General features: G+C 40.6%; 1 protein-coding gene across 1 annotated transcript; it reads right to left on the bottom strand.

Annotated features, from left to right (window-relative positions):
• Positions 1 to 11,564: 11,564 nt before the first annotated feature.
• TMC1 (transmembrane channel like 1) lies at positions 11,565 to 116,401 on the bottom strand. Its single transcript, XM_089479921.1, has 22 exons — positions 116,340 to 116,401; positions 115,218 to 115,303; positions 114,262 to 114,267; positions 93,699 to 93,749; positions 91,268 to 91,514; positions 83,777 to 83,914; positions 78,247 to 78,337; positions 76,517 to 76,598; positions 74,970 to 75,076; positions 70,662 to 70,760; positions 58,352 to 58,494; positions 53,301 to 53,445; positions 51,346 to 51,540; positions 46,111 to 46,290; positions 42,749 to 42,901; positions 40,044 to 40,172; positions 35,883 to 35,950; positions 30,476 to 30,715; positions 18,574 to 18,699; positions 17,586 to 17,664; positions 17,259 to 17,370; positions 11,565 to 11,633 (listed from the first exon to the last, which is right to left on the bottom strand). Exons 1-22 carry the CDS (start codon positions 116,399 to 116,401, stop codon positions 11,629 to 11,631), a joined length of 2,544 nt encoding a protein of 847 aa, XP_089336047.1. The 3' UTR covers positions 11,565 to 11,628.
• Between the last annotated feature and the right edge of the window lie 11,328 nt (positions 116,402 to 127,729).

The following is a 127,729-nucleotide window of genomic DNA, read 5'->3' as shown; positions in this document are numbered from 1 at the left end:
GCCAGCTTTCACAGCATTGATTCTCATCAACAACCAAACTACTATAGAAATAAGGAATACTATTATTCTGAAAAAGGGGATAAAGAGTTAACAGAGTTCTGTGAAGCATGTCATGCTACAGCTGACAAGCTCAGTAGAAACCAAAAGTATCACTACTGCCTGGAAAATATTCCTCCCATCTAAAAGCCAAGGGGTAACAAGGCATGTTCATTAGGATTTGTCTGGGAGCTAGTCAAGAAAATAGAATTATAGAATGGTAAAGTTGGAGGGTACCACAAGGGCCATCCAGTCCAACTCATTTCTGCCATGCAGGAAGATACAGTCAAATCTTTCCCAAAAGATGGCCATTCAGTCTTACTAAAAATCTCCAAAAAGAAGACTCCACCCCACTCCAAGGCAGCATATTCCACTGTCCAACAAATCTTACTGTGAGGACATTCATCCTAATGTTTTGGTGGAATCTTCTTTTCTTGGCAATTCCTACTCACACCAGAGACTGCAGGTGGAAGAAGGGTGAAAACATCAGTTTGCTGCACCCTGATCAGCAGGGGAACAGGCCTCCATTGCTCACAGTGGCTGCTGCCCAGGATTGGCAGGACTGGATGACTTCTACAATCCCTACATATCCTTGAGTATACAGTGATTGTGAATACAAATCATTTACAAATGAGTAATTCTAGATTTCATATATGTTACTGTGATCATGTTTCCAGCCAACATTTCCAAGCTCTGCAAACAAAAACAAAACAACAACAACAAAAAAGGGGGGGGTCAAATTTAGCTAGTAGTTAGCAGTCTTGTATAATGAGATGACAAGCAGGTCTGCCTACAAAGAGGGAGAAATAAAATATTCCTGGTGTTTAAAGCGCCAATTAACACTGAAGATTAATGCCTACAAACAAATATAAATTCCTCTATGAAAAGGTAACCAAGGACACAGTGGAGCCAAGCCCATCTTAATCTGATGGGATGGATTTGTCCACAAGTCCTGCCAAAGCAAAGAGATACACCTTTTGTCAATTTAAAATTCAGGCCAGCCTAAGACTGAACATGTTTAGGTTTGCGTGAAAACATCTGACATAGACTTGAAGGAAGAAAACCAGCAACTCAGCAAGTACAGGATTATCAGCCTGAAAACATTGACCAAAATCCTACACCCGTCTGGTGGAAGGTAAAGCTCTGCCAAGTGCAGTTCCACTCCCTTCCTCTCACCAGGTGCACACAACTTATTCCAGGGAGGTCCAAGAGGGTGAGGCCTTCTTCAAGCACCAGCTGCAGAAACACAACCAGATAATGACTGATCACCCTCACCTGGCTGCTAAAGGGCTGTGAAAGGGCAACAAGCAGCAGAAAGTTAGGTTGCCTTGGTGGGGAGGTCATTGTGGACAGTCACAAATACCTTTTGCAACAACCATAAAAGGACACACACAGCTGTAATGTGACATTATACCCACATACATCATTAACAGGATCTCAACCACAGTGAGAGAGATCAACTGTGAATTCTGACAAGGATCATACAGTCTACTGCAAATCACTATCCCCAAGCCATGGTTTGATAGAGGACTGAACAGTCTTATGAACACCCATGCAGTTTGTCAGTCCTCAAGGCTTTCAGAATCCCACAGTGCTGCAAGGGAAAACAGAAGGTAGGCATTCAACAGGGCAGTCCCCACAGCCACCTCCTTAAAGAGGATTTTAAAAATGTGGGCTGCTATATTGATTCTTGGCCTATCATGGTATAGTGGTTTGAGCACTGGGCTACAACTCTGTAGACGAGAGTCTGAAATCCCACTCAGCCATGGAAACCTACTGAGTGACCCTGAGCAAGTCACATTCTCTCAACCTCAGAGAAGGGTAAAGGCAAATCGCTTCCAAACAAATCTGACCAAGAAAACCCTGTGACAGAGTTGCCATAAGTCAGAAATGATTTGAAGACTACAACAATACATTGTTTCCTAAAACAAACCAGGTCATTTATAATACTAATGGGTCTTCATTTCTCATTCAAACCCAAACCATTTAGAAACACTTAGCATGTAGCCAAGATAGTTCACAAAATAAATTTGTTGTTGTTGGGAAAATTCACCCCACCACCAACCCAGTGCAAAATAAACACTATAGTAGGCTCCGAAGAAAGTGGTAAGCCTGGGATGTTCTCATTGTTCCTGCCACTATTTTCCAGTGTTCTGATCCTGCAAGCCCTGGCTCTGCTATTGGGATCCTGGCCACTGAGGTAGGAGGAGGACTACAAAGTTGCAGTGATGAAAAAAAAAAGACTTCAAAAGTTCAAAGACAGACCAGGAATTCTATGTGGGTCAAGAAAGCCAATTTGGTAGTGGTTTGGGCATGAAACAATGACTCTTAGGATCAGGGATCAGTGCCCTGCTCAGCCATGAAAATCCTCCTGATAACCCTGGGCAAATCACACACTCTCAACCCTAGAAAACCCCATGATAATAATAATAATAATAACAATAACAACAACAATAATAAGTTTTATTTATGTTTTCCTGCCTCTCCCGATGGATCGAAGCGGGATTACAGTCAAAGCAGGCTCACCTTAGGATCTCCATAAGTTGGAAGTCACTTCACAGCACTCAACAGCAATATGAGATGAGCTATTTAAGTCATTTTTTAGCTTCTACAATTTGAACATGTCGACAAGATACCTGAAGTGGACTCTTCCCCATCAGAACTTTGAGAAGAAGTTAAAAGACTGGGCTGCAGTTAGTTCCAAAACACCATTAAGGGAACGTGGTCTTATTTCAACACTCCTTCCAGATGCTGTTGTGAGACCTTTCCTAAACACTGGGAGATAAGCCTGAAGATTTTAATAGAAATCACCCCATTTCAGATTGGCATTTGAGGGACAAGGATATGGATATATGATAATGATCACCAGAGTGTGCTAAATAAAATTATTGTTTAGTTGCTTTTTGATCTAATCTCCTGCCTGGTCCTAGGGCTGCCAGGTGAAATAAGGTCTCCTTTTAATGGTTGTGCAGAATAAGGGACTTCATCAAGTGTTGCCTGCATGACAAGCAGCATCTGCTAAAATTCCCTCTTCTATATAACAATTAAAGAAATAGAAGCCCAGCCTCTGTGTTCACCTTGCAAACTTACCTGATCCTGAAAATAACAGTACAATACTCCTTCTAATGAGTGAATCTCATTGAAAAATGGAGAGGGTAGTATTGAATCTCTTCAGTATGGAATTCTGGGATTGGTAGTTTTGTGAAACATTTAGCCTTCTCTGAAAGTCAGCTCTGGTGTCCCTACAAACTCCCTACAAACTCCATTACCCAGAATTCTGTAGCACTGCGCTATGGCACTTAAAAGGAGGGATTATTTCTGCAGTGTGGATGCAGTCTTCATACCATCCACAACTACTTCTATCCCACTTAACTGGGGTGGGCCTATGTAAAATCTATAATGTATTCAATCCTTTCAAGGTGTACAACAGTTATTGTTGGATTGGCAGCTGTGGTTGTGCAGATATTTTGAACTGCAACTCCAAGAGTGTCTCATCATTCTCAGTGCTGGTTAGTGCTAATAGGAGTTGCACTCCAGCCACGTGGTGTAGTGTGGTGTTGTGCGGTTTGAGGTGTCAGCTTTCTTATTCTGATTTAAAGGGTTCCGTGAGGATGCATTTTCTCTCTTGCACTGTCTAACATTTGCATGAAACCATTGAGACACATTTCAATATCCACTGGGCTGGGAAGTCATCAACATACAGACTATGGCGGGCTACAGACCGCCCGTTTGGGGCGGGCTGCACCCGCCCCTTTCCCCAGGGTATTGAGGCCTCAGCGTCCAAAGCGGCAGCCACTGAGGCCCCGATCCGCCGCTTTTCAGGCTGCAGGGAAGCGGCAAAAGGCCCCTTCCCCGCAGACTGGAAAGGGGTGTCCTTGGGGCTTCAAGCCCCAAGGACACCCCGCAGTGGCGGGGAGGAGGAGAAAGGGGCCGCTTGGCCCCTTTGGTCCTCTGGGCGCAGCCATGTGAAGGCTGCGCCCAGCGGACCAAACCAGGAAGGAGCTCCGAAACGGAACTCTTTCCTGCTCCGCGCTAACGGCGCACTAAGTGCCCTGGCGCGGGGCGAGGACATCACGTCTGCGCCGCCCCATATAGAGGCAGTGCGGTCGTGACGTCGTCATGGCGGAGGCTGTGTGGAACAGCCGCTGCAATTTTGTGCGCGCAGAGCACGCACTATGGTTAGGGGGTGCGGAAGCACCGCCCCTTTCTAACCCTAGTACGTGCTCTGCGCGTACTTTCTGACCCGTTTCTAACAGGCCTATATCTCTGTTTTACATGCTTTGACCTGCCTTCTGATCTGGGGGGGGGGGGGAGGGAGGGAGTCTTCAATGTGTCTAGTACCACTGTGAAACCAGATGAAGTTGAAGAAATGGACCCTTAAGGCTTTATGCAAACAATTAGAAGGAGGTAATATCAATTGTGGGCTTTGGTGACTTAGATTCTATTACGAATGTCATGATTCATCATGAAGATGTGGAGAAAAGAGCTGCTCTAACCAGGTACAAAAAGCTTTGCTTGAATCCAGAGACCAGCTAGTGGTTTCTGATAGGTAAGGCAGAGTCAGAGCTCTTTTGGCCCTCCAGATGTTTTGGGCACCTTGCCATTTAGCCATGCTGGGTAGATATGATGTAAGTCAGATTTGTAAATCAAAACATTAGGAGCACCAAAGATGAGTCGCCTCTGGAGAAGGTTAAAGAACAGGCTCTAGGCAGACCTGAGTAGAGTTTTCATAATACAGAGCAGGGGATATTCATTAGTCTGTAGCAAGGATATAGGGATATGCCTTAAACCAAGTTAGATCATTGATCAGTATAGTTGATTACTGTCTATGTTGCTTGGCAGAAATTCTCAAGAGTTTCAAACATGAGCCTTTCCTTGAGATGCTGGGGACTCATCTTGAAATCTTTCACAGACATATTACAGTGTATGATCTTCTACAGAGCTGTGGCCTCATTTCCAAGAAATCGTGCAGCACTCTGTATACCCAGGTGTTATCACATCCAGGAATTGCTCAGCAAGGCTGGCCCAAGACTTTATTCTGCCTGAGGCAAAGGAGGCAATGGCTCCCTCCATTCCATGTACAGAAGCTATTTGAATTGACAACTCAGTGGCTCAGTGCAGACTGCCCAAAAAGGGCGGTCTGCCGGCGCCTAGTTTTGCTCCACAGGAAATCTGCAGCCTCCAAACCGCAGGACTTCCCCGCGGAGCAAAAAGAACCCACAAAAAACGGGTTCTTCTTGCGGCACAATTATGACGCCGCAGTGCGCCAATGATGCACTCGCAACGTCATAATGGCACCGTGACGTGTGGAAGCTAGGCATCCTGCACGTAACAATGGTGGCGCCCAGCTGCCATTGTTACTCCCACGTCACGTGCTAGGGTTGAAGCATGTGTGGGCGGAGTGCCCTTGGCCAACTCCTAGCACGTGACAAGGGTGCCCAATAGTCCCATCTGTACCGGGCCATAGTTACTTATTCACTTACTGACACTACTGATATATTCTTCTACATACAGACCAGTTTATGGGTCATTGTTTTAGTGGCCCTATTCAGTGGGATTTAGATCTTAGGAAACAGACATGTTGACTGGCAGACTGTGGAAGTAAACAGTCCAAAAAGTGAATTCCAAGTTTTGGTTTACTCCCAAGTAACCAGAGATGGAACAGCTTTCCATAACTGGTATGCTCCAGATCTTTTTGCCTCCTCTCCAACCAGCATAGAAAACAGCTGAGGTAGATAATAACCTTAGTTATCCTTGACTGATCACTAGACAGATAAGCCATACTCAAAACAGTCAGCCCATGTATGAAAGAAAAGCCCTCTGAAGACACTTTAAAAAGGCTATGAGCCACCCACTGTGAGCAACCCACTTCAACTGGACAGTATCCACATGAATAGGTTACTGGAAGATGCATCATGTTGAACCTGTGCTTCATACCAGACTGTTTCTCTGGGGATGGACCACAACCAACTAAAGGCAGCCTAAGTGTTTTTAAAACTCAGTCACATCATCCTTCCACAGATGTTCTTAATGTTCAGTGACAGGTGATTTGCTTCAAAAACAGCAATCAATTACACATCAGAAATGGGCATTTTAAACACCTCTTCAAAGCTGGGTCCCAACAGCACCTACATGCTGCTGATCTGTAGGTGCTTGTTTGTCTCTGCCCAAGATGAACAAAGAGTGTTGCCACTGGCAAGCCAGATGAGTAGGAAAAAGAGCATCTTGTTGATTTATGCCTGACCCTTCTTTCATAAACCAATCAATAATTTTATGTATATCCCACTTTTTCCCCACAGGTGTGACTCAAGACAGATTACAAAATAATAAAACATATTAATAGCATTACATATGGGTGATTATCCTGTTGGCCAGTTATGAATGTGTAAACTAGAGTTATACACTCATGATTGTTTCATATTCATGACCCCTAGTGCTGATAAGATGGGGTGAACCATCAGTCCCATGTGATCTTCAGGCACGTGGCTGTTTCAATATCGCTGGCTCAAGACATTTCACTGCCCGAGTCATACCAGCTGTGGAACTCTGGGAGTTAGTACACTCAAGCCACAATTTTTCTGAGCCCCAAGTCATGGTGCATGCTATGCTGTTTGCAAGACTAATCGAGTTCTTTTGACACCTAAAGTAGAACATCTTGCAACTGCTACTCCCTTTCCATGACAGGTAAAATCACACAGTAATAGATGAAATAATTAAGCATAATGCCTCAGATGAATTGCCTGAGGTCAAGATCCTGTGAGCCCACTAAGAAAGCATAAATATCTTCAGGCATATTTATATCAGTGCTCAATGGGAGGGTAACGAAAACTGCTTCATCCTTCCTAGAAGCAGAAGGGCAGCTGGGTTGACAATCTACAGCCTTAGTCCAGGTGAACCTCTATAGTGAATCACTTCCCAGCACCCAGTAGCCTCTGGCTGCTCTTGCATGCTTGAAGCAAAAGCACTGCAGAAAGAGGCTGCCTGCATAATTCACAAATAATATTATGAGTTCAGCCAGCTGTCTTGCTTACTCATCAGCTTGTTTAAATTTTCTGACCTATGGCAACCCAAGGGCAAACCTATCACGGGGGTTTCTTGGTAAGATTTGTTCAGAGGAGATTTGCCATTGCCTTCCTTGAGGCTGTGAGCATGTGACTTGCCCAAAGTCACCCAATGAGTTTCATGGCTGAGCTGGGAATCAAACCCTGGTCTCCAGAACCACAGTCCTGCACTCAAACCAAAAGTAATAGCAATACTATGTACATTTCTTTACTGCTAATCAGTGAACTGTGCACTCTCTAAGCAATTTACAGTCCATAAACCAATTGCCCCCAACAAGCTGGGTATTCATTTTACTGGCCTACAAAAGGATAGAAGGCTGAGTGGACCTTGGAGCCCTGCCTGGGATCAAACTCATAACCCTGTGGCTGCAGTACTGGCATTTAACCGCTGTGCAACCAGGGTTCCAAATCCACTAGACCACGCTGGTGCCGAGCAAAAGGAAAAAAGCACACAGGAATGCCTCTGGACAAGTAGTTATGTCTTTTTTTGTGTTTGCCTGTTTTCCTCCATTAAGTTCTATGCAACCACACAAGTCTTTTTTATACTTGTAGGCATGGAGATGTGGAGGAACAACTATGTATATTTGCCAGCTGGAAATTAGCTGATGGTTTAGCTCTTCTTGACATACTTAAATAGAACTTAGCAACCTTGCTAAAACAGTTACCTGTTAACCTGTTCATTAAATAATGGGCATAGATATAAGGTTTTTTTTTTGTTACACCTCTTGCACTGCAGGTCATGCGAAGCTTTTTCTAACTTAATGCTAATTTTTGAGTTCACTTTAGTCACATAAACAGGTTTGTTTTGACAGGGCTCCTCTCCCTTGTTGAACTTGTTTTTTTTCCTGCCATGGTAAATAAAGAGCGATAAAGAAAGCTTCTGACATTCAATCCAAGGGTGCATCTACACGGTATAAATAATGCAATCTGACATCACTTTAAGTGCTGTAGCCCCATCCTATGGAATCCTGGGATTTGTAGTTTGAACTGCCAAAGAGTGCTGGTGCTTCACAAAACAACAAATCCCAGTATTCTGGATGCTGGAGCCATGGCAGTTAAAGTGGTGTCAAACTGCATTATTTCTACACTGTGACTAAAGTAAACTCAAAAATTAAGTCTTGGAGAAAGCCTCACATGACCTGCACTGTTAGAGGTGTGACAAAAAATCAACTTCTATCTATGGCCATCTTTCTGTCACCTGATGATGATGTCTATTTGCCTGCTCTCTTACTTAGAGCATCCAGACAGCAGCCCAGAAGAAAGGGGGCAGGTGAGGAAAAGCTGCTGTTTCTTTTCTTCCTCTTGTCACTATTCACCTGTTTAGAGGGGACTATGATTGTCATGTCAGGGCTCCTGAGGTTTGGGGCTGATATTCCAGGATCTGAAATTTGGAGGCAAAAACCTAAGACCTAGAGATGACATCTTGTGATGTCATGGGATTGGTCATAGGGATGACATCAGGGAGCAGCCCCTGGGGTTGTCATTAGAAATTCTACATTAAGCATCAACCATTGTTGTACTGAGTTTGCCATTCAATTTTTTTAAAAATCAAGTCTAATGAGGAAAATGTTGTTATGTGCCTTCAAGTTGTTTCCAACTTATGGCAACCTTTAGGCGAACCTATCATGGGGTTTTCTTGGCGAGATTCATTCAGAGGTGTTTTGCCATTCCCTTCCCCTGAAGCTCAGAGAGTGTGACTTACCCAAGGTAACCCAATGGGTTTCATGGTCAAGCTGGTAATCGGACCCTGATCTCCAGAGTTGTAGTCCACTACACTCAAACCACTACACCATGCTAGCTCCCGTAAAGAGGAAAACAGAGATACACGTACTTTTATGATAATACTCTTGCCCTGAGATTCTTCTCATCTTGCTGAAGATGGGAGAAGAGGCTCCAAACCCTGTGACACTGGGCCAGAAACCAACACCCAACAAGTTTAAATAGCAAACAGACAAAAGAGCATCAATAGCAAGGATGAAGCACAGCTGCAGCAGTACCAGGGACTTCTATAAGTGTGACTGTCAGTGGCCCCACTTTTGGGAGTGGGTGAACCTTGATAAGTGCCAAATTATGCTGACTCTTGAAACCAGTCTTGGAAATAAGAAGAAAGAAAGTGCAAAAAGAGAACAAGGTTCTTTGTCTTCAACAGAAACATAAGAACAGAAGATAGAATAGATGCAACTTCACTCAAGCTATTGCATGGTCAATCTGGATTCCTTAGATGTATTTTACTAGACAGCTTGTAATATATGGCCTGGAATTTTACTAGCACAGATCACAGGCCCTGTTCTGTGGTAATTATAAAGAGGAGAAAAGGATAAATGTTGGTTTTATCAATACTCTGTAAAATTAGATGGAGCTGTAAAGGTTAAAGGAATCCAAAGATGTGGAAACTAAAGGGATTCACACTGGCTCCCTTATTTTTAAACATTACCAGAACACTCTTCCTAAGCGAAAAACTTTTGGCTGTTCATAAAATAAATTATTTATTTTGTGGGCGAGACATTTAATAACAGTTCTGGACCAGACCCTAGGGAAATGTTTGACAAATGAGAAACCAGAATGCAAAGCTTTGCAGATGCAAGAGCCCCTTAACTGAAAGAATCCAGAAACAAGTTAAATATTTAAGAGTAAAAATTATCATCCTTTAAACAAGACATTGTGCAAATAAACCGAAAGCATCTGTTTCATTTTTGTCCATTGTTCATGGCTTGAAAGGGAATAATTTGCTATTGCAAAAAGTATGCGTGGAGACATAGGTCGACACACACCTAAACACATGAACGCACTACAGAGAATAAAAAAGATGTGGCCCTCCAAATGTTATTGAGATACAACCATTCTGAACTATTGACTAAGCTGGCTAGGGGTGATCTGGACAGCTACATCTTCCTGCCATTGGCCTGTTACAGACTGCCAAAATAAAGCTGCTTCGGGTCTCTTTGGAGGTATGCTATTTAAATGATGCATGGGTCCTACGAGTCCGGAGGTCGCGCCAAAGCCATACTCCATTCCTAAGCACTGGAGTGCAGCTTTGGTGCAGCTTCTGGATTCTTAGGATGCATGCATCATTTAAATAGCATACCTCAAAGAGACCCGAAGCAGCTTTATTTTGGCAGTCTGTAACAGGCCATAGTTGTAAAATAGGAATCAGTGATGGATCAAATATTTCACTTATCCATACAACTAACTATACAGGAAAGTAACTGAAAGGAAAAAAATTGAAAAATACCGAACACCGATAACCAGTTATCTAGGTTCTGGAACCAAGCCTAAATGAAGAAACTAAGGACTGCACTGGAGCGTGGCTTTGGTGTGGCTTCTGGACTCTTAGGACGCATGCATCATTAAAACACCATACCTCCACTGTGACTCGAAGCAGCTTTATTTTGGCTGTCTGTAACAGGCCTAACATACAATTAAAAGCTGCAACGAGAAAATCAGTGTCTGACAAACTTTTTTGATACTTGATATCCATTTACAGTCACCCTTCCTAAACCATGGATCTTGGATCCACACCCTTGAAAATCCATGGAGGGGCAGCCTTCACTATTTTCAATGGGGTGCGTGCCTGGCGTGCACACCCCGAGCACGCGCACAGACATGCACCTCATTCATGTCTATGGGGCTTGAATACAAGAGAGCTTCCATGGGGGGGGGGGGCGGTTTCGGAACGGATTCCATGCTAAAACAGAGGGCCATCTGTATTTTGTTTGTATGCTAGGGAAGTTTGTTTGCTTTTACTCCATCAAATATCTATGTCCGTCTTTGGTGGGGCATTTTCTAAGTAATGGAATGATGAATTTCCTGAGCATCTAAAGAATAAGAATAAAGACATGTTGCTTCTGTGGGATTTGGAATAAGCATTAACTAAAAAACAAAACAAAACATAACCAAAAATAAACAACCAATGGAACAATTAAAATGGACATTATCTATATATCTGTTTTAGTGTCTACTTTTAAAATAATGTGTTTTGATCTTCTTTTATATTTGAAAATAATATTTAAAAAAAGGAGTATCTAGGGAAAACTATTCACTGGTATGTACATTTTGAAAATAATAAACAGGGGAAACCTCAGCATTCACCCTTCTAACAAACAAAACACGATAACTTCCAGTATGGATCCAGGAATATAGTGTGTGTGTGTGTGTGTGTGTGTGTGTGTTGTAAAATATACCACAAAATGTGACTATATAATAATCAAAACTATTTATAGAAACTTCAAAAATCACCTGTTGTTATTGTCACAAAAGGCATGCAGTACACAATATGGTATGTAATTGCAAACATAGGACAATTGATTCCACAATCATTAAGTTTACTTATACATAGAGTCCAGATGTCATATATAGAAAGATCAGGAGACAATAATACATTAATGGTATAAGCAACTCAGACAAGATGGTAACCAGGCATCTGTTCCCAGGATCCTGAACTGGACTTATTTCATGTTCTTCAGCTTGTTTTCTTCCATTTATCTTTCTTTTCCACGCATAGGGACTGCATTCATAGCTGACATCTAGACATCTAGGCTGATAAACACAAATAATCCAATGGGTATACATTTTGAAAATAAAAAAGGAGCCAACCAGACTAGCAGCTAAACTCTGTTTCAAAACTGGTGACAGAAAAATATCTGCTACACTTCATGGCAGGCTACATGATACACACCGTTCTGTCCTTGTAGTAAGGGGAAATTCATGGCTAAGGTAGAGTAATAGCTGGAATGAGGTAGGAGCACCAATCTCATTCCCGGAGTTAGTAGCCTACTCTAAGGGTTAGAAGAGTCCCTGACTGAGGGAATCAGAATTTTAAGATGCCTTTATGCCACATAATTTGTCATTCAAGTGTGAGTTTAATATGGTTGCCAGATTCTGATATGACTGAAATTGCAGGATGAGCTATAGAAATGTCCCGGTGGATCTCTTCCCAATGACAAAGTAGAGATAAACCAAAGTCTGATTTTAAATACCCCAGACTTTTTCAAAGGGATTGGGGGGATAGCAGCTGGCAGACACTGGAAGGCGTTCCAGTGGTACTGCTTAGAAAATCTGTGCTACTCATCAGTGGAAAGTTGGCACTCTCGCAGAAGTAAAACTGTATATAGATCTACTCAACTGGAAGCCGCATAGACTTCCATGGGATTTGCTCCCCAGTAAGTGTATATAGCAATTGCTAGAGCAACAGCTGAGGGGCGGTGTACCAATGTTATCTTTTGAGTCATTGGCCTCCCCTTATGATTAGAAGAGGCTCTGATTGATGGCATCTTAAGAATTTTAAACCAGTGGTTTGAGCGTTGGACTATGACGCTGGAGATGAGTGTTTGAATCTCCAGTCAGCCATGGAAACCCAGCTTGGCAAATCACACTCTCTCAGCCTCTGAGAAAGGCAAAGGAAAATCTCTCTGAACAAATCTGATCAAGAAAACCACATGACAAGTTCACCTTAGGGTTGCCATAAGTTGAAAATCAGCAAAATTGGAAAGACTCCAAGAAGCAGCATTTTGTACCCAGTGGTGCAGCAGGAAAGGTAATTTTGATGTGTTCTGCCTGGGGCTTTGAAAAGTCCTCAAAAACTTTGTTTGGCTCCAAGAGCTATATAGTATGACACACACACACCCCATATCCACAAACTTATCACAGTTAAAGAAAATTATGGGTAATAACAAATGCTATATTTGCAGCAGTCATATGCATATGCAGTGACCATAGTCACACTGGATGACTTCCAGATGCCTAGAGAGACCATACTTTTTCAGATGTGGGTGATATCGCAGATACTGGTCCCCTGGATAGGGGGCTCATATTGGACTCAGATTATTCTGGGCCAGATTACAGAGGAAATCTGGCTCCCTTGTTATATCATCTCCACTGGTTACTAGTCTGCTGCCAGGTAAAATTTAAAGCTCTTCTTATAATTTATAAAGCCGTGTATGGTTCAGATTTAGGCTGTCTGAAGGATCATATCATCTTATATGAGCCAGTTTTTTGAGCTCTCAGACTTTCAACAGCCATTCTCTCAGTCCCTCCATCTTCACAGATACACCTGGTGTAGGTGTGAGATACAGCCTTCTCAGTGTCTGTTCCTGCATTTTGGAACTCCCTCCCTAGAGAGACTAGGATTGTTCCCCCTTCCCACCATCTTTCTATTAGCAGATGAAAACTTTTCTCTTCCAATATTTTTTAAGGAACTGACTGCAATGACTTTTGATAGTATGCAATGCTATTGATTTTTATCTTCTGACTTTCGAATAGGTTTGTTTAAATTTTAACTGTCTTAAAATAATAAGTGAATAATTAATATTAAAATTAATAATATTAATATTAATAATAATAATACATGCCAGGTTGTTTGTATGACATCCACACATTTTTACATACTACTTTTCTAGGTCAGACCAAGATCGACTTGATCCAGAAATGGCCAGTCAGATTTTCTTTGAACAGCCATGAGCATCTAGTACACAAACATGTGAAAATGGAGATTTCCATTTAAGAGGAAAAGCCATCTAAAGCCTGTCAGTCCCTGGGGTTGCTCTGGAGCATATCAAAGAAAACAGAGCTGTGCGTTTAACCAAAAGAGGTTAAACTCTGCCCTCTAGTGGTACTCTGGGTTTATTGTATGCTACATCAACACTTTGGTCCAGTCATTCAAAAGTCCCCTTGTAGAAAGACGCTTTTTAAATTTAAAATCACATTAAATAATTGGGAATCAAAACACTTTTGGTATGTTACTGTTGATTTCTAAACTATCCAAGAGAGCAGACAAAAAACATGGAGAAGAAATAATAAAATCCAAAATATCCAAAGAAAAATTCATAGCAAAACAAATACATTTTCTTCTTTTGTCACTGTAACTTACAAAATCTAGAAATAGTCCTTTGTTTTTTTTTTTTTAAAAAAGAGAGATTATAATGCTAAACTTTAATTCCCTTTGGGGTGCTCTCCTGGAGGGGGAGAACTTAAAATCTTCTCCCAGCCTATTCTGTCCCTAATCTTTCCAACAGCACTGAGTGGAGGAAAAGAATGCCATGTCTTAGTGAGTTTGATGAAAACTTGAGTTTTGACCATTTATACTAAAGACCCAAGATAGCTTCTGAAATCCAGGCCCTAGCTAACTCTTCTCTGCTGGTTCTAGCTAGTATCTCCTTCTGACAGTGACAGAATCTCACTGGATAATCTCCTTTCCAAACATTTGAAGTCCAGCATTGTATAATGCAGATGGCTTGTCTCATAGAAAAGTTAGAAAGATTCTTATTCTCAGTAACGTTGAGGTGGCCCTCCTGGTATCCTTGGTTGGAAGCCTCCAAAGCGTGGATTTCCTGGAGGTCCATTCATGCCATAGCCCCTTGGTCCTAGTGGCCGAGTCACTGAGATACGTGGAGGAGGAGCGAAACCGCCACCACCACCTCCTCCTCTGCCGTATGGAGGGAGGTTTCCATCTGCAACACTGGGCCTCTCTTCCTGCTGTGGACCAGTCTCTTTCTTTGACCCGCTCTCTCCTTTTTCTTTCTTGGACCCACTCTCTCCTTTTTCTTTCTTGGACACACTCTCTCCTTTTTCTTTATCTGAAGCACATTAGGGGCAGGGAAGCGAAAGACAGGATAGATACTGAAGGCCAAAGTCAGAATGTGTGTTCCTAACCATGTCATTTTGCAGAGAGGTAGCCCGTGTTTATCTATTGCAGGTGGTAAAATTTACAACAAAACCTCTTGGTTGTTGGCACTGACAGATGAAGCATTGTTTTAAATTAGCAGCAAGTAGTGATGTTTGCTGCATCATCTACATTACATAAATAATCAAGTTTGACACAACTTTACCTGTCACAGTGCTATGGAATTCTGGGAATTGTATTGCATTTAGCCATGGCAGTTAAGGTGGTGTCAACCTGGATTATTTCTGCAATGCAGATGCAGCTATTATCAGCCCATCTGCTCCTTGTCTGTGATACTATTTTTCCAGCTTACATTTATTACATATTTTATGATTTTAATGAACCATTTCACTTACCCCTATTCTGTTTGTTATTTTATTTTATTTTCTGGTTTCCAACACTATACTGTTGTAAACCAATTTGGGATTTTGTTTTATTTTTTAGAAGAAATGTATTATAAGCATGTCTTCATAATTAAACAACTTTCCTTGTCTTCTCTTCAAACAATACATGTTACAGTCTTCTTAAGACAGGGTGGAGGGGAAAACACCACTTTTAGAAATGATTAATTCCCTAATAATATACTACATATACACATGTCTGGGTTGCTGCCAATCTAGTAGTTCCAGAGAAGAGCACCCAACATGAAGGCCAAGTTCCCATGTCAGAAGACATATCATAAATTTATCCACAGACAGAACCATGAATCATTTCTGATCTTACCCATCCCCAGCCCACCTTTCAGCTGCTGCAACACCCCAATATGACTATTTACTGGCCAGTGGAGAATAGGAGAGCATCAGAGAAGTGTCCAACAATGTTCCTATCATTCATGGTTCCCAACCTTTGGTCCCCCTGATGATCTGGACTTCAGCTTGCATAATTCCTGACTGTTGGCCAAAGCCCAAAATAAATAGAGGACCAAGGTTGTGGGCCATTGCTATACCTGAACACACAACAACAAAGCATCCTCTGGGACCTCCCATGTGTCTTCCAGAGATCCTGGAGGATGATGTCAGTGCTGTACATCTAGCCATAGGAACATTTCTGGATGCTTCTCCATCATACATGTGCTGTCCACTGGCCAATAAATGTTGCAGCAGCTATAATGTGGGGTGTGGGGAGTCTGGTTATTATGCAAGGTGGGTGGAGAATTCCACAACTACTTTAAAATTACTTACACTGGACGTTGTTGTTGTTGTTGTTGTTGTTGTTGTGTGCTCTCAATGGATTTCCATGACTGATCACGAAATTGAACCCTGATCTCCAGAGTTGTAGTCCAACGCTCAAACAACTACACTACACTGGCTCTCTATGCTTGACTTATGCCTGTGTAAATGGCTAACAGGATATCATCCATTGCCTTCATTCCCCAATGGGATTTGTTAGCAGTCATGGGAAACCAGCATACATATTATCCATAGTTCATCAGTCCAGTAGCCTCCATTTTGGAACTGAATTTAAATTTAAGCCCAAACCTCAGAGGCTCAAAACTGTGAGACAAAACACATTTTTGGACATCCATGTTTATTCTCTCTCTCTCTCTCTCTCTCTTTCTCTCTCTCTCTCAAAAAAAAAAAACCTTCTCATTTTTTATCATCCAGACTCAAAGCTTGCAAATTTAGAGTGCCTACAAATTGTTCCTAATGAAGAGATTGCCCACCTGCAGAGTTTGGACTTTGATATATGTGTGCCATTAGTTTTGTGCTTCAGTGAGTAATCTGTGGATACCAACATGTGCTTGAATTATTGACTCTGTACATATGACCTTTCTTGTTCTGTGTACATATTGGTTTGGATAATGCTGGGGCACATCTATACTGATTAAAAAGGGCAGAAGTCCCAGATTTTGTTCCCGTTCTTTCCTATTTTATTTTGGATATCCATACATATTTTCTATCAGCTCCCAGTAGAATCAGAGACTTTTCATACCAGCTCACCAGGTCAGTTTATTTTAACCCAACAGAATATCAGAAAGAACAGGAACAAAATCTTGGACTTTTTAATCAGTCTGGATCATCCCAGAGATCAACAGCAGTGGCCCTTTGCCATTTATCTAAGGGCTTGAACAGACAGGGCAAAATAAAGCTGCTTTGGATCACTTTGGAGGTATGCTGTTTAAATGACACGTGCCTCTTAAAAGGCCAGAAGCTACACCAAAGTCCTTAGGACTGGAGCATGGCTTTGGCACAACTTCCGGCCTTTTAGGACGCATGCAGCATTTAAACAGAATATCTCCAAAGTGACCCAAAGCAGCTTTATTTTGGCCTGTCTGTTCAGGTCCAAAGCTAGCTGTCTTTTTGAAATGGAAATCCACCTCTGACTGCAAGCCAGGCAGAGGTTCAGCAACTGTTTCCTCTGAGGCATGGAATTACAATGAAAAGCAGAGGTGCACTTGTGAAATTTTTACCTTATAGCCAGCTGTTAAAAGACAAAGAGCTTCTCTGGTGCTAATGCAGCAAAAGGAACCACAATTATTGCAAAGGCTTTCCAGCCCTTCCTACCTTGAGCTCCTTTAGGGTTGTTCTGTTTGGATGGATTCTCAGTAGACATTTCTTCTTTTTCCCGTGCTTCCTGAGCTTTCTGTTTGTTCCTCCTCTTGTTTTCCTCAGCTTGCTGATAAAGAAGAATGAAAGTAAAATCCTGTTATTTTCAGGAACAGTCTAATCCAGGAGTGGTCCACACTACTGCTATCATCCCTCAACATTGGTTATGTTGGCTAGGGATGATGGTAGCAACAGCCCAACAGCAGCTGTAAGGCTGCAGAATTCTCACCCTTGTGCTAATGGGAAAAAATAACCCAAATCAAATGTCTTTTGCAGCATCCTTACACTTTGCAGTTTCTTCTTAAGCTCCAGGTTCATGTCCTTGTACCCTTTTGAGGTAGCATTGAGATAGTAGATACTCAAGCTAAAGGGGGAAGGAAATCATAGAATCACGTTATGATTATACTAACTGAAGTTCATTAAAGTATGCTGATGTAACAGCTATCTTCATTGCTGATAATAACAATCATAGTCATTGTTAACTTCATTGCTACAAGTTAAGAAGATACTATACAAAATGGTGGTTCACAAAGTGTTTGTAGTAGGTCTACATACATTACACACATGCATATAATCACGTTTAGTCATTAACATCTCATCCCTGCATCCTCACAGTTCTTGAATTAAATGAGCTGTGGGGGGGGGGGGGTGTTGTGATCAATACAACCTTACAAGTCAGGAGGGACAAAAAGGAAGGTACCTATATCTATACCTATATCTCTCTTCTTCTGAGCCCAATGTATAATCCTATTGTTTTTCTATATGTAAAAATAAAAATGGGGGGGGGGAAGTAGGGCTACTATAGTTTAGTGTCTAGAGAAAAAGGCAAGGAAAATGTGGTGCATGGACCACACTAAAAGAAAACCCACACAAAAGACCAAGAAAAGGGGGTTGGACTGAATGGCCCTTGTGGTTTCTTCCAACTCTATGATTCTATGATCACTTCCAGTCCTGCCAGGAGTGATGATGTGAGGCTGCAGAGGGAAAGAGGGCCCCTTTAAAGTTTCCCACTCCTGTGTTAGATTGTCAGACTAGGCCTGGGCAAACTTAGGTTCAAACCTCCATCTAGTCATGACATTCAGCAGATGATTCCTGAGCAAATTCCTATCCTACAGCCTAACCTACCTCACAGGGTTGTTGGGGGGGGGGTGGTAAACTGGGGAAATGACCATGTAGGTTGCCAGCACCATCTTGGAGGAAGTGTAGGATAGAAAATAACATATGAATAAATTGTACATTCCCACAGAAAGCAAAATAATGATGCTGTACGTACACCATCAGCAATATGAAGGGTAGGATCACACCAGGATTTGCAGCAAGATTAAAAAATTTCTGAAACCAGGAAGGAAAATCATTTTCCAGTGTTTCTCCAATGACTTCAAACATTCTCGTTTTTCCACTGTCCATCCACACATAGAATGGGAAAAATATTAAAAAGATTTTTTAATGAAAATAACACTAATACAAATAAATAATCAATAGTCTCAGATTATAGTCCCATAAATATGCCTGCCTACCAGATTCATTACATAAGAGAACCAGCATGGTGTAGTGGTTTGAGCACTGGACTACAACTCTGGAAACCAAGGGTTCAAATACCCACTTGGCCATGGAAACCTGTTATGTTTACACTTAGGATTTAATGATAAGATACAAAGGGGGAAATTAGCAGATAAACTTTCTCCTCAGGTGTGGACTGGGTCATGGATATAGTAGTCTTAGCAAGCAATGACAGGTGGCCTCCTTGTCAACGGAGCAGTGAAATCACTCTATGTTGTACTATGAAATTTAAAAAACCAATCTACAGAGCTAAAATTATTTGGGTGATATCCTCCACTTGTCTTAGCAGAGTCTATGAATTGGGTCACAGGTGAGGGAACAGCATTAATGCAAACAGGTGGTATATACACAGCAGAAATGGGTAAATCTCTCAGTTTTGCTCCCGCATTGAAAATTATATAATTTTGGTAAATTGTGATCAAAAAGAAAAATGTGTATATGAAGTCCAATAACTGAAGGTCTATCTTTTTTTTGGAAATGGGAAAAAATATATAGTGTGTAGTGTTTGAGCACTGGACTACAACTCTGGAGACCAGGGTTCAAATGCCCCCTTGCCCATGGAAACCCACTGGGTGATCTTGGGCAAGTCACACTCTCTCTGCCTCAGAAGAAGGCATGAGCAACCACCCCCACCCCCCGAACAAATCTTGCTGAGAAAAGTGTAATAGGTTCACCTTAGGGTTGCCATAAGTTAGAAATGAATGGAAGGCACACAACAACAACAACAACAACAACAACAACAACAACAACGTAATGCGGACCAGGCTTGCATAAGTAATATGCACCTCTAGGAGGCCACAGGGATAGACTAAGGACGTTATTGCACCGTCTCCAGTGCTCGACTTAACTCCTCCGAATTTGAGCCAAATTCAGAAGTTACACTAATTTTATCACATGGACTTTTCCCTGAAAACAGCTTCCCATTGCCTCCAGTATTGAATTCAGGCCCCGTAAGTCACTTCCGCGGCCATTTTTTCCAACTCTGAAGCTTCCAATCTGGAAAAAATGGCCACTGAAGCAACTTACGGAGCCTGAATTCAACCAATGGCAATGAGAAGCCATTTTCAGGGGAAAGTCCATGTGATAAAATCAGTGTAACTTCCGAATTTGGCCAAAATTCAGAAGAGGTAAGTCAGGCACCAGAGGCAATGCGATAAAGTCCAAAGGTAATTTGAGCTCCTTGGTGTCTTCCTCCTCTGTCATGATTGCTCTGTTGATTCCAAGAGTGGGCATCTTTGAAAAACAGCTATTTATTTCTGTTAGTGCAGCAGGGCCTGTCGACCAATGTGAAAAAGTGAGGCACTGCCCTGGAGGCATTTTTTTATTATTATTATCAGTAAAAGGTGGTCTAGAAAGGTGGCCTTTTCAGTAAAAGGTGGTCTAGAGAGATCAATGAGGATGGAAAGACTATTTGAAAATACGCCTAAAGAGGTTTAAAATGTGTTTCATGAATATTGAGAAATCTTGATAAGGAAAAATAGGTTGATAAGAACCTTTGTAGTTCCGGATTTATTCTGCACAAAACTTGCACATCGGATTTTTTTTTTTTTTGGGGGGGGGGTGCAGAAAAGCAGCATTTTCTTCACAGAAAATAGCTCAGCACAGAAATATTGAACTATTATTTTCTGCACAGAAAGATGCTGGTTTCTCAGCAAGAATATCATCTGGAAAGTTTATGCAGAATAAGTCCTGAATTATGAATAATCTTCAAAGCAGATGCAGTTTTTGAAGACTTGCTCACAACAAGGTTACTAAATTATTCACTTCTTTCAAGAATGAAGTTAGTGAAGAATTTTATCCCTAGAAGGCAAAAACACAAAAACAGCCTTTTTTTTCAGGAAAGGGGTGTAGCGGTTTCAGCATTGGACTACAACTCTAGAGTCCAGAGTTCGAATCCTAGCTTGGGCATGGAAACTCACTGGGTGATTTGGGGCCAGTCACACCTTCTCAACTTCAGAGGATGACAATAGTACAGTAATTCCCCTCTGAAACAAAACTTACCAAGAAAATCCCATAATAGGTTTGCCTTAAGGGCAATGTAAGTTGGGTTCAACTTGAAGGCAAACAACAACAAATGAGGCCAAAGGGCATATACAGAAGGATTAGTTGCAGGACTGGTTCAATGATTAGACAAAGGCCCGTTACAGATGGGCTTAAAAGTACGCGCGGAGCACGTACTAGGGTTAAGGCACAAAATGGCAGCAGCCGTTCCACACGGCCGCCGTCATCGATACGTGACGACCGCGCCCCCTCCAAACGTATTGGGGTCGCAGCAGGGCGCCTAGGGCTCCCTTTCCGCGACCCCAGAAGGAGCTACGTTTTGGAGCTCCTTCCTGGTTTGGTCCGCTGGGCGCAGCCTTCAGACGGCTGCGCCCAGCGGACCAAAGGAGAAAGGGGCCAAACGGGGCCTTTTGCCGCTTCCCCGCAGCCCGGAAAGCGGTGGATTGGGGCTTCAGCGGCTGCCGCTCTGGCCACTGAGGCCCTGATCCGGTGGGGAAAGGTGCGCCTACAAACCGCCCCAAAGGGGCGGTCTGTAACGCGCCAAAGTGAGGCAACTGCCACAGGTGACATATGCTGAGGAGTAGCAGTGGCAGCCATGGTTGTTCTTCCTGGATCTCCTAACCATTTCTCCATCTTGAGGGATAGAGCCATTGGGCTGGTGTCCACATATGCCCTGGAAGACCCTGCCAGTTTTGAAATAAGGTGCTACTTATAAGCCCAGTTAGCTTCTGTACATGGAGTAGAAGGGGCACATCTTTTGCTTTGACTCAGGTACTAAACTGGGTTGGCTCTGGCTCTTGATGCAGAAGAAGGCAGAGCTTACAAGACAGAGATCTCCTTCCCTCCTTCTTGTTCACTGATATTCAAGCCAGGTTACTTGTTTTTGAAAACATCCCTAACTGAATGTTTTACCTCTCTCAGAGCTTGTACTGATGGAGAATACTTTCATCATATTATGTAGGACTTCCTCTCTCCTTGAATTAAGACATCGGTTGAGGGCTGTACATATTTGTATATCCTATTTTGGGAAAGAACTGTTAAGGACTTCATGCTTGGTATAATTGGCTGACGGTGACAGTGATGAGGACGAGAATGAAAAAAAAATTATATGTGGTGAGTTAGGCTATTTTTATGCATGTTTCCTTTCTTCACAGTTTGAAACCACTTGACACTTACATGCACCTATGCCTGGGTAAGTCTTGAGAGTACATGAGACATTTGCACAGCTCCACCTCTAGATGTCAGCCATGGTTTTGTATCATTGCAAATAAGAAATAGCTTTCTACAGCATCTTCTTATTTACAGAAATGGGCTTTCCTGATTCCCCCCCTTTCATCCTGAATAGAACTCAGATTTAGTCATTCCTAGATTAGATCCACTGCAATCGGGGGCACGTTACAGACCGCCGGATTGCGGCGGTCTGGCTCCACCTCCGCTTTCAGCATCCAGGAGCTGCAGCGGCCAAACTGCTCGGCTCCTGGATGCTCCAAGGAAGGAGCGTGGAAATTGTGCTCCTTCCTGGGCCCCGGACGAGACGCCGTGAGGCGCTAGTCGCGCACTCGCGGCATCACTTCCAGGGCATGACGTGCGGATGCACAGCGTCTGCTACGTCAATATGGCGGCTGTGTGGAACAGCCGCCGCCATTTGTCACGGACTCTGTCCGTGATAGGGTTAGGGGCGTCTGGAAAAGACGCCCCTTTTTCAAACTGGGACGTCCTCAGGACGTCCCTAATGGCGGTCTGTAACCCACCAATGGGACTTAAATAGTCATAATTAAATATCTTATCCCATGGCTTAATAAACTGATTTATTTCTACCCAGCTTAAATCTTAATTTGGGCAGCATCCTGATATCACAAGATTTTCGCTGCCTAATTTGCCACCCTTATACAGCCCAGGTCCATCCCCACTTCCAGGAGCACGCTGGTGGCCATTTTCTTAACTCAGAAAACTCCTGGATCCGAAAAGAGCCAGGAGGAGTGCTCCTGGAAGCAAGGATGGACCCGGGCTGTATTTGAACGGCAAATTAGGTGGCAAAAACCTTGTAATAATTTAAGGATGGTATCCGAATTAATTTTTAAACCAGGTAGAGGTAAATCGATTTATTAAGCCATGGGAGAAGATCCTAAATTTAATCTCATTACAGCGCGCCCGTGCCATATGTGGGTGCGCCTTACGCGGCCTTGAGCATACGCGCTCAAGCCGCGGGGCGCGCGTGGGGCGGAAGGGGCAGCACGTCCCATTCAATTGAATGGGTGCACACGCCCGTTGCGCTCTACGCGCGCCTGCGCCGCCGCGCCGCCACGCACGAGCCCCATTGTTTCCAATGGGGCTCGAGCATAGGCGGAATTCACCTTACGCGGGGGATCTGGAATGGATCCCCCGCGTAAGGCGAGGATGGACTGTATTTTCAGGAGACTTTAATAATAAATACATTCATTTCACTGATTTTAACCATGGGAGGGGGGGTCTTAGGGACCACTGGGGTTGGTCTCATCTATTTGACATCTCATCTACCTTTCCATGGTGGTGTGACTGTGTGCTCCTGTGAGGCAAGAGGCGATGTTGACAGCAGGGTCTCCCACATCAGACAGGATTTTGCTGAGGCATCCGCACGGCGACGTGCAGTGCTTACATAATGGGTGTAACAGTGGCGCACTTGTTATGCCGCTGCTGCAGTGTAAAAAGAACCCACTTTTCGCGGGTTTTTCCTCCGCAGGGAAACCATGTGGTTTGGCGGCCACGGCTTCCCTGCAGAGGAAAAACAGGTGCTGGGAGGCTGCCCTTTTTGGGCACTCTGTACCACGCCCATATGTGCCAAATAGTTAATGGTCAGCAGAAATAGTGGGGAGTGACACTAGTGGAGGATCTCTCAGAGATATGGCAGTGGCGCCATAGCTAACTTTTGTTAGTATTGCATAGAAGGAGCCACAGTAAACTCCTCCTTATGAGGAGACAATCCAAAATGAAAAGAGGTAATGCCAGAAAATGACTCTCCCAAGAGCAGTTGTGGTGCAGCAGAGGACAGCTACAAATAGCACTAATGATGTAACTGGACTCAGGCTGAAAGGAGGTTCACCTGTTGACATGCTCAGGGGTGAAAGGAATGTCTGAAGCTGCACAGCACATATTATAGGAATATGGAATTTAAGAAGCCTGAATCAGAGGAAGATGACACAGTAAAACAAAAACAAAAAAAAATGGAACATCTAGGAGTAAATTGATCACACACCAAAACAGGATTTCTTGTTAATCAAAAGCAACTGGGATGCAAAAGCAGGAAACAGAGAGGAATCAAAGATTGTAGAAAAAAATGGCCAAGGATAATGAAATTAAGCAGGAGAGTGATTGACTGAATTTTGCAAGGCCAACAGTTTCTGCATCAGAAACACATTCTCCAAGCAACCAAACAGACAACTGAATACATGACTCAATTTGTGGGGCAAAGTTTTGTTTTCCAAATTTGTTGAGAGATTTTAGTTAGAATTCGAGTAGATTCTGTCTCTGTAGTTTAGAGCAGCAATATTGGTATGCCATTTGCTCCTGTTGATTTAATTGTCCCAAGTCCGTGATGTGACAGAGAGGCTGACAAGACTGGTCAAGCCTACTGACCAATACCCCTTCCTTTTGGTCCACGTGGGAACTAATGATACTGCAAGACACAGCATTCAGAACATCAAAAGGGATTACGAGGCGCTTGGTAGGAAGCTGAAAGGAATGGATGTACAGGTTGTCATCTCGTCTCTTCTGCCAGTTGAAGGGCGTGGTCCAGGAAGGGAGAGGAAAATAGCAGATGTGAACAACTGGCTTCGCAGATGGTGCCGCCGAGAAGGATTTGGATTCTTCGATCATGGGCTGCGGTTCCATGAGGAGGGACTTCTTGCAACAGACGGGTTGCATCTCACGCCAGTTGGAAGAAATGTTTTTGCCAACAGTCTCAAGAACTTGATCAGGAGAGCTTTAAACTGAGTTCCGAGGGGAAGGGAGACAATATTAAGGAAGGCGAAAGGGATGGCGAAAATAGTCAAACTGACACAGAGGAAACAAGGCAAACAGTGCAAGGACCCAACAGTGGGAGGCAAAAAAACTTGCACAGGCAGCAAGTAAAAGGGAACCATGGTCTGCGATGTCTCTACACTAATGCACAGAGCATGGGAAATAAGCAGGATGAACTCGAACTCCTAGTACAAGAAAGCAAATATGATATAATAGGCATCACTGAAACCTGGTGGGATGAGTCTCATGATTGGAATGTGGAAATAGAGGGGTATAACCTTTTTAAGAGAAATAGGCCAAACAAGAAAGGAGGAGGGATAGCACTATATGTCAGAGATATTTACACCAGTGAAGAGATCCTGGACATCAATCATGGAAGCCAGGTGGAGAGCATCTGGATAAGAATCAAAGGGGAGGGAAACAACAAGGATGTTACAGTGGGAGTCTACTACAGACCCCCAAGTCAGACTGAGGAATTGGATGATGCCTTTCTAAAACAGATGACCACACACTCAGAAAGGAGAGATGTAGTAGTGATGGGCGACTTCAACTACCCTGATATTTGCTGGAAGTCAAACTCAGCAAAATCCTCAAGGTCTAGCAAATTCCTCACTTGCCTGGAAGACAATTTCATGGTCCAAAAGGTGGAAGAGGCAACAAGGGGGTCAGCTATTTTAGATCTGATCCTAACCAACAAGGATGACTTGGTTAATGGGGTGCAAGTGGTGGGATCATTAGGTGGAAGTGACCATGTTCTCCTGGAGTTTGTAATACAGTGGAAAGGAGAAGCCAGGCAGAGTCAGACACGCATCCTAGACTTTAGGAGAGCGAATTTCAGTAAACTTAGAGAAGTATTGAGGGCGATTCCATGGTCAGAAATACTAAAAGATAAAGGAGTTCAGGATGGATGGGAGTTTCTCAAAAGAGAGATACTGAAGGCACAATTTCAAACAGTTCCAGTGAGAAAGAAAAACGGGAGGTGTCTCAAGAAACCAGGATGGATGACTAAGGAACTTTCAACTGAGCTAAGTTTGAAACGGAACATGTATAAGAAATGGAAAAAGGGGGAAATCACGAAAAAGGAATTCAAAGAAATAGCAGGCATGTGTAGGGGTAAAGTCAGAAAAGCTAAAGCGCAGAATGAACTCAGGCTTGCTAGAGAGGTTAAGAACAATAAAAAGGGCTTTTTTGGATATGTCCGCAGCAAAAGGAAGAAGAAGGAAACGGTAGGGTCACTGCGTGGAGAAGATGGCAAAATGCTAACAGAAGACAGAGAAAAGGCAGAATTACTCAACACCTTCTTTGCCTCAGTCTTCTCAGAAAAGGCAAAGGGTGCTCAACCTGAGGATAATGGAGCAGAGGACAGAATAGGGGAATTTCAGCACAGAATAAGTAAAGAGATAGTAGAGGAACACCTTATTAATTTAAATGAATTTAAGTCTCAGGGACCAGATGAACTCCATCCAAGGGTATTAAAAGAACTGGCAAATGTAATATCGGAGCCATTGGCAATAATCTTTGAAAACCCCTGGAGAACAGGAGAGATCCCAGCTGACTGGAGGAGGGCAAACGTTGTCCCCATCTTCAAAAAGGGGAAAAAAGAGGATCCCAACAATTATCGTCCAGTTAGTCTGACATCAATACCAGGAAAGATTCTGGAGCAGATCACTAAACAGAGAGTCTGTGAACATCTAGAAGGCAATGCCATAATCACAAAAAGTCAACATGGGTTTCAGAGAAACAAGTCATGCCAGACAAACCTAATCTCTTTCTTTGATAAAATTACCAGCTTGGTAGATGAAGGGAATGCTGTGGATATAGTATATCTTGATTTCAGTAAGGCCTTGACAAGGTTTCCCATGACATTCTTGCAAACAAGCTTGTAAAATGTGGGCTAGACAAAGGAACTGTTAAATGGATCTGTAACTGGTTGACCGGCCGAACCCAAAGGGTGCTCAACAATGGCTCCTTTTCATCCTGGAGAGAAGTGACCAGTGGGGTCCCACAGGGCTCTGTCCTGGGCCCAGTGCTATTCAACATCTTTATCAATGACCTGGATGACAGAATTGGGAGCATACTTATCAAATTTGCAGATGACACCAAATTAGGAGGAATAGCTAATACCCCAGAGGACAGGATCAAGATTCAAAATGACCTGAATAGACTAGAAAGCTGGGCCAAAGCTAACAAAATGAAATTCAACACAGAGAAATGTAAGGTATTGCACTTAGGGCGGAAAAATAAAATGCACAGATATAGGATGGGTGACACCTGGCTGAATGAAACTACGTGTGAAAGGGATCTAGGAGTCCAAGTAGACCACAAGTTGAACATGAGTGAACAGTGTGATGCGGCAGCTAAAAAGGCCAATGCTATTTTAGGCTGCATCAATAGAAGTATAGTGTCTAGATCAAGAGAAGTAATAGTGCCACTGTATTCTGCTCTGGTCAGGCCCCACCTAGAATATTGTGTCCAGTTCTGGGCACCACAATTCAGAAAGGACATTGAGAAACTGGAGCGTGTCCAAAGGAGGGCGACAAAAATGGTGAAGGGTCTGGAAACCATGCCCTATGAGGAACGACTTAGGGAGCTGGGGATGTTTAGCCTGGAGAAAATAAGGTTAAGAGGTGATATGATAGCCCTGTTTAAATATTTGAAAGGATGTCATATTGAAGAGGGAGCAAGCTTGTTCTCTGCTGCTCCAGAGAACAGGACCCGGAACAATGGATGCAAGCTACAGGAAAAGAGATTCCACCTGAACATTAGGAGGAACTTCCTGACAGTAAGGGCTGTTTGACAGTGGAATGCACTTCCTCGGAAGGTGATAGAGTCTCCTTCCTTGGAGGTCTTCAAGCAGAGGCTGGATGGCCATCTGTCAGGGATGCTTTGAATTGGATTTCCTGCATGGCAGGGGGTTGGACTGGATGGCCCTAGTGGTCTCTTCCAACTCTATGATTCTATGATTCTATGATTCTAAGTGCTCTAAGTGTAGATTCCACCTCAGTTTCTAAAACTGTAGGTTCATATTCAAATTATTCTTCCTTGAGTGAATGTTACCCTTTTCATATATTGCTATTGTTGTTTTTTTTATTTCTACTTGGTCATGTAATGTCTGTTTCTGTATTGGCTATAGAGCACCCTTATTCTTGGCTTCAATTTGCCTCTGATTTTTCAGGTCTTGTGGAAGAGAGCTCTTAGTTCTTTCCTTTTTTGTTGTCATTTTCTATTTCTCTGTATTGATTGTTGCCTTTAAATTCTATGGCAATGCTCTTCAGGTTTTATTTCGATACAATGGTTGATATATTTTTCTTCTTTAGCTTTACTCATTTTTTTTATTAGCATTTCATGGTCTGTGCCACAATCTGCACCTGGTCTTGCCTTTGCAGAGAAAATGTCCATCTACTGCTTCCAGTTATGCAGCCTAGCTCAATTCTGTATTGGCCTTTAGTGATGTTCCATATTTGCAGGGAGTAGAACAATCAAAAACATTGGCAATTCCTATACATTTGACTTAAATGTGGCCATCAAAATCCAGTGTTGCTAATATTTTTCTGCTAATCAAAATTCTTTTACAATAAGATCTTTAAATGTTGTGCAAATAAATCAGTGCATCCTTTGGAAAAGATTTGTATGTTGAATGTCTTCATGTCACTCAGCTGTTAAAAGGGGGAAATTCTCTCAGAAAAACAACCAATTGGAGAAGGGTGTGAAAGATACCAAAAATAATCTCTTTGTGTTCTGGAGTCATGAAGACTAAAATTGTCTAGACATGTGGCTAGAACAAGAGTTGATATGGTGTCCTTATAGCAAGAATAACAGCTGGATTTAGATGGTAAAGAGAAAGAGACAAAGAAAGGACTTTTGGGCAAGTCTATAGAGCTTGTTTAGATATCTGAACATAATGGAGTCCTAGGGCACTAAATGTGAGATCAGATAAGATAGGGAATATGCAAGGTTGGGCAATAACGCTTGAGTTTTAAGGAAACCACTAGACTGGGATGTTTAGCCTGGAGAAGAGAAGGTTAAGAGATGATTTGATAGCCCTATTTAAATATTTGAAGGGTGTCATATTGAGGAGGGAGCAAGCTTGTTTTAAGCTGCTCCAAATACTAGAACCCAGAGCAATGGATGCAAGCTACAGGAAAAGAGATTCCACCTCAACATTAGGAGGAACTTCCTTAACAGTAAGGGCTGTTCAACGGTAGAACACACTCCTTTGGAGAGTGGTGTAGTCTCCGTCCTTGGATATCTTTAAACAGAGGCTGGATGGCCATCTGTCAGGGAAGCTTTGAGTGAGAGTTCCTGCATGGCAGGGGGTTGGACTGGATGGCCCTTGTGGTCTCTTCCAACTCTATAATTCTATGATTCTATGATATGATATAAGTGAAGAGAATAAGACAAAAGGGATTAAAGAGTACAAGCACAGTTCCATGGATGGAGTTTTAACTGAAAATAAGGGCAAAGAAAATATTTGGTCTTGCTGGAAAGGATGTCTTTTTGTTTTTAAGGAAGTGTCTAAAGGAAAAGTGAGAGGGAGGGAGCTCTTTGTAGGTGTCTTGAGAAGGCTCTCAAGGAGCACCAAGGGAGGAGAACGAAGATGTTGAAGGGAACAGGAAGCTTTAGGACCAGCTGTGGTGTGTGGAAGAGTGGGAGGATAGTATGTCATGTGACCAAAGAGCAGGATATTGTGCAGATGTGGCACATCAGAAAGATGCACATACTGTGAAGTCTTTTAAACATAAAGACAATGATCTTAGTCCATAAATGTACAGGGACAGGCAGATTATTGTTGTTGGAAAAATTAGGAACCCACCAGTTGTTCAAAGAAAGAAATAATCCACATATTCTTTCTAAATATTCCATAGAGCACTGAAACTGCAGTCTGTTTTAATAAACAAAACTTTTTCCATCATTTCTCAGAATGGCAGTGGGAGGGGGGGATAAAAATAGTTCTGCATGCATGGTCCATGAGAGCCTTGTATGTTAATTGAAAAACCCTTAATGACATCTAGTTCAATGAGACCAATGTGCTTTTTTCCAAGGTTGACCCAAAACATTTTGTTGTCTTAGATAAAGAACAGCACAGCATCTCTATCTTTGTTCCATGTACAGAAGATAAATGGGTTGGCATTTGAGCCTTTCTTCAACATTGGCAATGGGACAGGAACCTCTGAGACACCAGAATAGCTCAGGGAATGATGCACAAATAGAGATGGGAAAGCCTGTGAACTCAGGAGGGACTGCTGAAGGTGACCCTGCAGTCTGAGACAGGTCTCACATTCTGCTTTTTGTTAGGACCAGCCCTTAACTTCCCTCTTATATCATATTTTCTAAACCTTCTTGTAGTGAAGTTACATTGTGTTTGTGTTTCTGACATTAAATGCAGACATAAAATACAATTAAGACACTTCCTTGTAAATGTCCACTCTCCATCTTGGACTTTTACATATGTTATTATGTTCAATTGGATGTATTCCCAAATTAAGTGTGCATAAGATATTCTCATGTCTTTTAAAATGAGACTGTCTTATTTTTCATGAGAAGGCACCCAAAATCTATATATCCATTCAACAGTCCCCCATCAGCACGTAAAGAAGCAGCTATAAAAAGCAATTAACCTGAATGGACCACAATCAAAAGATGGTGGAATGGAGACTATAGTGTAGACAACCGGCAATGTGGAGAGGAAGAGAATGAACAGCAACATGGCCATGTAGAAGTTGTTTGATCTTGAGGCTTTGAAGACTCTCTCATGGGGAACATTACAGCACATCACAGCCCAACACTGCAGGTACATGGAAGTATGAAGACGGATGACATTGATAGCTGGGAGGCAAGGTGCATAAAAAGAGCCCATCCTAGAAACATTCAATAAGGCAGTCTGTCATGAAAAAGCAACAAAGAACTCAAATGCCAATTACTACTCAACATTTATTATTCCTTTGCTTTTCTACTTGCAAACTCTGCTCACTGACTCAGGGCTAACAAACATTTCCTCATCGCCACACACCAATAATTTCACTTGTTTGATATGGGTAGGTTAATATAGTATTTATACCCTGCTCTTCAGCCAAAAAGGTTCTCAGCGTGGCTTACTGTGCTACTCTCATACTTAGGAAAATTAATATACTATTAAGAAGCAACTCTGTACCTCCAAGATAATAGTACATACACACGAACACACACATACTGATTAAAATGTCACCAAATGAAAACTTTTTCATTTTCTAAGGTCTTCAAGATCTTATAGGTCTTAGACGTCTATTGCTAGCATGTTTCTACACCTGTGTCACTAAGTTGTATTCTGTTTGTTTCATTTCTTTATCATTTGCATATCTTGATATAATTTTTCCTACTTTGAAAATCAAAGTTGGATTGAAGGACAGGAAATTAACTGTTCAAACATGAAATAATTAAATAAAACTGCACCTGTAAACACTGTCATACTAACTTTCCTTTAAATAATGCAATTTTAAAACCTGTTTCTATAGATAACTACCCATTTCTGTCAAGAGATATTTACCCTGATCACATCCACCAATGTAGGTTGCAAGCTGTGAGTTGTGCCTTTATTACAAGCGGGTAACTGTTGAACCTTGGGAAGCATGCAGCTTCCAAAAGCTCTCTGCCAACAATTGGTTCAGAACTCTGACAAGTTGTGCCAGCAGTCCATTTGGATAGACAGACCAATAAAAAGGACTAGAGAAGTCCTCCTGCCCCTTTAATGGTTCTGCAGAAGAGAGAATTTCAGTTGGACTATGGACCATGCCTCTGGAGCAGTGGCATCACTAGGATTGGTGACACCCGGTGCGGTAACTCATGGTGCAACCCCCACCCCACTGACCTCCTCCCATTACCACACCATACAGAATCTTTAATAATGTTCTTGTATTAATGTTACTTGTAAATCATAATTCCCATATATCACTGAACATCATGGTAATAGTTATTACATAATCAACTAGCCACATTAAAATTATACCTTTACATTGCAGTATCATACACACAGATTAAATGTGTTTAAAGATACATAGGCCTGTTACAGACTGCCAAAATAAAACTGCTTCGGGTCTCTTTGGAGGTATGCTATTTAAATGATGCATGGGTCCTAAGAGTCCGGAGGTTGTGCCAAAGCCACACTCCATTCCTAAGCACTGGAGTGCAGCTTTTGGTGCAGCTTCCAGATTCTTAGGATGCATGCATCCTTTAAATAGCATACCTCCAAAGAGACCCGAAGCAGCTTTATTTTGGCAGTCTGTAACAGGCCATAGTTTCGTGAGGTTAAAGTGAAAATCTGGTAAAATGTGGTGTTTTTAAAGAAAATTTTAAAAATTAAAGTAGTCTTTTTAAATTAAAAAAATAAATTTTCATTTAAAAACAACAACCCTGTGGCCTCTCCTTTCTCCTCCCACTGAGCCACGACCTACTCACACTATCTCTTCAGCATTTTAAAGAGATATGGGCAAATTCTGAACAAACTTGTCAAGAAAACCCCATGATATTATGGCCTTAGAGTCGGAAATGAATTGAAGGACCACAACAACGTTTACTTAATAAGCCACCCCTGATGAAATATTCCATTCTATTTAAAGGGCAGGAACCACAATCGTATTAATATCTGCCTACAATACTGGGGATATAGGATAGTAATAGAAACCAGAAGAACAGAAGTGGAAAAATAGAGGCAAAAAAAGAGTCAGAGAATGGAAAGTGGTATCCACTCATGGGTCTAGTCCTGTTTTCTGTTAGCTGAAGCCAGGTGTCATGGTAGATTTTGTAATGCAAGCAGTGCACTTTTTAGCAGTCTCTCATATCCTTCAACAGCCTACAGAAGAAAACCAGGATAAGTGTGGTCAAGCAATACAGAGTGTGTTGAAGATGGCAAAAGTTGTTAATGAGGAAGAACACACAATATATAATTGGCTGCAGCAGTTTGCTTTTACCTGAGCCTACTGGAAAGGGCAAGATTCTGCCCATTGCTCTCTCCTTACTGTTGAGTTAATTGAGTAAAAACTATCTTTGCATTTTGAACTCTGTTTGCAGCAACTGAATTAAACTGAGGCTGACTGGGAAAGGTGGGAGGAGGAGAAACTGGGACATTTTAAATACAGTTGAAAAAGTAGAACAACAGAGGGTTAATTGGGATTGAGCTTGCCAAATCAAGTCAGTTGAGGGTATGATCTCTATAGCCATGCCCAAAGAAAGTCCAAAAAGGACAACAATAACAAAACAGTTTTCATCTCTAACAGCAGCAGCTATTGTGTAAAGCTAGTGAGTCCTAATTACTATTCAAGACTGAGCCAAAATGCTTTTCATTACAAATATACTTTACAGTAATGTACAGTTAAAGAGGAAATTGCTCCCCTGCCCATCTATTTATTACAATTCTCTGATCACTGGCATTGCTTTCTGAAGTGGCAAAAACTTTGCCTTAGTTAGTACTAGTGAAAAAACTCAGCTTCAACTGAGCCAGTACCAGCTTCACCTGAATTCCATTGATACTATTCAGTTATAATATAAAATTGTATATACTAGATTCCAGTTTAATTGCCATGACAACATCCTATGAAGTGCTCAGCATGGTGTAGTGGTTTGAACCTTAAATTATGACTTTGAAGACCCAGGTTCAAATCCATGTTCAACATGGAAACCCACTGAGTGACCTTGGGCAAGTCACATTGTCTCAGTCACAAAGGCAGGCAAAGGCAAACCTCCTCTGAACAAATCTTGCCAAGAAAGCCCCATGATAGGTTCACCATAGGATCTCCATAAGTCAGAAATGCCCTGAAAGCACACAGCAATTACAACAGCTTATGAAATCCTGGGGCTCTTTGACTGAGAATTCTAAAGGTTGCATCTGCATTGCAGAAATAATGGAGTTTGACATCAATCTGACATGGTTCAAAGCTATATTATTCTGGGATTTGTAGTTTTGTGAGCTATTTAGCCTTCTGTATCAGAGATCTCTGGTGCCACAACAAACTTCAAATCCCAGGATTCCATAGCACTGACCCATGGCAGTTAAAGCGGTGTCAAACCAAATAATTTTTGCAGTGCAGATGTAGCCAAAAACTCCTCCCTAAACGGCAAATTCCAAGATTCCACAGGCTATTGCTACAACAGTCAAAGTGGAATCATAGCATTATAACTCTGTAATGTGAAAGGCTTCCTGGAATAGAAACACTTTGTTCCCCAATGCCTTTTATCTTTCCTTCTGTTCTGCTAAATCTTGCACTGTTGAGGAAGCTAGATCTCAGAGACCTAACCAACATCACCAAAGGTGATGAATATTGATGTATGCAATCTAAACACATCTGGACAGCTGCATGTTTCCCATCTTAGATCTAAGTTGAAGTATAATTCAGCAAAGATGAAATAAAACAAACAAAGAAGTTGAAAATATATGGCACTGGATTTTGATATAAACCATCAAGCTTTCTGTGGAGTTTCATTTTTAAAAATATCCAAGCAAATTTGCCTGTCCTTTTATAGTTGATGTCTTTTTCTTCTTGTTATGTGCATAAAATCTCATATCAGATACTCTGAATCAACATTTGAATGATGTTAGATGCAAAAGAATGGATTTTTTAAAAATGCAAAAAAATGTACAGGAAAAATGAAAGAAGAACACTGTTCTCCACAAATTCCTTGCTGTGAAATAGTATTTTGTAATAGTATCAACATTTTGAATGCTATAGCTCAAATTCCAAAATGAATGAACATGAACATAATTGTTCATTATGGGAACATTATTATTATTATTATTATTATTTTATTGAATTTGTGGCAATGAAGGTTCTGGCACTGATTGGCTGAGCTGGTATGTGGCACATAATTGTTCAGTTGCTCAGAAAATGTAGCAGTTTGTAACTCAGCTGCTGTGTGGGATGAGAAAATTGTCAATCTGGGTAGGAGTAAACATCACACGGACCGAGAACTGGGAAAAAGCCACAACAAACCTACGTTGATGTGATGCCAGTGTGCATCCAGTAATTTCACTGTGGGTATGAAAACACCCCAGAAAAAGGTGCTAATGTATATGCAGTTGGGATCTGCCACTACAGGTTAGGTATTATAAATATCAGAGCTCTTGAAATCCATCAGCAGGCAAGCCTCAAAGTGAGGGTGTCCCTCCAGGAGAAACAGTTGGTTCTAGATTAAGGAGCAAGGACTTTTCTGGGTGTTGGGTATTTTGGAATTTCCTCCCAAAACCAGATGTAAACTTTCACTTAGTTTCAATTTCAGGGGAGTGGTGGAAAATTTGTCTTTTTCGTAAGGGTCTTCAGTGGGTCTCAAAGAAGTAAACTGAAGTTGCTCAGCTCACTATCAGCCTTTATACTCGGGAGTGTTTCATAGTGGAAGTTGCCTCTGGTGGCCTTGAAAAACAAAGGGCCTTCTTAAAAGATCAAAAATGTTTCATACAATTATTACTTGTTACAACATTTAGCAAGCTGCTCTGTGGTTGTTGCAGATGACAAATAAAATATGGGGGACAAGGCAGAAGCACTGAATAAAACACCAGATATTGATCATAATTGTCCTGATACTTGGCATACTTCCTGCTTGTTGCCTTTCTCTACCTGAGGGCTAGGGAACCCATGGCCCTCCAGGTGTCATTGGACTCTGTGAGGAAACCATCAACCTGTGCCATCCTAGGCAATATTGAAAAATGAATGTTGTTCTTCAACATCTGGTGATCACAGGTTTGTCACATTGCCTTAACAGCAATAACTGCTGATGGCCATTTCTCACACTCGGAAAGTGACACCCACCATCACTATCTTTTCCTCCAAAGAATATGATTTATTCTGTTACTCTCTCTTCATGCTAGATACTCTTATGGCATCCAAACATGATTTCAGGGCAATCACACCACACTAAAAGGCTAGAAATGACAAAGGTTTTTTTTCCCCTCTCCATTTGCATTACACTGTGAAAAAAATCACAACTGAGTTAATGCACAAGTCTTAACCCCAGTAGCTTATACAAGAACTGTTTTGTAGTATTGCTACAGGACATTCTTACCAGATCATGCCTTGATTGAAGATCAGACCCAACACATTTCCACTAATATCAAATTCTGAGTACGAAGGCTAGGTGAAAAACACAAGAGGATTCTTTTAGATTAAAGTTACTATTTTCATAAAATATAAAAACAGCTTCATGCAGCAATTATTTTGCAACATGAATGCTGTTTCCTACATCAAATGGAATCATGGGCAACAATTAATACAGCCTGAAACAAATCTGAAATACAATCCCAAATTCATCTGACTATAGCGTTTTTGTAAATTACAGAATTCTAGTTCCTTGTAGTGCTAGAATCACTGCTGTAACCAAATTAGCATTTTGATTACTTTAAGTTTTGATTTTTTTAAAAACTAAAAAACACACAGTAACTATATATATGTACACACACACACACACACACAAAATATATTATATATTTTTTTAAAAAATATTAACTATTTTGGAAAACAGCTGGAATCTGCACCATTAGAAATTACAAGAACATGAAAAATCCTGTAAGACTTTTCACTTTGGTGTTGGTTATATCATGTGTGGGGAAATGTCCTGTAATTAGAATGGCCAAAGTGTAACATTAAAAAGACACATTTGCTACAGTTTGGGCTTCCTTTATTGTTTTATTAACTGAGCAAGATTTATGAATGGTCCAGCATCACATCAGTGACCGTTTTGGGCCTCGTCATTTTAAGTTGGCTATGTTATTAAAGGTATTTTGTGTAATCATTCTGTATAGAGCTAAATTTGGAATAAATGTTTTTTATTACTTGGTTGACTGTGTTGTGGTTTGTCATCAGTTTTGGTGTTGTTGTTGTTGTTTTGCTTTCATGGCAAACAGCAAAACAAGCAGTAACAAGTGGTTGTTTTTTTGTTTTTGTTTTTGCATTTCAGTAGTGTTGAAAAATCCCAAACTAGTCAAAGTGTACAATACAGGTGGTGTTTTTGCCCCTTCTCCCTGCACACCTTTTACAACATGAAAATTGAACTCAGAAGCAGTCACTTTTGTTCATTGCTTTTGCTGAATCCACATATATAGCAAATGGAAACCATTTTCCTCAAAAGTAATCCATGAAGAATGGCTTAGATGCCCCTTTTTTCATGGTGAGGAACTTGCCCCAAAGTGGCATTAATAACTTTGGCATTATGTAAACAAGGCATTCCTGCCTAGTTCTACTTCTGAAGTTACATTTCTTTAAAAAAATTAAAATTGTAAACCACGATAGAAGTGTAAACTGAGGGTGTAAAAAATACTTGCAGATTTTCTTATTTTTGCTGAAACATTGGTAATAATAGCAAGAATATGGTCAATGAACATGAAATATTCTACTTTTGGGGCATTTTTGGGGGGGAGAAATGTTCACATAAAAACCTTCTGTTTTATGTAGAAAACAATGTGATTTGTGCAGAATCCATTATTCTATGACTATGTGCAAATATGTTGGGCTCAACTTAAAACTCAAGGATTTTTCACCAAACAATTTTTTTTCTTTCACACACACAAATGCCCAATCTGTGAAAAATCTTCCCTCCAAAAGTGTGAAAATGCTTGTAATTTCACCCAACAGGGAGAAATGTTTTGAATTTATTCACTGTTGTATTTGAGAATGACAAAAGCAGAGATTTGCACCCATCATATAAACAGTCCTTATTACTGCTACCAACATTTTTCTCTCAGAAGTGCTTCTCTGCCTTTACCAGTTGAATGATTAGTAAAACAAATCAGCAGGTGGGAGTTTTTCCTGGTACACAAATGAAGTGCTGGGGAAAAGTCTGTTTGCTGAATTTCTGCTTGCCACACAGCTGTTGAAAAACACCAAAACTCTGCCAAAAAAAAGTGATTATGATAATAAACCTAAAATGCCCGCCTGGACTCAGATGCTCTGTCTTATTTGTTGGACAAGCAGAAACATTGTTAGAATCCCTTGGGATATAATACTCCTTCAATTGTGATGTTAGAAACTGAGTGAATCAGAGAATCATTAAGTCTTGAATAAGGCTTTAATCAATCATCCTTGGCTCATTTTGTACTGTTAAAAGGCAAGTCTGGTGGGTACTGGTCTAACTGCAAGTAGTAGAGAAAATAAAAGCAAAGTCCTGTCTATCATGTGAAATATGTTTTGCATATATTTTATCCAAAACGTTCATCTAAAGATAGCATAAGCAAGTGATATTTTGCCCAGACCTCTTGTTCTCATAGGAACAATTAAATGCCTGACTCCAACTCCAGCCAAAGTGTAGTTCTTAAGTCATTTGTTTCTTCATGTAAACACAATTACAGTACATAATTGAGCTCTTTCATTACTTTTATTACGGCTGTCATGAGGCAGATTGAGGGGGTTGACTCAGGTGCTGAGAAGTGGCGACAAGATGATAGAGGAAAGAGCTAAGAATTATATAGCCCACCCTCTACACTGAAGCTAATATGCTCATTATAAAAGTGGGGGATGATTGAAGAAAGTTTCAGTGGCCTGGCCACTGTATTTCTGTACACGAAAGATGAGAGAATACCATCTTGTTTTTCGCATTGTGCAGCAAATTTTTTCACTCCAATCCTGTCTCCTAGTGGTGTTTCGTAGCACTGTTAGCACAGTTGTTCTCGAGGTAACAAACAAAAGATAATGAAGTAAATGAAGGACTTGTGCTATGTATATGTGCAAAGAGCCCCCCAATTTGCTTGCAGCAGAGATTGTGGTATGGGAATAGATCTACTCCCACCCCACAGTGACAGAAGGTCACTGGAACATCTCCAGAATAGCCAGCAGGGTGGCTACAAAGCTATAAGCCAGATGCAGTCCCACTTCATCCATAGAAATATAATTTCAGAGTTTTGTTGAGCTTTACACTGAGCAGTTTCATCTTGGAAAGGTTAATTTTAGGATTTCATTTACTTGATTATCTTTTGTATGTTACCTTGAGAATAACTGTTACATGGGGACTAATGAAATGCCCAAAATGAACATAGGGTTGAAGTAGACAGCCTGGAAGGAGCAGCCAAAAGCTGCTCTGGTCCCAATTGGGCCAGGACAGCAGTGACCACACAGTCCGCTCCTGAAGCAGGCCACTGCCACAGTCCCAATTGGGCTACTGGCAAGCGTAGATTAACTCTTCTCCTGAAAAGTGTGGCTCCTGCCGCCTTAGCACAGCTTCAGAGTGGCTTCCAGCCACTTTGGGGGTCATGCGTCATCTGAACACAACACCTCCAAAGTGGCCAGAAGCCACTTCTTTTGGCCCATCTGTTTCAGGCCATAAATATATGACAGTTACAGAAATCTTGATCTCCTTTGCATGTGGAGCCCTTAATGATAGCCAGTTTTATGGCTGCTCTGTAGAATTCATTCACATTCTAACCATAGGTATGCTTTCTTTCCCACACTTACTTTTTTTAAAACATTGTGTAGGTATGAGATGCAAATGGGAATGAAAAACCTTGTCAGTTTCACTTTCTCCCACATTTGAAACTTCATATTCATTCTGCACCAAATACATGATTTGCAAAATTAGTTAAATTCTTCAAAAATGAGCTGAAACTAAATTCTCCCACACTGGAATCAAAGAAATTCAATAAGCGGAGAGACTCCCACCATGAAGAAATCGTGTTGTACCTGTCTGCCACAGAGGTGTTACAGATTATGTGCCTCTCAGCGGAAAAAAAGGTAGCAAGTCGAATTCAGAGCCAAAAAATAATTCCAACACAAATCTTTAAGGATTAAGCCTCCAAATCCCCAAACATGGGTGGTTGAATCTATTAGATTTGCAAGGTAAGAGCCATGTTAATATGTTACAACATAAACATTTCCTTTGGCATCAATAGAAATTTTCCAGCATCTTCACTGGAGTATTAACACAGTCTGACATATATTTATCTGCCATGGCTTAATGCTATGGAATTCTGGGTTTTGTAGTTTTGTGAGATATTTTACCTTCTTTGCCAGAGAGCTCTGATGCCACAAAAAACTACAAATCAGGATTACACAGGGTGGAGCCATAACAGTTAAAGTGGTGTCAAACTGCACTAAACTGCCTCAGGAGCAGTTCAAATACATACAACTATTTATCTGGTGTAAGGTTAAGTCCACTTCACATTTCTTTTAAGGAACATTTCATAATGGATTTATTGTGAGATTTTAAAAAAAAACAGGAGAAAAGAAATGGAATACTCACAAAGCCATATTCCAAGTCCCAGCACCAGCAGTAATTGAAAAATCTGACAAAGACAGCTTTTAGGAAATCACCAATTAAAATTGTGATGTAGGTTGTCACAGTGTCAGAAACCGTTAGCCGGACAAATTCCTGCAAGAACAATGTTTTGCGTTTTCAGGAGAAGCCATTGTACAAGCTTGTTTCATATACTGGCTTACACCAAAGAAAGCCATTTATTTTCTATTGCCTTCTATTTTTGTGTTTTGCAACTGGGCACTGAGATACTTTACAACAAACAATCTCAGGCCTTGGGGATGAATCCAGCTTTCCTGGTGTGGTTGGCTTTCTCACTTAGATATGGGTTCTTTTCCCAGGCAAAAAAAAAATCAAAATACCTCTGCTGAAGCTTAGTTATTGGCAGTGAGAGCTTGAATCTAAAACATGCTTATGGTTTTGGCCCCACTCTCCTGCATTTTGCCCTTCCCACCACTGAAACGAGACCCCAAGAGTACCCCTTAAATTGAAACCAGCCCTTCAGCTGAAAGAGGATTCCCACTCTTGCTTTGCGACAGTGATAGACACTGGATGGATGTTTTTCTTTTTAACTGACATTCTTTTAACTGCTTTTAATTTTACTGATGGTTTAATTATATGTTTAACTTTTGTGAGGTGTGAATTTTTATCTGTTTCTGTTTTAATTATTATTATCATCAGCGCACTAGCAGGGGCAGCTAGTAGGTCCATTGTCACATGGTGATTTGCTTTTTATAACTGCTTTCTCCAACCCACACTGCCATTTTAGGCTCAAAAGAGGACCTTTTTTTACAACCAGAGGTGATGTGAAAGTCAAAAATCACAATATGATACCCTGTGCCCTTTCAGCACATTTGGGAGCAAAAATTTCAATTTCAAAAAAATTGTTTTGTTTTGTTTTTTACTCTGGGGCTCCTGGAAACACATATACTCCCCCTTCTTCACACTTCTTCAACTCTTTTGGAAATAGGATGATGTTCCAGTTTCTGTGGGCACAGCCAACTTTGAAAAGTTAGTTGTGGGGACTACAGCTCCCAGAATCCTCCAGCAAGGATGGCCTGTGCAGACCAGTAAAACTCCACTTGGCAGCTGCTGACATTAGAACAGTTCAGGAGCCCTGTTCTTACTGCACTTCTATACACTCAAAACATGATTTACTCAGGCAGATTTTGCTACAGTTGAATGGGAAGGAACACACAGGTTTCATCCTTCCAATTAGGTAGAATGAGATGACTGCCACAGCTGGTTGTTTTGACCAAACTCTACATGCGCTTCTGTCTGCCTCACAATTTCTCCCAGCCTCCTAAAAACAGTATGATGGCTCAGGTCTACTAGAAAACACTCTCCCATCACCAGTGTCAAAATAAAATTGAAGTACAATAGGTGGCTACTATGCATGTGTACAGGGAACCTTGTTGTTCATTGTCTCAGATAAATATGTTACCTAGCTCAGAACTGGAGAATGTGTGGCCCTCCAGATGTTGATGAATTGTAATTTCCATCAGGCCTAGGTAGCACAGTCAATTGTTAGGGATGATAGAGGTTGCAGTCCAACAATACATACAGGGTCACATTTCCTAGATCTGACCTAACCTACGTGTATACTTTGTTAAACAAAAAAACTGGCATCTGTTTCCTACCTTATTATGACAAAGTAGATGGGTATATTACTATTAATAATAATATCCTGGCCTCTTCCCAAAACTGGGGTTCAGAGCATCTTACAAGATTAAAACATAGAAAAGTGTTACATTAAACCAGAATTAAATTATTACACTATTAAAACAGATTGCATGTAAAAGAATAAAATATAGTTAAAAACGTGTTTAACATAAACTGCGTAACATGGGATGGGGAATGATTTGGCTCCTTATTCCAAAAAGCTACTCTCTGACTTTTGAAATATGTTATGATATCATATTTCATGATAAAAAGAGTTTAGCATATCCTCATAGCACTATGAGGTAAATCAGGCTAGGAGATTATGATTTGTTTAGGACAGTTGAGTCAGGATTAATGACTTGGGTCTCTCCCAAAACACTAATATTTTATCAAATGGTGCTCTGTGCCTGATTGCATTAAAATATCTCTTGTGATCTGGGTTGCTGCCTGTGTACTGATGTTGCTTCTTCAACTGCAACACAAGAAGATTCAGGATTGAACTGGAGAGAGAATGCCATATAATTCTTGTCAAATTGTAAGCCGCTCTGATAGCCTTGGCTGAAGAGCGGCTTATAAATAAATTATTGTTATTATTATTGTCGTGAACTCCTTTACTCTGGCACTGCTGCTGGCAAAATGCCAGAGCAGTTTCACTGTAAAGTCCATATTTGTTGCTGCAAATCCACAAAAAAATCTGTTGAGTTGGGATTTCCACCACTAACTCACTTCCCACCACCATGGGGAAAGCTAGGATTTTATCCTCAAGTGACACAAAAGTATGTATCTGAGATCAACTACATCTAGCCTTTTGGGACGCAGCTATGAACTGAGAAAACTGCAGAACAGCCTTCCTACATTTTTGTTTCCTCACCAGTTGCAAATTTAGCCTCAGCTCTGTGCTGTCTTAACGTCCTACATTTCCAGTCTTAATGAATGAGTTTTAGAGAAGCGGGAGCTCTTGCAGATGAATAAGAAAACATCCTTATACAAATAAGCAAAGCCACACTGTTTCAAGAGTGAATCAGGCTTACCTGACCAACCATCGTTTCCCAACAGGGGCCTCTTGGGACATCTGCAGGGTTCACCTGGAGAGGAGGAGCAGTGATGTTTTCTGGCACTGTCCCATTGTACAGGTTGGCTAACCAAATGGTCATGTTCTGCTTTACAATCTTCTCTTCCTCCAGCTAACAAAAGGTAGACAGAATTTTCCCCCATAGCACTTCTATATCACACAAACATAGAGTAGGGCTACAGTTGCTGCCAATACATGCTCATTCCAATATTGAGATCATTTTTCTAATGAACTCAGTAGGGGGCTCAAAGCAAGCCATTTTTGCTCACCTCTCCGTAAACACTTAAATCTTCTTAAACTTTCTTCTTGTAGGCATCAACGAATAATTTTACCATTTTTTATGCAAAGAAAGTAATTTTCTGGGCAGAAATGCCATTTTCTATGCAAAGGTCCACGTGTGTGTGTGTGTGTGTGTGTGTGTGTGTGTAGAATAAGTCCCAATTTGTGAAGAATTTTGTCTATCCAGGATTCTCCTCAACAGGATTTCTCAACAATCAGGAAACCCATTTTTTCAGCTAGTATTTGAATATTATCAAACATTTTTGTTTCATTCCAACATGTACACTCCTTTCATCATGTATACCATGGGCAAAATAATACTGACCCATTATATCTTGGAATCTTAAAAACCAGCAAATTTATTAAACCATTTGTTTTCCTGGACAAAACCCTTCATTAGAAGCAGAGTTTAGATGTTGGAATTTCTCTTCCTTCCGCTACAGCCAAAAAGCACATAGTTGAGAGATAGGACAATGTAAGCAGTGAGCTCACAGGGAACTGTGCATACTGTGGGCCCTTGGTATCCACTGGGGTTTGGTTCCTGGAGTCCTCATGAATACCAAAATCTGTGGATGCTCAAGTCCCATTAAATGCAATGGCATAGTAAAATGGAGTCTCTTATATAAAATGGCAAAATCAAGGTTTGCTATTTGGAATTTATACTTTTTATGATATGTTCAAGTTCTGAATGCTTGAATCCAAGGATAAAGAATCCGTGGATGCAGAGGATCAACTGTATAAATGCACACACCTGCCATATGAATGAATCTGATAAAAATTAAAGCTAATGACATAATAAATGATGACACGAGATTTTGTTCCAAAAGACTGACATGGCAAACTAACTACAGAAGATATATATAAATCACTCATTCAAAGCAATACGCAAATTATTGGTATGATTATATTTGTTATTTTTTTTGTTTTTTATTTATTGTTACTGTTGTTATTTATTGTTATTGTTATTGTTATTGTTACTACTACTACCATCACGATCACTACTACAACTATTCCTTCAGTTTATTACTACTAATACTAATATTACCACCGCCACCACTGCAACACATACCTCAATAATACTTTTCTCCCTTCTAGGCTGGATAAAGCTACAAAACCTTTGACATTTATCAAAATGGAGGCATCCAAAGCACTTTGTTCTGAATTCAGCTATACTTAACATTAATTCTAGTAGAAAGAGTCTTATTTAACCTCATTGATTCAATGAACTTATTAAAAACCAACTAGACCAGAAGTATGCCAAACATATGAGCATAAATGCTATTGGTGGCCCCAATTAGAGTAAACCCATTGAACCAATGGGGCTTTCATAATGTTTCACAATTTAACGCTTGAGTCTCATCTATCTATCTATCTATCTATCTATCTATCTATCTATCTATCTATCTATGTTGAACAAATAATTAGGTAAAGAGATAGTATGGAGGCAAGCAAAATTTTGAAAGGTGTTACAAGTGAAATATACAAATTATTATCAAAACATAATGAGAAAGAAGAATATCTTAGGACAATATGGGAGGATGACTTAGTACAAATAATAAAGGTACAAGAATGGGGAAAAATTTGGAATCAACGTCATTTTAAAAATTTATCTATACAGATAAAGGAGAATTATTACCAATTTATTCCAGAGATAGTATTTAACACCAGTAAGGCTAAACAATATAAATATGAATTATTCAAGGATATGTTGGAGAGGTTGCCAAGAAATTGGTACTTATATTCATATGTGGTGGGGCTGTAGAGCTGTAAAGAAATTTTGGCAATTAGTATTTAAAGAGATAAAAGAGATAACAGAAATTGAGTTAGAAATTTGCCCAAAGATAGCATTATTATCTATATATAAGATCAATTGCACCCAGGCTATGAAGGACTTAATTACAAATCTATTAACAGCAGCAAGATTAATTATAGCAAAGAAGTGGAAAGATCAGGAAGATCTGCAAATACACGGTTGGTATAAAGAAATATGGCAAATGGTATTTAACGATAAGTTAACAGGTGGAATTAAGGTTTTAAAAAAAGAATAATGAAGATAAATGATTTTGAAGCAATATGGAAAATATTTGTACAAAAGTTTTACTAAAAGAGAAAGGTTTTTTTATCTCCACAGGAAAAGTTACAATTTTGGAGGGTAGAGTTATATGAAGACATTAGGATTGGGTGATGGGGAGCACTTGGGGAAGGAATAAAAAGTGAATTAGTGATAAATGAATAGTATTATACCACAGTGGAATTGTGAGTAGTGTATGATGAAAAGAAGACAGTAAGAAGAATGAAGGTATTAATAATAATTTTATGGGTTTTTTTTAAATTACTGGTTTAGTTAATATTAAATTGCTTGATATGAATAAGATTTAGATAAGGTAGTAAAGAATGGATAATTAATGTGATTTATTACATATTGTATGTGGAATATTATGTAAAAGATCATTTTAAATACTATTGTATATAGGTTATAATATTAATAAAATGTAATAATATTTAAAAAAAGAATCATATCCCATGGCTTACTAAATCAATTTGCCTCTATCCAGCTGAAAGCTTAATTCGGACAGTATCCTGATGTGATCAGAAGGTTTTTGCTGCCAAATCCCCCGCCTGAATACATCCAAGATGTATCCCCACTTCCAGGAGCACTCATCGTAGCTCTTTTTGGTGGTCCCTGTAGCTGGATGGGAAGTAAAGTTCTCAGTTCTGGGGATTTGACCCCTCACCGCGCCCAGGCCCCTTTCTGTCGCTGCGTCGGCTGGGAGTTTTCCCACTTAAGAAAATGGCCCCTGGAGTGCTCCTAGAAGCGGTGATGGATCCGGGATGTATTCGGCTAGAAGATTTGGCAGCAAAAAAGCTTTAAGCCAGATAGAGGTAAATTTACTTAGTAAGCCATGGGATAAGCTCCATATTCAAACATAACTAGATCACGGCCCAGATGTATATCACTGCAACCTTCCAGAGCTCAAATTAAAATCTTCTTCTACAGAGCTGAAAGTAACTACAAAATGTGGAAGTGATTACCTCACTTACCTTGAGATTGATTTCATCCATGAGAGCAATAATGAAAGTGTACAGGTTGCCCAGGAAGAGAGCAAAGATGCGACCCAGCTGCCACCGGAGGGCTATTCGAGGGTGGTAGTTTTCCAGGGCACTGATGACATCAAATACAGTAGGACAGAACATTCCCAGGAGGGACATGACCATGTTCACCTGTCAGGCAGGAAACAACATTGAAAATTATGCTCCTATGACCTTCTACCTTTGGTCATTTTAGTATGTCTAGTATATCTAGTATGCAAGTAAGCTGTTATTAAATGCTGAGATTTAAAGGATGTGATGCACTGATAAATATAAATATTTGATTTTCTTTGGCACCTCTAGGGTATCTCCCTTCCAATGGCAGGGCTGATACTATATAGTAGTTTTCCAAGAGGTAAATTGCCATTGTGGTGTCATGGTTTGAGTGTGTTGGACTATGAGTCTGGAGACCAGGGTTAAAATACCTGCTCGGCCACAAAAACCCAGTGGGTGATCTTGGGTAAGTCACATTCTCTCAGCCTCAGAGGATGGCAAAAGCAACCCTGCCCATACAAACTTTGTGAAAAAAATGACAGGATAGGATCATCTTTGGGTCACTACAAGTCATAAACAAACAATGGCTAGAAGAGTTGCACACTGACCAAGAGACTATCTGAATAGGAACACTACAAGAATGAATTTCTTGCTAAGAAAGACTTTCTCAAATAAATAAATAAATAAATAAATAAAATAAAGGATCTATGGCATCTAATGGGTTCCAACAGACAACAGTCTCTGAATTCATCTGACATGCTGTGAGGAGGTGGAAATTCTGAGTTTGTTTGGATCTATGTGTTTATTTTGTTTGGTTAACTCCATAAGTGATTTTAAAGGAAAATTCAATACAAAAATGTGGGCGTTTATATCTGTACTGTTTATAATAAATATAGGCAACTGTGATTCTGCAAATATTTCAGGCCTACATCTTCCAGCAGCCTTAACAAACACAGCTAATGCTGAAGGTTTATGGACTTTTTAGCCCTAAAAAATCTGGATGAACATAGTTGCCCACCCCGGTTCATAAAAACACTATCAATTGTGGACAAGCTTCCATACAGGCTTGATTACTCCATTATTTCATTGATGAATTAATTAATAAATGAATTTATCCCATTAATCAGTCAACTACTTTCAAGTAACTATAAACCAGGGACAACAAACAGATTACTCCTGACATAAAGTTGAATGTGCAGTTTATTGCAAAGAGGTTAGCCACCACCAAGAGCAACCTTTAGCCTCAGACTCTCAAGCCTTAAAAATTACTTGTCTATAAAGCTCTGTTGCTGTGACTTCAAAGCTTTTAAATGTTATTATAATGTTTATAAGCCAAGCTGAGATAACAGCCAAGTCTAAACTCCCGTCCCAAGCATTCTCTGGCATGCCAGCACAATAAAGAATATTTAATCATGATGGCATGCCATTAAAATGATAAATTCATGAAGAATTAACAGTTTAGTATATCTAAATCATTTTTGCACAACCCACACTGTGGGCTGCAATAATAGCCTCGTCTAACATCCCTCCTGCAGAAGGAAACAATAAAAAGCCATCTTTCATGCAAACCTATTTGCATTTTCACATACTTAGCAGAATAATTAGAGGACAGACTTTTTAAAATTTATTTATCACTCTTGCTAAATCTACATAGAATTCAAAATGAACAGTAGCCCAATATCTCAAGAACTAGGTTTATAATTTTATAATACATTGTCATTTTCTGCTTCCTTGGTATTATCTGCCCAGATTATCAGTATTTGCTACTGTTTTTGTTTAATTTAAGTGTTTTTCACACCTTCCAACTGTTATGATTATCTTGTTTAATCCTCTCAGTTTTCCAGCCGCTTTTAAAATGTCCAATTTTCTTTCTCATCCTCCCATGTTCCTCATTTGTTTCCAACTTACTTCCATTGATGTAAACCAAGTTCCAAGTGAAAAAGGAGTTTCCACACAACTAACTCAGTAGGGAGTCAGGGGAGTAGTAGACTCAGGCAGTGGCATCACTGGGGAGTGCAGGGGTGCGGACTGCACCAGGTGACACCCCAGAAATGGGGTGACACCTGATAGGGCCATGCTACCATTATGGGTGAGAGCCAAGCATGCTTGGTGATGTTTCCCCGTGGTGATAGTGGTTTCCTCATGAGGATGCCACTGCCGGCACCATAAGGAGGGAGAAGGCCAAACACACCTGGCTCTCCTTCCATATGGCGGTGACAGTGTCCTCATGAGGAGGCCACTGCTGCCACAAGAGAGAAGGGGTGAACCCTGCCCTTTTAGCCCCATCCCCAGTAGCCCCACCTCCCACACCAGACGATACCGGGGGAGGGACACCACTGGGCTCAGGCAACAGCAAACTGCTGCAACATCTCCTAACCTGCTTCCACAATGCAGAATTAAGGCAATTTGACACCACTTTAACTGTCATGGCTCCATCCTATGCAATCTTCTGATTTGTAGTTTGTTGTGGTACTAGAGTGCTCTGACAGAGAAGACTAAATATCTCACAATACTACAAATCCCAGAATTCCATAGCACTGAGCCATGGCAGTTAAAGCAGTATCAGACTCCATTACTTCTGCAGTGTAGATGCAGCCCTAGTTTGTGGACTTTTTCCACATTAATATCTTTTGACATGACCCTCACTGAACACTGAGGCTTAGGATGGATGGAAGATCCCCTTTTCTAAGAAAGAGCTCTAAGGATGGGAAGATCTGTCCACTATGACACCTACATTATGACCTCACAAAGTCCCAAGGACACAGGAGAACTATCAACAGTATATGCCAGTAGCAGTGACAAAACTTGGAGATTTGTTTTTGAGTGTACAACTTCCAATATGCCCCACCTAGTAGTCATGCTGGCTGGAGGATTTGGGGAGCTGTAGTTCAAAACTTCCAGCTATAAAGACGATATCAGGGTATTTTGGCCAGGAGGAGCCTTTGATCGTCAGATTCACACTCCTTGCATTTCATTGGCAAAGCCATGGATCAGGCTCTGTACCTGTACCAGCTTTGAAACAGCATCAGTATTTTCCCTTTCACTGGAACAAATGGGAGAGGGTCCCGCCTTCCATAGACAGAGTGAAAGTAAATGGAGGGGGGGGACCCTGAATGTCTGCACTTCCCAGCCTAGGTGGAATAAGCCAATGGGGAGTCAACCAAAGAAGAACTGGAGTGCTAGAATCCACGCCAGAAGTCTATCCTTTCAAGGTTCACCACTCCTCAGAAACGGGATGTAGCTTGAAAATAAATGTTAATCCTAGCAGTATCATGTCAGGGCTTGGTTGTATTCCAGTATTGTTGCAGTAATTTGCTATCTTGGAGCTATCAGAAAGCATGATGTCACTGCTACCTAACTGGAGAACTCCAAGGAACTTCCTTGTGTCTTGTGAGTTTCCATCATGGACAGTATAAGACACACCCAAATATTGGAAGCCTTCTTGATCAGTTCCTGTGGGCTACCTCTAATACAGTTGGTCGTCCCATCATCATGCCACCTCTGAGAATTTTTTCTGCAGTGTCACTAGTGTTCAGGACTTGGACACTAGAAAAGCCCTCCATATCCATGGATTCTGCACTCATGGATTCAACCATCCATGGTTTGAAAATATTTTTTCAAAAATTCCTAAAAGTAAAGCTTGATTTTGCCAATTTATATAATGGACACCATTTTACTATTCCCTTTGTATATAAGAGGACTTGAGTATCTATGGATTTTGGTATCCACAGGGGGTCCTGGAACCAAATCCCAGTGGATACCAAGGACCCTCTCTACTCTTCATTACTGAGAAACTAACCCCCAAACTAAATTTATAATTTTGATTCAGCTATCACTGTGCTATCTTAATGCCTTTCTTGATCCTTAAAGAAACAGACTAATGCACAGATTTCGATAATCCTATAGCTGAGAGCCCAATTTCTCATGAAAAAGAGACTCTTCTTTTTAAATTCAGCCCTTAGCACCATGCTGTGAAACTGTGTGAAGCAAAGAGATCAGCCCACTGTCTCTGCTTATAGAAACACACTTAACACATACAATGGTACTGCTAAGTAATTATAGCAAGTGCTATGAAGACTTGTTCTCATACGCATACTGAGAATTTCAATTTTAAGTTGCTTGCTGATAATTATTAAGCCTAATTTTCCATCTTAATTCAGGAATTGTTGATAATACAATTCTAATCAATGACTTCTAAAAGCAGTGCCATGTTTGTTTGTAAGGCCACTAGCATGACATGACTTTCATCTCCTTCCACTATTTCCATGGCCTTCTGGGGGATCTGAAAACCTGCTCTGCAGTTTTCTTGGTTCTCTGGAACAAGAGTTGGGGCATAGAGATGGTTGAAGATGGAGGGAGAATTCTCCAGGTTTTACAGATGGCAGCAGTCAATGTTCAGAGATTCTGGGACATGAAGTCCAAAATATGTGGAGAACCAAAGGCTGAGAATTGACTAACTCCTAATTGTCTCAAATAGTTCTTCTGTGCCTCATGTGGATGTGAAAAACATGAATGTGAAACTGCAATAACTGTCAGGATTGTGCACAGCAGAATGACAGAAAATATGACAAAACATACTACTATAAATAATCGTGTTATTATAAGTCTAACGTTTTTAGTCAAAAAATTGATCCAAAAAATGAGTTGGCTCATCTATAGGTCAAGGTAAGTACTGTACTTTAACTCTTATTTTAAAATGAACCAGGCTATGGTGAAAGACAAGAGTGTGATCTGTCCTGGAAGCACTGACCTCCCTCTATTTTCTCATTCATCCAGCCTTTAGTGTGAGCACAAAACAGTTATGCCTGCTGGAATTTTTTAAGTTCTTTGACACTGTTTTTCTTTGCGTCATCCTTTAGCTCCTTTGTTACATGCCCCTATGTTTTACCTTTAACTTACCCATGGTTCATATTAAAATCCATAATTTTGGCACCAAAACCTACCCTCAATTTATATATGAGGTCGACTTATAGTCAAATATATATGGTAGATAATTGATCTCTCCTGATATTCAAAATAAACCTTGCACATCTATGTTCTATGTTACATATTACTAATTAAAGTGACTATTGACAGTAAATGATGAATGGAAAATGACAATTCACTTCTTCCCCCGCCACTAATCATAATTCTGCTCACACATCTTCAAATCTTATCTGTTTTAGAAAGCAAAGAAAGCATGCTGAAACTAACTTCATTTCTTTCCCACCATCCATAATTTTCAAGGCCTTCCAAAGCAAATTTTTGAGATCGTCTCACAACAAAGTAGATGAGGTAGCCACTCCCAGCCAGTGTACACAAAGCAAAGAAATTAGCAAGAACCCTCAGGAATCGTGTCAAGTGGATGTTCTCATCTCTTCGGCTTTCTTGTTCTTCCACAATTGCTTCCTGTACATATTAGAAACAAACAAAAGAAACATTCATTGTAAATGAGCAGACCAAAGAAAGCCATGATATTAGTCAAAATGCCCTATGGCTAGGGTATTTGAAAGACTGCCTTCTCCCATATAAACCTGTCCAGCCAATGTTCATCATTAGAGGGCTGGTTTTATGTCACGTTAGCTTCAGAAGTATCCGTAGCTAGGATACAGAATATGGCTCTCTCTGTGGTGGCACCAATACTGTAAAAATCTTTTGCATTAAATGTCTGGCTGCCTGGCATCTGGATTCTTCTGCAGCTGTGGACTGCATTATTGTTCTCTAGGTTTTAGATTTCCAGTGCTATTTCATCTTCATTATTTCTGTATATTGGTTTAATTATTTTATTTTTACTACATCTTACCTTTTTAACAATAATGTCTAGCAAGCAGCTTTGGAGGCCTAACAACCTAAAGACAGGATAAAAGGTTCCTATCTAAAAATTAATGAATGGATATAAATATATAGGTAGCTGAACATGGTGTGGAAAGACTAAATGCCCTAAAGGCACTACATCACATCTGATACTGAAAGCTAAGCTAAGTCAGCTCTAGCTAGTACTTGGGTGGGAGACTGCCAATGAATACCAGGTGCTGGAGGCTATATTTCAGAAGAAGGAACTGGAAAAGCCACCTGTGAGAATTTCTTGCCCAGGAAAACCCTATGAAAAGTTCTTTGAGAAAATCAGAAAAGCTAAAGCGCAGAATGAGCTCAGGCTTGCTAGAGAGGTTAGGAATGATAAAAGGCCTCTCTCTTTTTGGTATGCCGTAGCAAAAGGAAGAAGCAAATGGTAGGGCCACTGCATGGAGAAGATGGTGAAATGCTAACAGGGGACCAAAAAAAAAAAAAAAAGGCAGAACTGCTCAACACTTTCTTTGCCTCAGTCTTCTCACAGAAAGAAAAGGGTGCTCATCCTGGGGGAAATGGAGCAGATGATGCAGTAGGGGAAATGCAGCACAGAATAGGTAAAGAGATAGTACAGGAATACCTGGCTACTCTAAATGAATTCAAGTCCCAGGGCCAGATGAACTACAACCAAGAGTATTAAAAGAACTGGCAGAAGTAATATCAGAACCACTGATTTTTTAGAATTCCTGGACAACAGGAGAGATCCCAGCAGACTGGTAGATTTGCTCAGCAATGGTTCCTCTCCATCCTGGACAGAAGTGACTAGCAGGGCACCATAGAGTTCTGTCCTGGGCCCAGTGATATTCAACATCTGTTTTGATGACTGGGATGAAGGAATAGAGGGCCTGCTTATGAAATTTGCAGATGACACCAAGTTAGGAGGGGTAGCCAATAACCCAGAGGGGATCTAACAAAAATAAGATATGGATCAGAATTTGGGTTGTTCCATGTATTGATTTTACTTGATATTAAGGTATAGAAATGCAAAAGCATCAAGAAGGAAAATGGGGAATTTTGGATCAGAAGTCAAATAGCTGAAAAGAATAGATAGGTAGGGTTGGGGACCAATGAGGAGATGAAATAAATAAATAATAAAATGACTTCAAATTGGCCACCATGCCAAAATGCACATTGCATTTCCAGGCTTTTTTATTATTGTTATTAAACCTATTGGATTAAACATTGCAGGAGAAAACATCTAGTGAGTTACAAGCATATTGATTTTCCAGTATTATCACTTTTACAACCCTATAACTTCATTTAGTGACATCATATTCTTAATGTTTGCTATCAGACTGAGCAAAGAGTGGGTCATACATTACCTTAAAGCTGGTTGTTACTGAAGCAAATTTGTTGTCTGCTGTTTCAGGATTGCCAATCAAGTAATCCCAGCTGGTAAACATTTTCCAGCTGAAGTTAAAGCTGTTATCATCTCCTCCACCATCATCATGTGCATTCTTTGCCATTCTGAAAAGTCCCAAAATATTTTTTAAGTGATAAAAGGTATGAACAGTCCTGAAAAAATCTTTCCAGGACAAGAAAAAAGTTAAATTCTACTTTTTTTTTAAGGACTGTCAACTGATTAAAACATGTTAATAGATTAGTAGATTAATTATATGCTTTGACTAATTGTTTAACCAATCAAGTTAATTAAAATAGCATATTCTTGCCAGTATCTCAGTCTATATAGGTGCCTACTTGAGAAGCAGCAAGAAATATGAGATCAATTACAATTTGATAAACAAAAGCCCCACCAATTAAAACATTTAATGTTATTGCTGTGAGGCCTTGGTTTGGAATGGCTTTGCCCATTCTGTGCCTTCTTTGTTGGTTACGCACCCATCTTGCCCAGTGGCTTGTGGAGAGGTTAACTCCACCCCCATTAAAAAAAACCTCCCCAGCCCTGATTTAAATTTATATACTCCATTTGTTGAGAATAAGTCCTTCTTAGCAAAAAGCCAGCATGACATAGTGATTTAGTGTTCAACTATGACTGTGGAAACCAAGGTTTGATTCCTGCTCAGCCATGAAACCCACTGAGTGACCTTGGACAAGTCACATACTCTCAGCCTCAGCGGAAGGCAATGGCAAACCTCCTCTAAAAATCTAGCCAAGAAAACCCCATGATATATTCACTTTTGAGTCACCATAAGTTGAAAACAACTTGAAACACTGAGACTAAATGGTAACACAGAAATCAGGTTAGGCTCTTTGGCTATGTTGTCTCTGTATTGCCTATTTCTATATGGCAGCAGCTCTCCAGAGGTCTTCCAACAGAGATCTTTCATATCTCTTGCTACCTAACCTGTTCAACTGAACAAGCAAGGATTGATCATGGAACCATCTGTGTGTGCAGAGCAGATGCTTTGCCACTGAGCTGTGGTCTTTCTGGTATGCGCAGGATTGAATGATGCCATGTGTAACCTCCAGCTTTGCAGTAGAAAGCAGGGCTCCTACTTCAAATGACTTTAACATAAATTGGGATTGTTGAGTAAACTATAATATAGCTTCATAAATTGCGATTGAGCAACAACTCCAAGGACTACTATGAACATGAATGAGCAACAGCACAAGGGAGATTGACTGGTAGCTTTGTCAGAAAGGGAAAGATGTCTTGCCTTCCTTTTTTCTTTGTTCTGCTATCTATCCAGGCAATAGCAGAAAAATAGCCAACCAAACAAAAAGCTCAGTTGGGTTTTGCACTTATCATATTGTTTTCTGTGAAATCATCCACAAGCCAAAGAATATAAGAGGATTTATTCGTAAGGTTATCTAAATATAGATCAAGATTATCTTGTGGCCAGATGGAAATTTAGCACATAGAGAACATGTTTGCCCAAGGGTATTCCTTTTGTTTGGTCCTGGGAGATAGTGCCACAAGGATTTGATTTTTTTTTAAGTGGATGACTGGCAGCTATAATTCCCTGAGAGGATTCTGTAGGCAGAATCTTCACAAATACAATATCAAAGAAATATTTTTAATAGTTTCATCATAACTGGGTCAAAAAAGAGTAACTTCTGTAATGAAATATTTTTGTACCTTAATCAAGCATACATCAGAACTAGAGAAGATAAAATATGTAGCTGTTCATTGGCATTACAGTAGCCCCTCTGTTTTCGTGGACTTGGAATCCGTGTCCCTCAAAAATATGCAAGGGACTAACAGAGGGTGACACAATGGGTGTGTGTCCGAGGCACATGTGCAGAAGCATGCATAGGAGCAAGCCGCCATTGGAGTCAATAGAAACTCCAATATCAGTGAGTTTCTGTTTTCGCAGGGGAGGGTCGGGAACGGAGCCCCTGCAAAAACAGAAGGACGACTGTATAATTTGATGTCAGTTTATTTTTGCACCAAAGAGGGGGGAAGTGTTCAAATAACCGGTCACATAGAATTAATTCTTTTTGAAGTAACTAAAACACAACTCCATAACATTACAGTTGTGACATAAGTAGGTAAAATGTCATTCACTTTGTAGTGCAACCATAACAAACTATTTTATAGTTCATTATGACTAATGTTTTTCCAAAGAACTAAGGCATAACTATATTATAAAGGAGTTTTACCTTTTTCAGTTTAACTGTACTTTTAAAAGTTACATTTATGGCAATAGGAGTGGCCTCACTAAATGGTGGAAGAGGCATGTTGCATGATTCAAGCACTCATTTGTGCTATGGCTACTACTACACTGCAGAATTAATGCAGTTTGACATCACTTTAATTGCTATGGCTCTGTTCTATTGAATCCCAAGATTTGTAGTTTGATGTGGTACCAGAGCTCTCTCAGAGAGAAGGCTAAATATTTCATAACACTACAAATCCCAGAATGCTGTAGCAGTGAGCCATGGCAGTTAAACTGGTGTCAAACCACATTAATTCTGCAGTGAAGGTGCAGCCTATGCCTGACATTACTGCGTTATTCTCTGTTCTGGGTGTTGAAGTGGGGGAGTGGAAAAAGGAGAACGTGTTTTGTACCACAGGTTGGCAGAAAATAGCATTCCAATCTTATTTTTGATTTTTTAGTTACATTTAGGAAACAAGAAATAGTATTTATTTGAATGTTACCATAAAAGTAACTAAAAACTGGGGGGCTTAGAATTATAGCCAGAACCATTCAAATTTTTAAAGTAACTTTGTGAGCTCTGATCCTCATCCTGGAGACTGTAACGCTGGCCAATATAGAGTCAATGTGTTCCAGGGCCACAAGCGGTGTTGTAGGTAGGTTTTTGTGGCTTTTAAAAGTCTAACAAAAGAGACTGTTGTAAACTATCCCTCTTACAAAGTAAAAAAAAAAAAAAATAGGCTGGCTTAGTGTTGAATCAGCAGTTCCATAGCCAAGCAGGGATTCAAAGCCTTGTCTTCCAGGAGATTATTGCACTAGCTGCCTTTTCCCATTCTGGGCATAGGCTGAGACTGGGCTGGGACTGTGTATTATGGCACAGCTCCATGCACAGCCAACCCTTTTCACATCACCAAGAAGAACACCTAGGTCTTGGGTTTGGGTCTTGAAATCTCAGGGGCTGAGATGGTACTAACCTGGTAACCTAATGACCTCAATAGAGGATGACACCAGGTCTTGGGCTTTGGTCCAGAAAACTCAGGGCCTGAGGTCTTCCTGACCTAGCAATATTACCAGGTAAGAAACCTAGATCCCTTTGCATTCAAAACATGTGTTCCACCATTATCATGTTCAACATGTATATGGAAATCACCCCTACATCCTAAGTCTCCACATCATGATTATGGCTGGCATATTTTAGGCCTCAAGGAAATGAACAACATACAGCAGGAAAATATTATTTGTCAAAAGAAATGAGACAGATACCTCTTTGATTCATACTGTGGCAAACAGTGACAGGGCCAGGCTCTGTGTATAGGGTTTTTAAGTAGAAAGCAGATGGAGAGTGCACTTTCTATCATAGCACATTCATTCCTTTGTTGATATTTGTTGCTTCTAATGCTTGAAAATAACTGTGTAATCCTGCACTGGTTGACCAGACCACTGCCATCTTCCAGAAAGCCATTTACTACACATTGTGACTTACAGAGTTAAATTTGTCACCATATGTTTCCAGCTTGCCTGCCTCACCCCCATCTCACAAGCCCAGATAAAGATTGTAATTTCTGGGTGTTACTTAACACCGTGCCAGATGCAAAGCTTTACAAAAAAATAAAATAAATGTTGACATAGCTGCTGCCTTTGTTACATGTTTATTTCACACTTCTTGGCTGCACAGAAAATGTACTGCTATTTTTGTAAAGGTTGCTTTCCCACCTCTACTGCAATGTGGAATTCCTTCTAGGAGCAATAAATAAATACTGGCTTCAAAATTCTAAGTAACAATCAAATAAATTCAGGGTTTCATAGTCATCCCTCCAACCAGCCCTGGACCAAATGCTCAATAATTCTGTTGCTGAGGGGGCAATACCAGGGAAAATGGACTGACTATAACTGAATTTAGAAGAAGACTAATTTTCATCTAGTTCCTCTATAGTTTTAAAGTGTGACTTGTCAGACGCTATAGAGAAGGAACAAAAAAGAGAAAATCAGTGGGGCAAAGTGGTTAGTGTGTGGCTGGACAACTTTGATGCGTCAGTTTTCAGCTCCCAGAACATTCTTCTCTTGCCAAAAATAGACTGCCAAAATGTGATGTAGTGGTCTGAGCATTGGACTATAACTTTGGAGACCAGGGTTCAAATCCCTGCTTGGCCATAGAAACCCACTGGATGACCCTGGCCATGTCACGTGAATTCAGTCTTAGAGGAAGGCGAAGACAAAGCTCTCTGAAAAAAACTTGCCAAGAAAACCCTATGATAGGGCTTCCTGAAGGTTCCCATAAGTCAGAAATGACTTGAACAATAACAAATATAAAAATATACTGAAGCCAGAAAAGATTAAAAATCTACTATTGATTTTGGGATTTTTAATTTTAAACAGTACAAGAAATCTCTGTGGCATATTTAAAGGATGAATTTCAATTCCTAGAAGCTTCCAGGAGAACCACTTTACTTTTTTTGCCAGGAAAAAAAAATCTTTCTAGAGGGAACTGAGGCCAGAAATGCAAAAACAGAGACTTATTAAGTCCTTAGGCTGCAGTTTGACTACCCTAGGTTAGTGTATCAGTCTTTGACCAGAGAGCTCAAATTCCTACGAGGGATGAAGCTCTTCTTAGTGTCTTCACCATTTCATAACCAAGCTCACAATGTTGTTCTGAAAATGAAATGGGAGTCGGGGGGAATCAAGTGTGCTACCTTGAGAGTTTTAGAAGATAGGCAGATCATAAATATAATCAATAATAGTAGTAAATAAAAGCACTTTTCTTTTAACCAGTTCATTTCCCACTCTTTAATACCTTTACAACAGAGAAAACTTACGTGCGGATGACAACCATGAAACTGTAACCAATGGACCCAACCCCAACCAAAAAGTAGGACAGAGGCAGCCGGAACTTCAGCCAGCCAATTGTTCTCTGGTTATTATAGTAGCCATAAAAGAGCACAGAATATTGTGCAAAGCCCTGAAAAGGGAATGGCAAGGAGAAAATTAGAAATCTATTTCCAATAATAATAAAAGACTTCCATATGTAACATTCCATATCAGGTACAAATGGACTTGAAGCTTGCAAGCTCTACTTTGCTTTGGGTTCCCCAAAGTGAGTTGGAGCAAAGTAAATGTGTCTCCCGTGAACAAAAAGTAGGCAAGACGAGGCACCGGCCCTAGGAATAAGATTTGGGTTGGCATAAAAGGGCAGCATATAATCAGCTGTGTTACTTAGCCATTATGGTATTGCTACTGCTGGGACACATATGCACTGCTTGTGCAATTTTTTTTTTATTTTTTTTTTGCCTCATATGTCAAAGGAATTCACCTGGCTCTGGGTACTATGCACCTTGACATAGGTGAGTGGAAGGCATCATTTGCTGATGTGCAGGTAGCAAAACACCTTGGTCTAGTCCTAGAGCTCTTCCACACTATATAATTATAGCACTATGATTACATTTTGCCATAGCTGCATATTATGGTACCTTGGTGTCTGTAGTTTGGTGAGGCTTTTTGGCCTAAATACCTCTTCTTAAACTACAAATCTCAGCATTCCGTAGGAGGGAACCACAGCTGTTGTACATGCTCTAGTAACCTCTCGTCTTGATTTCTGCAATGTGCTCTACAGGGGGCAACCTCTGTGCCACATCTGAAAGCTTCAATTGATACAAAATATGGCAGCCAGACTGGTCGCCGGAAAATCTAGGTTCAACCAAATAACACCTATTTTAAAGTCACTACACTAGCTGCCTATTGGCTTCTGGGCACTGTACAAAGTGTTGGTTACTACCTATAATGCCCTACATGGGTCCAGTCTACTTGAAGGAATGCCTTCTTCCATATAATCCTTCCTGTACACTCCGTTCCTCCAGGAAAAGTTTTTTACAACCAAGGAAGACCAGACTAGCAGTGACCTCCCAGTGATCTTTCTCTGCCGCCACCCCAAAAATTTGGAATGACCTGCCGGAAGAGATTTGCCAATTATCGTTGTTGGAGGCTTTCAAAAAGGCGACAAAAACCCTTCTCTTCCAGCAGGCCTTCCCAGATTGATAATGTCCAGAACCAATTGAATCCACCCTCCCCACCACTTTTCTCACTTGCGGATTGTGTAATATTTTGATGTATTGTTGTATACATTTTAACTATGTTTTATTATGTAATTTTAAATTTGGGAGGGAGGGTTAGGTTAGGGTTTTGTGGGTTTACTGTTTTATCGTTGTGTATCGTATAATCATGTTGTTACCTGCCTCGATCCCCAAAAAGGAAGAGGCAGGATATAAATAAAGATTTCATTCATTCATTTCACATTTGTTAAAGTAGAATCATAGTGCTATAAATGTGTACTGCGAAAGAGCCCCAGATCTACACAAACAAGCCCAAATATGCATATCCAAACAAAAATTAGACCTGAGTTGATATAGAGATTCATTAGCATTATAGGGGGAGGTTGTCATTCCTTTGATCAACAATTATGAATCAGAAACCTTTTACAGACATAAGTCAAATCACACAAACAACTACTAGGAGATCTCAATCTACCTCATTCCCTAGTCAAAGAAAAGATTTCAGAAATTACAGTAAGCAAGAAATGAAATGCAAATACAGTGATATCATTTCAAAAAACAAACCTGAATTTATTTCATAGTCGTGGAAGCTTATGGAGGGATACAGAATAGAAAGAAGGAAAAAAGAACCAAGGATAAAGTTAAAAAGAAAGAGTAGAAGGACACGCATGTCAACGATTCCCAAGGTGTTTGCAATTTTCTCCCTCAAATACCCAGCATCACTTTAAGTTTAGTACGTTATACGAATAGATGATCAGTCAGTTTTGAATTCTTTCACCTTCTCGTTTTTCCAGATTTCAGATCATTTCATATCAATATGCAACTTTGGGGTGGAAGTCAAAATGAAAATATATGTGCACTTCCATATACCTTTCTTCTACTATACAAAGTGCGTGCAAATAGACCCATTGTCTATAGACTCATTGTCAAGAGGTTTTCTCTGATATGTTATTTTGCTAATACACATGTTTTTGTTTACTGTTTCCCTGATATATGCCTTTTGTGTTTATTCATTATGTTATGTATTTTGTTTTTTGAATCCTAAAATTCTCAGAAGTGAAAACATTACGGAGTAACTGTGTTCCACAGTGACAGTTGATTCGGGAACTGAAATTTTGAGTTAAACTCAGCATGTAAGCAGAAGAAATTCTCCCTCATCACTATTCTTGAGGCAGCAGCTCTGGGAGCTAAAGAAGCCTTCTCTTCACTTTAGTTGCAAATACACTGTCATCATCCTGGGCCCATTAACCCTCTCCTGTCAAAACTCCCAATCCTTCAACAATATGTCACAACAGATGCCCTGTTCCCTAAATGGAGATTAAGCTTTCTATAAGAAATTAGAACATATGCTCTGAGGTTCATTATATGAACCAGCTAAATTTTATTCATGTGATAGATATAACAGATTAACCATCCAGAGTTGAGGGCAGACTTGATTGTTCTTAGATACTCTGTTAAGAGAGGATACAGCCTCCATGAGTCATAATAGACTTAGGAAGTCAGAACCAGAGTTTCGTAAAGAGTCTAAAAAGCAGCAAACAAATCTAAGCCCATTGAATGATAGGCTACTAGGGTGTGTGTGTGCTGTGTATATGAGAGAGAAAGATCATGATATTATCTCAAATACTCAAACTATTATATGATCCTGGCTCTCTTACTACTATATATATATATATATATATATATATATATATATATGAGAGAGACTTGTGTGACTTGATCTCCTGGAGTCCAAATCAAATACTGACAGGACTATACCACCCTGGCTCTCCTAATATATATATATATATATATATATATATATATATATATATATATATGTCAGCCCTCTGTTTTCGCAAGGGATCTGTTCTGGACCCCCTGCGTGAAAATTGAGACTCACTGATATTCAAGCCCCATAGGCTTGAATGGGGTGCATGCCCACAAGCGTGTGTAGGGCATACGCCGTGGGGGCGTGCCCCATTGAAATTAATGGAGATCGCCCCTCTATGAATATTCAAGACTGTGGATCACAGGTCCACAAGAGTAGAGGGGCGACTGTATACACACCAAGTATCGAACCACCACTCAGCTATGGACACCCACAAGTCATACTCTCTAAGCCTCAGAGGAAAGCAATGGCAAACCCACTCTGAACAAATCCTGCTAAGAAAGCCTCATGATAGGCTTGACTCAGGGCACATGTACACTGTAGAAATAATGTAGTTAGACATCACTTTAACTGTAATGGCTCCATCCTACAAAATCCTGGCATTGTACTAATAATAATAATAATAATAATACTGTAATAATAATAATAATAACTTTATTTTTAGCCCGCCTTTCCTGGGATCAAGGCGGGTTACAACAGTAAAAAACACAATACAATCAATAACAATAAAATTAAAATACAGAAAGTACACAATTATAACAGTTATTAAAATACAGGTAAAAATTATCCAACTAGCATCAAATTACAGCAACAATAAGGAGAGAGAAGGGGGTTACATTGGAATGTTAGGGGTAAGCCTGCTGGAACAGAAAAGTTTTAAGCCCCTTTTTAAACTGGTCCAGGGAGATGGCCGAGCAGAGCTCGTCTGGAAGTGAGTTCCAGAGATTGGGGACCGAAGTAGAAGTTTTGTGAGGCATCAGCGTTCCTTCGAGAGAAGGCTAAAGACCTTACAAACCTATAAATCCCAAGATTCCATAGGATGGAGTTACAACATCTAAAGTTGTTCTCAAACTGCATGATTTCTAAAGTGTAGATGCGCCCTTAGAGTTGTCATAAGTTGGAAACAACTTGAAGGCATATAGAGACAATTATATTAATTAAGTTGGTCAAGGTTGTTTTCCAGTATTAAGGAACAAACTGCATATATTTGGTAAAGGCAGACAAAATAATTCATATTATGGGACAAAAGTTTTTTCCATTTATTTTTTAAGGTACATCAAAGCCACTCCTTGGTGAGCATCACATAGCTGCAAAGCTTGCAAGTGGCCATAACAAATTCAAATCAGACACCAGAGTTCATTGTGTGCCCTTGTAATCTGCCATTGGCCCACAGATGAATTGGAAAGGGCTTTAACTGAGTGTGGCAAAGCAGAGAGGCTTAGTCCACGCACAAGTGAAATGCATCTATTCCCTTTCCTTCTGCTGTTTAGCTGCTGGTTATTTCTTAAAAGTAAACCATTAGTAGATTAAAATGTCAATAGGCTAACATCCTTCTGTTTCATTTAATCGCAAGCCATGCATTTGATGTATTGTGACTGTCAGGCTGCCTGAGATGAGTCAGAGTCTTTGCCTGCTAAGCCTCATTTGCAATCCCAGCTGTGGTGAAAATGAAATATTAACACATGACAAGTAAACATTAATAGATTTCTAGAGTGGTTATCAATCTGCTTCCTCTATTGCACTGGATACCCACAACATCCTCTGCTGAGGACTCCTCAGTTGTTACTGTTGTAATTATATCCAGTACATCAGTGGTGTATGAAAGGAATACCACAGCTGCCACCTATCTAATGTTGTTTCTTTTTGGACAATGCCCTCAACAAATATTACACTAGATGTGTAATGCTTGTCACTGAAAAGACACATAAATTTATGTTCATTAATTTCATTCCTTCCCTTTAATCTCTCCTTACCAGAGAAGTCAAAACAGCCATGATGCTAAATCAGGGCATATTCTCCAATATTTCACAGAGGAAAACCGGGACACATGGGGCCAAGCAACCCGAGTGCAGCCAAGATGGCAAAGGTTACTAATGAGGAAGAACACACAAGCTAGGAGAGGCTGCAGCAGTTTGTTTTTGCATGAGACTACTGGGAAGGGTAAGATTCTGCATTGATTGAACTTCTGTTCTTTGAACTCAATTTCCAGCAATTGAAATAAAGTAAGAACAAAATGAGAAAGTGGGAGGAAGAAACAGAAACTGGGACACTTTAAAAGCTGCTGAAAAAGTGGGATAACAGACAATTAAATCAGGATTGTCTCTGCCAAATCTGAAGACTTGGAGGGTATGAATCAGGGGAGCTGTGAGCTCTGTGAGGCCCTCATTTTGTTTGGTAGCCCCTGGAACCTTCGCTTGCTCCCCTACATTTGTGGGAGAAAAAAGGGGGAGAATTACATCACAGGGATGTGTGGCTTTCCTCAGAAGCAAAGCATATTCCTGCATCTTGATTTATCAGAAAAAGCAACAACAAAAAAAAGCTAGGAGAATCCTCTGGTTGTTCCTGGTTTTGTGAAGTGGAGGTAGTGTTGCTCCTGGAAGATCTGGTGTGGATAATGATTCCTGGACCTTCTAAGATTGCCTTCCCAGTTCTAAATATATCTTTGCATTTAACAGATAGGGCTTTTTAAAATAAGTAACTGGCAATGAGGTCTCAGTTCTCATAACCACAGCAAATATAGGTGAATATTCTGCACTCTGTTCTGCACTGCTGTGATGGAAAATAGGAGATAATACTCCAGTGTTCCTTTGGAACTGAATGTATGCTAAGTCATGTTGTTGTAAAAGGGCTTTTTTATTTGTTCAGCTGATGCATTTCATGTGTAAACCCTTCTTCATGAGCTGTAAAATTACAAGGATTATACATTTATTGGCAAGTGTTATATACAATTGTTTTTTTAAAATAATAATTAATTATTAAAAACATTATCAGGAAAATTCCTGATTTAATTATAAATCTTTACAACAACACAGCTTAATATACATTTTGTTCCACAAGAACACTGCAATATATTCCCCCCTTTCCAGCATTCCACAGTGTTCTTTCCCTCCAACTCTCCCCTGCATTGCTGTGACCCTAAAGAACACCCCTTTTCTGAACCTGCAATTTTTGGAGGAGGAAAAATCTCCCAGTGGCATCAGTTTCCACCTCAAGTAAATAACCGATTACGACGAAGGATTCTTCCTCAGAATTTCAGCAGAAAAGGGTTAATTTCCCCTTCCTCAACTGATAACTATTAGCCCAATCACCCTTCCCAAGTTGTGATTTCCTTTTAAAGATGGATCTAACAATCACATCTAATTTGGCCCTAAGCTGCTGATCCATGAAGACTGAAAGAATAGGGGGAACTGAATCTTCAGTCCTTCCACCTGTCTTTCCTCTGCTTGGTTCTCTTTACTTCAGTGCATCATCGTGACTTCTGGCACAAAAGGATTCTCAGCAGGATTCCTAATTTGTTTAGGGAAGAAATCATAAGGCATCACAGACAAAGGATGTTAAGGAACAACCTTAGAATGTTCACCTGTGTGTTATTCTTTTAGGCAGAATTTGAGAAACTGATCATCTCGCTCTTTGTATTTATCAACTTTGTGTTGTTATTTTTAACATTCCTTGCTTTTCAATTTTCCAGCATTTCAAAAGGGGCTTCCACTTTAGGATAACTGCAAATTAGCACAACCTTCAAGCATCACAGGCCAAATATAAAAAAACAATTTAAATGCCAGAAAAGCAGCATGAAATCAGAAAAATAGAAAGACATATTGAAACTCAAAACCCGCAGTTAAGAGCTGAATCACAGTTCAATTACAGTGGAGTATTGAGCTCTATTATTTTCTCAAATAAGACATATTTTGGTAGTTATCAAAATTATTTGTAGAAATCTGTTTGGTAAACATAAATTTGATTTTAACAATAATCACAGGAAGTGTTTTGATATTCCATGCTTTGTTTTCTAACCTTTATACCAACTATAGCTGGATATTCAAAGAGATTTCCCTACAATTATCTTCAAAAATTAGGAACAATTACTTATTCAAGGTGGACTGAATTTGACTTTTTACTTATACCGGTAATGGAAATATAGTCGTGCCATTTTGAAACAAAACTTCCAAGTGTGTCAGACCCGACCACAGCGGTCATCCTATCATGGTGGTACACTTGCCTGAGAGGGACACCACCGCGGACAAATAAGGACAGCATATTTTTTGGAAGAAAAGGCCACAACTTTATTAGCATAACACAGGCAAGCAAAACAGCAATGTAGGGTTGGCTCCAATGCATGAGGTCTGGATCTGTCATCCATCAGCCCAGTACTGAGTGGATGAACCAAGGTGCTTGGTCACGGCCAAGCTTCGGGATGATAAGGGATTATCAGTTACTGCTCCCGCTCCAATGGTCGCTCAAGCGCTTGATCGCATCTCCATCAATGCGCATCAACGCATAACTATCCCTTGTCACCGGGGGACGCTGTGCTGATGATGCCCCCGCAATGGCAACACCGCATCGCTCGCAGCACCCCCGTGTCTGGATGGACTCCCGATCCAGTGCTACGCAGCCCTGGAAACCAGATCCAAGACCTATGCAACCGCCACGCAAAGTTGTGACAATAACCCAAACCACATAGGGAGGGTGGGGGGGGAGCAGAATGGCAATGGCGCCGGCTCTGGTGCCTTGTGGGCCTTTTGTAGGCCCATCAGCCAATGGGAGGCCGGGAAGGGCAGCAAGGCCCGCCTCCCGGCCTCCCACCAATCACAGGCGGCACCCAATCATAGGCACTTCCGCCCGCAGGGCCCGCTGGGACCTGTAGTCCCAGCGGCACAGGCGGAACTTTCGCCTCTCCTCCTCACCAAGAGCCAATTGCGGCTCGAGCGGCCCCACGCAGGGGCTTCTGGGGGCCGCTCGAGCCGGGAGAGGCCCACCATCCGCCGCAGTGCATCCCCCGGCGGCAACCGGGCTGGCCCGCCGAGGCGGGTGGCCCCATCTGACTGATATCACCAAGTCTTTCTTCGGTGAAATAAAGGACTGTGAGGGGAAATGATGCTGGCACATCTTTACCTTTGCAATAGTACAACGCTACTGTCATGAAAATGCTGCTAATGTTGAGGACCATCCCTACCATAAGGTAAGTGATGGAGCCACCAAAATTTAGTTAGTTATCAGTGCATTTTTACTGCCAGGAGGAGAATGGGGAGGTTTCTTGTAAGATATTCTTTCTTTGGTGCCAAAATAATTTGACTGGATAGCCTAGCATCCAGTCCTAGCATTGTTAGTGACAGAATATTGAAACCTATTCCTTCTTAAGTAATAGTGTTTCACCAGTTCTCCGTGGAGAGTTCAGATAGTTATTTCCTGTGCCCCAGTGCAAGAATTTCTTCTATGAAACTACCAGAAAAATATGTCCCTCTGAGTTTCTTATCCTAACCGACTGGCTATCCAGCTCAGTGAAACCGTAGGGTCGAACGCTATGAGAAACAGCTTAGGGAGCTGGAGAGCTCCCATGGAGAGATTATTAACTCAGTGAAGGGAGTATTAAGAGGTGATATTATAACCATATTTAAATAACAGAAGGGATGTCATGTAGGAGTGAGCTTGTGTTCTGTTTCTGCAGAGACTAGAACATGAAGCAATAGGTTCAAATCAGAAGAAAAGAGATTCCACCTATACATTAGGAAGAACCTCTTTACTGTTCAACAGTGGAACAGACCATCTCAGAGGTTGGTGGACTCTCAGTCTTTGGAGGTCTTTAAACAGAAGTTGGTCATTTTGTGGAGTGTTTAGTTATGTATTCCTGCATGGCAGGGAGTTGGAGAAGATAGTCTTTGTGTTCCTTTCCTTCTCTATGATTCTGTGAATGGAAATATGTAGATCTGATTTCTGTAAGGTATGGAATCCACCTCTCCTTAGTTTGAACTTTAAAAGAGGAGTCCAAGAATTCTACTCTAAATAGTTACTATATGTTGAATAGCTCCAGTAAAGTACATTCTAAAACTGGGAGCAGACCCACTGCCCCACTGACCTTGATAAAACTGCTTCTCCTACCTAAGATATCATGTAGATCAGATTGGACTACAACTCCCATCAGCTGTAACCCCAGCTACAGTCTGATGGGAGTCATAGTCCAACAACATCCGGCAGACCAAAGTTGTTGTAGAATACCAAAATAGTGATTGTGAATACCATGGCTATAAGTCAGCAACTCTCCATATGTGAACTTGTAGAAGGAATTGAGTACCATAATGTACAGTGGCATACAGGTGAGCAAACAGTGATGCTTTGATATTCATTTTCAAGTTTGAAATCCATGTACCTTATCATATTACAAACACCATTTAAACACATTGCCCTTAAAAACAAGGTTGTTATGCAGCACAGGAGCAGGTTTTAAGGAGAAAATACATATGGAAAATCATTGCATAGATCTTTCCACCATGCTCCTTTGGATCACAGCTTCTATCTTAAGCTATGATTCTTTGCCAATACCATTCCTGCTGTTTGTCTTCAATTAATTTCTACTCAATGTGCAATTAGGAGCCAATTTTGATGTAATGTTTTTACTCTACAGAGGAACAGATGCGAAAGAGATTACATCAGAATATGGATTTTACATAGAAAAGCTGTGAACAGATTATTGTATTCCTGCCAGTTCCTGCTTCCAGATCTTTGCTACAAAATTTCTGCAACACATTGAGCCACAGTGTTCTTGTTGCTCATGAGACTTCAGAACTGAGAAGAAAGATTCCATATCCTGTCCAGAAGTGTCCAGTAGTCCACTTGGGTAAGTTGAGGCCTATCTAAACAATACTTCACTTGCTCAGGATGATGCTTTAAGTGGTATTTCTGGGAGCACACTATTTGGCTGGGGTGACCTCATGTAAAAGAGAACATAGCCCCTGTATTGTTCATATGTATGTGGAGGTGGAGACCCCTTTGTCTGTTGGGAACCATTCTGTTATTTTTCTGATCTGACGGTGGCTTCTCGTCTTTGCTACAGATTCCTCATAAGGAGTATCAGATGTAGAATCTGAGTTCATTCCATAGCTTTTTTGATCTATACAATCAAATGTATTGCTGTAGTCTATGAAACACATAATGATTCTTTTTTGGAATTCTTTGGTATGCTCCATTAGCCATTGTATCAGAAAAAGAGGTGATAAGATAGGAGGAACATTAACAACCTAAGATATTCGGACAACATCATAATATTAGCAGAAGACATTAAAGAATTGGAACAATTAATAAGGTAGGTCAAAGATGAAAGTGAAAAGGCAGGTCTGATGCTAAACATAAAGAAAACAAAAATAATGACTACAGAAGAAATATACAAATCCAAGCTAGACAACAAAGAAACTGAAATAAAGAATTCTCATATCTAGGATCAAAAATTGACCAGAATGGAGACTGCAGTCAAGAAATAAAAAGACTAAGAACAGGAAGGGCAATTATGAAAGAACTGGACAAGATACTGAAGAGCAAAGACATACAATTGAGCACTAAAGTCAGAATTGTCCAGGTCATTGTGTTCCCAATTACTATGTAAGATGCAAGAGCTGGATAGTGAAGGAAGCAGACAGAAAGAAAATCAACTCATTTGAAATGTGTTGCTGGAGAACAGTGCTTAGGATATTGTGGACAGCCAAGAAAGCAAACAAATGGATTCTTGAACAGTTCAGACCAGAGCTCTCCTTGGAAGTGAAGATGACCAAGTTGAGACTATCATACTGTTGCCACATTATGAAAAGGCACAGATCACTAGAAAAAACAATAATGCTAGGAAAGGTAAATAAAGGCAAAGGTAAACAAAGATCACAGACCAGATGGATAGACTTGATGCGGGGGGGGGGGGGATATGTGCAAGGGCTTGCAGAATCTGGGCAAGGCAGTGGAGAACAGAGATTCTTGTTGATGTCTCATCCACAGAGTCACCATGAGTTGGTGGCAGCTAACAACAACAACAACAACAACAAAAGCTTGTTGTCCAAGCTTCCCTCCTCCATAAAAGGTACAGAAACCCTGTTTGCTGTAGCTACCCTGGTGGAGCAGCTATGCACAGAACCTGAGGACCAGCAAGCTGTTCCTCAGCTAGGGCTACCTGCAATACAAGACAGCCCTCTCTGCTGTCAGACCGCTTCAAGGCTGACTGGTACATTGAGACAAGCCCATCTTAAATATTTTGAGATGTGGGCCTCTTATGAGACCTTCCATGCTCCCTCAAGATTAGAGATCTTGTGGGAGTCAGGAACTCACTCAAGACCTGAGGCAGGTTTTATATAGGGCTGCCCCATGATCTACTCCCCTCAGTCACCTGGGTCTGTAGGACAAGCAGTAAAAAGAGTTAATACCAACTACACTTGCAACACAAGGACCCCCACAACATCTGGTATGCCATCTGAGGCCATTTTGCTGTGCATCAAACATTCATGGTTCAGTCTGTTGTTAGCACAGCTGGCACCTGCTCTTTCTCCTCCTACCTCATTAAATTCATGGGGTGTCCCCCTCCCAAAACAAAACATCTGCAAAATAGTGAGGACCTGGTCCCCCTTCTGGACTGCTGGGCCCATTAATTTGTACCAGCTTCGCCTCCCTCAGCCCCTTAACAGAAGCAAATGTTTTCTGTTCCACCCTTAGCAGCTCTTGACAGTAATCTGCCTCCTCTTCTCCTGCCAATAAGGACAAGGACAAAGAATCAGCCGCATGGCACTTTAAACAACGGCAGAAAATTCCCACAGTAATTTTTACACATTCTGGTATGTAGGTTACTGTAAATCCCATAGCAGTTGGTGATGTGAACAATATCCTTGATCCCTGTGGGTTAAAAAGATGTGAAACACATGACTGGGAGCTTAGCTCTTCTTTCTCCTCATTTATCTTTCTGTAGCTCTCTTGTCACTGTCTGTTTGCAGGCTTGTTATTGCATATATCCACAGAGGGCCAAATTAATCCTTCAGTGCAATTCTGCTGCAGCAAATCCACCTACAGTGAGGGGGTTTTATACCATGGAACTGGCCTTGACTCATTCAACATGGTGGTCCTTGGGGCTCTCAGCATGATGCCATGTCAACTTAATAAATATAAAACGAGATGGCAGGTCTTCAACAGTGCTCTGATTCATTGGCTGAGCTATTTTTCACATTTCCTTTTTACCATATTGTTTTTGTCAGAAATCGCAGTGACTAGTCAACATAAAGGGTCATTTCATGTCATGGGAAAGTTCTATGGAGATTTGGTGTCATATCTGATCCATTTCGCCCAAATTATTTTGAATTTATGTCTTTTCAGTCTGTCTTTTTAAATTCTACCTACCAAATTAGGGAACTTGATCAATGAGATGCTGGGAAGCAAGATAAATACTTAAAAAACAGGGTGTAGACTCACACTGAAGTCCCACAAAGTAGCAAAGTTCATAGCACTTGCTTCTTCAGCTCTTGGCACCGTTTTTCTTGGTAATGTCCCATATGGCTTCCCCATCAATGCCTATATTCAAGCACAGGAAAAAAATATTTAGAATTTTAAATGCAACATAAGCCAAAAAGGGGGGGGGGGGGATAACTGCTATCAGACCTAGGAGATTATTGCATTGCTTTTAAAGTGCCTTATCCCTGATGGGCTAAAGGTATATTTAATTTTAAAACCAGAGTGTTTTCGCACTCACCAATGGCCAGGCAAATACAACCCATATGCAACGTGCATCCCAGCCATGCTTATTCAGCAGCTTTTCAAAAATGAGATTTTGCAATTTGCTTCCTTAACATTAAAAATATTGAAATGATACAGATGAAAAATTACACTCTATGGCAAATCATGTGAGTGAAATATCTAACATTCAAGTTTCGGCATCATAGACCCCTAGTTTTGCATTAGGAGAAAAAAGAATCAAGAATTTAATCATATGCAAATCTAATTTCATTTATTTTTAGCAACCGTATTTTTTTCAAGTGAATTTAAGACAGAACATAGATTACACATCATCAGATATTTCCTGAAGAATGGGTGAAACTACATGGAATCTTGCTCATCTGTAGCAACACTGATCTCTCTGTGCATCTCCTATTCTGCATTTCCATGGAGCTTTGAAGGAAGGCCCTTGAATGTAAACCTAATGTACCAAGATACATATATCATAGAAGCTCCAGAGCTTTGAAAGGTTCTAATTTGGGGGTGGGGGAGGGGATTATGGAAGTTGTAGTACCAAAAGAGGAACTTTTCCACACTCTGAAGCTAGATTGCATATTGGCAAGAACAAAGTATACATCACATATTTCCTAGCCTCAGTTCTATGCTATAATATTGAAATTATTTCTCTTAAAGTAGGTGTGACAAACTCTTTAATATTTTGTAGATAATTAGAACATGCTAACACTCAGTTTCTCACTATCAGATGGTCCCCTGCCCTGAGTGCAGTGCTTACATATTGTTGAAGACCTACAGTATTGTTCAGCTGATTTGCAATAGTCTCTCCTGCACTGATAGAAAAGACAAGGAATTGTGTTGGATTGTTGTCATATGCCTTCAAGTTGCCTCTGACTTATGGTGACATATATCCTAGGGTTTTCTTGGCAAGAATTTTTCAGAGAAGATTTGCCATTGCCTTCCTCTGAGGCTGAGAGAGTCTGACTTGCTCAAGTGGATTGCCAGAGCTGAGCAAGAATCTGAACCCTAAAATCCTACTCCCATATTCAAACTGCTACACTATCGTGGCAAAATATACTAGAAAGATAATGGTGCTCCACAATATGTTGTCAGCAGGTTATATGACAAGTCAAGAAATCTGTGCTTTCCCAGACATGGTAGCTGGTAGCTTTCACATCAATTAAATTGTGAAAACCTTTCCATGTCTTAGTTTAGACATCAAGGCGGGATACAGACGGGCAGGGGAAGACGTCTTGGAGGTGTATTCTGCTGAATACGGAGCCTCCAGACCGCCCACCCCGGGGGCGTGGCTCAGGAGATGGGGCTTCCACATGGGGGGCAGTGAAGACGCCTCACCTGGGGCCATTTCAGACCCGGAGTTTCCAAACCGCCGCCTCGGAGGACGCTGCAAAGAGAGAGGCAGCTTCCTCACGGGCGGCCAAAAATGGGGCTTTTTTTTTCCTTTGCCGGCTGGCGGATGCGCAGCTGCGCAGCTGCAGCGCTAAGCAGCGGCGGCAGAAAGCCTATGGGCACATTTAAAGTGCCCAAGCCCCTTTAAATCTTTTCTCCCTGCTCTGCCCAAGAACAATGGTGGTCTCCTGCCAGCTGGTGATCAGCTGGTGTTGGCATCCTTGTCCGCTTGCACTTTGCCAGTGTCACCAGCATCATAGATGCCTCCTCTCCTTTGGTCCCCGCGCTCCTGATGAATCTGCAATGCGCAGCCACAGCTGTCGCCGCTGCCACCGCTGTCCCCCTGCCATCCCCCATCACCTCCCTTGTACATATGTAAATATTTAAAGTTTTAGGGTTTTTTTATTGTTAGGTGAAAATGGCACAGGAATGTGTGTAGGGGTTCACTTTAAAGTCCAAACTTTCCAAGCAGCGCATGCGTACATGTTGCTCTAGGGTTAGGGTTAGGGTTAGGGTTACGAGTCTTAAAATGCGCTGCAGCTGTGCTGCAGCTTCCACACCTGCATGGCAGCTGACGCTGCAATTAAAGCCTGACTGCAAACTGCGCATGTTCCAGGACCCCGACTCATTATGCGACGCAGCAGATACGGAGCTTTTAAATGGGCAACTTAAATTAGCGGCGTAGCAATTCTTGCGTACCGGTGCAGCAGCTTACAGACGGAGCTGCGCAGCTGCGCATCAAACGGAAAAGAAGCGGAGAAAAGCAGCACCTTTTTAATGCCGCTTCTTCCTGCTTGGGGCGTGCGGGGGGCGTGTTCATGGCGGCATTCAGGTAAGGCTCGTCTGAACGCTCTACCTTCATGACGTCATGAATACACCCCTTTTTGCCCGTCTGTATCCCACCCAAGGAAGATATCCAACATGCTGGATCTATTTTGGAGATAAGGGTCACCAACTTGAATAGTTCCTCTAAAGGTTGTACTAAATGCTAGAGCAGATTAAACACTCCACCTTCACGGAAGCCACCAGACACCACTGAATATGTTTGCACAGGCCTGGTTGAACATCTGCCGTGGTGCCTCAAGGTTCTGTCCTAAGTTCCATGTTGTTTAACTTCTTTATAAATGACTTAGATGATGGCATAGAAGGCATGCTCATTTGCAGATAACACCACATGGGTGGGGTGGTAGTTAATACTCCAGAGGACATGTTCAGAATACAAAATGACCTTGACAGAATGCAGAAATATAGGTTGGGTGACAACTGGCTTGAAAGCAATGGCCCAAAACGCACAGGCCAGGAGTGAACTGGGGCTAGAGTGGCCAGAGGTTGCTCCAAGCCACCAGTTGCTTCACCTCAAAGTGAAAAGGATCTAAGGGCTCAGTAGATCACAAGCTAAACATAACTAAGGAGTACAATGCAGTGGCCAAAAAAGCCAATCCAATTCTCTGCTGTACCAGTTGTAGTATAGTGTCCACTATGTTCTGCTTTGGTCAGACCTCACCTGGAATACTGTGTCCATTTCTGGGCACCACAGTTCCAGAAAGGATATTGAAAAACTGGCACATATCCAGAAAGAGCAGCCAAGATTATTAAATGGATTCAAATTATAAGAAAAGAGATTCCACCTAAACATTAGAAACATCTTTACTTTAAGAGCTTTTTCACAATGTAACAAACTACCTTACTAGGTGATAGACTCTCCTTCTCTGAAGGTCTTTCAAGAGAGGTTGGATGGGCATTTTACAGGAGTACTTTAGTTATGTATTCCTGGATGGCCCTCAGGATCTCTTCAAATTTATATTATGGAATTCTGTCCACCAAAGCAGACAGAATCAATGTTCTTTTTACACCCAGTGCTTTGACAAGCAGTGCCAAAAGAAGGAGCTGCAAACAGTGTTGGATTAATGCACAATGGAGAAAAACTATTTTTTAAAAAAATATGTCAGAATAATACACATGTCATTGGTCATGCTATGAAATGTCATAAAGCAGATATAGATTATAGGCTCATCGTGTTTTAATCTAACCTTTGGTACAGCAGGGACAACAAAGTGCATTAACCCCCAAATCCTGGGAGACCTGAGCCTTGACAGCAGTGTGTCAGTTCTAGCAACTCACATTGAATACAGTATTAATAAGGGGTGTCTTCAAAAGTAAAGGTGAAATGGATGAAAGATGGAAAGTTAATCAGTAGGGATGTGTAGCAGAAAACAGCTGACCCTAGTAGACAGGGAAAACTGGAGCATATCTTGCATAAAAAAGGTTGTAAACATTTTGACCAAAGGCATACTACTGTACATTTACAGTAAGGGCACAGGTGGGGAATTTGTGGGCCACCAGATGTTGTACTCCATCTCCCATCATCCCCATCTAGCATGTCTAGTAGTCAGGGAGCATGAAAGCAATATTGCAACATGTTGAGGGTCACAGTTTCTCTTGCCTTGATAAATATTTACCATGCCCACAGAGTCACAGCTTGATCCAGTGTTGATTTTCTTCATGGGGAAATAATTCTAACCAATGTTTACAGTTTCCACTGCTTTAAAGTTGAATCTCTGACCTGACCCATGTCCCTGTCTGACAATTAAACCTAAAAAGAAATAGCAAAACAGGCTGGCATATTAAGTGAATCATCCTTACCTCAGGCACCATGACAAGACCAAAGGTCAGCCCAAAGAGAACAATATTTATTCCATACATCCAGCGCAGGAAAATGAAGTAAGATGCAACTGAAGAGCCAAAGTGACCTATAAAACATGGAGTGAGATAAAATGGCAACTGAATAATTCTTCATTTTCCCAGTCCCAAGAAAGAAAGAAAATATACGTATGTTTGCTTAGCATACATGCAAATATGCTAAAGTTCATGAAAGCTAATGCTAGAGATTTCTTTTTCTTTTTTATCTCAAAAGTGCTACAGGATTCCCTTATATCATTTTTATGCTGAAACAGATTAACACAGCCATGTCTTTGAACACATATAAATGGTTCTTTATACCATATATAAATGGTTTTTAAGAACTATTGGTAAAGCCATGGGGAGGTCCCAATTAATGCATACGTTAGTATGAGTTATTCATGTGTAAATGTATATTATAAAGGAATTCCAGTCTCCTTTGAAAATGTTAATTGATTGGTAATTTAAAATGGCTGAATGATAACAATGATGGTATAAAACAATGGAATTTAAATTCCAAGGGATTTTAAGAGAATAATTAATACAACTACAGCTTTACTGATGTCCCACAAAGTAGGCCAATTGCAAGTCAAGGCACCTGCCAATATCATCCAGGCCATATACTCAGTACATAAATCACTTGAATTGTGCTCATTGACAACAGAGCCTTCACACACCCACAGTCATCCTTGGTCTTTTGGCCTCAAACCTCCCTCCTCCTGACAAAACCTAACCTCCAGTCCTCTGGGAGGTACAAACCTCTTCAAGCTTATTCAGCAAATATCAGGGCTGACTAGCTATCTCCACTGCAGCACACTGGCTTCTTCACCCTTTGTAGTTTTGGACAGCTAAAATGATAACTCAAGGAAATTATATTTAATTAATACTTATTTGCAGTAAAAACATGAAAATAGGATGGGCAGAAGCTCAGTCATAGAGCACTTTCATTGAATCATGAAAGTTAACAAATGTAATCCATGATATCTCCAAGAAGGATTTAACACCATTGCTGCTTCCTATGAAATTCTGCAGTCCGTAGTTTACTGAGATACTAGAGAAGCTCTCTGGCCAAGAATTCTAAATACTCTTCACTAAACCTCAAATCCCAGGATTTCATACGTTATTGCCATGGCAATTAACAGGGAACCATAGTATTACAATTATGTGGAGTGAAATGGCCCCTGCTGTCAGTCTCTGTAGAGTAGGAGAACGAGGGATCATCTAGATGTTTTTGGACTGCAGTTCCCATCACTTCTAGTCAGAATAGCCACTGATGAAGAAGGATGGGAGTTGCAATGCAGTGACACCTGGACAGCTATAATTCCCCAATCTTAGTATAGAGGCAATGCTGAGCATGATTGACCAAAGTCAATCTTAGTAGAAAACAGATTCCAAAATATTGTAGGTGAAATATTGTGAATATTCTCTTCAAACTCAGACTTTTTCATTCAGTATTACTTCTCAGTAACATATCAGTTAATTCTGTTTCCTCCAGTTCCCTCATCACTTACTTTCAATTTCTTTTATTTTCATTTCCCAGGGTATGCAGGCTGTTTTAAAATTCTCAAAATCACGTTGAAATTTCACCCATTTCTGAAAGGAAGATTACACCAATAAAGTGGCACATTAGGTAATGTGGTTTTTAAAAAGTGGAGCAAAACATTTCCAACATAGACTCTTTTAGATTAATGTACACACTTCTGTTTATTTTTTAAAAAAATATCCATAAAATCCATAACCTGCATATCATCCAAACTGTTAGAAACTAGTTTTGGAACCAATGTTCTGCCAAAGAGACAGGAAATGTATTTTGCTTCTATGGGCTCCACACTTTTCTGTTTCCAAAAAAACCAAAAATGGTCATAATTCCATCTGGGATGATCTGAAAATTCTATCTTACATAAAGTGGAGGAGATGATAAAACTTTTAAATCTTGTACATCTACTAATCCTTCATCTGTATCTTTCATCAGCTGAACCACTTTGAGCTATACGTCTGCTACACAAAGGTAATTCAGCATGATTTACTCTAGAGATCTTAATCCCGAAGCTTACTGAAAGTTGTTTGCTTCTTATTTATTAAAATATTTTTGTCCTATACTACATCCAAAGATTTCAGGGTAGACTGTAGTAAATAAAACAGCTTAAACTCATTTTAAATTGATTCAGCTTCAGGGTTCTCATCATTTATCAGGTAAACAAGTGAGCCTGGAACCATTTTGGGGAATTTGTCCATGGGGTCATTCCCACTGGCAGAATAACACGAATTGTGATTTGGCTCTGCTCCGTGTCTGTACCTGATTTCAAAAGATCCCTCATTCTCACTATAAGTTTATGCTGAAGCCTCCTCGCTGTCCCCGCCGGCCTTGGCTTTTCCCCCGCCGGCCTCCTCACTGTCCCTGCTGGCCTTGGCGCTCTCCAACCAGCTTGTGCTCCATCCTTGGCTTCAACTCGGGAATCGGGGAAGTCGATGATGGAGCCCAAGCCGGGGGGAGAGAGCCAAGGCCAGTGGGTATAGCGAGGAGGCTGGCAGGGGAGAAACCAAGGCCAGTGGGGGGAAAGCCAAGTCTGGCAAGAGCCAAGGCTGGCAGGCACGCAGGCAAGGTCGGGGGACCTGGGAGGAGGACGACAGGGGCTCCCTTTTTTTTAAATAAATAAATAAAACTAATCAAAAAATTGATAGATTGGTCAAGCAAGTAGTTGCTTGACCAATCTATTGAGTTTTCGATTAGTTTAATTTAAAAAAATACCAAAAACCAAAAAGGCAGCATCCCTCTGCCATTTGTCCCTCTCAACAGAATGAATCGATTCTGATCTGGCATTTCCACTTATTGGACACACTTTAGAATCAATTCTTCAAAAAAGAATTGCCAAAAATGTGCTATCAGAAAACCCCGGTTCCTTTCCTTTTGCCCTGCTTTATCACAACAGAATTCGATCAAATAAGGATCGAAATCAATTCCCAATGGGAACGAAGGTCATATAATCCGATTTGCAATTTGCTTTAAATTGTAGTGGGAATGACCCCCCATGTAGACAAACTGTATGCCACTACCTCTGCCATATAAGCAGCATATTTATCTCGGTGAACATGATCACACCCACAGTGATGTCTGTCAGTGTGTTTAGCAATAACTCAGCCCAATCCAAATAAGAGTCAAACCATCTACTCTGGTAGAGACAGCTAGAAAAGAGGGAACAAACTGCACAGTCCACCCATTTCATAGAAATGATAGCCTTACCTTCATCATCATCACTTTGTAGGCATAAAATTGTTTGCCTTTGCCCTTGCCAAGAGCTCCTTCAAATTTTTCCACAAACTCCTGGGCATCCCTGAAAAAGAAATAGGAAAGTGGGGTGGGTTGAAGAAATCTAATGTTCCTGGGAGCTCCTGGGAGCAGCTTTTTCCCCATTATTGAAAGGGGGGCATTTCTTCAACCCCAAAATATTGCGTATGTGGGTTGTTTGCAGGGGTCAGGGAACAGAAGCAAGGGGTGAAGGACAGATGTGACTTCTGGGATGGACTTTCCCCATTCCTGCCTTAGGACAAACCACATATTATGTTAAGTGCCACTAAAAATAGCAGTTTTGTATTTTGTTTTCTCATCATTACTATAGTAGAACCTCCCTTTGGTCTGGCATACCCAGGTTCTGTATTTCCCCATCAATGTGCCAGAAACAGCCCAGAATATGTTGTCAGATATAGATAGATGAAACAAGAGGGCACCAGAACAAGTGGTACTAGATGTCACATAGTTTGAATATATGTTGTTGTGGTGGTGGTAGTAGTGGTGTGCCTTCAAGTCATTTCCAACTTATAACAACTTTAAGGTGAACTTATCATGGGTTTTCTTGGCAATAGTGGGTTTTCCTTTGCCTTCCTCTGAGGCTGAGAGAGTGTGACTTGTCCAATATAATCCAGTGGGTTTCCATGGCTGAGCAGGGATTCAAAGCTTGATCTCCAGAGTCATAGTCCAATGCTAAAACCATTCCACCAGACCAGCTTGAAAATAGCTTGTTCAAATCATTAGCTTTCTTTTCCCCAGCAAGTCAGATATATCCACATTACGTTAAACTTATAAAGAGGCATAACTTCACTCCTGTTGCAGAGCATTGTAACTTTTAAGGTTACTTTTACAATTACAGGAATGTGTCATCAATAAATGATGGATGTGCCATCAATAAATTGGCACACTTATTACATCCGCCCTGTGGCAGAAAAAGAACCCACTTTTCCTGGGTTCTTTTTCCTCCAGAGGGAAGCCGTGCTTCCCTCCTGGGGAAAGTAGGCGACTGGCAGGCCACCCTTTTGGGGCGGTCTGTCTCAGGTCACAGTTAGCTATAATGCGTTGCTTCTGGATAACATGAGTGAAATGATTCTAGCAGGAATTAAACTGTTATCCCTTTTAATGTCGCATTTCTTAGTTAATTTTTTCAGGTCATTTTTAAGAAGCATTTTGAGTGGATTTTCTCCTGTTTTATGTCATTCTTTTATCAGTTCTAGGTTTTCTCACCCCAACCATGGAAAAACTGCAGACAAAGGGTAACAGAATAATTTAACTTTCCATCACTGAAATGAGTAATGGAAACAAATCATTTTTAGCATTATAAGAGGTAATGAGAATGAGTGACTTTTTAAAGGTAACTTTACTGCCTTTGGCAGAGTTATCCAAGAAGAGGAGGACTCGGAAGTTAAAAGTAAAATAAAATAACCAGAGCAATGCAAATTAGCCTATATTGCACACACAAGATTTGAAAAGCCCCTGTCAGAGTGAAGCACAAGTATTCTCCAGCAACCTGCTCATCAGCAGCACCCATGGACTATTTGCCTGGTGAAATCAAATTGGTTATTTCACAGGTACTTCAGTGCATATCTCAATAAGAATTTCATTTTAGAAAGTATTCCTGCCAGACTTCTTCAGACAAAATATATAAAAGCCACTCTGCTGCCTGAGTAAAATTTCCCAAAAGATGTACAAGCAAGGGGTAATGATGTAAAGAATGTGTGTGCTATTATGTTCAATGAGCTAATTAAAACAAAGTCTTCTTTGCTGCTGCAGTCATCAAGCTGCTACCGCAGAGTGCTGTATCCTTTGTTCACCTCAAGTTCTCCACTAGATACTGGCTGATTTTATATAACAATGACTTCATTCTCATAAACCATACTATCAAATCTATGCTTTGGGGAAATTGCGTGTTTGGACTAAAACTCCCAGTATCCCCCAACATGCTGGCTGGGGAAATTCTGGAAGCTATAGTTTAAACATGGCACTGTTCCAAGTTCTGATGATGATGATGATGATGATGATGATGATAATGGTAATAATTTATATTCTGCTTTTTCACAGGTAATCAAAGTGGATCACAACAGTAAAATGACACAGCATACAATTAAAATTACAATTAAAAAGACAGATCCAAAAACCCAGCCCTCCCCCCCCCCCAGTCATAAAAGCATAAGTCCAAGCCATAAAACAGGATTAAACAGCAGATAGTATAAAGCATGCCAATACAAGCATAATAAAAAAGAAAAGAAAAAACTTGTTGGTGAAAAATAATAGTTGAGTCCCTGAAATCTTCATTCAAGAAAAAGCATATATATATATATATATATATATATATATATATATATATATATTCATTCATTCATTCCAAGGTCATTCTATAATTTTAACAGGGGATGGACTACTTATGATTCTAGGGCCACGTATGGTCCTGGGATTCAATTCATGGGGCCCTTGGTCTAATGTCAAAATTCCTCTGCAGGCAACCAGTCCACATTGTTCCTTCCCTAGAAAGCTGCTAAATGGGGGGAGGGGGGCAAGATACTGCAAGAGAAGAAGTTGAAACATATAAAGAGATAGAACCAAGAGAGAATCGGCACATGGAAAGGAGAAGACCACAATTCCCCACCATCTCAGGAAAGAGATCTGCTGCCTTCCTGTTTCCTTGCTGCTTTCTATCTCTCCTGGAGAATTGTTGCCTGCTCCAGACACCTGCATTCCTTGCAGATCCAGGCTCCAGGTACTCAGCCAGCTTCTGGCTAATAACTCAGAGGATTACATCCCATTTGGACTATTTTAACACACTCCACATGGAGCTGCCTTTGGAAACTGTTTGGAAATTTCCACAGGTCTAAAATGATGGAGCCAGAATGCTGATCAGGGCCAGTTTAAGGGAGCATCCAACTATCTTGTTAAAACAGCTTCACTGGCTACCAGTTTGTTTACAGACACAATTCAAAGTGCTGGTCATGACCTATAAATCCCTATATGGCTTAAGTCCAGTCTATCTGAAAGACTGTAACTTCCTTTATCAACCTGCAGGGGCCCTAAGTCTAGAGGGGAAGGCTTTCTCTTCGTCCTGCTATCATCACAGGCTTGCCTGGTGAGGATATGAGACAGAGAATTCTCAGTGGCTGCTCCAGCTGTGAGCTGCTTTGGGTCTCACTCTGTAAGAAAGCTGACATATTAATGAAATAAATAAATAAATAAATAGGAAGAAAGAAAGAAAGAAAGAAAGAAAGAAAGAAAGAAAGAAAGAAGAGGGTGGCAGGAAGAGAGAGAGAGTGAAGGCTTATGCTTGATAGTTTGGGTTCTGGCTCCATACAACCTTGCCATTGCTAGCATATGACTGCCAGGTTATTCCCAAGGGAATGTGGCCCTTGATGGGAAGGGGGATATTCCCAACCCCTGCTTTAAATCCATCAAGTTGCATAAATACATTAATCAATACAGTTGCAAAGTCTGTGCAGTTAGCTGCACAGTAATCTGGAGCCATTATTGAAGGGGATCAAGGAGGGAAGTGCCAAGGTAGGCTTGATGTTGAACATTAAGCAAACAAAAATAATGACCATGGAAGATCTACAAGAATTCATCCTAGATAACAAGAAAATTGAAATAGTCAAGGAGTTCCCATACCTTGGATCAAACATTGAGCAGAACAGATACTGCTGTCAAGAAATTAGAAGGCTAGAAATAGGAAGGGCAGCTATGAAAGTACTAGACAGGATCCTAAAGTACACAGATATAAATCTGAAAACAAGTAAGGATCATCCAAGATATTCTGTTCCCCATCACCATGTACAGATGTGAGAGCTGGACAGTGGAGAAAGCCAATAGAAAGAAAATCAACCCATCTGAGTTGTGATGCTGGAGAAGAATGCTGAGGATACTGTAGATGGCCAATAAGACAAACAAATTGGTTCTAGAACAGACCAACCCTAAACTCGCCCTGGAAGCCAGGATGACTAAAGTGAAGCTGTCATACTTTGGCCACATCATGAGAGGTCATGAATTATTAGAAAAGACAATAATTGAAGGAAAGGTAAACCATTGAAAGAGAGGGAGATCACATGCCCGATGGTTTTACTCAATCAAAGAGGTTATGGGCCTGACCCTGCAGGACTTGAGCAGAGCAGTGGAGGACAGAGGTCTTAGCTCTCATCCATAAAGTCACCATGAGTCAAGGTCAACTCAATGGCAACTAACAACAAGATGCACATTCAGTAACAGCAGCATATATAGCTATCTATAGGAAACAATCAATGTATACAGGTCTTGAAAACTATCAAAGAGATAAGTGAAACACCAGCTGCAACAAGTTTCAGAGGAGTGTGGTATCTAGTGAACGGAGTCTGTATTGATAAGGTCCAACAGCCCAGTGGCAGTGTCAGGATTTTAGAACTATCCTTTTCACATCCCACAATATGGCCACAGAGCATTAATCTGAGACACAGTTGAAAATGTCAAAGGGTGCCAACATCAGTTGTTTTATAGATTATTCCTTACAGTTGTAAACTGCTTAGACGGTATGAAGTGGTATATAAATGAAGCTTGTTTGTATTCATGGATCCTTGTAACAAGGATTCATGGAAGCTAGAGTCCAGTAACATACAGTTGCCCATTTCTGAAATTTTTGAATGAATGAGTGTGAAGTTCTTTGAACATCCCATAACAGTATGCAAATACTAGTGATTAATACATGGTACCTGTATATTTATAAAGCAATTTTTAAAACAAAAACAACACACACACACATGTGCACACCCTTGTACATCCTTACTCAAAGACAGGAAATGTCAAAAACACGGGAAATACAAAACTGGGTTTTGTAACTTGTTGGATCATGTGTTATGGTAAAATTATCACTAGGCCCAAGTGTACTCCCTTAGCTAACCCATGAAAGCATTATTAAATTCAAAGAAGCATTAATCTAATTACCAACACAAGGGACATCAATGTTTCATGAACACAGGTATTATTGTCCTTAAATGGCCTGGCTTAATAATTAATTATAGGTGTGGGGTTGCAGCTCCTAAAGTGCTAGGTGTACTGTACAGTGGCTGTTTCAGAGCTTGCAGAAGTAGGGAACGAATTACCAAATTGAAGAGGCTACTACTAAGGAAGAGGATTCAAATGTGTTGCTCAACTTTTCAGTAACAGGTCAAGATGGTTCCAGGCATCAGCTCAAATCTCATTAAAGAGAAATGTGATGTTAATATTGAACAGATGGACTCTTCCAGTTCAACTCTTTTAAAAGACTGGGTTTTTTAAATGGCTGCAAACTGAGGGGCCACAAGGTTGCTGTTCCATAAGGAGTATGATTGGGCTATAGTACTGGACTGATGTAGACTATTTGTCCCAACAAAGCAATGTTCCTACTGTTAGGGCCAACAATGGAGTAGGAGCTGGTGGCAGGGGCCACTCTGGAAGAACTAGTCTACACACCCTACACAAAAAAATGTTTTTGATTATGTAAACAAGAACATACTTCAAGACTTCTAGTTTCTTCTTCATTTTCCAAGGTTTGTTTCGCAGTGTGGCAATTAGCTTCTTTTTCTCTTCCACTGCTTCCTTGAGCTTGGTAATTTCCTCTTCTGTCAGTTCCTCCTCCGAACTAGAATCAGAACTGTAAAAATCGAGAGGGATGACAAGTAGATAAAAGACATGAAAAGAATGGAAGCTTTTCTGGCAAATTTGTAGCTGATTGAGGGGTTATTTAAGAAACAAGTCAATACTGCTAACTCTTTAAATGAACTTTCTCCATAATATAGTACAAGACTGCTCTAATTTACAATCAGGTTAGTACAATCTGAATTAGTATGAGGCTGGATAATGGTGCTAGGGACTATCCATTTGTATTTTAAGGAAAGTGTTTAATGTCTGCAGTATTGCTATTTCTGTTTGCTGCCTTGACAGTCAGTCTTGTGAGAAAGATAGGAAATAAATCCAATAAATAAATCAGCAGTGTATAAATATCAGTGCCTTCTACAAAGAACAATGAAACATTAAAGAGAAAAGACATACACTGTCAGCTATATTCAGAAGGTATGTTAAGACCTTTACCAAGTAGTCCCTGTGCTGATCACTACATGTGCCAAGAGCAGGACTAAGCCCTGGTGAAAAGTATTTTAGGGGCCTCCCAGCTAAGGTTGCCAGGATTTTCAGACAGAAATAGAGGACTCCCTTCTCTGTTGCCAGGACAGTTGAAGATTATTCCATATATATGGGGCAGGCCTATATAAAGGCTGCTTCAGGTCTTATGAGAGGAAGGCCTCTCTCAAGAGTTCCATCAGCGAAGAGATCTTGCCGAAGCCCAGACCTCTTGCAAGAACAAACCTTCCCAGATGATGAGAGGCAACCTTTATATAGGCCTGCCTGCTATATTACTCACCTTAGTTGCCTGGTCCTGCAAAACTGACAACAGAAATAGCACATGCTAGTTGTACTTTCAGCAGGCGGACTCCTTAGAACAGTGATCCCAAAACTTTGATCCTCCAGGCATTTTGGACTTCAACTCCCAGGATTCCAAGACATTGGCTATGGTGGCTGAGGCTTCTGTGAGTTGATGTCCAAAATGCCTGGAGAACCAAAGTTTGGGAAAATCTGCCTAGAGTATTGGTTTTGTAATTTGAGGTTATGCCAAATGCTGTGCATTTGTTCTGCTGATACCTGCTCTCACCAAATCAAAACATGCAAGATTTTGCGCTTTTCATTTCCAACTAGAAAAACATATATGATATAATTGGCCCATGGATGCCTTCTTATACCCCCCACCCCACCTCAACATTTCACACATGCCAAGCAACATCGGAGTGTGGTCAAGGTGGCCAAAGTCATTCATAAGGAAGAGCACATATGTTAGAAAAGGTTGCAGCAGTTTGCTTTCGCCTCAGCCAAGTGGGAAAGGCAGTACTCTGCCTCATCCTCTCTTTTTCCCCTGTTGAGTTAAATGAGTGCAAACTACTTCTGCACTTTGACCTCAGTTTGCAGCAACTTAAGTCATTTGAGGACAAAGGGGGAAAGTGGGAAGAGAAAGAGAAACATTTATAAGCAGTTGAGAAAGTGGAACAACAGGATTACTCCACATTGTCCCTACCAAATTGGGACATTTTGGAAAGTACACCTTCCACACCACCAGACTCTGGTATTTTGTACTGTCTTCCCCTCACCCCATGGCCCTGTGGATCATCCATGAGGTCCAGTTAGATAAGAAGTCCATAGAGATGGTCATCCCCAGTCAATGAGGGCTCAACCTGGGAGAGATGCTCTCTAAAATTGTCTAAACCCATATCATATTAAGCTTTCTGAGTTAAAATCAGCACTTCAAAATGTGTTCAATAGAATGAAATCTTAAATTGAAGGCTACTAAAACAAATGTACATGTGTATATGCATGCATTTACTCTATGGACTTTATTACACACGAGGCAAGCATCATCCTCCCGTCATTAAATCGTCATTAAATCATGTTAATTGCATAATCGGGGGGAAGATTATCACACCCCTATGTGCTTATTCCATTCTTCTCCCATCTGTAAACAGGATGCATTACTCCCATTAATACCGAATGATGGGTCCATTACTGTTTACAAATGGGACAAGAATGGGATAAGCGCATGGGGATGTGATAATCATCTCCCCAATCGCATGATTAATATGATTTAATGATGGGAGGAGAATGCTTGCTTCCTCCATGTAATAATCTCCAATGTTTTGTTAAGGAATGCTAACAGTCTGTAAATTTTATTTTGTTCTGTTGAATTTTGTTAAATTGTATTTCTTTCAGTAAAAAAAAATGGGGGTGTCAAGATGCTCGCTGACTTCCAACAGGATTTGTACATTGGACTTTTCTGTTTTATGATATACTGCTATCTAGTCTTATCTTAGCACCCACTTTCTATCCAAATGAAATAGGAAATTTTACAAAGTTCTCATGGTGTGCATTTATTTCAGAATCAGTGAAAAACTGAACCAAATGACACCCATTCTATTCACTTTCCATTCATTCAGAAATACTCAGTTATAGTGTAACTCACGTAAACCTGTAAAACAGCCCATGGAGGACATTAGTTACCTACACTTGTTCTGAAAGGTAAAAATCAGGCTCTCCAGTGAAAATGAGTAAGTACAATCCAGCTGTCTAGGACAGGTGGAAGATCAGTTGGAGACTTGTAAAACGATACTCACAACATCATTGTTCTTAGCAACATACCGATTGCTACATTTTGGCCTGATTGTAGTTTCTGAGTTGTTTTCAAAGAGAGACCCATTAAAAGAGTGCTGCAGTAGTCTAGCAAGCTTGCAAGCAAGCAGCACCTAAGTGTTTAAGTAAGGTCTGACTTTGCCAGATGGGCTTGCAGCTGCTAAACCAGCCAAAGTTGGTAAAATGATGTCCTGGCCAGAAAAGCAGTAACACTGTCCTTTAAAAAAGAGAGAGAAAGGAGTAGTAGTAGCTATCTTTATTGGAGGCAGGGGTGGAGGAAAGGTCCACATTGGTTTACTAAAGAGCTTTATATATTTTGCCAGTGTAGTCTGTGAATCTATGCCACAGTGCTCTTCATTATAGGCATCAGTCAAATTAATGCCCTTTTCTTTTTTTGTATGGCACAGTGTGTCCAAAAATCCATTTCTAAAGCTTTTTTCTTCTCATTTCTTTTATCCTTCAGTGTGTAATTTTCAGACAAACCTTCTGGGGGATAAAATCTGTGATGAAAGGAATGGTTTTTTTCAGCATCCTACAGATCTTATCTCAGTTGTAATATTTTGTTTCTATCTTTTTTATAGAAAATCAAGCCAGAAAAAAGACTGCAGTCTTGCTAGTCACTCAGTACATTCTAAGACACCCATGTTCCTGAAGGCAGCTGAATTAACACTTAGAAGAAGAAGTTGTTATTGAAATATATGATGGGACTGCCACATGGTTTCCATTTTTTTAAAGACTATTTTTTAAAAAAGATTTAGGCATCTCACCATCACAGAACAGATGTCCCTTGGAGATAATAGCACACTGCATTGAATACTGTATATAGTATCCCATTTTAGATAACTATATTTTTTACATTCAAGTAAGTATTTGCAGCCCCAGTCCAGGCTGAGAACATTCTACAAGTGTGGGTAAGATTTAAGTGTTTCCTCTAAACCAGTTATATTACAGAATTTACCACATACACATATGTGAACTATAAGAAGAAAGAAAAAGTTCCATTGATGTTCTTTTTTTAAAAAAAATCCATTGAAGTTAGCCTCTTTTTCATGACTAGATCAAACATCACATTGAATAGGTGTGGATTTGAAAAATGCAGACTGCAGCAGCAACTGTGTAGAACAGCTGGTAATTAATATGACCATAGGCAGCCTGGTGGGAGACATCATATTCAATGTCAAGTTACAATTTGGTCCTGAGAAGACAACTAAAGCATCTTTTGGACTGTATGTCTTGTGATCCTTAATCACCAGCTGTATTTTGTGAGGCTGATGGGAACTGTACTCCAACCAAGGCATTTTTAAAGTAATAGTTGTTATGTCTGAATGGACACCCAATCCTGGCTTCTCAACACCCATTTGAGACAAATGGCCATATATAATTTAAACAATGAACTGCATTATTCTCAAGCTGGTTTTAATATCTTCTTCTAGTTATTGCAAATCAAATATAAATTTATTCCCCAAATATATATCTTTTGAAATCCCAAATCGGTTGTGTTTTAACTACTTTTTCTAGGCTTTGATAAGGGCTTTAGGATTATTTTTCTTATTATTAATTCAGGTATTCTCTGTTAGTGGGTAGGATAATAAAAATTGCTAGGATACTGATATGTGTAAATGTATTTGTAGCTCTGTGTTGTGTATGTGCTTGCAAGCTGACTGTTGACCTATGGTGACACTATGAATTTCATAGGATCTTCTTTAGCAAGGACTACTCAGAGATAGTTTGCCATTGCCTTCCTCTGAAATATAGCCTACACCATCTAACATTCCTTGGCAGTCACCCATTCAATTGCAATCCAGATCTGACCCTGCTTAGCTTCCAGTATCTCATATATCTGATGCCTTTTTCCTCCTCAGGATCTTATGTAGTGAAGAAGCTTCACTCATGAACCTTTAAAATGAACACTCAGTAACCAGTTGTTTTTAAATGCCTTCATTCCAAAACCTCTTAAGGACACCACACTGTACCAGACTCCCAAAAATCTGTTTCCTGGGCGGCTTAAGTCACATGGGATAAAATTTAGGAGGGACTCCAAAATAAAAAAACAACTAGGGGAAATTTATTCTCTCTGGTTCAAAATACATCAGGTGATTTATTCATCTCACATTCAGAAATCAAATCAATAATATCTAGACCTGTAAGCAAATTTGAAGAAACTGTACAATATACTACTGATGAAATTGTAGGTCTTACTTCCAAACTGTATACATTAATAGTAGAAGGATTGTATACAATGTCAGATGCAGTAAGACAGGTATGAAAGATCTGAGCTTAGAAATAGATGAATGCATCTGGAATTCTATATAGAAATGTTTCCCACTTAGATCTAGCTCCACACAGATAAGGGAATATTTCCTCCAAGGTTATTTACCATTGGTATTTAACACCTTAACATCTAAGCTATAATAATAAGCAAATGGATGTTGGAAGAATTGTGTGGCCCATGTATCTCAGAGTTTTTTGTGGAAAAGTAAAATTAGGGTTAGGATGGTTTGCTCCTTGAGAAACACCCTGGCACTGGGACATTTATATGTAGCTGCAAAGGTGTGCATTTTCTGGACTAAGCTGGAATATTCAGGGTTCTTTTTGCTTTGTTTTTTAGCCCCAGAGCGCAGCTTCAAAGCAACTTCTTCCTGATTTGGAGGTGTGCATTATCTAAACCCCCTGCCTCCAAAGCAGTTTGTAACCACTTTACTCAGCCTATGTGTTTCACCCCAGTGCCACACAATGGCATGACCAAAAGATGCATTATAGCTTCAAATCATAAAAGTATATATATATGCCTGTGTTTTTCACATGCACCTGACATTGTATAAAAGCATGCACAGCTACAGTAGGATCACCTAGATAACTTGATATTTCCAATTTTAATTGTATTATTCTCACTCAAGACAATTTAAATTACTCCATCTGAATGCAGGAGGGGAGGAGGAGGAGAAGGAACTCCATTGTAAAGATAAATGCAAGACATCCTTCTTGGCGTTTTATGGTTCATACAGCTAATTGCAAGAAGAGTTAGAGAAGGAAAGGCAGCTGAGTGTTTTATAGCCCTCATTCTCTGGGAATTTGTCAGGAATGGGTCACTTCTTTCTCAGGGGAGACCAAGTTGAAATATCTCACTCTCCACAGAGCAGAAAGAAAAGTAATAGCCACCTTCAAGGATGGGAAGAATAAGCAGAAAATTTTACATCACTATGCATCATTATTCACCCTTGTCCATGGGTGACATCTGTCCAGTTTTCCAGATTTTGTCAAATGGCTATGCTGGATGCAGCTGCTGAAAGATATAGTTCAACAACTTCTGGCAGGCCACATGATTTACATTCCAGCTTATCCACTTATGCAGCAAAAGATATGTCTGGGAGACCTATGCTCATATTCCTCCACTATGAAAATACTCTCCCTGTTCCTACCATATTTCAAATATGTGCTCAGCGTGATTAATTATTATAAAAACCAGTACACTCCTAAATTATTAGAGCTTGTTTTGGTAAAAGCACCACATGTAGACACCGGAAACTGAAAATACAAAAAAGAATGAAATATTTTTTAAAAATGAAAAAAAATGTCAAAAAGCGTGTTTCTCAAGTTTTGGGGAACCCTAAGGAGAAGAAGCCTGAACTGAAAAATCTTCACATTTCAAGATTCATTCTTCACAAAATCCACATGTGGCATTTTTTATCAAAGAAAATAGCAGGAAACTGTATTCCTGTTCAGAAAATACTGTTTTCTATGCAAAAATACCACATGCAAATTATTTGCAGAATACATCCCCAAGTACATTTTCTGCAGAGAAAAAAGCATTTTTCTGTGCAAAAATATATTGTGAAGAAAATACTGTTTCCTGCACCAAAATATGACCTGCAAATTCTGTTCAGAGTAAGTCCCAAATTGTTTATACTCTTTAAAAAAAATCAGTTTTAACCAGTTTGGGATGAAATAGACCCCCCTCCTTGGGGGCGGCATCAAGCTACCCCTGCCAATGCCAGATTGGGGCTGTGGCAACTGCACACTGTGGCCCCAATCTGCCTTTTTGCTGGTGCAAAAAGCCATCTTTTCCTGCCCCGCCACAGCTTTAAATGTGAGCAGCAGGTTGGTATGAAGCTGGCTTCTGGGCAACTTGGGGGCATGTATTGTGTGTACACCATGCCCCCAAGCCACCAGGAAGCTGGCTTTTTATGCTGGGCTGTTTCACTCTTTTCTTGCAGCAGGATTACAATTATTCAAATTCTTGTTAATTCCTTCAATAATAAAATGAGTGCAGAAATGGATCCCTAATATGGAACTGCTCCAATATTGCTGAAATACACATAACCATTTCTTTGCCTTGACTAATTTGCAATGGATAACGGTACTCATATATAGGATTAGAGAAAGGATAATGAGGAAGTAAAGAAACTCATAGCAGAGAGAGAGAAGAGAGGAAGGAGAGAGAGAGAGAGAGCAGATGCAAACATCAGGATTCTCAACAACTTCTCTGAATTCGTAATGGGGTCATATTTTCTGAAAATCAGGGCCAATAGACAAAGTAATTATTGAATGGTCCTCAGCTTTTTAAAAATGTCACAATTACAAATTTTAAATGCCAAAAAAGTTGCCCAAAAGGAATTATAAAGCTCTTTTTGGAAATGCATTTGCTCACTTTACAAAGCACTTGTACATGTGATCTGATTATCTTGGAGAGTTCTACTAATTTCAGTTTGCACAATAATTTAGTTTACAAAACACATTATATCATTACTATCCAAGATAAATAATAATAGTGAATTGCCTTGATCCTTTTTTCTTCTTCTTTTTCTTTTTCCCCTTCTTCCTGGCCTCATTTGCTCTGTTTTTCCTGTTTTTGCAGGCTTCATCGGATTCAGTGCCCTCAATTCCAGCTTCCTTCATCCGCTTCTTTTTGTATCTTCGCCTGCGTTCTGCAGCAGTCTCTTCTTCTTGCTCTTCCTCCTCTTCCTCCCCATTTTTTTGCTCTCTGTTCTTTTGATTTGCTCCTTTCTTCTTCTGAGGTTCTTCCTCTTCAAAATCAGGGGAGAAAGAGAAGGGGAAAGGCATTTCAACTGGGGTAAAATCAAACTTTTCTTCTCACCTGCTTTCAAATTAATAATAATAATAATAATAATAATAATAAACCACCTTCCTCCTCAAGGTGGCTAACAACATATCTAAAACAATACAGATTAAAAACTATACAAAAAATTGACAGAAATATAAAGTTATCTAATAAGTAATTAAGCAATTTACCAAGTTAAAACATTAAAAACTTTATAATTCATTAAAATATTATATAATGACATAAAACATTTTTTAAAAAAATCAGAGCACATCATTAAAAACCCATCCCATTCCATTTCCAAAAGCCTGGTGGCACAGGAGTGTTTGCATTTGTTGATAGAAAGAGAGCAAGGAGGGAGTCGTCCCTCTAGGGAGGGAGTTTCAGAGACTAGGGCAACCACCAAGAAGGCCTTCTCACTTATTCCCACCAAATGAGTCTGAGAAAGTGGTGGGACAGAGAAGAAGGCCTATCGAGATGATTGTAATGCCTTAAGGAGCTGATAAAGAAGTTATAAACTTCAAACAACTTGTACCAAAGCCATTTAGGGCTTTATAGGTCAAAACTAGCATTTTGAATTGTGCATTTCCTCTTATTTTAGCAATATTTGCCTTCTCAATGTCATCATCTTTCCAACCCAGATAAAAGTAATGTGTTGTCCCTCAGCAATCATAACACGGAGTGTAAAATCATGTTACTTGTGAAGCTAACATGCCCATTCTCCATTCAGAATCAGCTGTGGATGGCCTGGCATAATCCTTCCAGCCTAATATATCTCACAGAGCATTTCAGAGACTGACAGAATTTTCTGAGCAGGTTTTAAACTGTAAAGCAGCCTCCAAGACTTCTTTGAAGTGTGTGTGTTTTTTTCCCTGGTGAAAACAGCTTCTGTAGCTGCTCTTAGTACCCCCCCCCAAAAAAAAAAAAAAAGAAGAGAGGGTACTCATACTTTTTCTCAGAGGAAGCAAAAGCATCTAAGAGGCAGCAATTTCACTAGGAAACACAGAATGAAGGAAAAGTACTAGTAACCTTTGGAAATGTTACAATTTGAGGACTATTATCTCCCAGAATCACTCAGTCAGCACAGGCACTGTCCATGCTCACTAGGGGATTATGGGATTTGTGGTCTAAGGACTTTATCACATGGGAGGCTTGCCATGAGTAAATCACCATGAAATTGTCAGAAATCGTGAAAGAAATATGATCAGGGTTCATACCCCCGTGCGCTTTTCCCATCAGTAAATCGTCATGGAGCTGCCATTTGACAATAACAGAAGTTTCTGTGTTTCTTTATAAGAATAAATCTGATATTTGGTTAAGTACAAGGAGCATGTTTAGGGATAATGTGGTTACACAGTGGGAAATCTTCATTTAACACAAAATTGTTATTTCAGGAAACAAAACTAAAATAATTGGTGACTTTATTGTTATAGTGCTTTGCTGTATGCACTATCAAAATGAGAAAATTGTTCACACACTGTGGAATCTTTCATGCATGATGGTCTCTCCATTTAAAATGTAAATATCGAACATAAGGAGCTGACATGTGATATCTTCACATCAGGCAAAAATATATAGCAGCCTCGTCCAAGGTGGTGTCCTCCAGCTGAGTTGGAGGACCATGTTCACTGAGAATTACCAGTTGCCCTCCAAGAGAGCTGGAGGACATGAAGCTGGAACAGACTGATCCACAAAACATACACTGTGAAGTCGAAGGCTTTCATGGCTGGCATCCATAGTTTTTTGTGGGTTTTGGGGCTATGTGGCCATGTTCTAGAAGAGTTTCTTCCTGATGTTTCACCAGCATCTGTGGCTGGCATCTTCAAAGAATGTTGGCATAGAAGAGAGCTGTGTATATATGTGTGTGTGTGTGTAAACACACACATACACACACACACACACATATATATATACACACAGTGTGTGTGTGTGTATATATATATACACACAGTGTGTGTGTATATATATATATACACACACACACATATATACACATACAGTGTGTGTGTGGGTGTGTGTGAGAGAGAGAGAGAGAGAGAGAGAGAGTATCCAGCTCTCTTTTAGAACATGGCCACATAGCCACAAAAACCCACAAAAACCCACAAAACATACATTGTTCCCCTCAGAAATACCCATAGTATACCCTTACCTTCGTCACTTTCAACACTGCTGCCTTCATCATTGTCAACTTCAATTTTCACTGTGGATGAAAAGCAGAAATTCTGTTCACTGAAAAGTTAAGAACATGGCTACTACTAAGGAAGGCCAACTATGACTCCACTTGGTCTGTTTAGCTGTTGCTTAGTGACTTCAAGTTCAGCCTCTCAACATAAGTCTATGTTATAATGCAGCAGCTAAAAGGACAATATGGTCCTGGGCTACATCAATAGGAGTATAGTGTCTAGATCAAGGGAAGTAATAGTACTTATTCTGCTTTGGGCAGACTTCATCTGGCCTATTCTGCTTTGATCATACCTCACCTGGAAAACTGTGGCCATTTCTGGGCACCACAATTCAAGAGGGATATTGACAAGCTGGAGCGTGTCCAGATGAAGATGACCAAAATGGTGAAAAGTCTGGCAACCATGCCCTACTGGGTATGTTTAACCTGGGAAAGAGAAGGTTAAGAGGTGACCTGATAGCCATGTTTTAATATTTGAAAGGATGCCATATGGAGGAAGGAGCAAACTTTTTTTCTCCTTCTCCAAAAACTAGCACATGGAGCAATGGATTCAAACGCCAAGAAAAGAGATTCTACCTAAACAGAGATTCTACCTAAACATTAGAAAGAACGTCCTGATGGCAAGAGATGTTTGACAATGGAATATGCTGACTCAGAGGGTAGTGAAGTCTCCTTCTTTGGAGGGTTTTAAGCAGAGGCTGGATGACCATCTGTCAGGAGTGCTTCGACTGTATATTCCTGCATGGCAGGGGGTTGGACTGGATGGCCCTTGGGGTCTCTTCCAACTCTATGATTGTATCATTCTATTATCTTTAATCAAGATTTTGATTGCACAATATTTCAAACAGGAAGCTTTCCAACGGCCCTTTTGACAGTGCTTCAAATAAAATGCCTATGGTACCTTTGCACAGCCTATTAAGCACATTGAGAACAGGCCTGCTTTCCCAATTCCCCAGAGCATCACATAAACCTGATATGTTGTCTGAAGTGCGGAATATAGTTTCTAACTGCTGCTCATGCAAGATTGTATGTGGAAGAAATTACCCATGCAATATATAGCCAGTTTAGATAATTGCATTTTAATGTTGAAATAAAGAGAAAGAGATCTACAAGGAGAAAGGAAAACAGACTTGGAAGATGTAACTAACAATAGATGTAGCAGGAGAACACTGTGGTATAGTTAGGAAAGTAGCTGCAAATTTATAAGAAAGTCCTTTATATTTAAGCTGCGGTCCTGAACAAAACTGCCTTGGTGTAAACTTCATTGAACTTAACTGGGCTTACTTCTGAGTAGACATGGACTGCAAGCCCTACAGCTAATGTCACACTAATAGACACTTGCTAGCATGACATAATTTCTTCTCTTCTCCACAGCCCTCCATTCCACCTGCAAACCAACACAGACCTGATTCTGACGGTACACAGAGGGCTTTGCACCCTTCTAGACTTCATCTGCACTGCAAAAATAATGCAGTTTAACACCGCTTTAACTGCCATGGCTGAATGCTATGGAATTCTGGGATTTGTAGCTTTGTGAGATATTTAACCACCTCTGCAAGGCAGCTCTGGTGTCACAACAAACTAAATGTCCCAGGATTGCATAGGATAAAATAGCTATGATAGTTAAAGCTGTGACAAATCTGCAGTGTGACAACAGTCCCAGTTCCATTGATGGAAACAGTTTAGTTAGTGGAAATACAGTTGCCCCTCTGTTTTCACGGAGGATCCATTCCAGACACCCCCCCACGCACACAAAAATGGAAATCTACCAATATTCAAGCCCTGCTGGTGTTCAAACCCACAAGTACCCATGGGTGTGTGCCTCATTTTAAGTCCCTCTGTTTGCCCTTTGCAAGTAAGCAACGGACGTGGATTCAAAGTCCGCAGAAATGGAGGAACAACTGCACTTACCAACTGCCAATGTACTTGTTTGGGGGGAGGGAGCAGAATGCCATATACTATAATTGCGAGCTTAGGTTTGTTTATTTGTTTATTTATTTATTTCAAGGATTTATATCCAACCTTTCTCCCACAATGGGATTCAAGATGGGTTACAATAATTTAAAAAGACAGAAGTAAAAACATTGATTACAAAAGTTTTTTTAAAAAATTAATAGTAAAACTTAAATTAAAAACACATAGTTAAAACCAGATTTAGGTTTAGGTTTGAGAAGTTAGGTCTTTTATAACAAACTCACTGGATGAAAAATGCAGCATGGGGGGGGGGGGGGGACAAAAATGGAGAACAAATGACAAAAATACTCTTTAAAGTCTGCTGAGAGCTTATGTAGGTTTTTTAAAAAAAAAAACTGATGGGGGGAAATCCTTATAGTGATCCACTGAGAATAACATTAGAAGTGCCTGCATGTGATGAAATGTTGTTGTTGCTTTTATTGCTATATCAAAAATGCAAATGGCCAATTTCCATTGCTCCTAACTCACTTTTACTCCCACGAAGTAGATTTGCTGAGAGATAGTTATGGCCCAAGGTCACATGGTAAATTCCATGACCAAGCAGGGACCTGAACATGGAACTCTTTGTTCCAAATTTAGCACTTTAACTATTATGTGTGTATGTGTGCTTTTAAGTTGTCTGTTGACTTAGAGTGACCCCATGGATTTTACAGGGTTCTTTTAGGCAAGGAATACTCTGAGGTCATTTTGCCAGTCCCTGCCTCTAAAATGTAGCCATCCAAGTACTAACCAGGGATGACTTTGCTTAGTTTCCAAAATCAGACAGGATTTGGTGCCTTAAGAGCGTTTAAACATTATCCTATATTGATTCTTCCAGAATAATTTTGTTATTAATTGCCATCAAGTTAATTTAAACGTATGGTAACCCTGTGAATAAGAGCGTTCCAGGACACCCTACCATCAACAGTCCTGCTCAGCTCCTGCAGACTCAGGGCTGTGGCTTCCTTGCTTGAGCCCATCCATTTGGAATGCGGTCTTCCTCTTGTCCTGCTGCTTTCTACCTTGGTAAGCATTATTTGTCTTTTCTAGCATATCTTTTTATGATATGGCCAAAATGCAACAGTCCCAGTTAATTCATTATGGCTTCTATGCAGAGTTCAGATGCGATTTGCTCTAGGACCCATTTATTGATCTTTTTAGCTATCCATGGTATCCATAGCACTGTTCTTCAGCACCACGGCTCAAAGGAGCTGATTCTCTTCTATCCACTTTCTTCACTGTCCAGCTTTCACAACTATACATAGAAGTGGAAAATGCAATGGCATGGATAATTAGTATAGGGTAATATTTTTAAAATAGTACCAAAGCTAAAGCACAGTGGTCGGAAAAAATGCAATTATTAAGGTGCTGAGTTTGCATAACTTAAATATAAATTAGTACTATGTTTAGTTATAATAATTTGCATAATGTGCAAATTACATGTCCATATTTAAAGGGGCTGAATATGACAATACTAATCTTAAGCCACCTATGCATCCTTAGTACAGTTGGAATGCCTGTTTTTCCCCTTCCACATTTAATAGCATCCTTAGGAGTGATATTTAAATTCAAACAACAAGCAAAGCAAAATAATTAAATATCCAGTGCACAGTGCACACAAATAAATCAAGAAAAGCATTTGGAAATCTCATCTGTCACAGCAACAACAGCATCAAATTGTTCAAAAGGCAGAACAACAGATACATACATTTCTGATAGACCTTTAGACTTCTCCACATTCCTTCAGTTATGGTGCTCCCTAATTTCATTCATAATTTGGATTAAATCTCCACTTATTTAAAATGATGCTGCAAATATTAATCTATTAGATGAAAATGAAACACAGTCAGAACTGCTTAAATGAAAGAAGAGATTTAAAAAAAAAACATGAAATAGTGCTGTGAAAAGACCAGTTATATCAAGTCTTCTTTCCTTGCGAGGGGTTATTCTAAATATTCAGAAAATTCTGAATAATTTGAAAACGGGTGTTCAGAAAGGCAAATATGTGAGAAGCCAAAATTCCTTCCACAAAGCTAACAATATGTTCTGTTGTTTTCACCAACATCTGCATAACTCCCCCCTCCCAGTTTATGCAAAAATGTTACTCAGTATCAAAATTGGAATGTGAAAATTAGTTCTCTTTTGTTTGATTTAGATATATGCTTTCTGTTGGGGACTGTAACTGGATCTATGTTGTATAAAGATCACTACTGAGCCCCTGCAGGGATGAAGACAGATACTTCTGTAAAGATGCTTGGGCATGCTAGATGAAGGCTTTGTCTTTTATTTCCAAGGAATGCCTTTCCTGATCTACTTACAGCCAAAAGGGAAATTCCCTTGGAAGCATTCTAAAACATATGAAATTGTGCAGTAGATTCTGAGAAGTGCAAGCAATAAGCAAACAGCTGGAGGTTTACGATATACAACGGAACATGTATTAAAGCATAAAATACATATTCTGGAGAAAACAAAATGCTTTTATCTAAACCAAATAAAAACAAGGCACTGTACATAAAAGGGGGCTTAAATGCATCATCAATATAATTGACTGAATTTAATTAAGCACAGCAGTTCAGAATAACTAGCAAGCCAAGCAGAAGGGACAAGATAACATGTAGATCTAAAAAAGCTGTGTGATTATCTGACCAACGACCAAAGAGAGAGGGAATCCAATTTCTTCCAAATAATAGGAAGCTGCTGTGTTTGTCTAATCAGCCAAAACAATGTGAAGTAAGAATAATTTGGTAAAGAACATAAAGAACAAAGATAGCAGCAAAGAGAATTGGGTACAGCTCTGGTCAAAAGATAAGGAAGAACAGTGCCTTCAACCAAAAGCGAACAAACAAACAAACAAAGGTCTTGGAGTATACAATATCAAAAACATAAATTCCAAATGAGCCCAATATTTTGCTTTACTATTAGGAAACTTTGTGGTGGAAGCTAACCAGTTATAACCAATTTGCAGTGCTTGAGTAAAACACAACTGCTCTCTTGCATCAGGGGAACATGCATGCTTGTTCCTTAAATGTCTTTATTTGCTTTTTAAACCTTGTCCTCATGTTTATACATAAATAGATCATTCTTACTGAGCTTTGTTCATTGATATATGCTCTGCTGGTTATTTGTATGTGTAATGGAATGTGCATGTATTCAGTCTGGAGTTTCTAGTCTTATGTTAAGCATCGGTAGTGGTAAAGCTAAAGCTGGGGAGAGGAATGTGACCATACATGTACACTTCCAAATGCCCCAAGCACCTAGAGGTTAGATCCCCATACATTATGAAGGTCTGAAGATGGCTTTGTAAGCACTTTTGGCTGAATGCCGATAGAAAACTCCTCCTGTGATTGTGAGCCTTGCCGTTACAGGATGCCTGATCACGGGAGCTCTGTAACTTCATTGAACTAAATTTGGTTACAAAGCCCTCTTTGAGCTCCAGCATATAAAAATATGTGATGTTGCTGGGTGCACAGGTATCCTGGGAGTGGGGCTCCTATGTGTGCCCCATCCCCTTCTTAGAACCTATGAAATCAGGCAAACATATGAACTGGGCTGTTGCTATTCAAGTGTTCAAATTTCTAGATTAACAAATAGTAAAAATGAAGGACCTGGGTGTCTTCTGCAAAGGTTTTTTAAAAAAAGTTAAACAATTATTTATAAAAAAAAATGTTGTGCTATTCAGAACAGTAGTATGCAAACTCTAGCAGGTTCAGTCTCACCTAAACTATTTGAAGTACAGGGAGTTTGAATGTGGAGTGATTTTAAAGAAAGAAGGAAAGAAAGAATCTACCCACCAAAAACACACTTGTGGAATTTTGAAAATGGAATAAAAATGCTTGTGCAAATCAAAAATATTTGTTAAAGACTTCCAAGATCCTAGCCAAGATCCTGCATTGTCAGAAGCATCTACAACAATGGAACTGTGTCACTGTAGCTATTTCTGCTGATGCCACCCTGCAAAAAAACTACGTCTTAAACTAGGCAGAGCCCCAACCAAAAGGCCTCTGAAGACTGCAGATCAGGGTGCTGAGAAATGACGACTGCAGTGCTCTCCCATTTGGGCAGCTGGAGAGGTCCCTCAGGGTCCTGCTGCAGCTTCCTGTCTCAAAGCACCCTCCAACCAGGAGTGGCCATTTCTCTGTTGCCAGAGAGTCACAAGATGAGTGGAGATATGTCTAGCTCTTTTCCTGTAGCTTGACATGCACCAGGAAAAGAGCTAGATGTGTCTCCATTCATCCCCCTGCTTTCCAGCAACATGGAAATAGCCATGTTGGGTGGAGGGGATGAGCTGGTCAAAAGCTAGGCTTGGAGGGGAGTAGTAAAAGTAAATGTAAATTGGTATGTTATATGGCAGGCTTAAGAGCCAGTGTAGTTTAAGCATTGGCCTATGACTCTGGAGACCAGGGTTCAATTCCCAGCTTGGCCATGAAACCCACTGGGAGACCTTGTGCAAGAAAACCCCAAGATGGGTCACCTTAGGGTTGCCGTAAGTTAGAAACAACTTGAGGGCACACAACAACAAAAACAAGGCCAATTCATTAAATTATAGCATTTGTTACAATTCCCATCATCCCCACCCACTGCAGCATAATGATGGTGGTGATGGGAGCTGAAGTCCAACAAAGTGAGGAAGCACCAGAGGAAGACTGGTTTATAACAATAAAAACTAGAAGGTCTAAAACAAAAGCCCAGGTTCACATAATATAAAACCTTTAAGTGTTTCCTGATCCCTAAATCACATATAAGGCTGCATTGATGGTCCAGAATGAATAGAAACCAGTGATCCATATTGAGGAATTCAGCACTTGGTATGAAATTAATTTCATAAGATCCACCTGAGTTGCCCTATGTATAAATAATAAATTTCTGATTATCAGATTACCTAACCATCTAGTTATATGCATAACAAAAAGCTATAATTTAGTTTTGGAGAAGGTTGTTAGATATTGGTTCCAAAAGAAATGTAGATCCTATTTCCTTCCTTCCTTCCTCTCTTTCATTTTTGGTGAATATGTTTTTATAGATGATAAAATCCTGATGTCAGCTTAAGAGGTTTTCCATAACATTTTCTTAGAATGGTCATTTTTGTTATACTAGAAAACTGGAAAACTTTCAGATAAAAATAATTATTTTGTATAACACTTCTATCTCATACATTTTATATCTAGGCACCAACATGTAGGGGAAATCTTGAGAATTAAGCTCCTAAAAATTACAAAGAAGTTCATTTCTGAAATGCTCCCCACTCCAACTAGAAGGTAGCTTTCAAAAGTGGCAATGTGAACATCTTTAAAAACAAAACTTAAAATAATGACTTCTAGTAGCACTGGTAACATTCTAGTAGCACCGGTTAAAGATTCTTCTCATGGCTCTGTTTCTGTTTTAGTTATATATGGAAAAAATAGATAAACTACACGAACTACAACTCTGAAATGGACCTAATATTCTTTCTTCTTCTCTCACAGTTAAGGTTCAAAACAACATGATGGAGTAGTGTTCTGATTTACAAGCTATGAGTTAGACTTTCAAAATTGGAGAAAGAAATTAAAAGCAAATAAAATGAAAGACAATTTAAGAGGGAAAGCAAGTTCTTCCAGAGTATTATAGTTGGTATATGGCCAGAGAGAAGTGGTGTCAAAAAGGAGTGGCCATATACCTACGATAATACTAGAATTATGCACTTTAAAAACACAGGAATAAGATGTATAATTAAAATTGTCATTACCATTCTTTGGTGAGGCAGTTGGCTTTTCACATCTAGGCATCCTGACTGTATTTCACAAGGCTGTTTGTGCTCCTGCCTGCATAGGCAATTACCAGGGTAAGTAGTTTGTGATACAGTATCTAGCACATCAACACACTTTTGTCTGTCGACGAAAGGGTGCTGGTGCAGTTTCATTCTCTGAAACATAAGAAGGTACTAATTTCCTAAGTCATTCATTTTTTATGAATGTTTAGTTTGCCATTTAGGGGTGGCATACAAGGATCGCTAGGGCTGAAGGGCATATATTAAGTTGTCCCCCCCCCCCCCCAATCTATGGGAAGGGAAAGATGCTTATTCTAGAACAGAAAATCTTTCTGGAAATTGGCAGAGAAGGGCACACTTGTTGTAGTGCTGAGATTTTTTTCCAGGGAAACGTTCTTCAGAACACAAAGACACAACAGAAAAGTCTTAGTGCTAGTCAACACATAAATGTAGTATGCAAATTGCTGCAGATTTTCTCATATTCACATTGACAGTTAATTGTCTTCACTTTTCTGAGCAAATTTTCCATCTCTTCACACCTATTCACCCTCCCTCTGCCAAAAATGGGCAGCCATTCAAATGCATGTGAAGCAGATGGATGGCCACATGTGTAATAATGCACATTTCTGCAGATTTCCATGCATATTCCAGGAAGAACCACAAAGCCTTTTCCTGCAGAGTTTAAGCAGTCCACACACATCCTGCAAAAAGCCCAAAGTCCTACAAATTGCATGTGGCTGGATCGCACTCTATTCAACTGGAGTTAGAAGTATTTTAACTGTGCAGACAACCCCTTAGGCAAGTTAAAAGTACAGTTCACTATCTTTTTAATCTAGGCTTTAGACACAAATGCAGCTTTCCTGGATATTTCAAATTGTGTTAGTTATCACCAAGAATCCAGCAGGAGTTATAAGAAACAAGTAACTTTTAAAAACAGGTTTGCCTTTGGCTCCTACCACTCTCCGTCCTTCTTGCTAGTGCAATCCTAACTCAAAGACAGGCCAGCTGGAGGGGGTTAGGATGAGGCACCTGTGACAGCTGAACTAGACTTAGACTGGTTGAACTTTCTTTATGTCAGCATAACACCCTTTCAGAGATCAGCACCTGAAGAGCCAAAAAGGGGGGTGGAAAAGGAGTGGAGCTGAGTTATGTTGCATCCAAATCTCACTCAGCCCAGAGACATAGACCCTGTGTTGGCACATAGTTAGATCAAGGTTAGAGGTAGCCTACGTTATTTCCAGTGCATAGGAACCAATAGGAGCTCCTCCAAAATAAAATTCCTGGGTACAGTCCTTTGGCTGAAGCCACACTTATCCTGAAAGGGCTGAGAATTGGATCCAGCACAGTTTCAGATAGCCTAATGTTGTTTCACCGAGCTCTTGGATATTTGCAAAGTTAGGATTGCATTGTTGGTCTGAGTCTTCTTCCTGCCTACTGCCCTAATCTTCTGACTTAATTCCAGATTGACACATTTTCCTTTTATAATTTAAATAAGGAAATTATTTTTAAATATATATAATTTTTAAAATCTATAAAGCCTTGAGTTTAAAAATAGTCTTTTAGGCAGTGGGTTCTTGCACAAGTTACCCTGTCTGAATCTTAATTTGGTACAGGAGCCATTATTATTCTTGTGGCATACCCTCCAATTGTCCTGATTGGTCAGGAATGGCCCTGGTTTATCCTCTGCCATACCAGTTTGTCTCTCCCTGCCACTTCATCCCTGGTACGTCACCCAGTTTCCTGTCACCTGACAGCTTTGACTCTACAGAATTGAAGCCTGCTGGTTTCCCCTCCTGCCCCTCTGTCATCAGGACTCTCCAAATGTTGAATCGTCATGTCTGCCACCTGAACTCAGGTTACCTTGTCACTTTTGTCCCAGTTCCAGGCCATAGCCACATCTCTAACATTTTCTGCTCACTGTACTATGACATTAAGATCAGTTTTCATCCATTCAAACCCATGTCCAACTTGTGCCTGGATCGGGCAAAAATTGACCTGTGCTAATCTCCTTAGAATTAGGGATAGGTGTGGGGTTTTTTCCATTTGATTTGGGGGAAGTTTACAAATTCTCTGTGTTTGGGATGGGAAGAATTTAGAGAACTTATGAGAGAAACCATAATTGGCTTATTCATCCACCAGATCCTAGCTTTCCAGTGTTTGACTCTTAAAAGTCTGGGCTTGAACCTATGTATGTATAATCAATAATGTTTTCTCTCACAGAGAAGGCTAAATATCTCACAAAACTATATGGCAGTTAAAGCAGTGTCAAACAGCATTAATTCTGCAGTGTAGATTCAACCTGTGATGATGAATGCAGACTTCAGCCTTCCCCTCCACAAAGACACTGTTAATCTTCTCTGTCAGAAAACATGGTGTGTCTTTGGAGCTATACAGTTGACCCCAGACCCACATCCATTCTGGCCACAGGAGCAAAGACAGCTGTTACTGGCCTCCGAGTACACAGAGGTCATCATGGAGGGGTCTATAAAGAGAAGGATTCCTGCCGCTCCCCTCAGGAGGAGATGTTTGGTGGTAGTAGATGATTCTCTACTGAAGGGGACCTGGGCACAGTGTGCAGATCTGACAGTATGATGGTACAAGTATCCAGGATTTGTTAGAGAGGCTACCAAAATTCAACAACCCTACTGACTTTCAGCCCTTCCTTCTTATCTGTGTGGTAACCATGGATATTTCCAGCCAGAACCTTCAGCATATTGAGACTATGAGGTTCTGAGTGGGAAGCTGAAGGACTTAATTGTTACCTCCTCACTCTTCCTGTTGAAAATCACAACCCAGGAAGAGAGGACAGAATATTAGAAGTGAACAATCGTCAGTGTATATGGCGTTATTGGGAAAGTCACCTTGATGGGCCATAGTTTGCTTTTCCATCTCTTGTTTTACAAGAAATAAGTTGAGAAGAACGCATTTTCTTGGAGTCTCACAGACCTGACTGGAGGGTTTAAAAAGAATTCATTAGGGAGGGAGATAGTATGTCAAAGGACAGGGGAACACCAAGTAGCATCAATGAACAATAGCATCAATGGCGCATAGGAAATTAGGGCAGTCATGAGAGACAAACATCAACAGAGAGAAAAAAGTAACTAGGAAGCAAACCCATGGCTTCAGATATCTCTGAAACAATTTACAGAATGTGGGAAACAAACAAGGTTAGTTTTTTAAAGCCTATCCTGAAGGCACCAGATCCTGTCTGATCTTGGAAATTAAGCAGGTCTAGGCCTAATTAGTTCTTCGAAGGGAAACTGTCAAGGAATACCAGATGCTATCAGCTATATTTAGAAGAAGGCAATGGCACACTGTATATGAGCATTCTTTGGCTAAAAAAAAAAAAAAAAACTAGGAAATTAATGTCCTGTAAGTCAATAAGTCAAAGGGATGCAGTGGCTCAAGTGGTTAAGACGCTGACTCTATTGATTGCAAAATTGGCAGGTTGGCAGTTCGAAGCCCGGGTGCTACATGATGGGGTGAGCTCCTGTCACTAGTCCCTGCTACTGTCAACCTAGCAGTTCGAAAGCAAGCAAATGCAAGTAGATAAACAGGTATCACTTCTTAGTGGGAAGATAACAGTGTTCGGTGCAGTCATGCTAGCCACATGACCACCAGAGCAGTCCTCAGACAACACTGGCTCTTTGGCTTAGAAATGGAGATAAGCACTGCCCCCTACAGTCAGTTACAACTAGACATTCATGTCAAGGGACTACCCTCACATTTAAGTCAATAAGTAACTTGAAGGCACAAACATATGGACACAGAGGCAAGTATAAATTAATAGGATTTTCTAAAACCTGTTGAGATGAGACTCATATAATTAATAATTAAGGGATATAATCTATTCAAAAGAGCTAGATGAAACAAGAAGGGAAGAGGAACAGATTATATGTAAAAATGTATTTACCTCAAAATGCTCATGTGAGGAAATCAATGACTTGAAACATGAAAGACAACTTGGGAGGACTTTTTCAGAATTTAAAGGAGAAGGAAACAACAGTGACATCAGTGTGGTGCTCTGCTATAGTTCTGCTAGCAGTACTGAAAATCTTTATGGTGCCGTCCTATATAAAGTTACCACATATTCAGACAAGAGAGATATAGACTTAATAGGAACTACATAGAGATATTGAATTAATAGGAGCCTCAAAGAAATAAGTTACAGAGATAATGGAAGACACCTGGCTTGACAACAGTATGTGTGAAAAGCATCTAGATCATAAACTAAACATAAATCTGTCTTTATTTCCATTATTCAGTTCTACAAGTTTCACACAAAATTCTAGCTTCATCTTTCAACCTATATGCACACTACACAAATATAGCACTATAGTCCACTTTAATTGCTATGACAACATCCTAGGGTTTGCAGTGTAAGGAGGTATGTTTAGACTTCTCAGTCAACTTTCTAGTTCCTCACCCAACTACAAACCACAAGGCTCCATAGGCTGTGGTCACAACAATTAAAGTGGAAGATACAGCCATAATAGTGGGATGTAATTGGGCCACCAGAACCAGAAAACAGGTATTCACTTGAAGTGGAACATTTGTTTTCAGCAGCTGTCAGTCAGCTCTCCTTGGCCCGTTACAGACGGGCCTTTTAGTACGGAGTCAGTCCGTACTAGGGTTAGGAAGCTGCGGTACTTCCGCACCCCCCTAACCCTAGTACGGACTGAGTCCGTACAAAATGGCGGCGCTCCATCTACATGGGGGCCGCCATGACGTCACGACTGCGCCGCCTCTATACGGGGTGGCACGGAAGTGACTTGGTCGCTCCGCGCGAGGGCGCTTAGTGCGCCCTTTGCGTGGAGCAGGAAGGAGCTCCGTTTCGGAGCTCCTTCCTGGTTTGCGTCGCTGCTTTGCGTCACTGGGCGCAGCCTTCAGATGGCTGCGCCCAGCAACGCAAGGGAGAAAGGGGCCAAGCAGCCCCTTTCTCCTCCTCCCCGCCGCCTAGGGGTGTCCTTGGGGCTTGAAGCCCCAAGGACACCCCTTTCCAGGCTGCGGGGAAGTGGCCTTTTGCCGCTTCCCCGTGGCCTGAAAAGTGGCGGATTCGGGCCTCAGAGGCTGCTGTTCTGGCCACTGAGGCTCCGATACCCCGGGGAAAGGGGTGGGTACAGGCCGCCACTTTTCAGTGGTCTGTAACGCACCAAAGTTAACTTTTTTAAATCCCTGCACTTGGCAGGTGCCTGAAACTCAAAGACAATGGCGCGTTACAGACCGCCCCTTTGAGGCGGCCTGTACCCGCCCCTTTCCCCGAGGTATCGGGGTCTCAGCGGCTAGAACGGCAGCCGCTGAGGCCCCGATCCGCCACTTTCCAGGCTGCGGGGAAGCGGCAAAAGGCCGCTTCCCCACAGCCTGGAAAGGGGTGTCCTTGGGGCTTCAAGCCCCAAGGACACCCCGCGGTGGTGGGGAGGAGGAGAAAGGGGCCGCTTGGCCCTTTTCTCCTTTGCGCCGCTGGGCGGAGCCGTGTGAAGACTGCGCCCAGCAGCGCAAACCAGGAAGGAGCTCCAAAACGGAGCTCCTTCCTGCTCTGTGCAAAGGGCGCACTAAGCGCCCTGGCACGGAGCGACGACGTCACGTCCGCGCTGCCCCGTATAGAGGCGGCGCGGTCGTGACGTCGTCGTGGCGGCCCCCATGGGGCACCGCAATTTTGTACGGACTCAATCCGTACTAGGGTTAGGGGGTGCGGAGCCACTGCACCTTCCTAACCCTAATACGGATTGACTCTGTACTAAAAGGCCCGTCTGTAACGGGCCATAGTTCACAACTGTACAGATGAAAAATGCCTACCTTATACATCTAGTTCTGTGTGAATTGTGCAACATATTGTGACTTTGAGGGAGTGAAATGTTTTCTTTGACAAGATAAAAGTTAAAGCAATATCTATCTAGAATATTTGGACTTGACAAAGGATAATCTGGTGATCTGCCTCCTCAGAAGTAATTTTCAGATGATTGGGGCTTGATAGAGGATCACACTGGATGTGATCTTCAGAAGAGATGAGTAAGAAGAGGGTAGAAGGCATACCTTCCCTGCCAGAATGATATCATCTAGTTCTGTCTTTGAAATATGATACTGGAAGAAAGTTCTACACATGCCATGGACTGATAAATGAGTGGCTCTTACAGCAAATCAAGTCTGAATTCTCCTAGAAATCAACGGCAGGTTACAGACCGCCTCTTTGGGGCAGGCTGCACCCGCCCCTTTCCCCGGTGTATTGGGGCCTCAGCGTCCAGAGCAGCAGCCGCTGAGGCCCCGATCCACCGCTTTTCAGGCTGCAGAGAAGCGGGAAAAGGCCGCTTCCCCGCAGCCTGAAAAGGGGTGTCCCTGGGGCTTCAAGCTCCAAGGACACCCCGCGGCGGTGGGGAGGAGGAGAAAGGGGCCGCTTGGCCCCTTTCTCCTTTGGTCCACTGAGCGCAGCTGTGTGAAGGCTGCATCCAGCGGACCAAACCAGGAAGGAGCTCTGAAACGGAGCTCCTTCCTGTTCCGCGGAAAGGGCGCATTATGCGCCCTGGCGCAGAGCGAGACCTCACGTCCGTGCTGCCCCATATAGAGGCGGCGCGCTCGTGACATCCTCATGGCAGCGGCCGTGTGGAACGGCCGCTGCCATTTTGTGCACGCAGAGCACGCATTAGCGTTAGGGGGTGCGGAAGCACCACCCCTTTCTAACCCTAGTACGCACTCCGCGCGTATTTTCATGCCCATCTGTAACGGGCCAACATGACTAAACTAAAACTATTATAGTTTGGACATGAAAAGAGAGGATTCATTAGAAAAGATAATAATGCTTGGTAAAGTGGAAGGCAATAGGAAAAAAGGAAACTGCATTATAGTGGAATAGACTCAATCAAGGAAGCCATAGCCCTGAGCTTGTAGGACTTGATATCAAAGAAACCTGGAGGTCTCTCATTTATAAGCTTGTTATTTATATGGTTACAAGCCAAAGTCAATTTGATGGCAATTAACAACAATTCTGTTTCAATCCCTCATTCTCTCTCAGTGTATGAGAGAGGGGAGGAAAAGCTGGCAGACATAGGCCCAGTACAGACAGGCAGTTTGCAGCATCCTCACCGCAAACTAGGGCTAGATGAGGCTGGGCATTTAGATGCCCGGCAGCCCTAGTCCACGAGGATGCTGCCATCATGACTTGCTGCCCTCCACATGGGTGGCGCCATGATGGCATGAGCATCACGCAGCACCCAAATAGCGCTAGCAGGAAATGACATGATTGGGACATGCACCAATGGCACCCCTTCCAGGAAGCTGCTTTAGGCAGCTTCTTTTTGCTCCCAGGAAGGAGTGCATCATTGCCGTGCCATTTGGTGGCTGCAGTAATGATGCGGGGCTAAAAAGGACAGCATGGAGCTAGCTGCCTGTCTATCGAGCCCCATAGTTTTTTGTGGGTTTTGGGGCTATGTGGCTATGTTCTAGAAGAGTTTGTTTCTGATGTTTCACCAGCATCTGTGGCTGGCATCTTCAGAGAATGCTGGCATGGAAGTGAGTGTGGTGTGTGTGTATATATATATATATATATATATATACACAAACACACACACACCATGTGACTCTAGGTTGGGAGGAGAGATTTCCATATTAATCTGTGTATTGTTCTGTTGTTGAGTGGCAAGGCCTCAAGGTGGGAGGATATGCAAAGAGGATTAGTGTCTGTTTAATTAGTGATCATTGTCTGCTGGGAAAACCCCTGACCCTGGGTAGTTTTCATTTGCATTTGCTGGGTTTTGATTTTAGTGTTTTTCAGGACTGGTAGCCAAACTTTGCTAAATTTAAGGGTTTTTTCTTTCCTGTTGAAGTTGTCTTGGTGATTGTGGATTTCAATGGCTTCTCTGTACATTCTGTTCTGATAGTTGTTGGCATGGTCCAGAATTTTAGTGTTTTCAAACAGCATTTTATGTCCAGGATGGTTTATAACATGTTCTGCTACTGCTGATTTTTCTGGCTGACCCAGCCTGCAGCATTTCTCATGTTCCTTGATTCATGTTTGAACACTGCATTTGGTGGTCCCTATGTAGACTTGTCCACAGCTGCATGGTATGTGGTAAACTCTTGCAGCTGTGAGAGGGTTTCTACTGTCCTTTGCTGAGTGCAGCATTTGCTGGATTTTCTTGGTTGGTTTATAAACCATTTGGAGGTTATGTTTCCTCCCCAGTTTCCCTATTCTGTATATGACTCCTTTGATATATGCTAAAATTACCTTCCCATTGGGTGGTTGTTTGTCTTCACTCCTCTTTTTCTGGGTCTGGCAGCCCTTCTGATGTCTGAGTTGGAATAACCATTAGCCTAGAGCCCAGTCTAGGTGCTTCAATTCATCTTCCAGGAAGTGAGGTTCACAGATTCTTTTTGCCCAGTCCACCAATGTTTTTATTGTGCTTCTTTTTTGTCTTGGGTGATGGTTAGAGTTCTTGTGCAAGTATCTCAGTATTGTGTGGCCCAAACATTGATTTGGTTTGCAGATGACCAGGACATCCAACAATGGCGATGTTCCTTCGTCTTCTTTTTCCTTCTCGAATTGGATATTAAGGTGGAAGTTGTTCAGAAACACAGTCAGATCTTCTTTTCCATGGCTACAAATAGTGAAAGCCTCATCCACATATCAGAACCATGTTGTGGGCTTTTCCAGGGCTTGCTTTTCAAAATGTTCCATGTAAAGGTTTGCTATCACAGGGCCCTGAGGGCTTCCCATGGCTACCCCATCTCTCTGTTCGTAGAATCCATTGTCCCACTGGAAATAGCTTGTGGTGAGGCAATGTTCGAACAGGGCTGTGATGTCTTCTGGAAAGATTTGTTGAGTGCCATGGTGTCCATTATGGAGACTTTGGTGAACAAGGAGACCACATCAAAGCTGATTAGTATGTCTCCTGGTTTAAGTTTGAGGTTGTTGATTTTTCCTGTGAAGTGAGCTGAGTCCTTGATGTAGTGAGGGGTTTGGCCTATATGGGTTTGTAATTGTGTGGCCAGAAACTTGGCCAAGTCATATGTGGGGGATCCAAGTTTCTGGCCAGACAATTACAAACGCATATAGGACAAATCTCCCATTACATCAAGGACTCAGCTCACTTCATAGGAAAAATCAACAACCTCAAACTTAAACTGCAATATTACTGTAATATTGTAATATTATTACCAAAGCAGTATTAGCAGAAATTCTTTATGACAGTTATGAATATGTAACAGAGTTACACATTTAGGGACAGTTAAAGTCTTCCAATCTCCCATTTACTGGGCATCAGTTGCTTCAGTCATCAAGGATCTGTTCCCCTACTGATTGAGGAGCAGCTGAGGTTCCCACCATCCCTTCTCATGATCAGGAATTACAATGGGAATCATTCTTCTGCCTGTCAACCCAGAAATCACTCATTAGAGAGGATGGGACTGTCCATCAGTTGCCACCTGAGTGACAGGGGAATAGGTCCTCATTGATTGCAGCAGCTGCTTCCTGTTAAGCAGAGATTGGGGTGGTTGAGCTGCAATTCATTTTGTGGCACCATATGGTGTGTATGCATACCTAAAGTCCATACAGGATTTTGGTCATCATCGTCGCCGTCATTGTTGTTGTTAATTAATGCTGCAATATTACAAAGTAGCTTTCTTTCAAAGGTACTCAGGTAAGCAATACCCCAAGAGTGTATAACATCTTGAGGCAGAGGGGAGAACATGACAATTCAAATACTCATGCTTTTTTCCACAGTATATTAGATTCACTTCTCACTGTACTAATAAACTTCAGTTTTATTTTCTGCTTTTAAAAATAAACCCCAACCCCTCTATTTCTTTTGAAACCTTCTCTCTTTCTTTTCAGACCAATCCAATACTGAAACACAATCACTTCATCTCAGGTCACCCCTTTTCATTCCCCTGCCAGAAGGTTTCAACAATCCCTTTTGTCACAAACTGTTGTTGGCTCAGATCCAGTAACTGCAGTGCTCCCTGAGCTAACTGTTTCTCTGACTCAGTAAAGAAAGTAAAGATCTTTGTTCTCAATTAGACTGACAGAAGTATTTATCCCTCCCCCTTTTCAGGTCATGTTGTGCTTTACAAACAACAACACATGAAAATATGATCTTAAATGACTTCTTTAATTCACACTAATGGGAGTTTTTTATGACAGCTCCATAGCTTTTGTTGCAGAAACTGGCAAAATGTGTAGAAGTTATTTGGCAGACCAGGGGCCAGGACAGGACAGAATGAAACTCTTAGCCTCAGCTTGCCAACAAGCTATTGCTTCAGTAATATGGGAAACTGTAGAAGACAGGCCTGCCCTTTTGATTCATTTTTAACTGAAATAAGACAAATAAATGGAAGGCTAACTACAGACAGTTGCCCTTCAGAAATGTGCCCTTGGAGGCATTCTTGTTGCCCTCCTTGTGCCAGACAAGATGCTTTGTTGTTGTGTGACTTCAAGTCATTCCTGACTTATGGCAACACTGAGGCTTTTATTTTCATTACTGAAATTGTTTTAAAATTTTATGTTGTTCACCACTGTTTACAATATTGAAAACAGCCAATGGGAGTGAAGCTAGAAAAGGTGGAGGTTGTTCCCAGGAGTGGAAATAAATGGAGAGGTGAAGCCATGTGTTAGAGGAGTGTGTCATTTTACCTTGAGAGGTTAGCAGTCGAGGAGGCTAGATAAGACTTCTATGAAGTGCAGTTAGAATGGGTTTAGTACCCACGTTAGGGACAAGAATGGTCCCGATTTAAAATGTATTTGATGCTATCCTGCAGGATAGGTACATATATCACTAAGAAGCAATCTGGAGGACAGATGAAGTAAACATTGGGAAACTGAGGAAGTTCAGTTAGTGGCTGTGATCACAGAGATCAGGGTTAAGAGATACTGAAGCTAGATAAAGGTTCTGTGGGAACTAAAAGTATAAGGAAACATTTAAAAAATCAAATAAAAGAAACTGTTAAACCTTGTAACTACTGAATACACCATATCAATCTTGAATACCATCCACTAAGAAAGATACTGTAATTAACCCAGCTTGTAAATAAAATTCTGTTGTTTGTTTCAACAAGTAGTTGTATGAAGTGGTTTTTTTTAAAAAAAAAAAAACCCATTCAAAATGCTATCAAGAGATAAAATACTTTTATTATTTGAGACACATGAAAAAGTGGGTGCGTAATTATCAATTAACAATTGGTGCCAAGCTCTGGGGATTTTAAAACTGTGGGGGATGGCATCTGAAGAGAGTTCTAGTGTAGGTGACATTAGGGAGAGATCCAAGTTTGAGTGTCACCATCACATAATTGGTGGCAGCAGTGGGATAAAAGACCCATTGTGCTGCCATCAGAGAAAAGTAGTTGGGTGGCTGAGTCTCATTGTAACAAATTGGTGGCAGTGGTGGCACACAATGGAAAGAGGGAAAGGCTTTAAGAAATTTCGGGAAGTGCCATGTTATCACCATCACAACCACCTTGATGATATTAACTAAAAGACATTTATAAACTTTCAAATCCCCCCAGCACACACACACACACCAGATACTTGAATCTAGTGGATATTCTGCTGTTGAGTTGTATTCTTCAAACCTGATAATAAACTGCTACATTCTCCAAGTGGAATTGAATTGGTACTCAAGGTCCATATGTGATACCCTCAGGCCATCTTAAAAACAAGTATTGTAGGACCCATAAAATCTGACTACACTTTGTTATTATATGCCTTCAAGTCATTTGTGACTTGTGGTGACACTAAAGAGGACCTATTATGGGGTTTTCTTGGCAGAATTTGTACAGAGGGGGCTTGCTTTTACCTTCCTCTGAGACTGAAAAAGTATGACTTACTGATGGTCACCCAGTGGGTTTCCATGGGCAAATATGGATTTGAACCTTGGTCTTCCAGAGTCCTAGTGCAACACTCAAACCACTACAAACCAGGAGAGAAAAAAATCCCTAGCCTATGCCTTCAATAACTGCTTGCTCTGCAAATATCAGCAACTATAACATTTCACAACACAAATCTCTTCTGAGGCACAAATCAATGCAAGAACTAGTTTTGAAGATACTACATTTTCATTAATTTGATTCCATCATGTCTGAAATAATATACAGTAATAGTTTTTACTGATATGTTTCATCTCTGATGGTTCATTAAAAAATGCAAAATGCAAATCCATTACTCAGTGCTTCAGAGCAGTAGTTTTCAGCTTTTAGGCCTCCAGATGTTTTGGAATTCATCTCCCAGAAGCCCCAAAGCATGACCAATGCTAAATATTCCAAAAGTGGAAGTTCAAAGCTAAGCCATGCTATTTATCTATTTATTTACTTACTTACTTACTTACTTACTAATACATACATACATACATAATACATACACACATACTTCAATTAAAGACTGAAATTAATGGGACAGATCTAGCCTGATATTTAAAGAACGTAATGATGATGTGAGATACATTAAGCATAGGGAAGATGTTCCACAATCATTCCATAGATGTTCCAGAATAGGTCCAGCAAACATTTATTTATTGGTTGTATTTCAACCCAACTGTTCCTCCAGCAAGGTAAAGGTAAGTTATATGGCTCTCTTCCTTTGCACTATGTGCTCTCAACAACTCTGAGAGGAAGGTCAGGATGGGTTAAAATGACAGGCAAATATAAACCAGTTAAACCTAGATTTCCTAAGGCCCAGTCTAACATTTGAACCACTAAATCATAATGGCTCTCAAAGTAGCTCTAGTCTAATCTCTGAAGATACTGAATCTTGGGGTGATCTCCACTGAAGACCTCAGCAAACAGACAGGGCCACAGTGGAGCCAGCAGTCAAGTCAAAGCAGTCACAAAGCTCCAGTTAGGAGTATCTCTTACCAGGTCCTGTAAAAAGAAAACAATCATTTAATTAATACCACTTTTCAGCACAAGTGTATAATTTTCTATTTGCTTTGTGAACAAGATGTTCTTACAAGTAGACCTGAGAAAAGAATAAGGAAGAGAACCAGAAGAGGAAGAGAAAGAAGAGAAGAGAGAAGAAGAAAATGAAGAAGAAGAAAGTATGTAAAGTAAAAAGTGAGAAAAGCTCCTTTGAACAGGTGAAGCTTGTATTTGCCTACTCTATCCATATAGTCTCCCATATGTAGTTGGGCTTGAGGATTAGAGCTTGCAAGGCAGATGGTATGTATCACCCCCTCCATAAATGCTGGAACTCTTAGTACTATTTCCTAAAGGTGGAAATCTTAGTTTATTTCATACATGTTTTGGGGTACAAAAATTACACAGGTTGTTTCTCTACAAGGTGAGATTAAATGTTGCATTCATGAATGATTTTTCATATTTCAGTAATCTTTTGCACAAATTTCATTTGCAGAAAAAAGGTTCCATGCATAACATAAAACAAAATGTTGCACAAAAAATGTTGGCTTGGCACAAAACAACTACTGAAAATTAAAACAAAGACTGTAGAGTGCTTTTTCTCAAGGATGAAAAATCTCACAGCAGAAGACATTTCGATATATTTATATATTTAATTATTTAGACATCTTGAGAAGACAAATTGGTGTAGATATTCTTTACATTCTCAATATTACCTGCTACTGAGTATATAGGAGATGCATGGCAGAGGCAGGTTCTCTTTTCCTTGCAATATTGTGGCACTTTGTATTCCATCTATGGAAAATCTCCCCACTATTAACTACCAAAGATTTTTTTAAACAACAACAACAACTGTCACCTACTGACTCACTGGCAATATTAGGCCCAGAATCTCTCCTCCTTAGAGGTTTGAAAAGTTCATTTTAGGATTATAGTTTCCAGAATCCCCATTTTACCTCTGTGCCACACCAGCTGTTGTTCTAACATCTTGAGATAGGAGAGCTCTAGATTTTCTTCAGTGGTCGTCAGTTGGGCTGGATAACTGTAGAAGCAATAATACAAAAAACCCAGAACTTTTCCATGGTTTACTAAACTGTACCATTTTTCAAACAATCCTTATTACTTTCCTAAACATGTTGATTATATGGAGGGCTAGGTGTAAAGGCCCCATCTTTCTTCTCCCTGGCTCACCTCTTGACCCATGCTGCCTTTCCTGGTTTCACCTTTATTCTTGAAATAAGACCCATGAATGAGAGCTGATGTTGCACAGTGGTCAAAGTATTAGCCTAGAAAAATAGAAACCCAATAAATTGATGTTGTTTGCCTTCAAGTCCCTTCCAACTTATGGCAGCCTTAAGGTGAACCTATCTTGGGATTTTCTGAAACTGAGAGTGTCTCATTTGCCCAAGGTCAACCAGTGGGTTTCCAAAGAGACCTAGGGATTCAGACCCTTGTCTTGTTGTAGTCTAGTGCTCAAATCACTATACCATGCTGGCCCCTTTGAAATAAATACTATAATTTAAATAGACATATAGCACATCTCACCACAGAAGGGAAGAAATTGAGCAGGTAGTCTTTGTGCCCACTGAGACTGATATCCTCATGCTAACTGTGGATGCTCTCTCCATTTATGTTTTTTTTTTCAATTGGACAAGTGCTAGACAGCCCTTCAAATAATAAATTACTGCATTTTATCATTCCTTTGTTCATTGATTCATTTGTTTGTTCATTCATTTGTTCATTTATATTCCAGTCTCCCTTACTAAGTTCCCAGGATGATTAACTGCCTATCTAAAACACAATATGCAAACACTATTAAGATCAAAATTGCAAATATTCAATATTTATAAGCATTAGCAAAAGGAATATCAACATATAAGCAAACAGAGTCAGGCCTTCTTCAAATAGAGGACAATCCTAGAGCTTGGAAATTAACTTTGAGGAAGAAAGAATATATTGGGATGCTGAAGCCATCAGTCATACGATGCTCTCTGAGGCCCTGTCTGCATGGGGCAGAATACTCCAGAGGAAGCCCAGAGTTCCCTGACCCCAGAACTGCCTCAACCTCCCCCCATTACCTGCGTTTATCCATTACAACACTGGGCAGCTGTTGCACATGTGTGCTGCCCAATGCCAGCATGGCAACTCACTTGCTTCTGAAGTCAGAACAAGGTGCCCAGTCTCAATCACATGGCTGAGCACCTTGTTCTGACCTCAGCGTGAGCAATTCTCAGTAGTAGTGGCAATGGGTGGCACAGTGGGACACATTTTTAAAAACTAGCCAGCACTGGAACAGAAGGCTCCAGATCTTACGGGAAGATCCAGAGCAAATAGTAAGTTTTTTACATTCATTATAAGGGGGCACACTCTCGGTTCTGGTGCTGAACAGGCCTGACACTGATCTAGTCATTGTTCCTTAAAGTAACTTTCCTGGCTTAAAAGGCTCTCCTTTATAAAGTAGATCCTATGGGCATCCTGCTCACAAATACCCAACTCTTGTTGTTTGTCCTAGTTAGAGTAGATTCACTGAATCAATGGTAAGTTAACATTTATGTAAATCCCATTAATTCAGTGGGTCTCCTGAAGCTGGGGCCAGCAACTGGATGCTGTGAATGTAAAGACAGATGACACCACTGTAATCTCGTTATGTTGCTTCAAACCCTGTGGCAGTTCCCACCTTGGACAATATTTTCTCTCCCTTGGAACCCATCTTGCTGGTTAGAAAATGAAGAACAGGGGAAATGACCTGTTGAAGTTGCTAAGCAAATATAAAGTGAAAACTTAGTATAAAAAAATGATACCAAGAGACAGATTTTTTTTAAAAAAAAATGCAGCAGACAGAACACTGGATTTATTTCAGGCTTGAAAGTAATACATTTAGGTTTAATTCAAGTCTGATTATCTTCTGTCTGATTACAAATGCTTGGGCTATCCCAGACTGCTGTCTGTATGAAAATGTACCAGAAATTTCCAAGAATGACTGTACTGCCAAGTGACACATTAGGTCTGCTGGCTGATGGCAAAGCTCATAATTCGTAAGAGAAATGTGGTTCACCTCCTGTGATCTCTGCTGAGATGGTAGTTGGCGCTGGTTACTGGAAATGGAATTGTGTGTGAAACACTTATTGAAAATGCATGTATAACTGCTTCCAGCAGGTGGTGATACATGGCATTTCTTTCTCAGTGTTCAGGAAAGATACCAATCAAAAACAGTTTTCCAATGCAGTATAATTCATTGCAACATAATGTTTGGTGTGGATACAATAACACTGGGGGAATATGAAAGTGTGGTGACAGTGATGACTGGCTTGTCCTTTCAGAAAATTCTTGTTTTAGAGTTTAGTATTTTACTGTATGTTCAATCCAATGTAGCCATTCCATTCTCAGAAAGGACTTTCGATAGAGCAAAATCTCTTGCTATGGGGAGGGCAGATCTGAAGCCCTCATGTTCCCAGAAATCTGCCCTAGTTGAAAAGGACTCTTCCAAACAGAAAGGTTGTTGCTGTTATTTGCTATCAGATTTGCCCAGTGGATGAGAAACGTCTATGGTCCTTTCCATTTATGGAAGGGAAACATTAGTTACAATCACTTGTTTTTATATTAAGCATTATGGTAAAGTTTTGAGGCTAGTGGAATTAGTAGCAGTTCTGATCAGATGCCTTGGGTGAATAAACCCAATGAGGGCGGGATAAGCTGAAGATCAGTCTGTAGAACATGGGCAGAAATCACACAAACATTCAGGTGTGATTGAACAGACTTTCCCCACCATCATTTGTTGTCCTTCAGCTGGCAGGCTAAGACCTTCCTGTTCAGACAGATGTTTAAAACAGAAAGTTTTTAAAGAATGTCCTGGGGGTGTTGTATTACTTTAAAAGGTGTGGTTTTTAAGTACTTTTATCTTTTTAAATTTTATTCTGTTTTTAAACAAATAATCTGTTTTAATATTATAATAGTTTAATTCCATTTTAATTGTCACTTCTGTAAAAAAAAATTTTAAAAAAATGTACTGTGTTTTTAGACTGTAAACTATTGGGGAAATAGTGGAGCACAATTAAATATAATAATAAATAATACAATTATTATTACAAAATCCAGCAATATCTAGTGAGCCAGATGATTTCAACCATTCTAGACAATGGTGGGAAACCTGGTAGATCTAGGGTCACTTCCTTTGTTCTTGATGAAGAAATACTGTACATGCCTCCCCAGCAAAGGCTCAAGTGTGTGGATGGTATGTTGTCTATTTGATCCAGCACTGATCCTGGATTCAGAGGTAATAGCTGTACTCAAAAGTGCCTTTAAGACTTTGATCTGTTGTTCAGCTTTGAACACTCCTGGAGAAGGTTTCATATACGGAGCTAATTTCAAGACACTCCTGAAGCCTGGTTTAGTTCAAAAGGCAGCTTCCCAGTGAATTATAACACTGAGGAGAAAGGATTCTGTGAAGATAACAGTGCTGAAGCAGTAGTATTAACTCCCAGCTTGTTCTGAACATTAATTAAAAAGATGGGGTTAATTTTAAATGCCTAAAGCAGCTTGGGCCCAGATTATCCACCTTCTCCCTTACCAGAATCTCCCTAAATGGTGGGTCAAATTACATGTTGCCTGATTTACATACATGGCTAGTAATTAAAACAGATTTTTTAAAAAACAACAACAACAACGTGAGTTTGTCTCTTTTAATCCTAGACATCATGCAGAGAAGGGAGGTTCATCCCTAACTTCCATAGCCGCAATTCCAATGAATCCTGTTTCCCCCACTGAGTGGTGTAGCAGTTAAGAGCATTGTACTGTATGTCATCTTGAGTTCATTGGAAGCAAGGCAAAATAAAAACACAATTGAGAAAGAGAGGGAGGGAAGAAAAGTATGTGTGTGTGTGAAAGAGAGACAGGAGCAATGGTGGTGGCAGTGGATTGCTTGGAAACATATTGACAAGTGAGCCCTACAGTTATTCCAATGGTCCCGAACGCAAAGCTCATGCTCAAAGCTAGTCCCAGGACACATTGAATGTTTTGTAAGGATCAAGCTTGTGATCATAATTTTTTTCCCTATGAAATCCAGCTATGACTATAAATAAATAAATAAATAAATAAATAAATAAATAAATAGTTAGTCACTCCTCCTGAAGGGTTGTACTCTTTTGCAAACAAAACCATCTCCCTGGGCAGTCGCCTTCACCTGCTAACAGGCAAATTGGATAGGGTGCTAGCGTCATCAGTAAAGAGACTTGAGAGGGTAAAAGTATTCGTATGTCTCCCCACCCTTTTCTTACACTGTAGTTGACTACTCCTGTACTTGACAGCTCCTTGTCTGGCAGAAATTAAGGTGGTGAAGCTTTTCTTGGCCAAAAGATTTTAGAAAATGCTAACAATCTAGGCTTCTTTGGTTATGTCTGTTATCACTTAATATTTTCTTTGTATCCATCACATGCCCTTTGCTGACTCACCATCCTGCTTTTCTCTCTATTGCTCCACTGCTAATGCCACAGGCATTAGGTGAACCAGGAAGGTTAGCTAAGAGCAATTTGAAATATTGCCCTGGTGCTAATTGCTGCGGTAGCAATGGAATGAAACTCCAGCGCAATAGCAAAGATGCCTTCCAGGTACAGCTGAGAGTGTTCTGTTTCAAATTCTGGAGTTCATCCGATTCCTTTTGGAGGGCTGAACAGAACATGCATTCAAGGTCACATCTCTTCTGGGTTGTTTTTCTCCTCCTGTCCTGCTTGCTGCTCCATCAGTTACTCTGAAATAGTTAAATAAGCAGTGTGGAGAAGAAGAAATTTACTGGCTACTGAGCTGTGAAACCTGAGATGTACAGGTTCCCAGAATTGCAGTGCATGTAAATTCTAGTTATGCAGAATCTGGTAAACCCCACGAACTCTCAGCACTTCAAAACAGCTTTGTGGGCTCACGTAAAGCCCCCCACCAAAAGCTCCTCATTATCAATTTAAGGAAAATCCAGACCATATCCTCTTTGTTTTATTTGCATCATAGGTACAGAGGCCCAGTTTAAATGGCTTGACTTTAATACTCTGTTGCAGATTGGATGTCAGGCCGTTCTTCTCAAGTGTGCTTCTGTCACCTTGCCTTAAAAAGAAAACAAATAAAGTATACATTACACATCTGCTGAACTGTATGTAGCATTTTACACTTGCAGTGAGTTTGAAATACACCATATATTGGGTTGCTTCCATCTAAACACAGAAGTCTTTAAGGTGGAAATTCTGGTCAGTGTACTTAAAGTAAGATTCTGTTGGCTCACTGGATAGCTTCAATAAGTAAGAAGGCCTAATATGTGAGTGGAATGGATAATACAGTGCACCCACTTCATATGCGGGCGCACCATATGCAGCTTCTGGTTTACATGGAAGCCGCGCTGTAATCAATTGAATGGTGTGGGTGCCCGTGACGTGCACATGCTGTGCCGCTGCAAGCACAAGCCCCATTCTACTGAATGGGGCTTGAGCTTATGTGATAGTTGCTTTACGCGGAGGGGGGGTCCAGAACAGATCCCTGCGTAAGGCAAGGCAAGGTGTCTGAGAGAGACAACAGCCAGTCCTAATATTAAATTGAGGCAAATGGAAGAACAGCAACAGTCAGGGCCACGCTAAGACATTTTGCTCCCAGAAGCAACAGATAAGATGGCACCCTCACTCATCTCTATTACAGAAGTTGACTGAAGTAGCAGCTCTTATTTCACTACTGGCAACAGGATAATACTCTCCACCTAGGGGTGTAAATGTTCATTTGTCTCATTCCTCATGAGAAGCAAATGATCCATTGATTTATCTCTGCAGTATTCAAGAAAGAGAAGATGGTGGTTGTTGTAAAGAAAAATCCCAATCACAGACTGTAGTTTACTGGAGAACAGCAACACAGTTGTTGTTCAAAGTGCACAATAAAACCAGAGCAAGCACACATTTTCATCCAAAAGTGCCTCTTTTTTTGCAAACCTGTTGAATTTTTGCCAAGCCAACGCAGCAAGCACAAGGTTTCTAAAATTAGGACAAATTATAATGGCATTCACCCAAGGTTTGTTCAACTCTGTAGACTTCCCCATTGCCTGCATAGATTATGGAAATGTTTTAGAGGGGAACACCTCATATTCCCATTTGCACGGCTGTAGTGGGTACATTTGAAGAAAGGCAGCTTTCCAAAGTGAGCTTCCTCCTGTTGTTGAGAAGCCAACATTTATCAAAAGTGATTAACAACAGCAATAGCAAGTAGATTTCTATACCGCTTATCAGTGTACTAGCACTTTCTAAGTGGTTTAAAATGTGTAAGCCAATTTCCCCTAACAAGCTGGGTACTCATTTTACCAACCTACAAAAAGATGGAAGGCTAGTGGACCCTGGAGCCCTGCCTGGTATTAAACTCACAACCTTGTGGTTGCAGTACTGGCATTTAACCACTGCACCACCAGGGCTTCCTAAAGCTTTTCTTTAAAGTACACTTGCCACTTGCATTCCTTTTTCATGTGCTTTTAACTAAGCTTGTTTTTTCCTAATTTGGCAAGTAAAAGTATTAGTGGAATTCTTCAGCCAGCTGCATGTGTAATTTGGCTTTTGTTGTATCCCCCCCCCCCCCCAAATATTATTTATATTTGCATCTCCATCACATCTGAGGGAGCAAGCTAGCTTAGGGGGCTCAAGAAAGGTTGTGGCAACAGACATAAAGAGATATGAAGTTCAGGAGCTACAGCTGAAACACTGCCATCATCAACCATGATCACTGGATACCTGAAACAGTTGCTTCATTCTCTCTAATGGGAGGGGCAGCTCTTGCTATATACTTATCAAACCATGGACACTATCACATGGGACAAAACTGGAAGTTTAAAAGGGTGGCAATGCAGGGTCATCCAGGGCTTAGGGACAAATTTGCAGCTGCTTGTCACATGACGCTGCACCCAATCCAGACAGAATCTAGGGAGAATGGGAAATAAATCAAGAAATGAGCACATTCACAAAATTACTGGATTTACATGTCCATTTTGCCTGCGAACTGACTCCCTTCGCATGATGCCAGCCATGTGGGAAGCAAGCCTCAGATTACTTCGTTTCCCAGGGTGCCTTGCTCTCTTCCCTTAAAGGGATACACACACACACACTCCCTTCTTTAGGCTCCCCGGCTGCCTTTACTCCTCTAATTAAGGGAAGAGTTGTTGGGAGAAGACAGAGGACTTTATCGCACACATGTTTGTAAATGTTCCAAGGTCTCAATGTTAACGGAACGGATTTTATCGCATAGCCTCGTTACCGAGACGTTTGCAATGGGTTCCCATTCTGTTCCGTTCGCGTAAAATGTCCCCGACAATTGTCTTCCGTCCTCTCTCCCCAGTAAACGTTATGAGAACATAAAATCCTCTGTGTGCGATATCCTAGGCGTTCCAATTGCATCCCCGTCTGATCCCTACAGTTATGATGGGCCATGATATCTTTCCCTTGGCAGTTTCCCTTCCAAGATGTTTTAACGACATGTCGCTATATCAAAAATACAGCAGGAATCAGTGTTTGATACCAGAAAAAGATTTGATGGAGGTAGGGTAGGGTTGCCATAATTGTCTGCTTTTACCAGGGAGAAAATGTAGGACAAATTTTAGACCAAACTATAGGACAAATGCAGGACAAAACTCAGCCCAAAATGTAGGACATTTCAGAAAAATGTCCTACATTTTCGGCACAGTTTTCTGAACTGCGCATGCGCAGAGACAGGGGATGGTCAGGGCGTCATCAGGATGGGACCTGGCTGTGCGGTGATATCCGTTCACAGCAAGGTCCAAAAACAACAACAGGTCGTTGTCTCCATTAGCGGTGCACGATAGCAATCGTTCTTTTCGCGTTGACATAATGCTAAGAAGACTTAATGCGATAGCGTTCGGCGTCAGCCCGTTTCCTGATCTGTCCGCCTTGTTAACAGGAACGAAACGGGAAAACTGTGAGTGCGATAAGGTCCAGAGAGAGGGCATTTTGGAAGTCCTCCTGCACAGGAGGGAGAAATGGAGGACATGGCCTGTAAAAGGAGGGCATGGAATAAGGCAGGCTTATGGACCCAGCCCCTCCTTTCTTTCTCTCTCTCTCTCTTGTGTGTGTCTGTCTGGTTTTGGAGTTTACAAAGGGAAACACCTTTTGGGGCTTCTGTGGCAAAGAGGATCCCCCCCCCCTGTATAATAAATAATAATAATAAAAACTTTATTTATATACCGCTTTTCTGCAGCGATCAAAGCGATTCAAAGTAGTATCAAATATACATAACATCAAATGAAATTACACATTATATAAAATACAAAATAAATAAAACCACGAATACATATGTAATTAAACAAACTTTCTTAAAATCACATGTAAGAAACATTAATAATATCTGCCAGTCATAAAAGCATTTTCAACAGGTCTCCCCTCCCCTACAATCCCTAGGGCATGTGGGGGGGGGGGGCACTTGTGGAAATGACAGTTTTGAGCATGCTCAGAAAAGGTATTTCTATGCTGTCAATGAGGATTTGTTTGTGTCCTTTTGATAGCCAAATCCGCATTGGACCCACTTTAATGTGCTTTTAACCCCTTGTTGTGCTCTGTATGTGATAACCAATATCAAATGGGCTTGCTTTTCTGGGATGCCACCACTTTAACCATTTTCGGGATGGAAGCACATAGGACCTACATGTGATAAAGTCCCATATCAGGCTAAGTGTTCCCCTACCCCAACATGTAACTTGAGAAACAGGATAGGAATTATATAGCTCTCTAGATTTTGTTGGACTGAAACTACTAACAGGTCCAGGTGCCATGTATACATATATTGGCACCTGCTGTGAGCCATGCATAACCACCACTATCACCACCACTAATTAGGAAAACCCTGCCCAAAAGAACCCTTCTGTTTACTTGAAATAGCATTTAATAATTTGCCATCATGCTAGCCATGCTTTATGGGGCACACCATGAACCTCAAGGACTGCTGGATGAGATAGACTTTTAAAGTGTTAGATAAATTTATGGAGATTTCAATGTCCCTCAGCAGGGCCCTTAGGCAGAGTAAGGTAAGCCTTGGCATGTCCCAGGCAGCTCATTTTCAGTGTCAAAAAAGCATAACAAAAGGTTTTTGATTGATTGATTGTATTTTTATAGCCAGGGAGGACAAGGTATTTGTGGATTTTCTGTTCCAGGTGCCAAAAAAGCTTGGCTGGCCCTGAGTCCCATGTGCCTTGACTGGGAATGTAGGGCTCTTGTTGCACTTGTTGCTCTGCCTTTGCCAGCAAAACATCTGGCTCTGGCTCTTGGTTATAGTAGCTAACTACAGTGGGCTTTGGTATTTACTGTCGTTTGGTTCCCGGATCCTGTGGATACCAAAATCTTTTGATACTCATGTCCCATTACATACAGTAAAATTGTGTCCTTTATATAAAATGCCAAAATCAAGGTTTGCTTTTTGTATATTTTTTAAGAAATTTTTTCAAGTTGTGGATGATTGAATCCATGGAAGCAGAATTTGAGGATACGGAGGGATGACAGTAATACTATAAACTTTGTGTTCAACAAATTACTTTGAATATTAACATAGCCACTGTATTTCTGAGCAAGTAGAAGACACAGATTTCTAAAATAAATTAAATGATACATGACTGGCATTTTTGAAGCCATCTGGAATGGAACTTTTGTCATAATCATCATCCTACATCCATAGAATTCAGTCTCAGAACTGTTAAGATACTTTGGAGGTATCAGAACCCATCTGATCTTGAAAGTTAAGCAGGGTCAGTTAGTACTTGAATGAGGGAATGCTAAGGAATAACAAGTGCTGTGGGCTATATATATATATATTAAAAAGGGATACATCTCAGTATTCTTTACCTGAGAAAATGCTATAAAGTTGCTGTAAGTTGACAGGCAACTTGAAGGCCCCTACACAGAGAGAGATTAAACTGCTTTGTAGTAGAGAGCAGAGATTCCCAAACTATTTGTCAAACAACAAAATGTCATGAGAGGCACTAAAGTATATTGTAAGAAAAATTAGCCTTCATGGTAGACGGATCCAGCACTCTCATGCTCTTCATAGCAAGGAGACACACTGGTGGCCACTGACACCATCGCCAAAAGTGAGAACAAGCCTTCACCAAGATTCTTTCATGAAACTTCTGCAACAGCTATTTCATGCAGAGGTATCAACATTGCCAACAAAAACATCCTTCATGAATAAGCCCTGACTGGACAAAGGGATACTAGAAGGCAATATTATCTATTCTACACTTGCAACGCGTATATGCTGCTTGGGAACTAATTGATAAAACGTATGTTATACTATGTGTTGTTATGTTTTATGTTCTCTGGTTATCCAAACAGTGAGAAATTCAGAGGTGCTTGTGTTTTATCCAGGGTTCAATTTGTCTGGGATGTTGTTGTTGGAGATGGACTGGTGCTTTTGCAATGTATATGGTTTAGTTACACATCTACACATGTTGAACATAGGAGGGATTTCACAGCATGAATGGGTCTCTCAGTGTTCACTGTGATCTCACAATCAAATATATGGGGAGACAAGCCAGGCCCTCCACATTTAGTTTCAGGGCTCAAACTCTGACTTCTGATTAGGGCCAAATTAAGATATGATGAGGCCCAGAGTTTAAATGGCCCTATTATATAACTGGGAAAAGGTGTATTATTTTAAAGTACATACAGTACTTCTCATTTTATAGGTATTTATAGGAATCTTCTATTCTGAGGATCTAAAATGAAGCTTACTTATCTCACACATATATCTTTTCTAACTATTATGTCTAACTATTATGTCTGAGTCTTCTCTAAACGTGCCAGTTTAAATTACACAGATTAAATTACTTGAAATCTAAGAGGAGCCCTGATTCCCAAAGGGCTCTCTCAATCCAGAAGATCCCAACCTTTGAGACATCTCCTTAACAAAATACAGGCATTCTTGGTTCTGTTGACAATTTCACTTGACCAAAAATCCAGCCTTGCAAACAAGGGTTACAGGGCTGTAAATTAACACCAAATGTCATTGTACTATTGTTTTTAAAAGAAATCATTTTTATCACACAAGCATTGAAAAGTGGAATTAGAGCAGGACAGCAGCATCTATGGCTGTACCTTATCACACAATGAGGTGCCTGTCCAGTAGCTGGTCTGTAGTCCATCCATTGATGAAGTGCTCTCTCTCACAGATGGCCAAAACCTGTCAATTCCTCCCACTCTCACTGCTTTTTCACTTTAATTCATGTGTGATAAGTTCCTCCTGCTACAGTTCTAAAATGCAGGCGGTGAGAGTGAGTGTTAGTCTGCTCTCCCCCACCCCACCACCCCACAACTCCCAAGCAGGCTGTTTTTCTTTCTTTTTAAAAAATGCATTTTATTCTCTTTATTCGTTTTATTTAATGGATTGCCATGATTGAACAATTGCACTAAAAATAAATAAAAATAAATACAGACCAAAAGACATACTGGGAAGGGGTAGGACAGGGAGACGGGGCTATGGAAGCAGGTGTGCCAGTGGCAGAGGCCAAGACAGAAGCAGCACTATCACACTTTTGAAGAGCTGTGTGATAATTACTGTCCCCAACTTGGTATGTTTGCATTTCCTATACAGACGTTATTGGAGCACCTCATGGGCCTATAGTGAAAAAGTCCTAAATCTGCCTATTTAAATCCTGAAAATGGTTGTCAATCTGGAAAACAATCGTGCAAAACAAACAAGCAGAAACTAAAACTACTCCAACAAGGACTGAACCAAAATAAAACAAATATATCTAGACAAAATAAAACAGCGAGTGAATTAAAAACTTAAAAACAAAAATACAAGATTAAACCTCATTAGAAAATAAGAAAACATTATAGCTCTTTAGATCACTTCCTATCCTGCTGTGACCATGGTATTAAGGGTCACGTAACAGCAAAACTGATATTGGTGTTAGGGGTCACAATAAATTAAAACCACAATTAACAGAAACAATGAGGTTGACTTGGCAATTTGATCATTAAGCTGCAATCCTGTTACTGCTCCACAGGTCTCTCTCTGGAGCTGACATACAGAGAATTAGTATGTTACAGTCGGTATCCGTGGACTTCTCGTGCATGGATCCAAGCATTGTTCCGTTGTTCCTAATGGCAGCGCAGCCTATGCACATGCTGCCATGGGACAACAGGAGCTGTCCCTAATGGCTGTGCACCAATGTGCACATGCCACCATTGGGGACAATGTAGGCTTGAGCATCCATGGATTTGGGATGCGGGGGATCCAGAACAGATCCCCTGCAATACCAAAGGCGGACTGTTTTTGCTACAGCTATTTGATGCTACTACGGTTTGTTGCAATGACACTCCATAGTATATTCTTTGGTACCATGCAGATACTTCTATGCCTGTCCCCCTCTCCATAGAAGTGGAGAATGAGGTGCGGAACTTAGATGAGGGAGATTCTATGACCCATCCTTCTCTGACTGCTCGACTGACTGGTGTAG

The sequence above is a fragment of the Sceloporus occidentalis genome, unplaced genomic scaffold (assembly GCF_023333645.1).
Source record: "Sceloporus occidentalis isolate IW3139 unplaced genomic scaffold, rSceOcc1.0.p SCAF_1, whole genome shotgun sequence".
NCBI classification, from domain to species: domain Eukaryota; kingdom Metazoa; phylum Chordata; class Lepidosauria; order Squamata; family Phrynosomatidae; genus Sceloporus; species Sceloporus occidentalis.
Note: the sequence above shows the minus strand (reverse complement) of the source record. Positions and strands in the feature narration are given on the sequence as shown.

Bases quoted from the DNA above. Each gene is read 5' to 3' on its own strand.
- TMC1 (XM_089479921.1), bottom strand. From the start codon at position 116,401: ATGCTGGCATTGGGCAGCACACATGTGCAACAGCTGCCCAGTGTTGTA. The intron at 91,515-93,698 runs GTAAGGGTATAC...CTGATTTTGAAG, and splicing joins CAGTGTTGAAAGTGACGAAG to AGGAAGAACCTCAGAAGAAG. The intron at 35,951-40,043 runs GTGAGTATTCCA...TTTTTCACCTAG, and splicing joins GGGACTTGGAATATGGCTTT to CCTTCGTACTCAGAATTTGA.